The 144,179-nt window shown below is 45.4% G+C and overlaps 2 protein-coding genes across 2 annotated transcripts; both read left to right on the top strand.

Moving 5' to 3' along the window:
- Window positions 1-22,570: 22,570 nt before the first annotated feature.
- Window positions 22,571-23,224, top strand: LOC130484150 (brain acid soluble protein 1-like). Its single transcript, XM_056857054.1, has one exon. It carries the CDS (start codon window positions 22,571-22,573, stop codon window positions 23,222-23,224), a length of 654 nt encoding a protein of 217 aa, XP_056713032.1.
- A 38,582-nt stretch (window positions 23,225-61,806) lies between these two features.
- Window positions 61,807-112,130, top strand: STAC (SH3 and cysteine rich domain). Its single transcript, XM_056857731.1, has 10 exons — window positions 61,807-62,077; window positions 83,087-83,187; window positions 87,626-87,707; window positions 89,066-89,181; window positions 92,690-92,771; window positions 96,230-96,300; window positions 99,205-99,293; window positions 102,083-102,134; window positions 102,716-102,853; window positions 111,990-112,130. The coding sequence occupies exons 1-10, from the start codon at window positions 61,891-61,893 to the stop codon at window positions 112,086-112,088; spliced, it is 1,017 nt and encodes a 338-aa protein (XP_056713709.1). The 5' UTR covers window positions 61,807-61,890; the 3' UTR covers window positions 112,089-112,130.
- Window positions 112,131-144,179: the final 32,049 nt, after the last annotated feature.

The following is a 144,179-nucleotide window of genomic DNA, read 5'->3' as shown; positions in this document are numbered from 1 at the left end:
ATCGTGTGGAATCTCTCACCCTGCAGCTGCAGCAGATGACCCCCACATTCTAGCATTATGAGAGAGGGAGAAAAGCTTCTCCTTGTCCACTTCCTTCATACCATGCATAATTTTATAGACTTCTATCATGTCTCCCCTTAACCGCCTTCTTTCCAAGCTCCAACCGTCATACCATGCATAATTTTATAGACTTCTATCATGTCTCCCCTTAACCGCCTTCTTTCCAAGCTCCAACCGTCTCTTGCCTTGAAAACCCTACGGGGTCGCCATCAGTCAGCTGTGACTTGATGGCACTTTCCTCTACCACCAGAGAAGGTGCCAGCTTTTAGCTAAAGATGTCACTGGCTCACAGTGCAAACCTAAAGAGAGTTACTCCAGTCTAAGCCCATTCATTTCGATGGGCTTAGACTGGAGTAACTCTGCTTGGGATTGCACTGTCAGTCTCCTTTGTTCCAGGCATTGTTGTGTGGACAGGAGTATATTGATTTCCCTGTGGAACAACTGTAGAATTGTTCTTCAGTCCTGAAGCATTAGCGCATTTCACAGTGTGTCCACTAAACTGATGAGAAATGCCCCCCAAAATCACTTCTCAAACCTAATTCTGAGGGAGGCACATTTGGGGGAACAATCAGAATGCCCATCAGAATAGGATATAGTAAAAAATATCAATAGCTAAATCACAAGGTGACTAATTAGTTTTAAAGCATGCGAGCTGATTTCCTACTTTGATACATTTCAGGGACATTACGAAGGAAATTAAACAGGGACACGGTGTTAAGGCTCTGCAGAATTGCCTCCGACTGAAAGCTGAACACTCTAAATAAGACAAAATTGTATAAAATGACTTGTTTGCTGAAAACAGGAATTGTCCCCACTGAATAGGGATGGCTGACACCTTTGCGTGAAATTGCTTCAGGATTGAATTTTTGAAATAGTAACAGGTTTCTGGGTCAAGTTCTCCCACACGTACAGGCCATTAGAGGGCAAAAAGGATCTGTTCTCACGTGCACTCACTGTCACACAATCTGGTGGTGATATCAAGCCCAAATGAGTTTAATAGTCCAGGCATCCCCCAAGAGGCGCTAGGAATTGTAGTTTTGCCAAGGTGATCAGAATTCTCTAATAAAGATTTTTAGATTCCCCAAGGGAAGTACCATTCCCAGAATGCTCCTCTCTTTCATTTTTTTCTTTACAACAACCATGTAAGGAAGGTTAGGCTGAGACAGAGAGAGAGAGGGAGAGTGTGACTGGACCAAGCTCACCCAGCAATAGGGTTGCCAACCTCCAGGCATCTCCCACATTTACCAGCACATTTAATGCATGATATTTACTTAGCCAAGGACATGAACCCAGTTGCTTCTCTTCTCTGACTTATTCATATTTTGATTCTGCTTGGAAATTGTGGTTATGGGCCATGTGGACTGATGAAAAAATCAAAACAGGAAATATCAGCTGGCATTCCTGTCTTTGTATTCTTGCTGTTTGTAACTTTGCTGTGTGACTCTGTTTATATTTGTTAAGAATCATCACTTGCTGTGAATGCTATTTTTTGATGTGTGTGACTTTGTAAATAGTTGTTAAGTATTAACATTAGATAGTGTTGTACTGAGGAATTGTCTGTCATATTGTGACGCAAATTTAATTATTCTTGTATTTCACTATTCATAAATTTTATACACAATTTTTGTAAAATTATTTTTCTTTTAACCTTTGTTGTTGACCTCTGGTACTGTGTACCTTTGCTTTTCTAACCTCCAGGTGGTGGCTGGAGATCTTCCGCTATTACAACTGATCTCCAGGTGACAGAGATTGGTTCCCCTGGAGAAAATGGCCACGTGGGCCATTGGACTCCATGGCATTGAAGTCCTTCCCTTCTCCAAACCCTGCCCTCCTCAGGCTCTGCCCCAAAATCTCCAGGTAATTCTCAACCTGGAGCTGGTAACCCTACTCAGCAAGTTTCCATGGCCGAACAGAGATTCAAATCAGAATCTCATAGCTCCTCGACTGACCCTCCTCATCCTACAACACATTCTGTGTAATGGTTGCAATGTGCCGAAGAATATTTGACTTGTGTCTGAGAAGCCTGGCAGTTCATTACTTACAGCGCCATCCCAAGTAAAGTTTGCTTCAATGGACTTAGATGGGCCTAACTCTGCTTAGGATGGCTGGTCACTCATTTGGAGGGCTTGCAATGCAATGCTATGCATCTTTACCCAAAAGTAAGTACCATTTTGTTCAGTGGGGCTTACTTCCGGGTAAGGGTTCTTAGGAGTGCAGCCTTAGACAACCAAGCTTGGATCCCCATCTGTAAAATGATCTGTCTCATAAAACTGATGTGAGAGAAAATAAGATAAGCTTCAAAGCAATAAGCTGAGTATCATATTAAACTTTTTGTGATGGAAGACATTTACTTATTTCATTTAGGATATTTTTAAAATAGCGCAATGCTATAAATTCTTATACTCGCTGCACTGAATTAAGTCTGGCTGACTCCGGTGGTGATTCGAAACAATATAGTCATGATTAAGGGTATAAAATCATCTTTATTTTGCAACCAAGGTGGTAAACAGACCTATTTACAGCTCTCGAAAGTAATCTTGTTTTGATTGTTGGAAAGAAAGCGGTTAAGGGGAGACATGATAGAGGTCTATAAAATTATGTAAGGTATGGAGAGAGCGGACAGGGAGAAGCTTTTCTCCCTCTCTCATAATAATGGAACGTGGGGTCATCTGCTGAAGCTGCAGGGTGAGACATTCAAAACAGATAAAAGGAAGTATTTCTTTACACAACGCATAGTTAAATTGTGGAACCCCCTGCCCCAGGATGTGGTGATGGCTGCCAACTTGGAAGGCTTGAAGAGGGGAGTGGACATGTTCATGGAGGAGAGGGCTATTCATGGCTACTAGTAAAAATGGCTACTAGTCATGATGCATACCTATTCTCTCCAGGATCAGAGGAGCATGCCTATTATAAGAGGTGCTGTGGGACACAGGCAGGATAATGCTGCTGCAGTGGTCTTCTTTGTGGGCTTCCTAGAGGTACCTGGTTGACTACTGTGTGAACAGACTGCTGGATTCGATGGTTCATGGTCTTATCCAGCATGGCTTTTCTTATATTCCTGGAGGAAACTCATAATAAGCAGCCCAAATACGATTTATGTGGGTGGATGCTTGTCCATCACTGGAACTGATACAAACTATTGCTTTACACTCCCAAATTCAAATCTGAAGCACTTGTAAATGTCTGGATTTGGGGGTTTACCTTGACTCCGTCATGCGGTGACATTTTGGCGCTGCAGTGTGGTAGTGTGCAGGAGACATTTTGCCCAAACAAATACATGCTCTCATGATAATTAGACTGCTGGACTGCAAACAGGGTCAGGCCACAATCTGGAAAATTATATCGCCCTTTTTTTAAAATCAAGTCAATTTCAGGTTACCAGGAAGGAAAGGCAGTGAATCTGACCCAGAGGTTCACGTAGTTCTGAGCATGCACAACACGGGAAACTGGTCTCTGCTTCCTGGTCTTACCCCAAAAACAGGATGTCAACTTGAGGGTGGCAGGGGGGCTGGGAGGGTAAGAAAGGAAAGGCTGAAGGAGCTGGGTTTATTTAGCCTGGAGAGGAGAAGACTGAGAGGTGATATGATAGCCATCTTCAAGTATTTGAAGGGATGTCATTTAGAGGATGGTGCTGAGTTATTTTCTGTTGCCCCAGAAGGTCAGACCAGAACCAACAGGTTGAAATTAAATCAAAAGAGTTTCCGGCTAAATATCAGGAAGAACTTTCTAGCAGATAGAGCAGTCCTTCAGTGGAACAGTCTCCCTCGGGAGGCAGGGGCTCTCCTTCCCTGGAGGTTTTTAAGCAGAGGCTAGATGCCCATCAGTCAGCTATGCTGATTCTTAGGAAAATTGTGAGAGGGAGGGAAGGAAGGTTTGCATCAGTGTTTGACTTTCGTGGCCCTTTCTTGCATGCCCGGGGTAGTGTCAATCGCCACTTTGGGGCCAGGAAGTAATTTTTCCTCCAGGCCAGATTGGCCAAAGATCATGGAGGATTTCCCCCCCCCCATCTTCTGGGCATGGAGTAGGGGTCACTGGGGTGTGGGGGGAGGTAGTTGTGAATTTCCTGCATTGTGCAGGGGGAAGGCCTAGATAACCCTGGTGGTCCCTTCCAACTCTATGATTCTAAAGAAAAAGAGTTGCAGGGTATAACAGTGGCCAACTCATAGTAAAAACTAGTGTTACAATTAAGAAAAAAATTCATATTAAAAGATCATCAGTATCACTTGAAAATAGCCACGGTTGCTGGCTGCACTAAGGCTGGATAGATTGTCCCATTCCTTTCCATCCATCTTCTACAGACTGGTTGTGCCCATTCAATTCTGTCTGTCTTCTCATTGTTTACAGAGAATGTCTATAATTAATTTTGGAATTGGTGCATGCACAGTTTGTTCTTGGTACAGCTCTCTGTTCCTTTCATTCTCTTGCATGAATTATTTCCTTCTTGGTAAGATGTGTACCCCCATCTGTATCATAATGCTCATCCGAAAGCCATTTTTTTAAAAAAAGATTTTGGTTTCAGCTTTTATGTTCAGAGAAACACAGATTTAAAAAGAAAAAAAAACATGAGAAAGGTACATTAACTCTTCAAAGATCCTTGGTGCTTTTATGAGCACCAGGGCTAGAACCAAGGAGTCCATATATGCCCCTTAAACAAACCACTGATCTGTGTGAAATCAAATAGGCAGTCTTGAAACTTAATTAAGGCTGCAATTTTGGGAATAAATTTCAGAGTAATTTGTTTAGGATTACAGATGGCTCCCAAGTGACAAGGAGAGATCCATTGTTTACATTCTTGGCCATAGGCAGAAAATTAGTCAACTCACCTATCTGGTCACTTTCAGTGTCAGTGGTGGTCAATTTCAATCATCTTTACATGCCCGAGGGTGGGTAAAGAGGTTTTGATAGTTGCCGATTAAAGAGGGGGAAAGAAGCAAAACCGACAACACTTCCATCTTGCTTGACAGTTGCACTAGAGAGGCAGCTATCCTTCTAAATCAGTCATCCAGGCCAGCACCTGCCATTTCATCCCCCCACCCTCACCCCCACAAGGTATATTCTAGTTCAAACACACCTGCAGCACCATTAATGCACACATTAATCCTTTTTATAAAAAAAAAAAACTCTCAGCAATAACATTTAAGAAAAAAAGTGGTTGTCATGCTTTTTCTTGCAAGATTTTTTTGTGCAAAGTTTCAAGGATGGCAAAAGTTGATGCGTGTGACATCTGCCTTTTACAAAAGCTGGAACTGCCTGCAAGAACAATGACCAAAAAGAGCAGCAAAGGTGCTGATTCAGATTGCTTCAGAAGAAGACGGAGATGATGATGAAGAAGAAGAGTTGGGTTTTATATGCTGACTTTCTCTACCACTTAAGGAAGAATCAAACCGGCTTACAATCACCTTCCCCTCCCCACAACAGACACTTTGTGAGGTAGGCTGGGCTGAAGGAGCTCTAAGACAGCTGTCACCCAGCTGGCTCCATGTGTAGGAGTGGGGAAACCAACCCGGTTCACCAGATTAGAGTCCATCGCTCCAAATCACCACTCTTAACCACCACACCATACTGGAAGTCAAAGAGGAAATCCTATCCTAATGGAACATTCTTCCTTGCATCCCTTCTATTTAAACTATTTGAATTAGCTTTAATAAGTTCCCTTTGAGGATAAAAGTTTTAGAAAGGTGACAGATTTCTGCTGTAAAAAGAAGAGTTGGTTTTTTTATATACTAACTTTCTCTACCACTTAAGGGAGACTCAAACTGGCATACAATCACCTTCCCTTCCCCTCCCCACAACATTCACCCTGTGAGGTGGGTGGGGCTGAGAGTGTGTGACTGGCCCAAAGTCACCCAGCTGGCTTCATGCGTAGGAGTGGGGAAACAAATCCATTTCACCAGATTAGCCTCCACCGCTCATGTGGAGGAGTGGGGACTCAAACCCAGTTCTCCAGATCAGAATCCATTGCTCCAAACCACCACTACACCGCGCTGGAGAGAGAGAGCCAGATTTCATGAACACGCTGGCTTGATTCAGGGTTTTTTTAGGGTATCTTGCTAGATATTCCAGCAGGTAACTACAGCTTAAATCCCATTGTCTGTGTCCCAGCTCAGGAGAGCTAAGACACGCATCTTGCTGGTTTGAGATTCAACAGAAGACTACGTGCTTCCAAGCTTTTCCTCTTTAACAAAACAAAAGGGCAATAAACTACAATTGCTTTTACATGACCGGAGAACATGTACTCAATGGCGATTCCCTAACCAACAGAATACTGACATTTGTCATTACATCACTTTCTTGAGACTAACTAAGCTATCAACATAAACAATTAACTCTTAACTGTCTGACAGAGATGGAACCCGCATTGAATTTCCAACAGTTTTGGTCTCTCCTCACTGGTTTCCCTCTTGAGATGTATAAATGCTGGCAAAGAAACCTGTGAATGTGGGAAATCTGCCAAAGAAAATATGGGAGGACAGAAGCATTCTGACCATGTGCAAAAATAACAGGAAACAATATACACCCCTGTCAGAAAGAAATTGGCATCTTCTGTATACTGCTGAACACATTTGCAAAGACCTCTTAGTAGTTTTAATATTAGGCTTTCCAGGTTCCTGTTCACCACCAGTGGGAGGTTTTGGGGGCGGAGCCTGAAGAGGGCGGAGTTAGGGGAAGGGAGAGACTTTAATCCTATAGAGTCCAATTGCCAAAGCGACCATTTTCTCCAGGTGAACTGATCTCTATCGGCTGGAGATCATTTGTAATAGCAGGAGATCTCGAGCTAGTACATGGAGGTTGGCAACCCTATTTTATGTTGTGAAATCAAGCTATTGTGTTTAGATTATACACGCAGCATGTCACGAATGTGCGACTATAGTGTACCGTTCTCCAGGCTTCTTCTTCCTTCTTCTTTTTTTAACTTCACCAAATTAGAACTGACACACGCTGCATTCCTTCCATTTTCTCAATTACTCATTCACCAGCCCTGATTGAACTGTCAGTTATTTGACACCTAGCCTGGAAATGATGACTAAAAAACTGAAAATGTCTCCAACCCCTCCCCCTTTGTTAGGTAATAGTTTAACTAAACTAAAAAAGGGTAAAAAGGCAGCACACTACTCTGATCAGATAAGCCCACCTCTCCCTGCCTTCCCTATTGAAACTTGGCCCTGTAATCTTTCACAATAAGTGAGCAAATCCATAAATAAAACAAAATCATGGAGAAGAGGGTCAGGGCATTAGTGTGGACAGGAATGAGCCAGTGTGGTATAGTTGGAGGAGGAGGAGGAGGAGGAGGAGGAGGAGGAGGAGGAGGAGGAGGAGGAGGAGGAGGAGGAGGAGGAAGAAGAAGAAGAAGAAGACTTTCTCTAGCACTTAAGGAAGACTCAAACCGGCTTACAATCACCTTTCCTTCCCCTCCTCACAACAGACACCCTGTGGGGTAGGTGGGGCTGAGATAGTGCAACTAGCCCAAGGTCACCCAGCTGACTTCATGTGGAGGAGTGGGGAAACCAGCCTGGTTCACCAGATTAGAGTCTGCCACTCATGTGGAGGAGTGGAGAATCAAACCCAGTTCTCCAGATTAGAGTCCACCACTCTTAACCACTACACCACGCTGGCTCAGGTGAGGCTGAGAGAGCTCTAAGAGAACTGTGACTAACCCAAGGTCACCTAGCTGGCTTCATGTGTAGGAGTGGGGAAACCAACCCAGTTCTCCAGATTAGAGTCCACTGCTCCTAACCACTACACCTTGCTGGAATTGGGGGAGGAGAAGAGTGTGAATTGAGCACTCCATTAACATACTGTGATGACCCAACCACCAAGGTTTGGAGGCCTAAAGTGAAATGACATGTTTTGGAGTAAAAGCCAAAGCGCATTACACTTGAGAGGTGTTTGGCTGTGACTAAAATTAGCACTCGAAGACGGTTTTGAGCACATTCCTGATACAGTGGGCAGAAAGCGGAACACATACTCCTCTGTTAGATACACAGACACCTGCTGACTGCATTTCATTTCCAGATTGTAGCCCCATCCAGACACCGGGCAAAAGACAGAAATGAGAAGACAGGTATCGTTTACCTCATAATCTCACATCGGCTGTGGTTAGGAGGAAGGCACTCTGTACGTGCCCATCTCCTTGACTGCTGCTCATATGTACTGGGCAGTGAACATTAAACAGAGATTCCGGGGAATAGCTCAAAGGAATCTCAGGCAAAGGGAATGCACAGGAGAAAATGCTCTGGGTGAGATGTCATTTCGTCAGGCATCTCACAAGATGCATTATGTTTCTACTACAACTGAAAGAACTCATTTCCACTACAACTGCAAGAACTCAGACTGTTTCAAAACATTTCCTGCACCTCATCTGGACTGCAGATGGTTCACAAAAAGTAGAATCACAGAGTTGGAAGGGGCCATACAGGCCATCTCGTCCAACCCCCTGCTCAATGCAGGATCAGCCTACAGCATCCCTGACAAGTGTTTGTCCAGCCTCTGCTTAAAGACCGACAGTGAGGGGGAGCTCACCACCTCCCTGGGTAGCTGATTCTACTGTAGAACAACACTTACTGTAAAAAAACAAAAAAAAATCCTAATATCCAGCCGATACTTTCCCCCTCTCAATTTAAACCCATTATTGCGAGTCCTATCTTCTGCTGTCAGCTTCCTGCTCTCCTCTAAGTGACAGCCCTTCAAATACTTAAAGAGAGCAATCATGTCCTCCCTCAACCTCCTCTTCTCCAGACTAAACATTCCCAACTCACTTAACCTTTTTTCATAGGACTTGGTCTCTAGGCTCCTGATCATCCTCGTCACTCTCTTCTGCACCCACTCGATTCTGTCCACATCTTTTTTTAAATTGAGGCCTCCAGGACAGCACACAATACTCTAGGTGCGGCCTGACCAATGCAGAATTATGACATCTTGCGATTTGGATGTTACGCCTCTGTTGATGCAACCAACTTCACCCCCTCCCATCTTCTGTTGTATCCATGAACATATGGTTCTCCCACATCTAGCTGGGCTTCCAGTTACACAGGGGTGTTCTAATTATGTTTGACTTGAAGGAAGTAGTTGTAAAGCCCTTCCAGAGGGGGGAAAAAGTCTTCCTGGCACCAAGATAACCTTAGTTGTTAACACCTGGTAGGTAAAGTAAAGGTAAAGGTCCCCTGTGCAAGCACCGGGTCATTCCTGACCCATGGGGTGATGCCACGGGGCTCCATAACACCTGGTAGCAAATATTATAACTTCCTGGGTGAGGTGCTCAAATACAGGGGGTCTAGACAACTCCCTGTGGTGCAGAGTGGTAAGCTGCAGTACTGCAGTCCAAGCTCTGCTCACGACCTGAGTTCGATCCCGACGGAAGTTGGTTTCAGGTAGCCGGCTCAAGGTTGACTCAGCCTTCCATCCTTCTGAGGTTGGTAAAATGAGGACCCAGCTTGCTGGGGGTAAAGGGAAGATGACTGGGGAAGGCACTGGCAAACCACCCCATGAATAAAGTCTGCCTAGTAAACATCAGGATGTGACATCACCCCATGGGTCAGGAATGACCCGGTGCTTGCACAGGGGACCTTTACCTTTTTAGACAACTCCAGGCTTACTCGCATGCTACATCTTGTCTGGACTCATTTCAGTCTGGTTCTAAGCTTGGTTTGGGGATGGAAGCTGCCTTGATTGCCTGGATGGTTGCCCTTTACTGAGAGAGAGAGGAGGAGTGCAATCCTGTCGATTCTATCACATCTCCATCCATGCTACAACCAAAAAAAAAGAGCGGACAGCCCATTGTTGACTTGTAATGTGATGCTGCAGTTCTTTTTCATGCAGGGTCTTGCAGCCCCCTGAAGCCCCAAGTTGCCAAAGCACTTCTTGAAGGCAGTAACAGCATCAGCATCAGCTGCTACAGGACAAAGGGAGCTGTTGTGCAATTCTGTCCTATATTGACTGTTGAGAAATCCATTGGGTGCCATTTTTTTTCTATTGCCCAATAGTGATTTCCTTGGGGGATGCTCCACTTAAAAACAAATAGCTTTTTCTTTCATCATAAAATCTGACAGTTCAAACAGGCATTTTGAGGCCATGCTGGGTTTTACCCTGGCTTCTGTCTCATTATAAATCATGAGTGTTCTGGTTTTTGAATCTTTTAAACAATGTACCCAGCTAAACAAGCTCAGTTGACAATCATCATGTTGCCATGTACTGAGCAATAATAAAACATTTCTAAAAACCCTTCGTTTAACAGGATCTGAACATAGACCAAGCTTACCTTTCTTGGATAGGTCAAAAGATCTGGTTTTGAACATGGAAGGGTTGACCCTACTGACAGGGTAGATCCCTGTTACATTGAGTCTTTTCAAATGATTAAAACACACTAGAAAATGAAGTAAGTTGTACTTTGAAAACAGTTTCTTAAAATATATTTAAGGCCCATATTCTACCTGTATGTCATAGGCTAAGGGGCCTGATTTTGTAGTGTACTTAGGAACACTGACCTGTGTTGCATCCACAGATCACAACATTGCTGTTTCATTGTGCGTCAGCAACAATTTGTAACTGGTTTGTCTTGCCCACACCAGGAACATCCAGTTGAGTATGATTGCAGTGACAGCACAGTATTCAGCGATGTGTGGACACAGCCTTATGCCTGGATTTTCCTCAAAGAGCTACAGTGGTTTCAAAAACATACCAGATGTGTTCTATGATAATAGTAAAGAACCATTAAGTAGTTTGAAAAATCCTGGCTCAAGGGGGATTTCCATGCTCCCTGCACTAATCCAGAATAGTAATAATACAGTCATGAGAGACGATGCACTTACCAATCTAGTAGTAGTAGTAGTAGTAGTAGTAGTAGTAGTAGTAGTAGTAGTAGAAGAAGAAGAAGAAGAAGAAGAAGAAGAAGAAGAAGAAGAAGTTGGTTTTTACATGTTGACTTTCTCTACTACTTAAGGGAGAATCAAACCAGCTTACAATCACCTTTCCTTCCCCTCCGCACAACAGATACCCTGTGAGGTAGGTGAGGCTGAGAGAGCTGTGACTAGCCCAAGGTCACCCAGCTGGCTTCATGAGTAGAAGTGGAGAAACAAATCCAGCTCACCAGATTAGCCTCTGCCGCTCATGTGGAGGAGTGGGGAATCAAACCTGGTTCTCCAGATCAGAGTCCACCGCTCCAAACCACCGCTCTTAACCACTACACCATGCTGGCTTTATTTACTTACTTCATTTATACCCTGGCTTTTTCCCCCAACAGGCACCCAAATTGGCATACAGCATTGTCCTCTCCTCCATTGTATCCTCACAACAACCTTGTGAAGTAGGTTCCTAGTCCTAGTAGGTAGGTGTTAAATTATAGTAGGATTCTTTTTAAACAACGTTTTGGCAAACGTGCTCTTGTGGAGTTAAGTACAATTCTGAAAGCCCTGGGACTAAGAGTTACCAATATTCATCCTACAGAACTGTTGGCAGTTTAATCACGTATTATTACACATTATTTATTTTTATTTAGCTGGAAGATTTCTATAGCCACCAGTAGACAGCATACCTAAGGTGGATTATAAAGTAAAGCATAAAACACCACGAAAATCATTAACAATTAATAATTATTACAAAACCAGCATTAAATCTATGTTAATATGTTCTCTCTAACATTCTCGTTTTTCTCTGAATTAAATGTGGATGGCATAAAAGTTGTAGTTCGCTTCAGGCACCAAAAACCATTGGGCAGGCCCTGAAAGCAGCTGTTTGCAAAAGGTCTACCTCCACATCAGCATCTCTACTTAGGAACCCTTGCATGTCTGCCAGGAAACACCACATGCTGCAGAGGATTTTGGGAACAGGGGGTATACTTGGGATCAATTCACACTGATTGCTGGTCACGGTTGTCAGGCCTCATTCCTAGGGTTGCCAACCTCCAGGTACTAGCTGGAGATCTCCTGCTATTACAACTCATCTCCAGCTGACAGAGATCAGTTCCCCTGGAGAAAATGGCCGCTTTGGCAATTGGACTCTATGGCTTTAAAGTCCCCCCCCCCAACCCTGCCCTTCTCAGGCTCTGCCCCAAAAACCTCCCACCGGTGGCGAAGAGGGACCTGGCAACCCTACCCATTCCACATGATCTTAGAGTATCCCTGAATACATCCAAAGGAGCCAGTGGCTACACTTCACAGGGCAGATGATGGGCACAGATGGGCCAGTTATTGTTGAGGAAACAAATATCATCATAGATCTTCTCGCTGTGGACCCCTGATACATTTCAGAATTCAGTCTGAAAACCACTGATCTAAAGAAAGAGTGGCTGTTGCATCATGTAGGATTGCCAACTTTCAGGTGGACGCTGGAGATCTCCCAGAATTACAACTGTATCTCCAGACTACAGAGACCAGTTCTCCTGGAGAAAATAGCAGCTTCGTGGGGTGGACTCTATGGCATTATACCCTGCTGAGGTCCTTCCCGTGCCCAAACCCCACCATCCCCAGGCTCCACCTCCAATTTTCAGAAATTTCCCATCCCAGAGCTGGCAACCCTAGCACCAGTGTGATATGACTGTATTTCTGCCTCACGGGTTTCTGCTGCATCCTTCTTTTCAGCAAGTGTAGCTCTGCTCTCTCTGAGGTACATTCAACAGGTACAGATATTGTACATGAAAAGGTATAAACATTTGACATGTATATCAGCACAGCCCATAGTGTGCCAATGCCAGAAGCCAGAACAAAAGAGGAAAGTTGATGGTGCAGAGGGAGCCAGCGTGGTGTAGTGGTTAAGAGTGGTGGTTTGGAGCGGTGGACTCTGATCTGGAGAACCGGGGTTGATTCCCCACTCCTCCCCACATGAGCGGCGGAGGCTAATCTGGTAAACTGGATTTGTTTCCCCACTCCTACACATGAAGCCAGCTGGGTGACATTAGGCTAGTCACACTCTCTCAGCCCCACCTACCTCACAGGGTGTCTGTTGTGGGGTGGGGAGGGGAAGGTGATTGTAAGCCGGTTTGAGTCTTCCTTAAGTGGTGGAGAAAGTCGCCATATAAAAACCAACTCTTCTTCTTCTAAAATGTTGCTTGCCCGTTAGCATGACCCTATAGCAATCTGTTGATATTGCTCCGTAGGGTTTAGGGATGTACTGTTTCACCATTCAGTGGCCCCTGGTAACTGGTGACACTGGTTTGCAACTTTATTCCACGTAAAAGGGTTTATGTAAGCATTGATACCATCATTTCATAGGAGGGAATGAGCGTGATCATTCAGGGCAGGCTTCAGATCTTCAGTGTTTATTCATCTTTGTTTTGTGCAAACAATCTCCCCCCTCCTCCTGTTTTTGTTCCTGTTTTCCAGAACAAACACTAATGCAAGACAAGCAGGTGTGCATCTTGGCACTTTGTGCTCTGACACATGTCACCATCAAAGCAGCGACAGATCAGTTTTTCGACCTTAATTAGTCATTTCATGAAACAATAATCTTCATGATGACATAATCTAATCTGGCCAGCACACCATAGCGTTGAAGGCAAATTTTGGTCTCCACGCCCCAGCAGGGATGTGAGCTACTGTTTTGCGAAATGACCAATTAAGGCAGAAAAACTGGAGCATTGCTGGCTAAAGGACTGTATCTGAACACAGAACTATCAGTCATAAAATTGGAAGGAATATCATGGATCAGAGAATCAGTAACTTTAAATCAGTCTGCTCAGAATCCTACTCGGATCTATTCAATGGTGCTTCCTCCCAGGAAAGTCTTGGTAGGATGTCACTGAGATTCTACGCTGTTCTCATCTATGACACTTGGATGGCCTTGGTCAAATGGACCTCTCAGCTTAGCCAGCTTTCTCAAGAGTGATATGAAGCTGAATTCAACATAATTGAGACAACAGCAGACCAACTCCAGTTCTTCTTGGATAAATCATCTCCTCTACACCTTTTTCAGTCTGGTTTCAGATCGGGCTATGGGAAGGAGACAGCTCTGCTGGCTTTAGTTGACACCTCCATCTAAATTTAGACAAAGGTCATGTCTCTTTCGCGCTCCTACTGGATTTTTCTGCTGCCTTCAATACAGTAGATCATGCCATCTGTTGAGGCGCATGGAGGTAGAAGTAGATTTCAGGTGTTGTGCATTGGACGGGTTCAAATCATTCCTCATGAACCAGACCCAAAGAATTGCCATTGGAGACCAGTTATCATCGGTGTGGGACATATCCTGTGTGGGGTCCCACAGGGTAGAATCCTTTCCCTTATGCTCTATGTATGACCCTTAGGACAAATAATTCATAGTTTGGGAGTTGGCTGTCATCAATATGCAGATGGTACACAGCTATACATCTCTTATCCAAATCTCCTGGTGATGTGGTAGAGGTCCTAAATTGCTGCCTGTGGTTAAATGGAGAGCAAGCGTGGTGTAGCGGTTAAGGGCAAAGGACTCTAATCTGGAGAACTGGAGTTTGATTCCCCACTCCTCCACATGAAGCCTGCTGGGTGACCTTGGGCTAGTCACTGTTCTCTCAGAACTCGCTCAACCCCACCTACCTCACAAGGTAAGGCTCCTTACCTTGATACAGCTGATCTGGCCACCTGGATCCATGCCACGTTGACATCAAAACAAGACTGTAATGCACTGTACATTGGTCCTCCCTCAAAATCAATTTGGAACGCCACTTGGTGCAGAACGCCACTGCTTGGCTATTATCAGGAGCTAGGTGGCGCATGAATATTACTCCCATTCTGCAGTCATTCCACTGCCTGCTCATCTGTTACTGGGCTCAATTTAAAGCATTGGCTGTCACATACAAAGCCCTTCATGGCCTTGGAACCTTCATATCTGCGAGATCGTTTCTCCCCTTATGCTACATCATGTTTCACTCATCTGAGCAGGGCCTCATCCCCGGGTGCCGAACTGCAAATGGGCAAAGTCAACAACAGCCTATACACGTGGCTTCTCGGTTGTGGCCCCCACCTTGTGGAATGGCCTGCCTGAGGAGGTCAGGAAGGCTTCCACTCTCCCGGCTGTCTGCAAACTAGGCAAAACTGAATTATTTGAGAGGGCTTTTTAACGCAGATAATAGGGAAGCAGTGTACAAAATTATTCACAAAGTTACGTGGATAAATTATTAGGGACTTCGGTCTATTATACTACCATGTATAGTTTGCTGTAAGTTAGATCCTACTGTGTCATTTTGCTTCATTTAATGTGCCATGTGAACAATTTGCTTTTTTTTTCTTTTCATTTCTGTTTTTATATTTCTGGTTGGTTCTACAACCCAAATGCTATTTCATTATTTACTGAATGCCCCATCCTGTTGATTGTATTGACTCACTCTGTGTAATCCACCTTGAGTCCCAGTGAGAAAGGCAGTATAAATAACGTAAATATATAAATAGACACACACACTCCTGACTTTTCTCTCTAGCATTAGCCTTTCAAAAAAATGTTCCCCAACTCTCTTGTGTTCATGGAGCAGTTTGGGAATTAGGAACAAGAGGTGTATAAAGGCAAACAGCTAATAGCATTTGAGGGTGGTCCTGGCCCCATATCATCTTTGAATGGGCATCCTACCTAATCCTCAAAGTGTATTTTTATCTTGGGAAACTACAGGAAGACAGCTGCAGACCTGAGGACACATTCTGAAAGGAATATTTCGGGGGGAGGGGAGAGAATATCAGGTGCTCGAGTAGAACATGCCTATGGTTTCCTGGAGAATTACAGGAGAATTACTCAACTTTAAGGTTGACAATGAGGAAAATGAAATGGTTCAAGACTTTCTATTCCTTGGCTCCATCATCAACCCAAAGGGAGACTGCAGCCAAGAAATCAGAAGGAGATTGAGAGTGGGAAGGGTAGCCAGGAAGGAGCTAGAAAAGATTCTAAAATGTAAGGATGTGTCACTGGCAACCAAGACCAAATTAATTCATGTCATCATATTCCCTATTACTATGTATGGGTATGAAAGCTGGACAATGAAGAAAGCTGATAGGAAGAAAGTAGATTCCTTTGAAATGTGGCATTGGAGGAGAATGTTACGGATACTGTGGACTCCCCACACCCAAAAAAAAAAACCCAAATCAGTGGGTTATAGATCAAATCAAGCCTGAACTGACCTTAAAAGCGAAAATGACTAAACTGAGGCTGTCGTACTTTGGTCACATTATGAGAAGAGAAGAGTCACTGGAAAAGACAGTCGTGCTAGGAAAAGTTAAGGGCAGCAGAAAAAGTGGAAGGCCCAACAAGAGATGGATTGACTCTATAAAGGAAGCCACTGCCCTCAGTTTGCAAGACCTGAGCAAGGCTGTTAAAGATAGGACGTTTTGGAGGACATTGATTCATAGTGTCGCCATGAGTCAGAAGCGACTTGATGGCACTTAACACACACATACACACAGTTGTTGGGAGGGTCTGTGAAATGGGACAAAAATGTTCAGAGATCAGGAAGCACTGAGATCACCTCACACACCACCAATGTTGATTAGATACATGGAATTGCTAGGAAGCTGAGCTAGAGTGAACAAAATGTTTCCCAACCTCACTCTGATTTGGCTTTGTGAACTCATTGTATAGGCAAGCCTGATGGGAATTGTGATGATAACATATTATTACACTAGTTACAGCATCCCTGATTGGCTAGGATTTCTTCAGGAAGCCTCTCTTTTTAAACATGGTGCCAAAACTGTAGATTGGATAATATAATGGGTGCTAACAAATGGCAAGTAGGAGCCCTGTGGCACAGAGTGGTAGGCTGCAGTACTGCAGTCCAAACTCTGCTCACGACCTGAGTTCAATCCCAACAGAAGTTGGTTTCAGGTCGCCGGCTTGACGTTGACTCAGCCTTCCATCCTTCCGAGGTCGGTAAAATGAGTACCCAGCTTGCTGGGGGTAAAGGGAAGATGACTGGGGAAGGCATTGGCAAGCCACCCCATAAACAAAGTCTGGCTAGTAAACGTCGGGATGTGGCATCACCGCCGGCTCTGAGGGAGAGCTCCTGGAGCGAGTCCGCCGGGTGCTCCGCTGTTTCCGGGACGTTTCATGGTGAAGCGGGAGAAGTGCCAGCTGGGCCTGCCGCAGGTGGAGTTCCTGGGATACTTGATCGACGCAGACGGCATCCACCCCACGCCCGACAAGATCAAGGCCATACACAGTGCCCCTCCACCCCGGTGCAAGCAGGAGCTCCAGTCGTTCCTGGGACTTTTGAACTTCTACCACGCCTTCTTGCCCAACAAGGCGTCGGTTGCGGAGCCCCTTCACCGGCTCTTGGACAAGTCCGTCCCGTGGTCCTGGGGCCAGCCGCAGCAGCTAGCGTTCGAGGCTGCCAAGGGCCTCCTGTCGTCCTCCAGCCTGCTCATCCACTTCAACGAGTGTCTGCCGGTTGTGCTGACGTGCGATGCCTCGCCTTACGGCATTGGTGCGGTCCTCAACCACCTGTTGCCGGATGGTCGGGAGGCCCTGATCGCCTTTTACTCCCGGACTCTCTCATCGGCAGAGCGCAACTATGCCCAGATTGACCAGGAGGCTCTCGCCATCGTGGTCGGCGTCAAGAAATTCCACAACCATCTGTACGGCCGTCCCTTCACCATCATTACGGACCACAAACCGCTTCTGGGTCTGTTCGTGCCAGATCGACAGACGCCGCAGATCCTGTCCCCCCGCATGCTCCGGTGGTCGATCTTCCTCAACGTCTATGAGTTCAGGCTGCTGCATCGCCCTGGGTCCAGCATAGCTAACGCGGATGCCCTCAGCCGCCTGCCACTCGAAGACACCGATCCCTACCCGTCCCCGGCCTACGACGTCTTGCTGCTGGAGACCCTGCCTGAGCCGCCGCTGCACACCTCGGACGTTGCCACCCATACGGCTAAGGACCGCACCCTCGCCCGGGTTCTCAACTGGGTGAGGAAGGGGTGGCCGACCGCCAGGCCAGACGGAGAGTTCATGCTGTTCGCCATGTGCCAGCAGAAGCTCTCGCTCAACAAGGGGTGCTTGCTCTGGCGGAACCGCGTTGTAGTTCCGGCAAAGCTGCGCACGAAGGTCCTGGAGGCTCTTCAAGCCTGCCATCTGGGGATTGTGCACATGAAGGCCCTGGCACGGAGCTATGTGTGGTGGCCGGGCATTGATGCTGCCGTGGAGGAATGGGTCAAGCGCTGCCGTCCCTGCCAAGAGTCCCATCCTGAGATGCCGCGCGCACCAACCCAGCACTGGGAGTCGACGAGCGCGCCCTGGTCCCGCATCCACATAGACTTCGCAGGACCGTTCCAGGGCAAGACGTTCCTTGTTGTCATGGACTCCTTCTCCAAATGGCTGGAGGTTGTAGCCATCTCCTCCATGACCTCCCTGGTGGTTGTCCGGGTGCTGCGACAGCTCTTTACAATGCACAGGCTACCAGACACTGTGGTCTCGGACAACGGGGCACAATTCATGTTGGCAGAATTCCAGGAATTCATGGCAAACAACCTGATCCATCATGTGACCTCTGCTCCATTCCACCCTGTCACCAACGGACAGGCCGAGCGCATTGTGCGCACAACCAAGGACGCGTTGGGCCGCCTCAGCGGGGGTGACTGGGACGCGAAGCTGGCGAATTTCCTTCTGGCTCAACACACCACCCCCAACTCCGCGACCGGTAAGAACCCAGCCGAGCTTCTAATGGGCCGCTGGCCCAAGACCGCACTCGACCGGCTGCACCCAGACTTGGTGCCAGAGTGCCTGACCCACAGGGATGCAACCACCACCCCCCGGGTCGTCGAGCAGGACGATCCGGTCTACACCCGCAATTACGGGAAGGGACCAGCCTGGCTTCCGGCTACCGTGCAAGAAGCCACAGGTCTGGTCTCCTACAGGGTTGCCACCCCCGAGGGTCGTGTCTTAAGGTGGCACATCGACCAGTTGCGCCACCAGCCGGCTGACGCCCCCGACCTCACCTCCACTGCGGAGGTTCCAGCGTTCTCCTGAGCGCCGGAGCCAGTAGCACCAGCAGAAGCCGAACGGGATGGGGAGCATCCGACAGCCTGCCCCTCTGAAGAGCTGTCAGACACCACTGTTCCCGCCGCCAGTGTGACCGAGCCGACTGCCGCTCCAGTAGCTGCTCCCGTGCCTGCAACGCCGGTTCCAGATCCGCGGAGGTCGCAGCGAGTACGAACACGACCAAGCCACCTCAAAGACTTTGTGTGCTCTTGTAGTGTTCGGACTTACGGGGGTAAGTGTATGTATGTAAATAGGTGGGTAAGTGGGGGAAGATCTAGGAGCTTGAGTCCCAGACGAAGGCTCCTAAACCCTGTTTGCGCTATTGGCCCAAGCCAGCGCGCCCCATTGGCCCTAAGCCGGGTCGCGCCATTGGCGACCCAGGGGTTGTTCCCCCCTATCACGGATCAGGGGGGAGTGGCTGCAGGCGGCCGGGGGGGATATAAGCGGGGCCGTTTTACACAGTTCTCAGTTCTGTTCTGTACCACAATAAACATGTTGTGTTGGAACTCCATCTTGACCTCGTGTGTCCTCCCCATGCGTGTGTCCATCCCTACCGGGATGACCCGGTGCTTGCACAGGGGACTACCTTTACTTAACAAATGGCAAACACTATGCAAAACAAAACAAAACAAAAAAGCAAGAAACAAGACTGGTAAATCATTCTCTCCAACCGTTCTTTTGTAGGCCAAATTTTCATGGTTAAAAATTTAGTACAGACGCAGAAATATGTTCAACTCTATGAGTTAAAGAGAATGGGCGAGGTCAGGATTGGCTGGCTGTGGTAGCATTTGAACCAGGGGCTTCCTGGGTCCCACAACATGGCGCCAACTTTCATTTGCAGTCAACCACTAAAATGTAGCATAGAAACTATTTACAAGTATTAAAAGTTTAAGGTTCCTTTATCTGGAAAGGCAAGAAACTGTGTTTAGCCTCATTCTAAAGAAAGGCTGTCCAGAATGGAAAGCCGAGCAGCTATGAGCCTATAGTTCCTTCTAAACTATAGTACAGTACTACTATTGTACCAACTGTATTGCTTACCTCCTCTGTGTGTGTGTGTAAAGTGCCTTCAAGTCGCAGCCGACTTATGGCAACCCCTTTTGGGGGGTTTTCATGGCAAGAGACTAACAGAGGTGGTTTGCCAGTGCCTTCCTCTGCACAGCAACCCTGGTATTCCTTGGTGGTCTCCCATCCAAATACTAACCAGGGCTGACCCTGCTTAGCTTCTGAGATCTGATGAGATCAGGCTAGCCTAGGCCATACCTCCCCTTAAATCTACAAGCACTGGAAGACTTCCTAAACCAAAGCAAGAAAAGAAGGAACATTAACAGCTGAAAGAAAGAGGAATGACAGGCGTTACTTATCCTATCTTTTCCCTCAATTGTTCATTTTTGGGTGGAGGGGGAAATAGCACACTATCCAACCCCAGAAGCCTCCAGCGCACAAAGCACACACACACACACACACCCGCACATTAGAACAGTCTCCATAAACCCAATTATGCATGGGAGGTTTTGCCTTGGATTTGCCGCTCTCTAGATAAACATTTTCCCCATCCGAATTCTAAAACCTCTAGTGCTTTCACAAGTGCTGAATAAATGCACTTTCAACCCACTTTCCATGCACGTCAACGATGGTTTGCAAGTGGATTTTGCCATTTCACACATGCATGGGAGGCTTTGCTGCTCTCTAGATGCACATTTTCCCCACCAAAATTCTTAAAACTAAAAAAAAAAGCCCCCCTTCTATGCCAATAAAGGTTTGGATGATGATGAAATAAGTCCCCATGTAGAGTTTTGAGAATTCGGATGAGGAAAATGTGCATTAAAAGAGCAGCCAATTCAAGGCAAAACCTCCCATGCATAAGTAAAATCCAGCTGCAAAGTGCATCGAAAGTGGGTTGAAAATGCATTATTCAGTGGGCACTTTCACACATGCCAAATAATGCACTTTCAATCCACTTTCAACTCACTTTGCAGCTGGATTTGACTGTGGGCGAAAACGCATGGTCGCATTAGCCTCTTTTCTTCCCTGTTCCAGCCAGGATTCAGCCTGGCTGAAGCCTGGCTGGAACAGGAAAGAAAGGAGGCTAAAGCGACCGTGCGTTTTCGCCCTGCATGAAATGGCAAAATCCACTTGCAAACGATGCAGGGGAGGTTTTGCCTCGGAGTTGCCACTCTCTAGATGCACATTTTCCCCATCAGAAATCTCCAAACTCTGCACGGAGGGGGGGCTGATTGTTGAGTTTGGAGAATCCGGATGGGGGAAATGCGCATCTAGAAAGCAGCAAATCCAAGGCCAAACCTCCCCTGCACAAACGGCTGCAAAGCACATCGCAAGTGGGCTGAAAGCGCATTATCCGGGAAAGCAGCGTGCGTGAAAGCCCCCAAAGCCCCCACACAGAGGCCATTTATGCACGGGAGGTTTCGCCTTGGATTTGCCCCTCTTGAGATGCACTTTCCCCCCATCCATATTCTCAAAACTCAACAAGCCCCCAGTGCAGAGTTTTGAGAATTCAGATGGGGAAAATGTGCATCTAGAGAGTGGCCAATCCAATGCAAAACCTTCTCGGCAGTTAGCAAGATCTGAGTGGGCATGTCCTTGTGGATCAGGTGAAATGGAAAGCACTAGTCATGTTATTGTCGAAGGCTTTCACGGTCAGAGTTCATTGGTTCTTGTAGGTTATCCGGGTTGTGTAACCGTGGTCTAGTCGTGTTCTTTTTAGATGAATTCGTTATGAGGGAATTCGTCAGAAACTAATTCTACCTCTTATTGACATGATGGAGACTAGTTCAGAGGAAGAGAAAATTAAATTCCTCTTACGGGAGGAAGACTCTCAGCGATCTTTGCAAGTAGCCAAGTATTGCTCTGTAGCTATTAAAAGGGATGTACTAAAACGAATGACAAGCCAGCCCACTGGAAGCAACGGGAGAGGCTGCACAGCCTATTGAGGATAATGGGAGAAGAGAGCGTCGGTTGACTTGCACTGACTCCATTGAAAGGCATCACAGCACAAAAACGGTCGCAAAGAGCTTCCAACGGGCTGACTTGTCATTCGTCTTAGTACATCCCCTATTAAAATTCGCAAGAGTCCAGGAGCACCTTAAAGACTAACAAAAATATTTTCTGGTAGGGTATGAGCTTTCGTGAGCCACAGCTCACTTCTTCAGGTCTGAAGAAGTGAGCTGTGGCTCACGAAAGCTCATACCCTACCAGAAAATATTTTTGTTAGTCTTTAAGGTGCTACTGGACTCTTGCTCTTTTCTACTATCTGAAGAAGTGAGCTGTGGCTCACGAAAGCTCCTACCCTACCAGAAAATATTTTTGTTAGTCTTGAAGGTGCTCCTGGACTCTTGCCCTTTTTGACTACTGCAAACAGACTAACACGGCTAGCCACTGTGTATTAAAATTCGGTCGGAGAAGGGTAATCCGCGGTTTTAATTGATTTTAATGCGTTTTCTGCCTTGTGAATGCGGCGGTTTTCAATCGCGACAACTTCATCCGCGCTTTGCCCAGAGAGGCTTCAACTTAATTATTGAATTATGCCAATCGGTTTTCACTGCTCAAGCTGCTCGTTCCTCCGGCTCGCGCCGTGATGCTCAAACCATGCAACCTTCCCGGCTCCGAAAGGGGCGCCTCCAGAGAGCGGCCGATCCCCGACCCACCCCGACCCACCCCGGCCGGCCAGCCAGCCCCCCTCGCCTCCCGGAGCGCACGCTGGGGCTCCCGGCGCCGGAGCCGCCCTCGCCCCGCCCGGGCTCTCTGCTCCGGCTCGGTGCCGCTCGCGTCGGCCGGCGAGGAGGGGACGGAGGCGGGGAGGAGCCCGGAGGAGGAGCCGGGGGGCCGGAGGCGTGGCGGGCGCGCGGAGCCGGTGGAGGCGGAGGCGCCTTGCCGGCCGGGGCATGGGGCGGCGGCGGCGGCGGCAGCGCGGGGACTGAAGCCCGCCGGCATGATCCCGCCCGGCGGCGCGGCGGAGGGCAGCGGGGAGAAGGAGGAGGGCGGCCCCCAGACCCCCCAGCAGCCCGCCTCCCCCGCCAGCCAGGAGTCCAAGGTACCCACCCCCCCGCCCCCCTGGACGCGCTGGGCTTTCTGGGCTCGTGGGAAGGGGGTGACCCGCGGCGAGGAGGCGAGCGGCCCCTGCCCGGCTCTCGCCCGGGCGCTTGGTGGCTGCGGACGGGCGTCCGGCGGCGCGGCGCCGGCCGTCTTCGATGGCTCGGGAGTTTGGGGAAGAACCTGGGAAGGGACCTAGCACGGGTTAGGGACCTGACCCGGGTTAGGTTTCAAGCGATCTGACCCGGTCTCAAGCGATCTGACCCGGGTTAGGTCTCAAGCGATCTGACCCGGTCTCAAGCGATCTGACCCGGGTTAGGTCTCGAGCGACCTGACCCGGGTTAGGGACCTGACCCGGGTTAGATCGCTTGAGCGGGGAAGTGCTGCGCTTGGAACTGGGGAAGGGGGGAGGTGTCCGACGCGCTCTCCGAGCAGCCCTGTCCTTGGCGTGTTTGGGACCCTGTTTGAGGAGGCGGTGCCCAAGAGGGTTTGTTGGGGGGCTTTTCGTGGCTTTCTGGGAAGTCTCCCGTTTAACTGGTTAATGGGTCCACAGCACAAAATAACTGGGGGGGGGGGGATTTCCGTGGACTCCTTGGTACATATCCTTTTGCGCTGGCCTTGCGTATACCAACTTAGGCTAAAATGGATTATTTAACAAATGGTCCCCATCCTCTCGAGCAACTTTGGAGCGAAAGGATCCAGTCCTCTTCGAGGACTCTGATCCTCGCCGTACTCATTTTGTTGCTCCTTTTCTGGAGGCTGCAGAGGCGAGACAAAGGGAGGTGTTTTTAGAGATGGGTCTCATTTAAGTTTTATGGTTTTATTGTTCAAGGCCTCGGTCTAAGAAGGGGGAGGGAGAAAGAGAAGGGAATGGTTTTGAGTGGCGTTGCCCCCGAACTCTTATTCCTGGCCTGGTTTTGACATCTTTGGCTGATGAGGGTGGCTGTCATGCCGTTCATCCTGTGCTTAAAGTGACTTAAAGGGTGAAAAGTTTCCTGGTGGATTACGCTCCCTGAGGAATAGGGATCCCTAAGTGGAACAAAGCCAATTAACGCAACAGTGGTGGTCTTCTGTTCAGTCGAGGCATGACGTAGCAGGGAGAGGAGGTACCTACAAGGATTTGTAATTGTTTGTTTGCTAACAATCTAGGCCCTCGGTGGTAACCTTCAGGTCCAAATATCCCCTCAGGATCCTGCAGGAGTCTGACCCACACATAACATACACCACTGATGTGAGCATCTGACACAATTGTGTGACATCTCTGGATGCCAGACCCCAGGGGGAGGGGTTGCCGCATTCTTTGCAAGGGGCGACTTGGTGTGTATTGATCATAGTCTACAGCACTGTTGTACGGAGAAAAGATCTGGGGAGCTACTCTAGGAGATTATTCCTTTAGGGTAGAAGGGCTAGACAAAGCAGCCACCTGACAGGTCAGTGAAATGGATATGATTCTAACAGGCCTGTCAGAGAAGATACCCAACGTGGTGGACGATCACGTTTTGAATGAGGTCATCTAAAATGGAATGGCCCTGACCTGGATGGCCCAGGCTAGCCTGATCTCGTCAGATCTCAGAAGCTAAGCAGGGTCAGCCCTGGTTAGTATTTGGATGGGAGACCACCAAGGAAGACCAGGGTTGCTGTGCAGAGGAAGGCACTGGCAAACCACCTCTGTTCGTCTCTTGCCATGAAAACCCCAAAAGAGGTCGCCATAAGTCGGCTGCGACTTGACGGCACTTTACACACACACACACAAAACGGAATGACCACCATAATGCTGTAGGCCTGTTACCTGAGAGAGAGAGAGAGAGAGAGAGAGAGAGAGAGAGAGAGAGAGAGAAAATGTGTTTTTCTATGGTTGTTTGTAAGATACTTGATTATAGTTATTCATGGGAATTTTCTTTCTTAACTATGGGAGATACCATGGTAAAGTTATAATTTATAGAAGGGCTTTAGCCTAAATTCAGCAAATATAAATGTGTCCTCCTTAAATGCTAACTAAGGGCCACTTTTGAAGAGAAAGGATAAAAAAAAATCCTTTGCGCACAGCAAAATATTATAACTGAAATACATTTGGTGTGAAACATTTTAGGAAATTGTGAAGTTTGTGGGGGGGAAACTCATCATTCCCATTCTCTGCATCTGCTGTAGAATCCAACATAAAAATCTGACATGTTAAAACTTGAAACTTAGTTTTCAGAATGTTATATTTGAGTTTTTAATAGGGTTGCCAACAAGCATAAAGAAAAATGTCCTGTCCCTTTAACAGAGTTTTAATGTGTGGAAATGAGCAGTTGAAGCTTTTATGGTATTAAAATAAATGGCATCGCCTGGTAAAGAACATTCCATTAAGTCTCTGTTAAAGGGACCGGATTTTTTTTCTCCAGGCCTGTTGGCAGCCTGCATTTTGAATGATCTTATGGTTTGTAGAGAAGTATTTGAGTGCAGATTCCTCACTTTTAGTAGTACAATAATAGTTTGTTTTTTAGCCAAACATAGACCTTTAAATTCAAGTACCATATGAAATAGTGCCACATTCATAAATATTTTCAGTTCTTCGTACTAAAAATACAGAAATATTAGTTATTTTGTCGTGACATGCTAAGTACACCAATATCCAAACTATCCTTGAAAACCATCTCAGAGGAGGGGGCAATCACCCTAAAATTTGAAATTGGCATTTGAAAATTAGTATTTGAAAAATCTGTGTTTTTGAGATTGTCAGCTTTGTAAATAAAACAAATGTACTGTGTACTCATTTACTTATAAAATCTACCAGTCTGGGGTGAAATTTAATTCCTTGAAAGCAAGTTCAACGAATAGCAAATTGTATCCTTCAAATTAGTAGCTGAACCAGAACTCGAGGTGAGTCCATATGTCGGGTTGCCAGCTCTGGGTTGAGAAATACCTGAAGATGTTGGGGATGGAGCCTGGGGAGGGCGGAGCTTGGGGAGGGACCTCAGCAGGATATAATGCCATCGAATCCATCCTCCAAAGCAGTCATTTTCTCCAGGGAACTGATCTTGCTTATCTGGAAATCAGTTGTAATAACGGGAGATCTCCAGGTGCTACCTGGAGGTTGGCAACCCTATCCATATGCAATGATAGTGTCATATTATGCATGGAACTACATCTCATCTAATAATTTGCAGCTGAGCAATGATCACCATTTGCTCTTGGTACAAAATATGGCCAAGCAGTGCTATAATTGGTACGTATCAGCTCTCCATGCTCACCAAGTTGATATATAGTAAATAGCAGTTGAACACATGAAGCTGCCTTTTACTGGATCAGACCCTTGGTCCATCAAAGTCAGTATTGTCTACTCAGACTGGTAGCGGCTCTCCTGGTTCTCAGACAAAGGTCCTTCACGTCATCTACTTGCCTTGTCCCTTTAACTGGAGATGCCAGGGATTGAACCTGGGACCTTCTGCATGCCAAGCAGATGCTCTACCACTCAGCCACAGCCTCTCCCCAGTTGGTGGGAAGCCACACCCTGTTCTCCCTTTTCTCTACCAGCCACAAGGATTGGCTGCTACCATAGTGGATTCTAGTCGCTCCATAGTTTTTGTGGGTCCATCTTAAACCCAGAAGGCAGAGAGAGAGAGTCAAGATGGTGGGCAGTCCTTATGGTGTCGCGCTAACTACCGAGCTGAAGTAGCTGCTTTTGCTATTCTTTTTTGTTTTACTTTTTGGCCTTACAGAAGAAACGCTGCTCACCACTAAGGTGGTCCTCTCCCAGGTCCTCCTTCCTGGCTTTAAAGTCAGGGTAAATATAAAGAAACACCTCTATATTAAATATACATACAATAAAGACAGTATAGGATGCCGAATGTCTTGTTATTCAAACATTAGATAAGTAACACGGGCCATTTATACATGGGAGGTTTTGCCTTGGATTTGCCGCTCTCTAGATGCACATTTTCCCCATCCACATACTCAGAACTCTGCATGGGGGCTTATTTTTGAGTTTTGAGAGTTTGAATGGGGAAAATGCACTTTTAGCGAGCAGCAAATCTAATTAGCAACAACTAATTATACGGAAATAGCCAAACAGTCCAAGAAGTGCAGTTATCAACTACCAACTCTTGCAATATAATCTTCAAGTGAACTTGTTGTAGAGACAAGGTGGTAGTCTCTGCATAATTAGTTGTGTATGTTACTTATCTAATGTTGGAATAACATGACATTTGACATCCTATACAGTCTTTATTGTATGGCTTTAAAGTCAGAGCAGTCCAGGTGGGCAGCCACCCTAGGGTGGAAACCCTAGGGAGGAAACCTCCTCAGCAGCTGTTCCTGCAGCTCTCTTCTTTCTTTCTGGCTTGAGACAGAAGGGCAGGCAAGAGTCCAGAACATCCTGAGCTTTCTTTTTTCCCCTCCCTCAGAAGTACATCTTGAAATGAGGGGGGACTCGTTTCCCAGCAGATGTATTTAGAGTAGGGATTGGAGTGATTTGTAACAATTTAACTTTTCAGGCCCTGTATTTATGCAATTATTTTTGCATTATGGTTTAATGGGCAGTCGCAACGGGACATGTTTTTATAACCCCCGCCTCTCCCTTGCTGCATCCTACATCATTTGTAACTAGGTTTGCCAGATGTCTGTTGCTGGATCCAAACTCTCCCAGAGCCTCTTGACTTCAGACTTTCACTGCAGGAGAGAAAGCAAACCAGGACAAATTCACAGTCTCCAGGTCAAGCTAGAACATCTGACAAGTTTATGAACTAATGTAGACAAGCCGTCACGCGGCTCCTCTGGCGATGGCTGTAGTCCTAAACACGCTGATTTGGAAAGCAGTTCCGCTGGAACGGAGGGACTTCTGTCCGAGAGTAAGTGTTTAGGATTAAAAGGACGTCAGTTTTATTCCTGCGAGCCCCATTTGCCAGCAAAGAAGCTAAGAAGCTGACCCGCAAACCTCCCAAATCAATTTACACTTCAGCCCCAAATACCGTTCCTTGGCAGCAAAACTGATTTCAGTGGCGTATACTTCTAAGTAGGTTCAGTTGGGGACCACTGAAGTAAATCTGTGTGCTTTGTGTATACTGGCTTTAAGTTAATCCAGTCAACAGCTTTCGCGGAGTAAACCAATTGAAGATGCAGATGGAACTTGGTGCGGTTTGGGAGAGCGGTCAAATGCCCTGCGCAGAGAACACTAAGGCTGGGTTTACATATGCAGGAGAAGGGAGAATGTCGAGGTGGTGCAATGTGCCAGTTCAGGTGGTGGATTCCATTTTCAAGTGCTGTTCGCATTTTTTAAAAGCTCCATCCCAATAGAAAATCAGCCCAGAGGGGAGAGGTTCTATCCCAACCCTTTGCTTGTGGCGCTGGCTTAATGATTATGTTTTTGCAAAAATTGGAGGAACATTCTAAAATCTGCCTAGGTCTGCCTGCAGTCTGAAATCCATTCTACCACCTCCTCTTACACGTGTGTTTCAGGCATTAAACCTAGGCTGAACTTTTCTCACTGACCTAATAATACATGCAGGGGGTTATTTCCACCACCAGCCCATGGGGCCATATTTGAATATGCTGTCCCAAACGGCAGCCTCTGAAGTGGTCCAACTCATAAGCAGCTTTGGTTATGTGATTCTGCTGAAAGTGCAAGGCTGTTGGAGCCTGAGGACAGTAGAGTATGGAGATGGAGAGATGTAGAAAAAGAAGAAGAGTTGGTTTTTATATGCCGACTTTCTCTACCACTTAAGGAAGAATCAAACTGGCTTACAATCACCTTCCCCTCCCCACAACAGACACCCTGTGAGGTAGGTGGGACTGAGAGAGCTATGAGTAGCCCAAGGTTACCCAGCTGGCTTTGTGTGTAGGAGTGGGGAAACCAGCCCGGTTCACCAGATTAGCATCCGCCCCTCATGTGGAGGAGTGGGGAATCAAACTTGGTCCTCCAGATCAGAGTCCACCGCTCCAAACCACTGCTCTTAACCACTACTGAGAGCCAGCATGGTGTAGTGGTTAAGAGCAGTGGTTTGGAGCGGTGGACTTTGATCTGGAGAACAGGGTTTGCTTCCCCACTCCTCCACATGAGTGGCGGAGGCTAATCTGGTGAACTGGATTTGTTTCCCCACTCCTCCACATGAAGCCAGCTGGGTGACCTTGGGCTAATCACAGTTCTCCTAGAACTCAGCCCCACCTACCTCACAGGGTGTCTGTTGTGGGGAGGGGAAAGGAAGGTGATTGTAAGCCAGTTTGATTCTTCCTTAAGTGATAGAGAAAGTCGGCGTATAAAAACCAACTCTTCTTCTTCTACACCACGCTGGCTCTCCAGATGCTCAGCAGAGATGTGATGCCATACACAGTGTATCTTCCGAAGCTCTCATTTTCTCCAGGGAAACTGACCTCTGCAGTCTGGCGATCAGTTGTAAATGTGGGAGAATCCCAGGTCTCACCTGGAGGTTGGCAACCCTAGGCCCAGAGTGTTGGCTCCGAGTAAAGCCTACATTTTCTTGCAGTGAGTGAGAATTTTCCACTAATTTTTGTAAAGGTTCCAAAAGCACATCTTGTGCCGATCAGTAAATTTGTCCTGTCTAAAGGCAAAGCAGGTTTGTAAGGCTAAAGTACTGGGGCAATTAATACCTGTTAGATGAACTTGTAATGTGCAAGAATGACCAGTTACAGCAATACACAATAGGAACTTGGTCCATTTTTCATCTTCCTCCCAGCTGTCAGTTGAATGAAGTGCTATGGGGACTAAATGTGCATTCCATTTAAATCAGCTGACTTGCCTGTAGTAACACTCAAGTGATGCACGTTTAAATAGATTAGAAAGAATCCAAAAGTGTAATCCTAAGCAGAGCTGCCCCCCCTCTAAGACCTTTGACTTTAGTGAGTTTAAAAGGGTCTAATTCGGTTTAGGATTGCATTTGTTAACGTTGGTTCTCATAAGTACTAATGTGTAGCTTATGGAGGCAAGCATGCATATTTGGTAACATCCGTCTTCCATTTTTCCCATATGGATATATGAATAAATCTTCAAAAGTGAAGGGCTGGATGGAAATACCTTTCTTCAAAATGGCTGATGCTAGGCTGGCATTTCATTGGGATTTCACACCATGTCAACCTCCTACCACTTTATTTATTCATTTATTAATGTCTAGCTCAGGGTGTCATACATACAGCCCAGGGGCCGGATTTGGCCCCTTGAGAGCTCTTATCCGGCCCAAGAGCCAGCCGAGGCAGCCACCCCACCCCACCCCCAGTCCTGATCCGGGCTGGCAAGCCCTCTGCTAGCTCTCCAGCCAAGGCAGCCACCACCACCCCCCGATCCCGATCTAGGCTGACGAGGCATGGGCCGGCCTGACCAAGTGACACTTATTTCATATCCGGCCCTCATAACAAATGAGTTCAACACCCCTGGTCTAGCTTGTAAAGTGGGATTGAAAGCAGTATGGTATAGCCCGATTTTGTCACACGAAGCTGCCTTCTGCTGAATCAGACCCTTGGTCCATCAGAGTCAGTATTGTCTAGTCAGACCACCAGTGGCTCTCCAGGGTCTCAAGTAGAGGTTCTTCACATCACCTGCTTGCCTAGTCCCTTTAACTGGAGATGCCGGGGGGACTGAACCTGGGGCCTTCTGCATGCCAAGCAGGTGCTCTGCCACTGAGCCACAGCCCCATCCCGTATCTCAGAAGCTAAGCAGGGTTGGTACATGGAAGAGAGACTCCAAGGAAGGCTTCAGAGGAATGCAATGGCAACCCACCTCTAATTCTCACTTGACTTGAAAGCCCCTTGCTGGGGGTGCCATGAGTCAGCTGCAACTTGACGGCACTTTACACACACAACACACACACACAGCCCATAAAGCTCTGCCTAGGATCACTCCATTAGAATAGCATGAGGAACAAATAGACATGAGCTGTAGCAGGAGACCTCCCACCCCCACCTCTGCTGCCCGATACTGGAGAAATTGTTCAGCCAAAACTGACAGTTAGAGCAGTTCCTCCGTGGAACAGGCTTCCTCGGGAAGTGGTAAGCTCTCCTTCCCTGGAGTTTTTTAAGAGGTTAGATGGCCATCTGCCAGCAATTCTGATTCTGTGACCTTAGGCAGATCATGAGAGGGAGGGCATCTTGGCCCTCTTCTGGGCATGGAGTACGGGTCACTGGGGGTGTGGGGGGGAGGTAGTTGTGAATTTCCTGCATTGTGCAGGGGGTTGCACTAGATGACCCTGGTGGTCCCTTCCAACTCTGATTCTGTGACATCCTGGTGATGCTATGATGTCACTTCCAGTCGCATACCCAGAAGTGATGGTTTTTACCCTAGAGATTTGGGGGGGGGTTGGCTAGGGCATTGCTGTGACATGTCACATCACAACACTGTGTAATGTGTTGCCCTGCCTGCAGAAGCTCCCAGCCAGCTGTGCCTAGTACCCATCTCCAGAACGCCTGTTCTGTTGCTGAGGCAAAGGGACCTTGAAGGCTAGTATTCTGGCAGTGGCATGTTGGGGCATCAAGTTAGCATCCCAAAAAGGAAGTTTTTGATCTCATGACCAGGATCAACCCTGGATCCTGTTGGTGATGATATTTGGTGGGCTTCTGTTAGCAATATTTTCATATAAGCATAATGGTAATAATCCTTACATTCTATATCACACCAACCTCTGTAATATGCTTTTACATAACAGATAGGGTTGCCAGGTCCCTCTTCACCACCAGTGGGAGGTTTTTTGGTTGGAGCCAGAGGAGGTTGGGGTTTGGGAGGGGAGGGACTTCACTGCCATAGAGTCCAGTTGTCAAAGTGGCCATTTTCTCCAGGTGAACTGATCTCTACCAGCTGGAGATCAGTTGTAATAGCAGGAGATCTCCAGCTAGTACCTGGAGGTTGGCAACTCTAGTAACAGAAGTTTTTTTGCACAGCAGATTTATTATTTGGAGTGTAACAGTGATCTTCAGTGATGTTTGATGGTTGTGTTTTATCACCATGCCCTTTTCTTAGTTTTATGATGGCGGGTGCGTTATGCTTATTTACAGCTGCATTATGCTTCCCATAGGAAGTTGGCCCTTCCTTACAAACAAGTAAATTCCAGTTTGTGGAAGAGTTGTCAACTCTTCCTCTCTGTCAGGATTGACCAGCAAATGCCTTCTGAAAGGACGGCCAAGTCAAATCTTTCCACTGCTCTTTTATGGCTCATGCTCCTTAGGCTTTAATTGGAAAGTGTAACTGATGGAATCCTAAAAATAATTTTAATCTTGCAACGGTATCTGGGTTAATGTGAGCCATATATTCCCAGTTACAGGACATTGCATGTGGTTTCAGAGTTTTGTAGAAAATGGGTGTTCTCCCTGCTCATACTTGGTTATGAGGACAGGACAGAGAACGTATTTTCTTCTAAATGAAACTCTATTGTGTGGTCTGTTATGGTTTGTTCTATTCATGCAGAGATGTAAAAGTCTTCAGAGGCAACCAACTAGAAGACTTTAAAAATCACTTCTGTTTGTATTCCCAGATCCGAACTTTTTGACCAGGTCTTCTGCCTCCTACCTTTTAATGCTTCTCATAGAATCATAGAGTTGTAAGGGCCATAAAGGCCATCTAGTCCAAACCCCTGCTCAATGCAGGTTCAGCCTAGAGCATCCCTGACAAGTGTTTGTCCAGTCATTGTCAGAGAGGGAGAGCTCACCACCTCCCTAGATAGCTGATTCCACTGTTGAACAACTCTTACTGTAAAAAAAAAAAAAAACCCTAATATCCAGCCATTTCCTTTCCGTCTGTAATTTAAACCCATTATTATGAGTCCTATCCTCTGCTGCCGGCAGGAACAGCTCCCTGCCCTCCTCTAAGTCACAGCCCTTCAAATACTTAAATAAGCAATCATGTCTCCCCTCAACCTCCTCTTCTCCAGACTAAACATTCCCAAGTCCCTCAGCCTTTCCTCGTAGGGCTTGGTCTCCAGGCCCCTGATCATCCTCATCGCTCTCCTCTGCACCCGCTCTATTCTGTCCACATCCTTTTTGAAGTGAGTTCTCCTGAACCACACACAGTACTCCAGGTGTGGCCTGACCAATGCAGTGGGACTATGGACATCTTGCTATTTGGATGTTATGTCTCTGTTGATACATCTGTTGATACACCCCAATCTCATATTGCAGTCAATCCAAATCCCAATTTCTAAGCATATGGCTCTTTGCGCCATACTATTTAGTTGACAGCTAGCCAAACATTACGGTGTGTTATGCAAACTTCAACGTTTGCACAGAACAAAACTAAAATTTGACTCGCTTATTTTATGTCTTGTCCTTTTTGCTTTAAATAACTGGGCTTTAAAACTTCTCTGTGTTTGTGCCCCTCTTTCAAGGATGTTTGTGCAGTTGTGCATCACTATAAATAGATTTTTAACACTGTGGCATAACAATACATTATTTACTGTTTATATTATAAGTTACATTCATACTGAAACTTCATGTTCTGTGACCAGTCAACCAAGGTCCAGTTCAGCAAGCTACGGGGGGTGGGGAGAAGGGAAACAAAACATGCTGTATTAGGTCATTGGGAACAGAGGATGCTAGTAAACCCTATGGATCATGTCTGAATTGCAGGGTTTGTTAGGTACAGAGCCGTACTGCAGTGTTTTCTCTTCAGCTGCCTTTAGCCCTGGCAGAACGCCTGGTTGACCCGTTCCCATTGTACCAGGGCTGGTGCACCATGGCTCATCTGATTCCACCCAGATTGGGAGGTTGCCTCAGAGGCCCATGTAGGATCACAGGGAGTCTCTAGGGCAATCTTCCATCTCATGCTGGGAAAGGCACCTGGAGGGGTCAGAGTAGGGCCGTATCCATACATCACTGGATACCATATTGTAACAGTCATTCACTGCTTGTATTGTCCTGTCCACGCTGGAAAATCGAGTTGGGAAGTATTGTTCTAGGGCAATATCCATCAATGTGTGGATGCAGCCTTTGAACACATGAAGCTGCCTTATACTGAATCAGACCTTTGGTCCATCGAAGTCAGTATTGTCTACTCAGACTGGCAGCAGCTCTCCAGGGTCTCAGGCAGAGGTCTTTCACATCACCTACTTGCCTAGTCCCTTTAACTAGAGATGCCGGGGATTGAACCTGGGACCTTCTGCATGTCAAGCAGATGCTCTACCACTGAGCTACGGCCCTTTCCCTTTGCCTCATGTTCCTTTTAGCCTTGCCACCAGGAGTGTCTCTATGACTGCACACAAGGGAGTGACATAACTGGTGGGGAGGCACAACTGGTTATCATGCCTCTAAACTTTGGAGCTGTTCCTGCTTGACCCATGGGGTTTTGGTAAGAAAGCACTGATGATTTTGAAGCTTATGTAATGAACATTTGATGAAGCCCTATAATGAATTGTAAACGGCTCTTGCAACCATTTCCCGAATGGCCGAGCATCATATGCGTGGACGTCATCTACCGCTTGGTTGATGGTAAAAATTATCCTCATTAAGTGACATTTCAAATAGAGATATCAGGGTCCGATCTCGAGCTACATTATCTAATTTGCAGTCCTATTGATGCTAATTGGCTTTAAGTCATGGTGTGTTTGGCCTATAGAGTTGCATGGAGACTTCGCCTGCAGAATGGAATTGATATCCTCCGAGTCTCCTACTGGTGAGGGATAGGTTACTGGCTATTGAATATTTTACAAGGGCAGAGAAATGGCATTCAGATGATGTTTGCCTCTTCATTCTGCTGAATAAACATTCAACATACAAGCTGCAGTTTCTCTCTCTCTCTCTCTCACACACACACACACACACACACAGCAGAGAGGATTTGAAAATAGTCTACAGTTCCACAGTGGTTGTCCATATTTCGACGTAAAATGGTGAGTAGATGTTGTAAATGAATGAGGGAGGGAGAGAAAATTGTGTAACATGCAACCCGCACTTGGAACTTTGTGGTTCTGTTCATCAGGTGTAAAAGATGCTCCTCGTCTATGAATGAATCACCTGGTTTTAGTCTTGTTTGAAGTGAAAAGTAATTTCATGTCTCTGCCCTTCTTTTCTGTAGGCTATCAATTAGCAGGTCAGAGTTCTTTAAAAAAAAGTTCTGTCCCTCTAACTAGTTTTTCCGTTCTTTGTGTGCTATAGTTAAGAACCATACAACTGAGTTTGAAATCTGTCTGTGCTGTCATCAGAAATATAATTTTTAAAACGCTAACTGCCTGTCCTTGGATAGACACTCCTATAACTTCAGAGATGCTGAGTCAGTGTTGTATAGTAGACAGAGTTCTAAACTGAGACTGTAGTGATCTGGGGTCAAATCCCTGCCCTACACTGCAGTTCACTAGGTAAACCTTGGACCAGGCACTGTTTCTCAGTTAAGTCCGCCTCACAGGGTTGTTTTGAGAATCAAAAGGAATAATCCTATATATACATATACATATATAGCTGCCCAGAGTTTCTTAGAGGAAGAGTTGACAACTTACTCCTGTGTTGAGTTACTCCAGTGTAAGCCTTTTGAAATCCAAACAAGGCTGTTGCCTCCATGCCTATGAGTTTCCCAAAGGCATCAGCAGACTGGTTGCTGTTCGAAATCAATGGTCTTAGGCTGGAGTAACTCTGTATTGGATTGCTCTGTAAATCACTTTTAGTTTATATCTCCCTTTAGTCTCAATTGACTTTTTTAAGATGTCAGCTCATAATTAAGTAAATGCTTTTTTTGCCGTTCAGTTTTCACCATTTACTCCTATAGAATGGATGTCCCTTTTATGATTTGTTTGCATGCGTTAAAAAGCCCTTTTATAATGGTTTTATTATTGCATTATTTTTTTACTTGTAAGCTGCCTCGAGAAGGAATTTGTCAAGGTGGTGTGTAAATTTCCTAAATGGATTTCACTGTGCCGAAATTATAGAGGGATGGCCATAACCTTAGGCCAAAATCCACACATTCATCTCCAGCTCTTCTGTTGTTGGTGCGCCTGTGGGAAAAACCGAAAGACTGATTGGCTTTCTGACATTTGAAAAACATGCACTTTTTAAATGCCCTTGTTCCGTCTCTCTGAATTGGCTTGTGGCCATGCAAGGGTGTTGATTTAAAATCATGTTTCACCCTTCCTGTGTTTTATAATGCAGGTGTGATTTGGGTCGGAGTTAGCTAGATTCGAGTCCAGGAGCACCTTAAAGACCGGCAAGATTTTCTCAGTATAAGCTCTCGGGAGTTAAAGATCCCTTCATCAGGGTATACTCCGAAATTCTTGTTGGTTTCTAAGGTGCTACTGGACTCGAATCTAACTCTTCTACCACAGAGCAACACAGCTGCCCTCTGAAACTATGGTCTGAGACGGGATTCAGAAAATTCAGGGAAGATCTGGACTATCAACTAAAAGTAATGTTCAGAAACTATATATCTTTGACAACTGAGTGCTGGAAATGGGGAAAGCCAGCATGGTGTAGTGGTTAAGAGTGGTAGTTTGGAGCGGTGGACTCTGATCGGGAGAACTGGGTTTGATTCCCCACTCCTCCACATGAGCGGCAGAGGCTAATCTGGTGAACTGGATTTGTTTCCCCACTCCTACACACAAAGCCAGCTCAGTGACCTTGGGCTAGTCACTCTTTCTCAGCCCCACCTACCTCACAGGGCAGGAGAAGGGAAGGTGATTGTAAGCCGGTTTGAGTCTCCCTTAAGTGGTAGAGAAAGTCGGCATATAAAAACCGACTCCTCCGACTCCTCCTTCTCCTTCTTCTCCTTCTTCTCCTTCTTCTTCCTCCTCCTCCTCCTCCATACTAAGGACTTTCCAAAAGGCATCATCTGAGCACCTGCTGTTTGAAACAAAATGGTGGACCGGGTGGTTTACAATAATTGGCTCTTTTGCTGCATTAAATCCATTCTCAAAAACCAAGAAGCACAATTTAGTCAAAGTTAAGTCTGGTCTAAATGATACTACATGTTATGTTCCTCCTGGCCGATAACGTGATGTCTGGCAAGAGTCCTTGCCACAGGTGTTGATCATTGCAAATGATATGCGTTGTGTGGTATGATATTGCAGCGAGCCAGTGTGGTACAGTGGTTAGAGTCTTTGAACTATGACCTGGCAGACCCAGCTTTGAATCCCCACTCTGCCATGGAAGCTTGCTGGGTGACTTGGGACCGGTCGTACTCTCTCAACCTAACCTACTGCACATGGTAGTTGTTGCAAAATGGAAGCGAGGATAATGACATACGCTTCTGTGGGTCCCCAATGGGGAGAAAGGTGGGGTATAAATGAAATAAATAAAATATGTACTTTTCCATCATAACATGTTAAGAATATAAGAAAGGCCATGCTGGATCAGACCAATGTCCATCAAGACCAGCAGTCTGTTCACACAGTGGCCAATCAGGTGCCTCTAGGAAGCCCCCAAACAAGACAACTGCAGCAGCACCATCCTGCCTGTGTTCCATGGCACCTAATGTAATAGGCATGCTCCTCTGATCCTGGAGAGAATAGGTATGCATCATGACTAGTAGCCATTTTTACTAGTAGCCACAAAAAGCCCTCTCCTCCATGAACATGTCCACTCCCCTCTTAAAGCTTTCCAACTTGGCAGCCATCACCACATCCTGGAGCTATTTAAGGTGTTCTCCCTTCTCCTGAAGCTTCAGAAGTTCCATGCAGCATTTGTAACTGTATAAAGGAACTTTAACCATATTGTAAAGGGCACCTTTTAATATTTCCATTCCTTTTGTAACCTTTTGTATTGTGATTTTATGCCAATAAAGGAATGATGAATGGATTGTCTAAAGGAACTTGTAGAAGCCATTGTTTTGAAGAGAAACCTTAGATACACAGACAGCTAGATAGACAGCTAGACAGTCTCCATCTTTGATGTTGGAATTCAGTAGTTAGAAGATACTACATAAGCCTCATTCCACAGGAGCATAATGCAAATGTTCTAATTGCTGTAGGTGAAAAAGATAGCGTGAAATCCTCATGGAATTCTTGAGGTGGAGTTCTGCAATGGCAAACTCCCACCTTATTATCCTAAATGTACACAGTAACTGTACAAATGAAATACATCATGTGAAAACAGAGATTTGCCTTTGATTTCTTTTCTAATCTAGGCTTGATGCACATCTTATTGGTTTTGAGTTACGTTTAACTGTCTCAAATCAATGGGAGTTAAAAAGTGTGCAAATTTGGCCCCATTGCGCTGTAATTTAGAAACAAGCATAATTCTTAGAAAAACATAGTTTTCATTTGGGATATCAGCAAAAGAGGAATGTTTGTTTTTGTCTCCTTGAATGTGTTTACTTTTATTTTGCACTACTTAAACCAGGAGAGGGGATGAGCTGATCTAGTGGAACAACACAAATTGCTCCAAAAGGGCATCGCGAACAGCGTATCTTTTCTGTGAGCAGCTATAAAGGAAATGTTGCCAGTGCCTTTTGTTGTCATTAAATCAGACGTTCGGCAGCAGACTGATTGGCTTTCTGACATTTGAAAAACATGCACTTTTTAAATGCCCTTGTTCCGTCTCTCTGAATTGGCTTGTGGCCATGCAAGGGTGTTGATTTAAAATCATGTTTCACCCTTCCTGTGTTTTATAATGCAGGTGTGATTTGGGTCGGAGTTAGCTAGATTCGAGTCCAGGAGCACCTTAAAGACCGGCAAGATTTTCTCAGTATAAGCTCTCGGGAGTTAAAGATCCCTTCATCAGGGTATACTCCGAAATTCTTGTTGGTTTCTAAGGTGCTACTGGACTCGAATCTAACTCTTCTACCACAGACCAACACAGCTGCCCTCTGAAACTATGGTCTGAGACGGGATTCAGAAAATTCAGGGAAGATCTGGACTATCAACTAAAAGTAATGTTCAGAAACTATATATCTTTGACAACTGAGTGCTGGAAATGGGGAAAGCCAGCATGGTGTAGTGGTTAAGAGTGGTAGTTTGGAGCGGTGGACTCTGATCGGGAGAACTGGGTTTGATTCCCCACTCCTCCACATGAGCGGCAGAGGCTAATCTGGTGAACTGGATTTGTTTCCCCACTCCTACACACAAAGCCAGCTCAGTGACCTTGGGCTAGTCACTCTTTCTCAGCCCCACCTACCTCACAGGGCAGGAGAAGGGAAGGTGATTGTAAGCCGGTTTGAGTCTCCCTTAAGTGGTAGAGAAAGTCGGCATATAAAAACCGACTCCTCCTTCTCCTTCTTCTCCTTCTTCTCCTTCTTCTTCCTCCTCCTCCTCCTCCATACTAAGGACTTTCCAAAAGGCATCATCTGAGCACCTGCTGTTTGAAACAAAATGGTGGACCGGGTGGTTTACAGCGCATTCCTGAAATGCGCCAGCTGCCCGACCCAAAGGCCTTAGGAGGCTGACAAAGGCCTCCGCTGGTACAGGTGCCCACACCGCCAGTGCCCGGAAGGCGCACACTGGCGTGAGTGGCCCCAGCGCTGGCATGCAGGCTCAGGCGCCAGTCCCCAGCTGCCGCCGCAGCAAAGCTAGACCTGGACGCCACCGCAGCCTCCCGCTGGCCTCTGGCCGCCGGCACAGGCTGCAACTGCGAGCCAGGAGGTGTTCCGGCGCGGGAACGCCCCTTTTTGTTTTTTTGAGGGTTGCGCGGGTTTTTTGCGCCGGGCAGAGGTTTCGGTGGTGCCTCCTAAGCCCGGTGCAGGCATTCCTTTCAGGAATGCTCTGTTAGTACTGCAAGGCAGTCCTAATGGTCTGGATATGGATATTTCCTTGTATGTATTTTTTTTTAAAATGTGTCAGTTACCTGTTTACATCCAAGTCCATCGGTTAGCAGAACATTATAGAATTTGCAAGCATAAGATCAGTGCAAAATCAACAGTACACAGCAGCAATTCTCAACAGATCACTTTGAACTACCGCATATCTAAAGTGGTTCTGACTTGGATATTGAGGATGCATTCAGATGTCATGATAAACCAGAACTTGATTAAATGACGGTGATATCTGAAAACATATTGTGATATCCAAAAGCTGAATGCTCAGCAAAGTTGGTTTTGTTGAAGGGCACCAAGCCAAAGTTCTAAACCATCGTTTGTCCCTAGCTTGATAACTACACTTAATACTAATTGTAGTTTGCCCTGATATCTGAGTGCAGTTTGTCCAGTGCACGGAGTGACCTCTTGTCCACAAAGGTACAGATGCTGGCAGCGTTTTCAGTTTAACCAGCAGAGCAGCATACAAAACCCCTCTTGCGTAAGATGGCATTTCATCCGACTTGCATATAGTGGCTGGGTTGACGCAAACACTTTCCTTTCCTGCTGTGCTCTTAGTCTCCCTTAAAAAAATGGTAAAGGGCTGAAGTTGCTGGCACTGTGCCGTTTCTTAACAAAATGGAATGACGATTGTCACTGCGGTCTTCTTCTTTAAACCTAACCAAGCCAATTAAAATGGGAGAATTCCAGTAAAGACTGGGTCACATTGTTGAAAGGCTTTATTCTGACAGTTTGCAGAGAGCTACAGTGAGGGGGGAAAGTATTTGATCCCCTGTTAAATTTGCCCGTTTGCCCTCTGACGAAGAAATGACCAGTCCATAATTTTAATGGTAGGTTTATTGTAGCTGTGAGAGACAGTATAACAACAGGAAAACCCCCAGAAACCCAGAAGACAAAAGTCAGAGATTGATGTGCATTATAATGAGTGAAATAAGTATTTGATCCCCTATCAACCAGCCAGATTAGGGTTAGGTTCTGCTGTCGACAGAAGCAATCAATCCATCAAATTCCAAACTAGCCACCATGACCAAGACCAAAGAGCTGTCCAAGGATGTCAGGGTCAAGATTGTAGACCTGCACAAGGCTGGACTGGGCTACAAGACTATTGCCAAGCAGCTTGGTGAGAAGGTGACAACCCTAACCCTAACTGTCAACCTCCCTCGGTCTGAGGCTCCATGCAAGATCTCATCTCGTGGAGTTGCAATGATCATGAGAACGGTGATGAAGCAGCCCAGAACTACACGGGGGGAACTTGTCAATGATCTCAGGGCAGCTGGGACCATAGTCACCATGAAAACAGTTGATAACACACTATGCCGTGAAGGACTGAGATCTTGCAGAGCCCGCAAGGTCCCCTTGCTCAAGACAGCACATGTACAGGCCCGTCTGCAGTTTGCCAGTGCACATCTGAATGACCCAGAGGAGAACTGGGTGTTGTGGTCAGATGAGACCAAAATCGAGCTGTTTGGCATCAACTCAACTCGCCGTATTTGGAGGAGGAGGAATGCTGCCTACGACCCCAAGAACACCATCCCCACCGTCAAACATGGAGGGGGACATATTATGCTTTGGAGGTGTTTTTCTGCTAAGGGGACAGGACACCTTCACCGCATCAAAGGGACGATGGACGGGACCATATATCGTCAAATCTTGTGTGAGCACCTCCTTCCCTCAGCCAGGGCATTGAAAATGGGTCGAGGATGGGTATTCCAGCATGACAATGACCCAAAACACATGGTCAAGACAACAAAGGAGTGGCTCAAGAAGAAGCATATTAAGGGCCTGGAGTGGCCTAGCCAGTCTCCAGACCTTAATCCCATCGAAAATCTGTGGAGGGAGCTGAAGGTTCGAGTAGCTACACATCAGCCTCGAAATCTTACTGACTTGGAGAGGATCTGCAAAGAGGAGTGGGACAAAATACCTTCTGAGATGTGTGCAAACCTGGTGGCCACCTACAAGAAATGTCTGACCTCTGTAATTGCCAACAAGGGTTTTGCCACCAAGTACTAAGTCATCTTTTGCAAAGGGATCAAATACTTATTTCACTCATTATAATGCACATCAATCTCTGACTTTTGTCTTCTGGGTTTCTGGGGGTTTTCCTGTTGTTATTCTGTCTCTCACAGCTACAATAGACCTACCATTAAAATTATGGACTGGTCATTTCTTCGTCAGAGGGCAAACGGGCAAATTCAGCAGGGGATCAAATACTTTTTTCCCTCATTGTATATCAGGAAATAGATTCTACCTTCCCAGCGGATCATTGGCTCTAAATCAGAGATGAACCCACACCCTTGTTTGTCACAATTGAAATGGTACTCGATTAGCAAGAGTATGGGTTAGGACGAAGACATTACGCAGCCTTCCAGCATCTTCTGTCTTCCATCTGTGTTCACCTGCTCCCGTAACTAAGTACCCAATCTCAGTGGCCATGATCCAGCACATCAATTTCTTGGATCTGATCCAAAAAGTTTTTTGTAGAAAACACACATGCTTGTGTAGCTAGGACTCACCTAAATTAAATAGATGCAACCAGTTAAGAGAGGAGAATTAGGTTGGCTGGGTTTGGAAGTTGATTCTAAAGGGCCTTCATTTTTGAGACACACAACATAAACCATCAGGGTTGTTGGCATCTGTAGACTAAACACCGTAATGTGTTACTAATCTATGAGCAAAAACCTTTATGTCTGGTCTGATCACTTACAAAGGCCACCATCTATGAAATGGAATTAGAATAGGCTATGAGTTCTTCTTGAAGTCATTCCTGGTCTTGTTTTTGCTGGGATGTTTCCCAAAGCTGAGCATCCATCTATTACAAATTCTTTTCCATGAGAAATAAATAAATCTGATCTTACAGATACCCCACCACCACCCAATAATCACAGGCTTGTGTTCTCAGCACTCATTAGGGGAAACTAGGTAAATGGTGCTGTGGTGTATACATCTGGTAGATGGAGTTAGGGGACATTCACAATTCACAGCAAGTGAATAGTGATTTGAAAGGGATTTGAGGTTAGCCTGATGGTGTCCGTGGATCATGGAATCTGGAATTCCCCAGTATCTAAACAAACCCAGGCCAAGGTTGCTGACCCAGGATAATGACTTCAAATGAGCAATCTCTGAAGCAACTTTGCTATCCCTGGGCATGTAAACACATTCGAGGGAGCTTCCGTATTAACTACCGCATTCAAGGTGCTCCAGCACCCTGAGGAGCTTTGGAGACAGACTGAATTCCTGAGTCGCCCCTTCAAAAAGGAATGCCAGCGACAGCTCGGGAGGCATCCTTTGCGTGATGGAAATAAGCTTTTAAATGGCACTGGGAAATGGAGCGTGAGGGAAAACACAGCGCACGCAGGGCCGCTTTATGAATGAGGCTCACTTGAGGAAAGCCGACTGCTCTGAATGGAAAGCAAAATACGGCTGACCTGGCAAACATGAGCAGTGAGGCTCAGTCTTCCCAGGAGCAAAATGCTGACTTATTCTTTAGGCTAATTAAAAATGAGAAAATGAAAGGGGCTTGGTTTGGCTTGCATGCCTGTGTGTTTCTCCGTATCGGTCCTTAGTGCAATTGTGGAAAAGGTGGCAGGAAGGGAGCCTTTCGGCTAGCTGGACTGCGAGACCTACAGGCTGCTATGGAGGGGCCATCTTTGTGGAATCGTAGAATGGTTTCCCAACCCTTGACTGTGACGCGCTTTGGACAGCCTTTGCAGCAGCTAGCCTCTACATTTTCTCATATCAAACGTACTGAATTCCTTGAGGCCTTTGTACCCCCCAGAAGTCGTAAATAGGGTTGCCAGGTCCCTCTTCATCACCGGTGGGAGGTTTTTGGGGCGGAGCCTGAGGAGGGCGGAGTTTGGGGAGGGGAGGGACTTCAATGCCATAGAGGCCATTTGCCAAAGCGCCCATTTTCTCCAGGTGAACTGATCTCTATCAGTCAGAGATCAGTTGTAATAGCGGGAGATCTCCAGCTGGTACTTGGAGATTGGCAACCCTAGTCCTAAGTGGTGTCTTCACTTTCTTTTTTGCCTGTCTGTTTCTGCGTACAAGACTTGGATTTTTTTAATTTATATTTTTGCAAAAGCTAAACATCGAGGTCCTTGTCTAGTCTAGTGTCAGACATGGCTATAAAGAAGATGGATGGCTGTTCTTTAATAGGGAAGAGATGTTTTATACATGCGTCTATAATTCAAGAGAACTGGTGCACGTCAGCAGACTCTAGAGAATTGGTCCTTCGTTTTTTCTTTTTTAATGAGCCCCATAGAAGGGGGGGACATCCATTCTCCTGTCTTGAGAAAGTTGAGCGTAGCAGGTTCCTTTGTAGCCATTAGTTGTATTTATTATAAAGAGGGTATTTTTACTCCTGTTGTAACCTTCCGTTCGTAGTCACGTCTCAAAAGCAGACTTTGCAACTATTTTTGTTGTTTAGCTTGCTGTTCCTTGCTCGGTCCCAAATAATGAAAAGGCAAATCCAGGCATTTTTCTCCTTGTTGCTCATGGCGAGGTCTCAGTGGAACTCTTTTATTTTTGTTCTCGTACAAAATAATATTGGCTGTGCGCATTTCCATCCATTTCTCATTCCCACCAGGAGTTTCTTCATTTTGCTGCTTCATGCTATTTTTGTTTCCAGACATGACCGTGGCAACTGCCTCCAAATCCCACGGAACCAGAGTTCCATTTTTTTTTTTTTTTTTTTTTTTGGTCTTCAACAATTTTGTCTGCCACAAGCTAGGGTTGCCAGCTCTGGACTGTGAAATACCTGGAGATTTTGTGGGTAGAGCCTGAGGAGCGCGGGGTTTGGGGAGGAGAGGGACTTCAATGCCATAGAGTCCAATTGCCAAAGTGACATTTTCTCCAGGTGAACTGATCTCTATTAGCTGGATAGGTAATAGCAGAAGATCTCCAGCTAGTACCTGGAGGTTGGCAACCTTTGGGATTTTATCAAGTGTCATTCTAGACAGCTCCCTCAACTATTGGCAGTAACTTCTGGGGGAGGGGGGTAGCAGCAGGGAGGAGGAGGGATGGGGAAAGCCCTGGTCTCTGAGCAGTGTTCCAAAAATCTGACAGAATCTAAATTGCAAGGAAAGGTAAAGGAATCAGGAATGAGTAAACATGAATGGAGAAGCATAATTAAAACCTTCAAAGGCTGGAGAAGAGGACATCAAAAGAAAGATAATTGGTGATCAGTTCAGATCTAAGAAAGATGTCCAGCCTGATCCAATCGTGTTTATTAGAAAATAAGTCCCACTGAATTACTTCTGAGTAAGCATTCAGCCTTAATCTTCACCTTTGCTGTAAACTGTTGGATGAGTATTGGGATTTTTGTTGTTGTTCTTTTTAGAATATGTTGGATAATAACACACAGGTACTTAAAAGCTACACACTTTCCTTAGATTGCCTCTGTTTGTTTCCAAGAGTGTAGTTCCGCGAATGATCCCGATGATATAGCTTTACATATGAAATACCAACGGCTGCTCCTATTGCTCTTAGAAGTGGTCTGGTTACTTTAATGGATTGTTAACCATTGATTTAGAAAGGGATTTCCAAATGGCAGGTACTCATCTATCATAAATCAGGTAACTGTCATTTAATCAATTAGATGCAGTTGTTGACTACATAAAGATTGCCATTCAGAAATCCCTGGTTCAATGCTCAGACCAAGTTTTAAATGTGTAATGCACGTAGACCAGAAAAGTGTTCCAAGAAGGAGGATTTTAGGGCAACCTGAGCACTCTTACCTGTGAATAATCCCATATGATTTATCCAGATTTTCTAAGGCATCACCCCAAGAAAGACAAAAACTTGCAATAATTGGCTCTTTTGCTGCATTAAATCCATTCTCAAAAACCAAGAAGCACAATTTAGTCAAAGTTAAGTCTGGTCTAAATGATACTACATGTTATGTTCCTCCTGGCCGATAATGTGATGTCTGGCAAGAGTCCTTGCCACAGGTGTTGATCATTGCAAATGATATGCGTTGTGTGGTATGATATTGCAGCGAGCCAGTGTGGTACAGTGGTTAGAGTCTTTGAACTATGACCTGGCAGACCCAGCTTTGAATCCCCACTCTGCCATGGAAGCTTGCTGGGTGACTTGGGACCGGTCGTACTCTCTCAACCTAACCTACTGCACATGGTAGTTGTTGCAAAATGGAAGCGAGGATAATGACATACGCTTCTGTGGGTCCCCAATGGGGAGAAAGGTGGGGTATAAATGAAATAAATAAAATATGTACTTTTCCATCATAACATGTTAAGAATATAAGAAAGGCCATGCTGGATCAGACCAATGTCCATCAAGACCAGCAGTCTGTTCACACAGTGGCCAATCAGGTGCCTCTAGGAAGCCCCCAAACAAGACAACTGCAGCAGCACCATCCTGCCTGTGTTCCATGGCACCTAATGTAATAGGCATGCTCCTCTGATCCTGGAGAGAATAGGTATGCATCATGACTAGTAGCCATTTTTACTAGTAGCCACAAAAAGCCCTCTCCTCCATGAACATGTCCACTCCCCTCTTAAAGCTTTCCAACTTGGCAGCCATCACCACATCCTGGAGCTATTTAAGGTGTTCTCCCTTCTCCTGAAGCTTCAGAAGTTCCATGCAGCATTTGTAACTGTATAAAGGAACTTTAACCATATTGTAAAGGGCACCTTTTAATATTTCCATTCCTTTTGTAACCTTTTGTATTGTGATTTTATGCCAATAAAGGAATGATGAATGGATTGTCTAAAGGAACTTGTAGAAGCCATTGTTTTGAAGAGAAACCTTAGATACACAGACAGCTAGATAGACAGCTAGACAGTCTCCATCTTTGATGTTGGAATTCAGTAGTTAGAAGATACTACATAAGCCTCATTCCACAGGAGCATAATGCAAATGTTCTAATTGCTGTAGGTGAAAAAGATAGCGTGAAATCCTCATGGAATTCTTGAGGTGGAGTTCTGCGATGGCAAACTCCCACCTTATTATCCTAAATGTACACAGTAACTGTACAAATGAAAATACATCATGTGAAAACAGAGATTTGCCTTTGATTTCTTTTCTAATCTAGGCTTGATGCACATCTTATTGGTTTTGAGTTACGTTTAACTGTCTCAAATCAATGGGAGTTAAAAAGTGTGCAAATTTGGCCCCATTGCGCTGTAATTTAGAAACAAGCATAATTCTTAGAAAAACATAGTTTTCATTTGGGATATCAGCAAAAGAGGAATGTTTGTTTTTGTCTCCTTGAATGTGTTTACTTTTATTTTGCACTACTTAAACCAGGAGAGGGGATGAGCTGATCTAGTGGAACAACACAAATTGCTCCAAAAGGGCATCGCGAACAGCGTATCTTTTCTGTGAGCAGCTATAAAGGAAATGTTGCCAGTGCCTTTTGTTGTCATTAAATCAGACGTTCGGCAGCAGAGAGTCAGCAGCGACCTGTCTTCCTGATCTTGAGGTAGCAACTCTGTTCCTTCACAATGCACAAAAAAGGCAAATGGGCTGATAATGCTTATAAACCCTTCTTGTAAACCCTGCTTGTAAATAACAATCTGGGGGCCTTAGGACTGTGTTCATTCTGGAAGTTTGCCTTAGTTTGTGATATGCTCTGATTTATGTGCATGGTCCCAACAAAAAAATCCAACATTCACTGGGCTGGGAAGAAGCTGTAGACTTTCAGGCTTGGGTTGTAGATTTCATGACTGGGCTTGGAAGCCAGAGAATTATTAACTGGCATGCCTTTTAAGGAGTAGGCTGAAAAAAGCATGTCTTTTTCTCTTCAAAGGCCTTGAAGATCTTTCTTTGCAGCATTTCTAGTGGTTAGTATTAACCATTAACCAAGATTAGGCTCTTTTTAATCCGGTACATATTGCATTTAGTAAGATTTTATTGTACATTTTTTAAAAATGTGAATTAGAGGCACTCATTTATTTCAACAGACTCTAACTTTCTTCCACAGGGGCCAGTGGGGCAGTTTCACGGTTGCTCTCCATGTTATTATTTGCATTACTCCTTCGTTCCATCGGAGATTACAATCTCCCTTCTGCAATGTGAGAGGAGGCATATAAATGAAGAATTTTCGCTTGGGTTTTGATTCGTTCTGCCAAGTCAATCCAATGAATCCATGAACAGATTTTTTATTTGGCTTATTATATGCATTTGTGGCAAACAGCCTGCGTTGCTTTGAGGATTGTGCCATGAAACAAACCATGATGACCGTACATTCGGCAAAACCCAAGTTAAGACAAACTGTGTTTAATGAACCAAATTCAAACCTCGATTTCAGATTCTGGTTTGACTTACTCTAACTCAACATAGTAGTCCATGTTCAAATTATCCCACTATTAGGGAGTCCAGGTCTCCTACTTCAGCAAAAGATCCCCCCCCCAAAAAAAGCTGGCTTTGCCTGTGGCCGCTCAGCACAACAACAGAGGGGGATACTAGGGGAACACAGGGGGGGGCAGTCAATAGGGTTGCCAGCTCCATGTTGGGAAATACCTGGAGATTTTGGGGGTAAAGCCTGAGGAGGGCAGGGTTTGGAGAGGGGAGGGACTTCAATGCCATAGAGTCCAATTGCCAAAGTGGGCATTTTCTACAGGGGAATTGATCTCTGTTGCCTGGACATCAGTTATAATAGCGGGAGATCTCCAGCCACCACCTGGAGGTTGGCAGCTCTATTAATCAACATTGTACCAATGCAGTGTGACATCACTTCCTGCACAATTTGGTTAACCAACTTGGGCAAATGCTAGAGCAGTGACTCTATGTGGTGATGTCACTTCTGGGTAATACCAGAAGTGGCATCACCACATTGCTGGTGCTGTCATGACATCACAGGTGAGGGCCCCTGCCACATAATATGCGTTTTTCTGGTTGTTAGGCTTTGAGCTCACAGCCCTACTGACTAATCACAGTTTGTTTAAACCATGATCTTGCGCGAGGTCCGAAATGAAAGGGGGTAGGGAGAAAAAAGATCTCTCAGATCTTAGGGTCTCTTCATCTATAGCCTGCACAGGAGAGTTTTCTGATTTCAGTGCATGCCCAGCATAGTTGAAACAAGAAGCAAAAAGGGGAAAAAATGGAAGCCATCCAAGCTGAAAGCGTAACAACAAATAGCTGAGCAAATTTGTCTCTGATGCCAGACAGGAAATAGGGGTCCCTTAAAAGGCTGTGAGCAAAGGACAAACTTAACAGTCCTTATACTAACAATGCTGGAGATTCGTTTTCGCTGACAAATTAAGTTAAAAGCCAATGTAAACTAAATCCTAATCAAATGCCTCGGCTTCTTTTCCCTCCAGCAGAAGTGTCCCTTACTTGGGCTCTGTTATGTTACTGTCTGCTGGGAGGAACTTCGAATGCGCAGCAGCCCATTTTTGTGGAAGAGAGTGCAGAGGTTTGACATAATGGTTTGCCAGCCTTGTTATCTGGATAAATACATTGTTGACTTGGTTTCAATATGCTTTAAAATCTCTACCATTTAAGCCGTGTTAAATCTCAAACAGCAGTAGTGGGAGAGGGAAAAAAGAGAGAGGGGGGCGATGCCTGTGTGATTTGTAGAAGTGAAGGGGAAATTTCGGAGCGTTAATAATCATTTGGTTATTAAAAGTGAACATTCCCCTGTGGATAACAGAAAGACACCTCCCCAACTGTTATCATTGCAAGCCTTTTATACAATACCTCCATGGTGACTCGCTGTATACAATACACCAGGGTAAACATTTTTTTATGATTTCTTGTTACAAAGTATTCTTTTATAAAAAGGTGCTGCTTAGGAAATGCCTCTGAAACGATTAAATATGCTCGTTGCTCTGACAAATTCTCAGTGATTATTGTTTTCGGGGGGGGGGTTGTCGACTGTAATGATCTACGGCTTTCGGTAGAGAGCAGATTGTTGAAGGAAGGATGCCCAGGGTGGGGGGAGTGTCACGCAGGCACTCTAAGAGACTACAATAGCACAGTGAGTCGTACCAGATGAGGAGGTGGTCTTGTGTTCTATGCCGCCACTTGAGTAGGGTGGCCAGGTGGCTGGGACCGGTGGACAATTATCTGCCAATCCAGTAGGCTTCTCGAAGTGGCAACCACGACTGCCCAATCCCTAGGGTTGCCAAGCTCAAGGTGGTGGCAGGAGATCTCCCCCCCCTTCCTCCCTCTCCCCCTCGCTTACCTGCTGGCTGGCCGGGCCCAGCATTTAGATCTGCACCACCACCGCCTCCGAAGTCCACATGGGCTCGAGGATGGCGCAGGGGTGAACGCCAGGCTGGGCCCAGCATTCAGCTCTGCCCCACCGCCTCCAAAGTCCATGTGGAGTTTGGAGGCGGCAGGAAGTGCAGAGCTGAAGTCCCATGCCTGTATGGCTTGTTGGTGTTGTTTTTTTGACTTTTTTTCGGAAATTCACATTTTTGGGGGTCTGTTAAACCTGAACACGAAAAATTCCACATACGTGTTTCCAAAGAGATCACCCCAGCCTCTAGTCTGAGAAAAACATTCGGAATGCATTGGGGGTCTCCAAAAATCTTGGGGGTCTCCAAAAATCTTTTGTAGGAACTTAGATTGTACAGCTTCCAGTAAGCGCCTTTCCTTGTACATACAGAGCTGGGAGCCGTAGAGGAGCTGGGTAAAGACCTTGATTGCTGAAGCAATAAAAGAGACCCCTTTTGTGAAATAGAATCTTATAATGGTGGAGGTTGCTGTATGGGCGGTTTCTACCGCATGCAGGGCCCGATCTCTCCAACATCCAGACGACTGGAAGACTGTGCCAAGATATTTAAAGATTTTTGTTCTGTGTTATAACCATCTATTTGCCACCTGTGTTTCCGATATTTCTTGACAAAAGTGAGGACTTTTTTGCTTTTTGGCAATTTATTACGGGCTGTTCCTCTTTACAATATGCAATGAAAGCATGAAATGCTCTCCTAAGGCCCAGTTGTGAACAGGATAGAATGACAGTGTCATCTGCATGTAGCAGAGCGGGAATCATTTTAGCTGCAAGTTTTGAGGAATGAAAACTTGGATTTCGCATATTCTGAGGGCTGCAGGTAATCAGTGTTGCTGGGAAATTCCAAGTAGGAAAGGAAATCTTTTCCTGAAATACACAATTTCATCTCTGGAAAACCGTGTATTTAACCATGCAGAAGTGGGTGGACATTCATCTGGCAATGACTACAGTAACCTGTCATTTCTGTGTTCTTACACTCCACAGTCCAGTAAGCAAAACTGGCAAGGGTTTGCAGAAAGGGAAAGAGGGTAATCTAATCCAATTTCCTTAATATCCTTAATTGTTAGTAATTCGCGAAAAATTATATCAGTTTCAGCTGAATAAATGAAATGAACAAAATGGGTTTAAAGTTAATTTGTTTTGAGGAAGCAGTGGGAAATAAATTTTAAAGGACTAGCTTAATAGTTTGATATTCAAGATGCACTAGATTTAGTGGAATCATAGCAACAAGTGGTTTTGGCAAAAAGCAATTTAATTCTAAGTGACCTCTTCCATAGGTATTGCTTGGACTTTGAGTAGGAATGCATCACCTGGCCATCTTTGCCCTTGAACTAATTATTATTATTATTATTAATTATAATATTAATATAATCTCTTTTGTATCTGCTTTTCTGCTAAAACTGAAGTAACCTCATTCTATAATATACTGAACACATGAAGCTGCCTTATACTGAATCAGGCCCTTGGTCCATCAAAGTCAGTATTGTCTACTCAGACCGGCAGCGGCTCTCCAGGTTCTCAGGCAAAGGTCTTTCACATCACCTATTTGCCTAGTCCCTTTAACTGGAGATGCCAGGGATTGAACCTGCGACCTTCTGCATGCCAAGCAGATGCTCTATCACTGAGCCATGGCCCCTCCCCTACTGACACCTGACCCAGCTGGAAGAAAAAAGGCTTTAATTGTTCTCCTGGAGAGGTCTGGTGAATCTGGTGCAGATAGCCCTCTGATGTCCAGAAGATTGCCTGGTAGAGTAACAGCCACAAAACACCGACCCCACACACCTGCCATGAGTCCCATGTTTGTACAACTTGCTTCTGCAGATGGGCAACCACCTCATTGGATCATCGCTTTTACACAGATGTGAGTCCAAACTAAGCCATGGAAATGGTATTATAGTGAGCTATAGGGTTGCCAGGTCCCTCTTCGCGACTGGTGGGAGGTTTTTAGGGCGGAGCCTGAGGGTGAGGTTTGGGGAGGGACTTCCCTTCCTCTCCCCACAACAGACCCCTTGTAAAGTAGGTGGGTCGGGTTGCCAGGTCCCTCTTCGCCACTGGCGGGAGGTTTTGGGGTGGAGCCTATGGAGGGCGGGGTTCGGGGAGGGACTTCAATGCCATAGAGTCCAGTTGCCAAAGAGGCCATTTTCTCCAGGGGAACTGATTTCCATCGGCAGGAGATCAGTTGTAATGGAAGGAGTTCTCCAGCTAGTACATGGAGGCTGACAACCCTAGGTCATCAGCATCTGGAAGAACCAGGCCATTTCAGAAGGCCCTTTCTGTTTTGAAGACCATTTGGGAGCCAGTTGGATAGACTAATTTGCTGCTGTTTCTGGTAACAGGAGAATCTCAGGAGATTTCCAGCTAGTACCTGGAGGTTGGCAACCCGGTATAGTGAGCGAGTATGCCTCCTGGTGAGACTCCGCTTCTTTTGCTATTTCAGTTAACTCCTGAACAATGTTGGAAGTGGAGCCCTCCTGGTTTTCTGAAGCAGACTTTGCTTCCTGATGAGCTGAAAGAGTGGCAGCTATATCTTCAGCCCCATCATTATTCATTTGCTGCCAATAATTCTGCTTGATCATGGGATACATTCTTAGGCACAGGCATTCCAAGATTTGTGAATGAGCCTTTTAGAATCTCTATAAAGGAAGCGTTCCCTGGGGAACAGCCACTTCAAAGTGTGTCTGATGTGTCACACGGAGGATAACAAACCTGAAAGAGGAACAAAACAGAAATATTCTGAACTCTAGGCTCATAGGACTTTTAAAAAAACAACCTACAACCCCTATAATATCAGTTATATCCCAGATCCTCCTTTATCTGAGATGGCTCACCACAGGAACTAGAATCGCCTCTACTTCTGTCACTAAAAAGCCAAGTTACCAGAAACAGCAGCAAATTAGTATATCCAACTGGCTCCCAAATGGTCTTCAAAGCAGAAAGGGCTTTCTGAAATGGCCTGGTTCTTCCAGGTGCTGATGACCTAGGGTTGTCATCCTCCATGTACTAGCTGGAGAACTCCCTCCATTACAACTGATCTCCTGCCGATGGAAATCAGTTCCCCTGGAGAAAATGGGCCACTTTGGCCATTGGACTCTATGGCATCGAAGTCCCTTCCCTCCCCAAACCCTGCCCTCCTCATGCTCTGCCCCAAAAACCTCCTGCCAGTTGCGAAGAAGGACCTGGCAACCCTATGACGACCTCATACAGTGGTGGATTATAGAACACAGCATCTGATGCAGATCTTAATTGGGGTGTGTGGGGAGAGAGCATATTGAGAGAAGCAATCCCATAGTCACGCTGGTCCCAAACAGCGGACAGTTCTAAATCTTAGAACCAGAAGCTTGAATTGAGCCCAACAGCTAACTGATACCCACTGCAGAATTGGTGGCATATGACCATCCCTTTCCATATCCTTCAGGAATTCCAAGAGGAATCCCCCGCCCCCTTCTCAGCCTCTAGATCTAGACTGTTCACAAGGACTGCCAACCCTATCTCAGTGCCATAACCAGATTGGAATCCCATCTGCAAAGGATCAAGAAATGTTTCTTCGTGCAGATGTAGCTGAAGGTGCCCTGCCAGCCAGTTTGGAAGACATTTAGCATCTGCTATGTCTGTGTTATAGCAAGGAAGTAAAGCACAGTGAAAGTTCCCCAGAAATAAGGTTAATATGCTCTTAAAATGTGCATGTGCGTGAGCATCCTTCCCTTGAGTTTAAATCTATGGAGTCATGAGTTTGTTTAGTTGCGTGGTCTTCTACCCATGGGTCGGGGCCTTCACGTGGGTTATGGAGTCTCAATTGTTGGGTTTTGAGTCTCGACAGAGCCACTATTTTTGCTGCCTCTTTGGAGAACTTGTTGCTAGTGAGCATGTGTAGAAAGGAAGGGTGGCACATGTTTCCTGAGCCTCTTTGCGCTCACTCTGAGAATAGCAGGATGGCGAAGTGGTGGGAAAGATTCTTACATGGATTTGACTCTTGGTCTGTTCCTCACCACAGTACACTACATGATATTTAGTTTCTATCACCTGTGTCAGGCTTTCTTGATCTGCCCAATGGGTGCTGGGAATGAAATCTGTTTTTTCCCCCTCTTCTTCCTGTCACATTACTTGCTGACACATCCTTTCAGCTCATCAGGTCTCAGGCCTGGAAATGGTGAAGACCACTGACTGAGATGATACAAGTAGAATTTGAGTGTGTGTTGTGTCTTCTCCTGTTGCTGCATGATTCTTTGAAATCCTACCAACTTTTAAATCGTCTTAGTATGTGTGACTAAATTCTGCTGGCAACAGCATAGCACTGCAAACCACTTCTGTTTACCTATCTGATCCCAGTGTCTGTCTATGCCCTAAATTTGGTTATAAAGCACTTTTAAAGATGAAGTCTCATAGCCAGTGCATCTGTTGAGCAACATTTCAAATGCATATTATACTCCAATAAACTAATAAAGTTTGAGCAGATCTGATTTGGATTCCATTTACACCAGTTAAAATGTCATGCTAACTAAATTGTAGTGAGAGCAACATTGGGCTGAGCATGCAAACCAAGGATGTTTCAAGAGAATTTTGTAAACTCATTTTTCATCCATTAAAACAAGCAGCTAGTTTGTTGAGCCATGGCATTTTCTTCCTTCTCAGTAATCATGAATAAATTAAGACCTCTCCCCCTCAAGTATTCTCTGTGTCCTCGGGGACAAGAAGAAGATGAAGAAGAGGAGGAGGAGGAGTTGGTTTTTATATGCCGACATTCTTCTCCACTTAAGGAAGAATTAAGCAGGCTTACACTTCCCTTCCCCTCCCCACAACAAACACCCTGTGAGGGAGGTGGGGCTGAGAGAGCTCTGAGAGAACTGTGGCTAGTCCAGTGTCACCCAGCTGGCTTCATGTGGAGGAGTGGGGAAACAAACCCAGTTCACCAGAACAGAGTCCGCCGCTCATGTGGAGGAGTGGGGAATCAAAGCCGGTTCTCCAGATTAGAGTCCACTGCTCCTAACCACCGCTCTTAACCACTACATCATGCTGGCTCTCATGAACTGTCTCTTTCTAGGGTTGTCAATCTCCAGGTGGGGCCTGGAGTTCTCCTGTTCTTTAGGCTACATAGGTGAGTTCCCTTGCAGGAAATGGCAGCTTTGGAGAAACCCTAGTCATAGAACCGTCACCTCCCCACTGAGCTCCCTTCCATCCCAAAGTTTGTCTTCCTGGCACCACCCCCAAATCTCCAGGGATTCCCCAGTCTGTAGTTAGCAACCACATATCCTTCCTCCATTTCCCTCTAACTCAGCTTCAACAGAGCCAGCATGGTGTAGTGGTTAAGAGCAGTGGTTTTGAGCGGTGGGCTCTAATCTGGAGAACCAGGTTTGACTCCCCACTCCTCCACATGGCTGCGGAGGCTAAGCTGGTGAACCGGGTTGGTTTCCCTACTCCTCCACATGAAGCCAGCTGGGTGATCTTGGGCTAGTCACAGCTGTCTTAGAGCTCTCTCAGCTCCACCTACCTCACAGGGTCACTGTTGTGGGGAGGGGAAGGGAAGGTGATTGTAAACCTGTTTGATTCTTCCTTAAGTGGTAGAGAAAGTTGGCGTATCAACCAACCAACTTTCTGAACTCCCAGAGCATATTCAGGGCTCCCTAGACCTGTTGTGTGGTTTCCCCCCCACACACACACACACACTTAATTTGCAGTCTTTTTTTTCATACCTGGGTTGGGGATCTCTGAATATTTAGGGAGTCCTCGCAGTTTGTGAGTGGCCTGGTTTTGTTGCATTCATCAATGGCAGGGGAGCTTACTATGAGATACATTGATTTCATTATTTCAATGAAAAAGCTCTATGCACTGGCATAGTTTAGGGTTCTCCGCTCCAGCTTGGGAAATGCCTGGAGATTTGACAGCGATGCTGTCAGAATTTGGGAAAGGAGCATGATGAGGCCATGTGACGCCACTGGGTTCATCCTCCAATGTGGCTGTTTCCTCTAGGACAGCTGATAGGGTTGCCAACTCAGTTTTGGGACATTCCTGGGGATTTGGGGGTAGAGCCTGGGGTGGGCAAAATTTGGGGAAGGGGGCTTCAGCAGAGCACAATGCTGTAGAAGTCACCCTCCAAAGCATCCATGGTATCTAGGGAAACTGAACTCTGTGGCCTGGAAATCCCTTGTAATTCCAGGAGATCTCCAGCTCTGTTGGCAACCCTAAGAAATGATCTCTGTCGTCTGGAGATCACTTCTTTCCTTTTATCCCTTAGAAGCTCCTTGATCAATTGATCTTGAGCAGCATATATCTAGTGTTGGAGGGATATAAGGATTGAAACAAATCTTGCCACTGACTTCTGGTTCTAGGAGAACTTGTGGCCGGTGACCCTGACGGTCGGCTTCAGCAGTTCTATAATATTAAGCCATTTGTTGGGCCTAGTATTTGGAAATTTATCTATTTTGCTATTTCTCTAAAAAAATTCTCTAAATTTTTTTGCTATTTCTCTAAAACCGTATGACCCCCTCCCCTCCTGTAATGCAATATGGGAGGCATGTCAGGTACGAAGTGTGCCAGCTGGGACTCGCGCAGCACAAAAAGCAGACAAACGGCAGCTTTGTACGAAATAACCCGTGTCCTTTCCGTGCAGCCGGGCAAAATGACTTCTGGAGGGTTCTTCATTAGCAAATCGTGTTATCTGTGAAACGGAGTTGGCGTGATTAAATTAGCTTCTCCGGGCCTACTGCTGAACCAGCAAGAGGGTTGTGATTTAGAAGAAGAAGAAAAAACAAGCACTTTGTTGTACTGCTTAGTCTTTTTTCCATGGCAGAAGAAGAATAATGTTTGCTGTTTAATTAACCTCATGTGGCCGGGCGGGAATGGGTGGCAAATCAATAATGAATGTCACCTTGCGCCAGTGGAATTCTATGGGGTTTTTTTTGGGGGGGGGTGTTGGGGGAGGAGATAATGAGTCTTGATTTCTGCTGGAACAATTAAAGTTGCAGGCAGGTGATTAGTTACCGCTCTCCGGGCTCCCGCTGGGGGTATGAAGGCTCCTGGCTGCAAATCTCACTTAAGCAGGCTGAGCCAAATGAGGGACAAGATGGAGGAGGCACTTCATTACGGTGTCCTGTATTTATCTCCCCCTAACCATCTCAAGATTCACTTTCAGCCACCGTAAATCAGGAAATCAACAGCTGTTTTGTTCCTAGCTGGTTCTTTAAGAGGAAGAAGAAGAGGTGGTTTTTACATGCCGACTTTCTCTACCACTTAAGGGAGACTCAACCCGGCTGACAGTCACCTTCCCTTCCCCACAACAGACACCCTGTGAGGTGGGTGAGGCTGAGAGAGTGTGACTTGCCCAAGGTCACCCTGCTGCCTTCATGTGCAGGAGTGGGGAAACAAATCCAGTTCACCAGATTAGCCTCCGCTGCTCAGGTGGAGGAGTGGGGGAATCAAACCCGGTTCTCCAGATTACACTCCACCTCTCCAAACCACTGCTCTTAACCACTACACCATGCTGGCTCATTTAACCCTCTGATCTCCAGTTTCTTCCTTAGGGCTGCCAGCCTCCAGGGGATGGCTGGAGATCTCCCGCTAGTACAACTGATCTCCAGCCGATAGAGATCAGTTCACCTGGAGAAAATGGCTGTTTTGGATTCTTTGGCGTTATACCCCGTTGAAGTCCCTCCCCAAACCCCACCCTCCTCAGGCTCCCCCCTGAAAATCTCCAGGTATTTCCCAACCCGAAACTGGCAACCCTATTTTTCCTACTTCCAGGGACTACCACGAGTAGGGTTGCCAACCTCCAGGTGGTGGCTGGAGATCTCCTGGGATTACAACTGTTCCCCAGGCAACAGAGATGGAGAAAATGGCCTCTTGGAAGGTGGACTTGATGGCAGTATACCCCTATTGAAGTCCCTCCCCTTCCCCAGTTTTCTCAGGCTCCACCCCGAAAATCTCCAGGTATTTCCTAACCCGGAGCTGACAACCCTAATTGCGAGTGACATTAAGAGCTCCTCCTTTTTTTATGCTGATGTGTGTAAGGAAGGGCAAGATGTGGGACAGCCATTCTGTTTTCAAAGCAAAGGCTCTGGATATGTGTCTATTCCTGTACCTGTGAATGCATCTGTAACCACTTGCTGATACTGGTTTTGTCATCAAGAAATGTAAGGTTGGGGCCAGACTAAATTGGCAGTTTCCAAGAAATTCCTTGTTCCAACTGGAGACACCCCTCATGTCGTTTCTCAGAGTCTCCTCTCCAGGAGCAGCATTGCATGGAGATCTGTAGGGAGGCAGGAACTTTCCATCCTACCCATGGTGAATTTAGTCTGGAGCCACTCCGTACTACGCAGGTTCTCTTCCCAGGGCTGTATTCAGACATCATGAACAAACTCAAACTTTGGTTGGGAAAGTCCTGGAGATTTGGGGTCAGATCCTGAGGAGGGAAAGGTTGCTCATCCCAAACCAGGAAGGAGGGCCAGTAACATGATTGGGGTTATGCCTAGCAAAACAAAAAAACCTTAACCTGCTGGCAAAAGACACCAGTAGAGGGAGACAGATGACTCTCCTGGGGGAGGGAGTTCCATCGTTTAGCAATCATATTTTATTTTGCTGTCTAAATTTGAGCATTTCAGCAAACTAGGGGTTGTTCTTTTTTCTTGTTCACCAACAGGTTCTGAACCAGGACGTGGTGTAGAATCCAGCATGGTGGGGTGGTTAAGAGTGGTGGTTTGGAGCGGTGGACTCTGATCTGGACAACCAGATTTGATTCCCCACTCTTCCACATGAGCAGTGAAAGCTAATCTGGTGAACTGGATTTGTTTCCCCACTCCTACACATGAATCCAGCTGGGTGACCTTGAGCTAGTCACACTCTCTCATCCCCACCTACCTCACAGAGTGTCTGTTGTGGGAGGGGAAGGGAAGGTGACTGTAAGCTGGTTTGATTCTTCCTTATGTGCCTTCTACCTTCTTCTTCTCCTTCTCCTCCTTCACCTCCATCTCCTCCTTCTCCTCCCCCCCAGAAGTGAATTGGAATTGTTTCTAAGAATGGGATCCAGTGGGGTGGATCCAACTATCCTGCAAGTAGCTCTCCACCAAAGTAGTCTTCCTCCAGTTTAAGTGTCTCTTCCTCCAATTGATAAACCACTTAACTTCAAGGAAGTCCCCTTAGACTGGAGAAGGCTTCAAACTTGAGCCAAAAGGAAAGGTCAGAAATACATACATTTTCCTCAGTGGGGTGGTAGGACAGGGGTAGGATCCACCCCAATATCAAGGAATTCTGTAGGAAGTTTTTCTGTGCACGCCTCATTTAAAATGAATGGGAGCTCCTTGTGAATGCGGCTTTAGAGTTGCCAACTCTGGGTTAGGAAATACCTGGATATGTTGGGGTTGGAGCCTGAGGAGGGTGGGTCCTCAATGGGGATAATGCCGTAGAGTTCACTGTCCAAAGCAGCCATTTTCTCCACGGCAACTGATCTCTGTAGCCTGGGGATTGGTTGTAATTCCAGGAGATCTCCAGGCCCCACCTGGAGGGTGGCAACCCTGTGTGGCTTTCTAGGCGAGGCACAAAAATAAATGGAACATTCCCACTGCATTGTGCCCTTGTGCTCTCAGAAATATGCCCTCCGTGTTCGAATGCGTGCTATGTTCAGACTCCTCCTGTGTAGCTCCGGTCCCTTTCAGGGGGAGCTTTTTAAGGAAAATCTCACACTGTTGTTGCCGAACATGCATAATGCAGCTTTCTGTGAAGCCCCTGCATGGACAGTGGGGAGGATACGAGAACCAATTTAAGTGTCTCTTGCAAAGAGTGGTCCAAATGTAATGATTAAAGGCTTAAGGTGTCAAGTGAAGCTTTCCACCAGGCAATTGGGAGACTGCTGACTGGAAGCCAATGAGCAGCCGGAGCCTCTGTCATTAATCTGTCAGATCTTGCTGGTCACCAAGTTAACAGAAAGGCTGAAAAGATAAAAATATCAGATTCATTTCCCTGTAGACACCAAAGGAGAACCTCATGAATCCCGTGCTCTGTCCTATAACCACAGTATGTATGAGCACTTGAAGCTGCCTTGTACTGAGTCAGACCCTTAGTCCATCAACGTCAGTATTGTCTACTCAGACTGGCAGCAGCTTTCCAGGGTCTCAGGCAGAGGTCTTTCACATCACCTACTTGCCTAGTCCCTTTAACTGGAGATGCTGGGGATTGAACCTGGGACCTTCTGCATGCTAAGCAGATGCTCTATCACAGAGCTACGGCCCCTCCCCATCTACATAGCAAATAGGGGTTGAAAAGACACCTGTTGTCCTTGGCAATAACTCAATCCCTGATTTAGTCACATTCTGTATATGCCAAGTTTAGAAGAATGGGCCTCCTAGTCAAGTCCATTGACTAGAAGAAGCTCTCAATCAGCAGTCTCCCATTAATTGGAAATAAAATGCCCCTGAGCTCCTGCCTCTAATAGCTGAAAACATCCCAAGTACCTTTTCTTGAAGCCAACAGCATCGCCTAGTTACACATGAAAAAGTAAATATCAGAAGCAAAAAAAAAAGAGTTGGTTTTTATATGCCAACTTTCTCTACCACTTAAGGGAGACTCAAACCGGCTTACAATCACCTTCCCTTCCCCTCCCCACAACAGACACTGTGTGAGGTAGGTGGGGCTGAGAGTGCTCTAACAGAGCTGTAACTTGCCCAAGGTCACCCAGCTGGCTTGGTATGTAGGAGTGGGGAAACAAATCCAGTTTACCAGATTAGCCTCTGCCGCTCATATGGAGGAGTGGGGAATCAAACCCGGTTCTCCAGATCAGAGTCCACCGCTCCAAACTGACAGAACGAAACCAAAGGTGACAACTTTCAATCTCATATTATAGGATACCGCTTCAGCTTCCTCGCAGAAGCCTGTGCCCACTCTCTCTTGTGGATAAGAGAGAGAGCTACGCCAGTGGCCAGCGTATCACTTGTAAATATTTTCTGGCCCAGCATAAGCAGTAGCTGCTTAGTTACATCAGATAGACCCCCGGAAAATTTCATGGTACGTCACACCAGCCAAGGAAATAATGTCTCACCGTAGCTCACAGTAATGGTGTTTGAAAGGTAAACTAGAAGCGCTCTGCATTACGGCTAAGTTGATGGGAGGGGAGGTTCGCGTTACCTTTTACACGCCTAGACCACGGGCATCTCATCAAAGTTTGTTCACGTTGTTAACGTTACAAAATCATATGAATAGTCTAATCGTATCCAGGACTGATGGGGTTATTGTCTGAAAGCCAGGACTTCAGGCTTTCAGACCATAACCCCATAATCCATTCAGAAGAAGACAAACAAGATGCTCGTTGAGAGCAGGTATGCTGCTACTGCCCTCCAGAACCACCTTGCCCTCTTCTGCCAGAATGACCAGGGAACCCTAGAATTTTGCATTCCTAGTCCTTCCTCCATCCTCAGCAGCCCTGGTCCTACCAACAGCTCTAGTTGCTCCCATACAACCGATGAGTCTCTTACCACAGATAATGCAGTTTTCTAGAGCAGGAGAAGTTAGGCAGCGATGGGGAAACCTAATGGCAAGCCATGGTTTGCTGTAATTGGGCAGCAGGGCCTGACTTTTGAGTAGCCATTCCTCTGCTCGCTGTAGTGCCAAGGGGCCTGAAGTATGCCGCCTATGCCTACTGGTCTTACCTGGCCCGCAAAGACCTTTCCCCCAACCTGTGCTGCCCTTTTGTGACAAATCTCTTATAGGTACGTTTTCTTGAAGGAAAGGACTCAGCACATTAGATAAGAGTCTGCATTGGGTAGCTCCGCCTAGGTCGGACAACGCAGTGTTTGGAGTAAGTGTGGCATGAGTCCAGATCGGCCTAAAGTCCCAACTATTTGTTATGACATCCATTTTTATGCAGTGAATGCCGTCAGGAGTTGCATAGAAGTGGGGAATCTGAGAACAGACTGTCTGCTTCGCCACTGGCAACAACTGTGTTGTTGTATTGCAGCTCCAGAAACTGAAACGATCGCTGTCTTCCAAGACCAAAAGTTTGCGGAGTAAAAGTGCAGACAACTTTTTCCAGCGGACAAACAGCGACATGAAGTTGCAAGTCGACTTGTTGTCAGAGATCAGCCCCAGAGCCGGCCACCTCCCAACCGCAGAAAGTCAGTCATCGACTCCGACCAAGATCCATAACCAACCGGAGGGCAACAAGATTCATGTTTTCCAGGAACACATTTTCAAAAAACCCACTTTCTGTGACATCTGCAACCATATGATTGTCGGTAAGGCTAATTTGACGTGTTTGTGACCACGTTTTCCCTGCAAAAATACAGGATGGCCCTAATAATGCATGAGAATTCTAATCCAGAGGAACTTGGAATGGCCTTTTTTACATTCTTTAACAAATTATGCATTTAAGTGTGTGTGTGTGAGACACAGCCAACATAGCGAACCCTTGTGGGGTTTTTAAGGCAAGTGATTAAGCAGAGGGACTTTGCCACCGCTTTCCCCTGCTGATTCTTTCTTGGAGGTCTCCCTTCCAAGTACCGATTCTGCTTAGCTTCCAAGATCTGACGAGATTGGTCTATACAATACCATTCCACATATACCAGACGCAGACAAAATTTTGCACATCAAATTAGGCAGGAATTTAGGATATGGAGCCAATTTGTATCCTGGTTTTGGTGGTTTTCAAACTTCAGCTGCTAAAGGAGCTCCCATTTGGATTCCAAAAGAAAAATCTTCATGGATCCCTGATCCCTCCCGTCCTCTTTCACATGCACCAAATACTGGACAGCCCCTTTCAAAGCACACGTGCTTCGTGGAGGCTTCTGTCCCCTTGCATAAAAACCACACACACAGTGTGGGCTACATCCCCTCTTTCCCAGAATTCTTGAACCTGCAGGGCTGCCCCCTTAGCCCAGTAACTTTCTGTAACTACTGGTTTTTTCCCCCCCCAACTGAAACTAGGTCTGCTTTATTGTGTGATTTATTTCTGAGCTACCAATATAGAACTTGCAAGGAATGTCAGTGGGATGAATCGAACTGTGCTCTAGCCCAGTCCCACCCCGTCCTGTCCCATATTTGTTCTGATATTCAGTTATATTTTTTTCCATTCGTCCCTTACGATAACTTGTTTTAGGAGTGGCGGGGCAGGCAAGAAGCCAGTTTCTCTTTAGATGGTAGTATTTAAAAGCCAACGTGAAACAAAACTAACACCCCACCTGCACAAGAGGCAGATGTTTTGATAAGCTCCAGCTGTCCCCCCCCCCCCCATTGCTTTCCTCTGGGCTGTGCGGTGTCTTCGGTCATGTATATATGTGCACGCACATTTGAATTCCGCTTTTCACAGGAGCAAATATAACGTCAAAGCCTTGCGCTTAAGAAACATTTATCTATTTTTTTAAACCCTGCTATTCCCGATGTGCATTTCCTGTAATGACTCAAATGGAAAAAATCCTAGTTTTTCCCCCTGCACATTCTTTGCATGCTGTGATTAATGTCTCATCTATGTCAAAAGTAAAGATCCCTACATAGATTAACTAAAATTAAAACAAAAATATTGAATAAAAATGTTCATTCGTCTTTTGAACTCAAGTCCAGTTTTAAAGTTGCTCTTCCTTTTCACTCCCTCCATTCCCCCCTTCCTTGTATCACCTGTTTTTATAAGTGAAAACACACAGAGAGATCCGTCAGTGCATTTTGATCATAAAACTGTCCTCTATCAGTTAGACTGAGGGAATGAGAGAGATCTTTTTAGCAAACAGGCATTTATAATGGATTTTGTCCATTAAATGGATGTTCTCTTGAGGCAAGTTAGAAGAAGACGAAGAGCTGGTTTTTATATGCCTACTTTCTCCACCACTTAAGAAGAATCAAACTGGCTTACAATCACCTTCCCTTCCCCTCTCCACAACAGACACCCGGGCTGAGAGAGTGTGACTAGCCCAAGGTCACCCAGCTGGCTTCGTGTGTAGGAGTGGGGAAACAAATCCAGTACACAAGATTAGTGTCCGCCATTCAGATCAGAGTCCACCGCTCCAAACCACCACTCTTAACCACTACACCACACTATCTCTCCGCAAGTTACTTGTGAGGATACTCATTCACTTTCTTTTGTGAAAAGCAATGTAATCAACTTCAGGTTCTTTTAATGGTAAAAAGTATGCATTTCTCAAAATACACACTGGAAGACAAGTAACATCTGTTCAAGTTTTTAACATATTATTATTGTTATTTTATTTACTGCATTTACAGTCTTTTTTCCCAGTGGGGACCTGAAGCAGCTTACGTTGTTTTCCTCTCCTCCATTTTATCCTCACGACAACAGTTCAGCTAGGGTGAGAGTGTGTGATTGGCCCAAGGTCACCCAGCAAGCTTCGACGGCAGAGTGGGAATCTTAGTCCAATACTATAACTGCTACACCACACTCTCTCATATAGTGCATGCAAGGATCCTCGTGTGAATGTTTCTCCACCTTTTGAACTTGGGTCCCAGTTTTGAACTTCCTCCTTCCCTCTGCACATCAACTGTTTTCAGAGGTGAGTGTGCTGAGATCCTTCAGTACAATCACATGACCACACGCTGTGGCTTTGTGCATGGATCTGTGGACTCGGACACTAAACACTGGCATTACAATAGGGATAATAATCACCTAAGCCTCCAGTATTATTTGGAAAATTCCATGTATGCAATGGCTATTTGGCAGGAACCAGTGCATCCCAATGGCCATTCTCTGCCATCATTTTAGTACATCCTACAGCTCACTTAATATCTGAATCTGCTCCTCCCCATGGGTTGAATCCAGCTGGGGTTTTCTCCTGAAGTAAGGAGGTATTCTCTTTGGGCATCAAGAAAAAAGGGACCTGCATGCACAAAAGCCATGTGGGATGTGGGTCACATTATGGAGGAGAATTAGGCGAGATTGGATGGACATGTTGTCTGGATCCAACCCCAGGCTGTAAGAAACAAAATAGAACATTTGGGTTTTTCCCCAGAGAATCTGAGGGCCTTAGGTTACAATAGAGCAAGACAAGCAGTAAAACAAAGACTGTAAAGACACCGAAAGGCAATCTGATCTAGCTAGAACACCTTTTTTTAGGGCATCTGCCCAAACCAAGTACATCCCTTGCCCAGCGACATACCTTTCGACATTAGAAGGAAATACAACTAGGAGGGCATTTACACTAGCCTGATGCTCGGCTATGCCCTCTGCAGTACTAGAAGGAAAATTCCAAAAAATCCCCCTCTCACAAAGGCTCTGTCCCTGCAACAGTGGGGAACCAGAAACTTTGGGACACGTCCTCCTTAGGTGCAGCTACTATAAGGAGGACAGGGAGAAGATTCTTGGCCCACTTTTAAGAAAGAGCACTGGTTATCCTGAAGCTGTTAGAGTTGACATCCTTCTTAAGGATGAATTTTCTCAGGTAACAAAGTCAGTGGCCTTGCAATGAAAAGTTGTAGAGTGGAATGACTGCTTAAGTTGTATTGTTGACCAGTTGTTTTAACGAAGGTAACATTTTATATAGTGTTTTAATTAAAATGTATTGTTTTATACTGCCACTCTGGGTAGGGCAATGTTCCTGTAAATATTTTATGTTTGGTCAAAGGACCGTAATAACCAATTTATTATTGGATCCAACCCCATGTATTTTCCCCTTTCAGGAACTTTGCCAGACACTAAGGGAGCTCAGAAATTTGCCGTGTGTATATATATATAGAGAGAAAGAGGTTCCTCTACCTAGGGTAGGAACCCTTACATAAGCACATAAGAAAGGCCCTGCTGGATCAGACCAAAGTCCATCAAGTCCAGCAGTCTGTTCACACAGTGGCCAACCGAGTGCCTCTAGGAAGCCTTGCTCTGCCTCAGAATCCCGTACCTCTCTGACTTTGACATTCCCCATGCCCACATTCCTGGGGGTAGCAAAATGCCCCACAATTTTAGAAAACCTTGCCTCAAGGGCAAAACCTCTGTTGCCCGTCCATAATCCCGCATCCTGTCTTTTGCACATTTGGGGCTGGAAAGCACAAGGAACAGATGTTGAACACTGCTTGCGTATTTTAATGGCAGCAGAGTTTCCCCCCTTTGCATCCAGCATTAATTATGATCCCCGGCATCCCAGCAGCCAAATTACGTCTTTGTGTACGCACACCTGTGGTTTGAGTTGATGGAGAACAGTGCCAAAGGCACTAAGGGGTTGGCTTCCCTTTAGAAATACAGCCTCTGCCAAGTGATACCGAATGTTGCCTTTATGCAATTAGAGCTCTGTGCAATCAGAATTATCCTCTACAACACTGTTCACAGCTGAGGAAGAGGAAGAGAATGGTGAAAACACATTGCAAATCTAGCCAAGGAACTAATTTGACTTTTCTCTCCTCCCCCCCCCCCTTTGATAACTGAGAATTGAGTGAATTGGGCATCCAGGCAACTGAGTATCCATGAACAGTTCCTTCATCACTAGGGTATCCAGGTCCCTCTTTGCCACCGGCGGGAGGTTTTTGGGGTGGAGTCTGAGGAGGTTAAATTGTGGAACTCCCTGCCCCAGGATGTGGTGATGGCTGCCAACTTGGAAGGCTTTAAGAGGGGAGTGGACATATTCATGGAGGAAAGGGGTATTCATGGCTACTAGTTAGAACGGATACTAGTCATGCTGCATACCTATTCTCTCTAGTATCAGAGGAGCAGGCCTATTATAATAGGTGCTTTGGAACACAGGCAGGATAATGCTGCTGCAGTTGTCTTGTTTGTGGGCTTCCTAGAGGCACCTGGTTGGCCACTGTGTGAACAGACTGCTGGACTTGATGTGTCTTGGTCTGATCCAGCAGGGCCTTTCTTATGTTCTTATGAGGGCAGAGTTTGGGGAGGGGAGGGGCTTCAATGCCACAGAGTCCAATTGCCAAAGCAGCCATTTTCTCCAGGTGAGCTGATCTTGATTGGCTGGAGATCAGTTGTAATAGTAGGAGATCTCCAGCTAGTACCTGGAGGTTGGCAACCCTGTTCATCACACATGCTGTCTGTTATCTGTGGAGGGGAGGGAGCCTTCCGATTCCTTCACCACATTAAGATTCTGTCCAGCCTGATGTATGAACTGATTTTGTAATATGACATGGTTATTACATGGCATAGGGCATATAAGTGACAATATTTTGAAAGAAACCCGAGAGGACTACAAAAGACTCATTGGTCAAGATTACTAATGGGAGACCAGCTGGCCCAAATGAGCATTCACCGGCTGTTATTACCAACGGTCAACAGGCTTGCCAACAGGCCTGCCTCTTCAATAGTGCTTTAATGTGTGGAAATGGGCTGCCGAAGCTCATCATGGCGCTGAGGTAAATACCATCCCATTAAGCTTCTACTAAAGGGCCAGGACTTCTTTTGGGAACCCTAACCATCAAATGCCCAGCACGTTGATGAATGGGGTGGAGGGGACATGCTGAATCCTTCTGCAGGATCTCTGTCATAGAGTAGAAGGAGAAGAAGAGTTGGTTTTTCTAACCCAATTTTCTTTACCTTTAAGGAGTCTCAAAATAACTTATTATAACCTTCCCTTCCTCTCTCCACAACAGACACCTTTGAGGTAGGTGGGACTGAGAGAGTTCAGAGAGAACTGTGACTACCCCAAGGTCACCCAGCGGGCTTCATGTGTAGGAGTGGGGAAACCAACCGGTTCTCCAAAGTAGAGTCCGCGGCTCATCTCATTAGAGGGAGGGAAAGGGGTCCTATAAAGCAAATGTGTTTAATCAATCAATTACATCACCCTACGTTTGTACGTGAATAATAACTAATTCTTTAAAAAAAATTATTTAAAAAAACTCAATAATAACTAATTCTGAAAGGGCACACTTTGCTTTGGAAATGATGCATGTGGGCACGGCTGGCATTAGTTTAAAAGCATTTTACCTGTTTGTGAAAGAGGGGGTGAGTGCCTCCCCTATGATTGCAGTAGCTGCTTGAACTTTTTTTGGAACTATTTGTGTATAGTTTTTTTTAATAAATTATAAGAAAAAATCTTTTAAATATAAGGACTATCTAAAAGTGTCCTGAATGTTATTTTATTATTTAAAAACATACTCTGTGAAGGATATTTTGCACTGTTTAAACAAGATCCTTTTATGATTAATTATCAAGATTGGAACCCTCGATTAATAGTAGGGTTGACAACCTCCAGGTGGCATCTGGAGATCTCCCGCTTATTGCAATTGATCAAGACAATCAAGACCAGTTCCCCTGGAGAAAATGGCTGCTTTGGAGGGTTGACTCTATGGCATTACACATTGCTGAGGTCCCTCTCCTCCCCAAACCCCACCCTCCCCAGGCTCCACCCCCAAATCCAGATATTTCCCAACCCAGAGCTGGCAACCATATTTAATTGGCTTAAACAAAAGCAACTTTGTCCTAAAGGTAAAGATCCCCTGTGCAAGCACCGGGTCATTCCTGACCCATGGGGTGACGTCACATCCCGACGTTTCCAAGGTAGACTTTGTTTGCGGGGTGGTTTGCCATTGCCTTCCCCAGTCATCTTCCCTTTACCCCCAGCAAGCTGGGTACTCATTTCACCAACCTCGGAAGGATGGAAGGCTGAGTCACCCTTCAGCCAGCTACCTGAAACCGACTTCCATTGGGATCGAACTCAGGTTGTGAGCAGAGCTTTTGACTGCAGTACTGCAGCTTAACACTCTGCGCCAGACTGAGGCTATTCACTATACGCTCGAAGCGTACTTCCACTGACTGAACCTGATGTAAGAGCTTGTTCTTGTACAAGGCTTTGTACAAGCAGTTGTGTTCTGTGCCTGGGGCCTAGACTATCCAAATTCTATGTGTGGGGGGGGGGGAGGGAATCCCACTAAAGGTCACAAGTCAGAAAAATCCTTCAAACAGAGTGTGCATGCATACCTTGCTATTGTATAATTTATTCTGCATTTTCCTTATTTTGCATAATTCTGGTTTGGCTAGTTATGGCTATAGGCAAGGTAATATATTCAGGACAGTAAAGTTCTGACCCCCAATTATTGGCATTGACCGCAGGCTTCCTAAAGTGTCTTCATGGTCATAAAGACGAGAATTTTTCTCCCCGCCCCTTTTTTTTTTAATGGAAGCTGAGATTCTCAGGAAGCTTAATATATGTTCCCTAAATCACATTCTGAAGTTCTTTGGTGCTCCCATTCAATCATTGGATGCGTGCATACGCACACATGGATATGTCCTCCAGCATTCTTTGGTAACTAGAAGACAGAAGAAGAAGAGTTGGTTTTTATATGCCAGCTTTCTCTACCACTTAAGGGAGACGCAAACCGGCTTACAATCACCTTCCCTTCCCCTCCCCAGAACAGACACACTGTAAGGTGGGGTTGAGAGAACTCTAACAAAGCTGTAACTTGCCCAAGGTCACCCAGCTGCCTTCGTGTGTAGAAGTGGGGAAACCAACCCAGTTCACCAGATTAGCCTCCACCGCTCATGTGGAGAAGTGGTGAATCAAACACGGTTCTCCAGATCGGAGTCCACTGCTCCAAACCACTGCACTTAACCATTACACCACGCTGGCTCAACTACACCAGATACTGTCTCACATGTAGGGCTATTATCAAGAGCAAGTTAGAAATCTACCCTGCAGCTGAAGCGAATGTTCTCAGCCATGCAAGGAAAAGGACAACACTATATTTGTGGGAAACTATTAGCAAAAGTTGAAGAGGTGGTGGTTTTATTTTTTTAGAACAATCTCCAGAGAAGAAAGTTCACTACCAGGGCTTAATTTTTTTTTTACTGTGCTTCCAAAGAAGGTTATGTCTCTGCAATACAAGTTCTAATTTTAAGCTGCTTTCTAGCATGCCTGCCTTCAGGAACACATATAAGTGCTTCCGCTGGGGATTCTTTTACAAACAAACCATCCCAATGCATAGGAAACACTTTGGATGGGAACAGAAGATAACGGGGATCAAAATGTCCTGCTCTGAAATGTTATCTGTTCTTTTCTGGCTGCTCTGCTACTAATATGTTAGTTCTTTAATTTGATGGTGTTGTGGTTGATAACAAAGTGAATGTGTGAGCTTTGCCTGGAACTTTATACTGGGGGCAGTTATTTCCGTTGTCTGGATTCAGATCCAGAAGTTATTCCATTATTGAATCCACATGTTCTTGAACACATGAAGCTGCCTTATACTGAATCAGATCTTTGGTCCATCAACGTCAGTATTGTCTACTCAGACCGGCAGTGGCTCTCCAGGGTCTCAGGCCGAGGTCTATGATATCACCTACTTGCCTACTCCTTTTAACTGGAGATGCCAGGGATTGAACCTGGGACCTTCTGCATGCTGAGCAGATGCTCTACCACTGAGCCATGGCCCCTTCCTCACTACTAGGTCCTGTTCTCCCAGTGGGGGCAGGGGGATCCCCAGACCTATGTTCCTGCTGCCCATCAGTGGGATAATATTTTTAAAAAACCCCACAATGCCAACTGTAGTGTTACCCGAAATGCTCTTTGAATGGGGAATTAGCTGAGCAGATCCGTAACCTTAATATTTATATAGTGAGATCAACCTATGTATACCAGAGTCAATAATCTGTGACTTTTGAAATCAAGACAGAGGCAAAAGGAATCCAAATTAAATAGTGTTTATGTATTCAAGCATTTAGTGGTGCAACACAAACATACACAGAACTAAGAATTCAAAAGGTAGTAGAATACAGACAGATGCCCATTTGGCAGGGATCGTTGTTGGGGTAATATTTACCATTCTTGAAGAGGAGATGTCCAAGTTCCAATAGACTAAGATAGCAGAAAATAAGAGCAAAGGCGGGGGCAAGGGGTTCCCGTAGACTCTGCCAGCGAGGCGGGAGGGAAGCGTGGTCAGGCTGCGCAAAACCAAACCAACAGAGTAATGGCGTAGAAGCCAGGAAAGACCTAAGGTAACATTATGGGCTGGGGTCACCCCAGATATACTGTTTTTCTGGGGGAGGGGTGAGGGGATTTACCCCTCCTAGGTTCCCAGGTGACAAAAGGTGACAAAAGGATTAATCTTCAGCTGCCGGGGTGGGGTAGTGAGAATTTGGAAATCTATTCTGATTCCAATGGCTTTTGCAACCCGGGAGGAACCGGGAGATCTCTGCTGAAGTGATTAACGTTCTTAAACAAAAGGCGCGATCTCTGCAAACGTCTGGGGATCGCTGCTGCATAGCTGGAGGAACGACTCATCGCTGATATCAGGATCGCTGCTGATTGCCCATTAAGCTGCTGATGTTGCAATGGGAAAGGGGGGTGTTGGCGCTGACTACGTGACTGTCTGCTTTCCACGACATGGCTGCAGCTGGAACAGAGTTTGCACAGGAACATGGAGTCTCTCAGGTTCACTGGAGGTTGCCCTTGCTTCTGTTTCCTAGCTGCCGGCTGCACAGAGCGCACCGGAGCGGCCGTGTCAGTTTCAACGGAGCGCGCAGTGACCGTCCCAGTATCGTGTGGGTCGGGCACGCGGCTAGAACAGTAGTCGTGTGCCTGCATATCGGGTTGCCAGGTCCAGTCCGGGAGTTTAGGCGGCCTGTATGCTTACAGTAGTGTCACATCATTTCTGCTTTTTTCTCTACTTCCTGGAAATTCTAAATTATTCACTTTTGCCAGATGTGTCCACAGTAAAGGATTTGGAAGCCCATTTGAAATGCTGGCTTCTTGGTCACGTCTGTTAATAGTCTGACAAACACTTTTTGTAGTCATGCAAACCCCATGGGCAATTGAAGGCACAAATGATCCAAGAATATCTCATATAGCAAATGCATCAATATTAATAATTTATTAGGGATTGTTTGTAAAAGAACTAGTCGTCAGAGGTAAGATAGCTGCTTAGCACCATTGTGTAATTGCTTTTTCAAGAGTTTGCACAAAGCTTAACGTAGGACTGTAAAAGTTAGGTTTGGTTGCATTTTTAAATAAATAAATGCTTATGCCACACCTTTGTGAATATCAAATTACCCATCAATGAAGTAAAATGGGTCGAGTGGTTTAGAAAAGTGTAAAATGTTGAATATGCTTACTAAATTACATATTAACATAAACGTCTATTACAATAATAATGTAGCTTTTTAAAATGGAATTGTTCTAACCATGCCATCCTAAGCAGAATTGCACCCTTAAAGTACATTGAAGTCAGTGGGTTTCAAAGGGTTTAACTCTGCTTAGGATCAAACTGTATAAAACCATTAACAGCGCTGATTTCAGAAAATCACTTAAGAGGTCAATTAAGCTTATCTCTTTGAGATGGGCAAAACGTATTGTTGTTCCCAGATGGACAATGAAAGCTGAAGCTGTTTGACTTCAGTGTCTTGCCAAGGGACAACTTGGCCTGATTTAATAAGAATTTATCTATGCAATTTTGCATGCTCATAGCATCTTGTTTAAACCTGAGCCAATATAATCTTGCTCGGCATGCAATGTTATCACGCTTGTGCATTAGATACTTATCTGGTCCAGTATCAGTCAGGTAAATACTTCTGCCAAACCTGCCTCCTGTTTAAATCAGCCCCAATGTTTTTCTGCCGGTGGTAAGATTTGAACTGGAGGAGTCTTGTTTCCCATTCCTAGTAGTATCGTATTAAAACCCATTCAAATAATCTCACAATTCTCTTATTCACTGTCATATTTGACTTTAATCAGAGCACTGGTGAGGAATGAAATCGTATTCAGGAGTTTCCATGGGCACTCCGCCGTTCCTCTGTGAAACAGCACTAAATTGTGGCAGGGATCTTTGAACAATGAAAGCTAGTGTGACTTTCTTGCTAATAGGTATGAAGTGGTCATTCTCCATTAGGTGTATTTATGCATGTGCCATGTATAATATTTAAGGTGCATTAATACCAAATCATCATTGTCACCCTAAATTAATACCAGGCTCTTAGCAGGACCAAAAAGGAAACCCAGTTGTTTGCCATCTCTCTCTTGAGGAAGCCAGAACAGTAACTCTGTGCTCAGATCCGTCTGAATTACTGCCCTACTGTGTAATTTTGCCTTTAGGTCTAACAACACTGTCTTGTGTTTGCAGACTGTCGAATTGATAACGCCTTTGTGCTCCTAGCTGCTAAGGGCATTGCCTGTTTGACTCACCAGGCTGGCTCTTTCCAGCTGAGCTTTAAGTTAGATTTAGAGGCCATTCCACCAACAGGCCTACATAGCAAGCTGCCTGTTTTTGTTTAGAGACTGTGGAAAGAAGCTGTAGGAAAGGGCCTGGCTACGTGATGGAAGGGACTTCTTTCCAATGTTACGGAAAGAAGTCAGGTTCCTGAATCCCTTCCTTGCCCGCTGGTGATGAGAAGAGGATGCCTCTAGGAGAAAATTCTGTGCAATTCCAGTAGCACTGCAAAACTTATTCATTTAGATATTTTTAACCACTTTCTCTCCAATGGGGACCTAAATCAGATTGCAACATTGCTCTCTATTTTTCCCCACAACAAGAAGGAAAAGAAGAGTTGGTTTTTATATGCCAACTTTCTCTACCACTTAAGGAAGATCAAACCGGCTTACAATCACCTTCCCTTCCCCTCCCTGCAACAGACACCCTGTGAGGTAGGTGGGGCTGAGAGAGCTCTAAAAGAGCTATGACTAGCCTAAATTCACCCAGCTGGCTTTATGTGTAGGAGTGGGGAAACAAATCCAGTTCATGTGGAGGAGTGGGGAATCAAACCCAGTTCTCCAGATCAGAGTCCACCGCTCCAAACCACCGCTTTTAACCACTACACCATGCTGACTCAATAATGTGAGGTAGGTTAGGCTAAGAGTAGGGTCACCAATCTCCAGGCGGGGGCTGTAGTTCTCCCAGAATTACAACTGATTTTTAGACTACTGAGATCAGTATCCCCTGTAAGAGATGGTAGCTTGAGAGGGCAGACTCTAGGGCATCCCTTCCCCAGGCACTACCCCCAAATCTCTAGAAGTTTTGCAAGATGATGTTGGCAACCCTGAGAGAGTGGGACGGATCCAACCATCCAGCAAGGAGCCTTCCTCTTGCTAAAGGAGAACATAAGAAGTAGAATGTTGGTTTTTACATGCCAACTTTCTCTTTCCCTTCCTCTCCCCACAACAGTCACTTTATGAGGTAGGTGGGGCAGACAGATCAGAGAACTGTGATTAGCCCAAGGTCACCCAGCTGGCTTCATGTGTAGGAGTGGGGAAACCAACACGGTTCACCAGATTAGAGTCCGCTTCTCCTAGCCAGTACACCACGCTGGCTCCCTGCAGAATCAGACCAGTGGTCCATCTAGTCCAGCACCCTGTCTCAAACAGTGGCCATTTAATTTTGCTGGAGGGCCACCAACAGGGCAAAGAGACCTGAATCTACTGCCCATCAACTTCATTGGAACACAAGAACCATTTAAGTTGGAGGAAGGCTGTTTAAACTGGAAGAAGGCTTCAAACTTTGCTCAGTGGAGTATAGGTGTAGCCAGTGACTGGATCAAAGTTATCCAGAGAGCCTCCATGTCAGAGGATTTAAATGTGGGTCTCCCTGATCCTGGCCTGACACTGTAACCACTGCACCAGGGTGGTTGTCTGCAGATCCCTTTTCAATGATAAATGTGTAATAACTCCTCTGTACAGGACAGATTAGGGCTGCAGCCACATGATGTTGGATGTTGTACCATTGTGGTAATTACACAAGTTATTCACAACTGGGTTATCCATTGTGGACAAGGCAATCCAGTTGTGAATGTCTGCTGCAGCATAGCAGCAATGCAATATCTAACCAGGTCTTGAAATACACAGGCGAGTCTTTTCCCGCCAGGAGATAGCTTCTCCTCTGACATCATGTGGACGATCTTGCCAAGAGCAATTGGCGTGAACGCAATCCTCTCCAGAAACAAAACAAGTTGTCACCCTTATTAATGAGTCATTTTGTTTCCAGTCCCCTCTCAGCCAATTTTTCGCAACACCTCCAAATACGCAGCCTCCAATTGGGTGTTTTGAAGCTTCCTGTAAGTTTACAGGCCTTGCTTTATTGTCCCTTCCATTTGCCCTTTGCCCTTTTTCGCCAGCAGAAAAGCTTCTTGGATCCCAACCACTGAAACCGCTGTTGGATGGACACATGTGGCTCCATGTTTTAACATGTTTACATGGAACATTTTACAGTTGCCAACACATATGCATGCATGTTAGGGTTTCCAGCTCCAGGTTAGGAAATACCTGGAGATTTTGGGGGCGGGGCCTGAGGAGGGCGGGGTTTGGAGGGGAGGGACTTTCCGTGTGGTGTAGTGGTTAAGGGCGGTGGTTTGGAGCGGTGGACTGATCTGGAGAACCGGGTTTGATTCCCCACTGTTCCACATGAGCGGCGGAGGCTAATCTGGTGAACCATGTTGGTTTCCCCACTCCTCCTCATGAAGCTAGCTGGGTGACCTTGGGCTAGTCACAACTCTCTTAGAACCCTCACATCTAACCGTGCAGTTACTTCACGTCTCAGTTGCACCACAGGAAGGTTCAGGCACGGATGTTCATTAATTGAATGGTGTCATGCATACATGAATAAGCAACGGCAGATGTGAATAAGCAACAGCTTGTTGCCAGATTCATTTGTCTCTCGCTGCTTTTTCTACCCACTCCCTAGTGTGTGGGAAATGGTGAAGGAATGGTGGTTAGAATCAGACTCCCAACTACCCATCAGTGCAGGTTAACCATGCCCCCCCCCACAAAATTCTAATCCAGAAGGTGGGATCCAGACTAAATGATTCAGGGGCAGAATGGACCCTCCTCCCTCCCAGATTTCTCCATTAGAAGAAGAAGAGTTGGTTTTTATATGCTGACTTTATCACTTAAGGAAGAATCAAATTACAATCGCCTTCCCTTCCCCTCCCCACAACAGACGCCCTGTGAGGTAGGTGGATGAGCATTATTCTTTTATGAGCATTATTTATGAGGAGGAGGAAAAGCAGGAGGAGGAGAAGAGTTGGTTTCTATATGCCGATTTTCTCTACCTTTTATGGAGAATCAAACTGGCTTAGAATCTCCTTCCCCTCCCCACAACAGACAACCTGTGAGGTTGGTGAGGCTGAGAAAGCTCTAAGAGAACTGTGACTAGCCCAAGGTCACCCAGCAGGCTTCATGTAGAGGAGTGGGGAAACCAACCCGGTTCACCAGATTAGCGTCCGCCACAAATGTGGAGGAGTGAGGAAATCGAACCTGGTTCTTCAGATTAGAGTCCACCACTCTTAACCACCATACCACGCTGGCTCACCATTAAATGCTGTTCCTGGGGGAGGGGGCTCTGAGGAACGACATGAGGAGTGTCTGCAGTGGGAAGGGGTAGAAATGGCCAATTTAGTCCCACCCGGAGCGTCAGGTTAACACTAGTAGTAGAGTGAGAACTAACTCTGGCTAACTTATGTGCTTGCATTTGTAACCAGGCTTGGTTTCTAACTGGGATCCTGTCATTATGGTCCACATGTGAGGAAAAAGGAGCCTGATAATGAGCTATATTTGTGCATGTTTAACTTCCCCACAGCTATAGGGAATGGCAAGGGGTTGATATGGGGCAGAGAGAGCAGCCAAATGGCAGAGGGGTGCAGCGGCAGTCCCTGCGACTTGCCACTCCTTTGCTACTTGCTGTTGAAGCAGCCCGTGTTTGGCATCTGAATGCATCCTTAGGATGATCCTATATATATGTACTCCCAAGTAAGACCTGCTGTGTTCGGTGCAGTTTACTCTCAGGCAAGCGTGGCGTAGTGGTTAAGGTGTTGGACTAGGACCTGGGAAACCCTGGTTTGAATCCCCGCTCTGCCATGGAAACGTGCTGGGTGACCTTGGGACAGTCACTCGCTCCCAGCCCTGACCCTGGCTAGTATTTGGAGACCTCCAGAGAATACCAGGGGCGTGATGCGGAGGCAGACAATGGCAAACGACACCTCCAAACCTCTCTTGCCTTGAAAACCCTACAGGGTCACCATAATTCAACTGTGATTTGATGGTCAAAACAACAACAGCAGCCATAAAGTAAGCATTATTTATTTATTTATTTTCATTTTATATCCTGCCCTCCTCAGCCGAAGCCTGGCTCAGGGCGGGTAGCAATGTTAAAACCAGCCGGTAGGCACAGTGGCATTCATTGGAACTCTAAAATAATCATTAAAATCTTAACGGGTCAATTAAAACAAAGATGGTCATCACAGAGCAACCAGATAACCTCCTAGGTCATATACGTGTGTGTGTGTGTGTGTGTGTGTGTGTGTGTGTGTGTGTGTGTGTGTGTGTGTGTGTAAAGTGCCATCAAGTCGCAGCCGACTTATGGTGACCCCTTTTTGGGGTTTTCATGGCAAGAGACTAACAGAGGTGGTTTGCCAGTGCCTTCCTCCGCACAGCAACCCTGACTTCCATGGTGGTCTCCCATCCAAATACTTACCAGGGGTTTGGAGGGCGGGGTTTGGAGAAGGGAGGTACTTCAATGCCATAGAGTCCAATTGCCAAAATGGCCATTTTCTCCAGGGGAACTGATCTCTGTCTGCTGGAGATCAGTTGTAATAGCAGATCTATTGCAATAGCAGATCTATGAGGGAACTAGCTTGTTCCCTGTTGCTCCAGAGACTAGGACACAAAGTAATAGATTTAAACTAATAGAAAAGCGATTCCACCTAAACATTAGGAAGAACTTTCTGACAGAGAGGGCTGTTCGATAGTGGAATGCACTGCCTCAGAGGGTGGTGGAGTCCCCGTCTTTGGAGGTCTTTAAGCAGAGGCTGGATGGCCATCTGTCGGGAGTGCTTTGATTGTGGGATCCTGCATGGCAGTGGGAGGGTTGGGGTCACGGGATGTGGGGGGGGAGGTAGTTGTTAATTTCCTGCATTGTGCAGGAGGTTGGACTAGATGACCCTGGTGGTCCCTTCCAACTCTTATGATTCTATGATCTCCAGCTAGTACCTGGAGGTTGGCAACCCGCAGGGGAAAGTAGGTTGGCTGTCCTCAGTCATAAGCCTGGTGGAACAACTCTGTTTTACAAGCTATGCGGAACTCATTAAGGTCCTGTGGGGCTCTGATGTTACTTGGGAGGGTGTTTCACCAGGCTGGAGCCAGGACCGAAAAGGCCCTGGCGCTTGTCGAAGACAGCCGCACACTTGGATCACTTTCACTGCAGGTCTCACAGGCTAAAAGTCTGTGCCACTTACATTCTTATAATCCTTCCGGCTGAATAAAAAGCATTCTTTCAATAATTCAATTCTCATTTGCACTAATGTAAAAATCTAGAGTAGTCTTATGCACTTCGATGAAACCTCGAATTATTCAACACCTAAGAAAATCAGGGCGTTTAGCTGGCCTCTCCCATATGGTCAACTTTAGGCCTCTCTTTGCTGTTGTTTCTAGCACAAGCTGTGCGTGGAATACTAAATATCAGAAAATAGAACATAATCTTTACTACAATACATGAGTGAGGCAAGAAGAAATGACAGTGAAATGGAAATTATAGCATTCATGAAAAAGTAATTTGTCCCGTCCCCCCTTGAGGGAAGTTAGATAGACACACAGTAAAAACTGTTCCCATACTACAAGGTTTGCATCTCAGACGGCGCAGCTAGAAAAGAGTTCATTGGTTAAAGGCAATTCCATTTCAATTTATAAAGGTTCCCTTTAGACCTCAGCGTACATCTGCAGTCTTCTCTCTGAAAATTCTTGCTTTCATACCCATAAGTAACAAATGGCATTCAACGACAGCATTAATGAATCTAAACAGTTCGTATTTCATTCTGCTGAGGAGGTTGTAACTTACAGGTTCTATCTGTGCAATACTAACACCGACTCTGGGGAGCAGAGCAGCAGTGCAAGCCACAGGTGCCAGCGCAGCCTTGCTGGCAGCGTTTTCCCAGTGCAAAAGGATTGCACCGGCATCCAAGGGGGCATTCCTGGGGCATTCCCAGGGCTAGGAATGCCCCGGGAATGACCCCTTTGATGCCGGTGCAATCCTTTTGGCCCGGGTACGCCTTTTTTTGCAGGCGTAAACATAAAAACATAAGAAAGGCCCTGCTGGATCAGACCCATCAAGTCCACCAGTCTGTTCACACAGTGGCCAACCAGGTGCCTCTAGGAAGCCCACCAGCAAGACAGCTGTAGCAGCATCCTGCCTGTGTTCCACAGCACCCAATATAACGGGCATGTTCCTCTGATCCTGGAAAGAACAGGTATGCATCGATGTACATACATAAGAACATAAGAAAGGACATGCTGGATCAGACCAAGGCCCATCAAGTCCAGCAGTCTGTTCCCACAGTGGCCAACCAGGTGCCTCTAGGAAGCCCCCAAACAAGACAGCTGCAGCACCATCCTGCCTGTGTTTCACAGCACCTCACATAATAGGCATGTTCCTCTGATCCTGGAGAGAATAGGTATACATCGATATAGATACATAAAAACATAAGAAAGGCCTTGCTGGATCAGACCAAGGTCCATTTAGTCCAGTAGTCTGTTCACACAGTGGCCAGCCAGGTGCCTCTAGGAAGCCCACCAGTAAGACGAATGCAGCAGCACCATCCTGCCTGTGTTCCACAGAATCTAACATAAAAGGCATGCTCCTCTGATCCTGGAGAGAATAGGTATGCATGCATCACGACTAGTATTCATTTTGACTAGTAGCCATGGATAGCCCTCTCCTCTATGAACAAGGTCCACTCCCCTCTTAAAGCCTTCCAAGTTGGCAGCCATCACCACATCCTGGGGCTTACCTTGAAAGCCTTCAATGGCCTGGAACCATGGTCCCTGAAGGTCTACCTACTCTTCTGAGAATGAGACCCCACCCAGTTAAGCTCAGTATGAAAGCCTTTGCTGTGTTTCTCCCCATCTTCTGAGGTATGTTGGGTGAAAGGTAAAAAGGCAAATTGCCTGCCTCAGAATGGAAGGGACAACAAGACCAGAGGATAGATCCAGTGTTCAGCCTCCTCTATGTTTTTCTGTCATATAAGTGGTGACACTCCTCCACATGAGTGGCGGACGCTAATCTAGTAAACGGGATTTGTTTCCCCACTCCTCCACATGAAGCCAGCTGGTTGACCTTGGGCTAGCCACACTCTCTCAGCCCCACCTACCTCACAGGGTGTCTGTTGTGGGGAGGGGAAGGTGATTGAAAGCCAGTTTGATTCTCCCTTAAGTGGTAGAGAAAGCCGGCATATAAAACCAACTCCTCTTCCTCCTCTTCTTCTTCATTCTATATTCTGGCAGTGTGCAATAACAGAAAATATTTGGAAGGAATTTTTGGAATTGATGAACATTATGGGATATAACCTTCCACGAGACCCTGGGGTCCTTTTATTAGGTCGTCTCAAAAATCTAACTCATGAGGAGGATTTAGAAATTATGTTGGATTTAATTACCACAGTTCATTATGCATACAGTCTCCTGTTGGAAGAGACCTTATCCCGGTTCTTGTAGGTTATCTGGGCTGTGTGACCGTGGTCTTGGTATTTTCTGAAGATGCCTGCCACAGCTGCTGGCGAAACGTCAGGAAAGAAAATTCCAAGACCACGGTCACACAGCCCGGATAACCTACAAGAACCGATGTGTTAGCCATGACCGTGAAAGCCTTCGACAAAACCTTATCCCCTTCCTTTAGTGGATTGGTATAAAAGGATTTAGGATATCACATTGATGTCAATTTATTGAGATGTGGACAATATTTGTAAATACATTGGAGTAATATGTCAAGACATTGTACAGTCTCTGCAGCATTGCAAGATGAGGTTTTCGTTGATTTTTTAGAATATGGTTGATATGCTACCGAATGAAATGTGTGTTCAAAATGATGATGTCTTTTATGTAGCATTAAGAACTCCACTAGGAAAACAAGGTTTTATGTTCTTATGTGCAAATTTAGTAGTTCTCTGCTCTTGTTCACATGAACATAGCAGATGAAGTAGGGTCATTTCACACAATCCAAAGGCCTTGTTGTGGCCACCACAAGGACTTTGGATTACACATTTGCTGGGGGTTCCATGTTTCCCTGAGGCTATTTCAGATCATGATGATGACACATGAAAAGGCTGCAGTCCCTTCTCTATGCGCACTATGGTCCCAATCCGAATTTGGCCCAGGTGCACCAGGGAAGTGCAGAACTCCCAGCGCACATGTGATTCAAAGGTCCTTGTGGTCGCCACAAGAACTTCATAATGTGAGAATCAGCCCACAGACTACAAGTAAGGTTATAATTTGGTTGAATGCTTGCACTCCCATTATGTTCAGTGGAGAACACATTTTTATATGCAGGGATTTGTTGATTTATTGATTTTGGTATGAAGCCTTCAATCCTTTGATTCCTGTGAGAGCCAGCGTGGCGTATTGGTTAAAAGCGGCAGACTCTAATCTGGAGAACCAAGCTTGATTCCCCACTCCCCCACATGAAATCTGCTGAGCAACCTGGGGCTAGTCACAGATCTCAGAACTCTCTCAGCCCCACCTACCTCACAAGGTGTTTGTTGTGGGGAGGGGAAGGGAAGATGGTTTTAAGCCGGTTTGATTCTTCCTTAAGTGGTAGAGAAAAGCAGGGTATAAAAAACAAATCTACTTCACCCACAAGTAGTCTGTAGTGGGATGGTCCACTTTACCGCCACCTCTGTCATTGTGAGAACTAGGCCTGGGAATGACATCTAAGCCTCATAATGATTAAGAATGTCTTTTTGAGTTTTCCGTTATTCTTTAAGTGATCACTCCATGTGTTGTGTAACATTACTATATCCCACGATAAAATAAACAGCTGGCTGCTCTGAGCTATAACAAACTCTCAAAATACCCGGACATTTGGAGCGTAGGCAGGAGAAGGGTGTTTTAAAATGGGTGAGTTGTGTGGTGTTAACAGCACAGCACAGATTTGGGAACAGGTGCTAGAAGAGTCAAAATAGTGTTCTTAATTCTGTTTTTCTACAGAAGTTTTGTTTTTTAATAGCTAAGATCATTGTCATATACTCCAAGAGCACCTGTGCCCAAACAGGTAGGAATTAAACAGGTGAGGGGTTTTCCAGTGATGCAGTTGGGTGGGGCAACATCTGGTAGATTTCGACCTGGCAATACAGCTGGTTAAAGGCATGGGAGCTTAACCCACAAAATAGCAAGGTGTTCCTTATTGCCTATTATTCTCTAACATGGCCTTTTCATTCTCTTCTGGGGGAACTCTTGAGCTGCAATCCCATGTCCATTTATTTCAAACATTCATGCACAAGATTTGAGAATTAATTTTTTGTCCTGTTCTGTGAACTTTGTATATTGTCATTTTGTATGTTAATATTTATTTAGAATCTGTGTGATGGGACTGGCTAAAAAAAAGGTAAATAGAAAAATTAAACAATCACGGAAGTCAGTACTGTCTAGACTGAAATGGGTTCACATGTCTTAGATTTAGCTTATCTTAATTACCTTAGTCCAACCTTAAAACCTTGTGTAAATATGACAGTCTAATTACAATTGATCGGCACTGCCGTGTGGTCAACAAACAACTAGCCCCATCCAGCAACGTGTAGGGGCTTCATTGTATACACCGTAAGGGGCAGATCCAAAGATCTACTTGCAGAAACTAGCACTGGATTCTGCTATGTGTAGGTAATTCAACCTACACAGTGTAAATGTTGGTGCGGATGAGCGGGAACAAGATCCAGCTTTTGGGTGGGGATCATTTGATACATCAGTGTGCATGGCACGGGTGATTGTGACCCTTCCTATCCATCTCATGATGATGATGGAAATGCGTATTCTTGAATACTGTCGAGTTGCCCTTCATTGTTCTCTGCACATTCCTAGTCATGGCCAATACCTTGATACCTGGAACGACCTCAAGACACGGCCGAGACTTTTTAATTTATTGCCTTTCATGTTTTCTAACTTTTTTTTAAAGTAGCCATTCATCTCCATCCTCTTGAGATCAGATGAATTAAAGGTGATATCCAATGATGTGTTATTTCCACTTCCTCAAATAGTGAAAAGTTTCAGAGGCAACACCCACGTTGGTTTCATTGGGATAAGAGAGTAATACATACTACTGTTCTGAAGCAAGGCATTTTTCAATTCATAACACTTTCAAAAAGGCGTAGAATTATACATGGTGAAGTGAAATTATTGTTTGCAGATGAAGAGGCCGTTTCCCCCCATTTCATTGTTTTGTTTCCTTTTTAAAAAGTGGCCTGGAAGAAAATCTCATTAGGAGAAACGTGAAAACGTTAAGAGGATTCTGCACAGACGCGACAGGGTTGGATAGCGTGTACAGCATTGGCAATCTGCGGCCAGCTTGAGCTGTTCAGCCAGGTCACTTGGTGAAGGCGTGGAAACTATTGATGTTCTGTTATTAAATTGTTCCTCAAACAGGGATGAATGCCAAACATGGACTGCGCTGCAAGGCCTGTAAGCTGAGCATTCACCACAAATGCGCAGAGAGCATCGGACAGCAACGCTGTATGGGCAAACTGGTAAGCCAACCACATGTCACGAACTGAGCCAAATGCAGCCTCAAACCAGGTGGAGCAAGAGATATGACTCCCTAACAACTGTCTTTTTGACTGAATGCATTCACAAACAAATCATGAGTTCTTTGTGAGGTAAATAAGTAGGGTTGCCAGGTCCCTCTTCGCCACCGGCAGGAGGTTTTGGGGGCGGAGCCAGAGGAGGATGGGGTTTGGGGAGGGGAGGAACTTCAATGCCATTGAGTCCAATGGCCAAAGTGGCCATTTTCTCCAGGTGAACTGATCTCTATCATCTGGAGATCAACTGTAATAGCAGGAGATCTCCAGCTAGTACCTGGAGGCTGGCAACCCTATAAATAAGTCTGAGACCCTATAAGTCTGAGATCCCTTTTGCCACAAGGACCCAAGGGTGAAGACATCCCACTTTAGAATACAGGGTTGCCAACTCTGGGTTAAGAAATTCCTGGAGATTTGTGCCTGAGGAGGGCACAGTTTGAGGAGAGGAGGGAGCTCAGTGGGCAAGTGATGCCTAGGGTTACCAACCTCCAGCTGGTGGCTGGAGACCTCCCGCTATTACAACTGATCTCCAAGACACAGAGATCAGTTCAGCTGGAGAAAATGGGTGCTTTGGAAAGTGAACTCTATGGCATTATAACCCATTATAAGTCCCTCCCCTCCCTAAGCCCCACCCTCCTCAGGCTCCACCCCCAAAATCTCCAGGTATTTCCCAACCCATAGTTGACAACCCTAGTGATGCCATAGAGTCCACCCTCCAAAGCTGCCATTTCCTCAAAGGCAACTGATCTCTGTAGTAGGGTTTTCAATCCCCTGCCAGGGGCAATGGATTCCCAGCTTGGTGTCCCTTCCCTCAGGGCCATGTAGCCGGCCAGCAGGGGGGCTTACAAGCAGCAAACTGAGGCCTAGGTCTCTGTCCCTGATGATACGTTGACATCACTTCCAGTGCGCACTGGAAGTGACGTCATCATGTTGCTGGCAACATGTGGATGTTCTAGTATTTGGCAAAAACACTATGGTAAAAACAGCTTCTGCCATTGAGTTTTTGCCCAAATACCAGAGAATCACCATGCCATAGGTGACTGGAAGCGACATCAACACATCACCAGCATCCGAGGCCTAGGCCTCAGTTTGCTGCCAATAAGTCTCCCCTACCCCCCACCCCTATCAGTTGCCAGGGGTAGCTGGCAACCCTACTGTATAGACAGGAGATGAATTGTAATTCTGGAAGAACTCCAGACCCTACCTTGAGGTTGGTAACCTATTTAGGAAGTGTTCAACCTCCCACAATTTAGAAATTCGGGTGCTTTAACAAATTGGGCAGTTATTCTCACGTTCACAAATGGAAATCACTGTTTATTTTAAAAACTTTTCTGCTGTTCCGCTCCATGAGGTAGACCCAGACTCTAAACTAAGAAACAAGAAGCAAGCCCCAAGGGTCGATAGCACAATTTTCTTGCTTTGCGTTGCATAATCCCATTTGGGAAACAGAGAACACTGGGATTTTCTTAGTGGGTTGGTTAACAGGTTCCTCTTGCAATGCAAGTTTCGTAATAGCCATTTTGTATATAAGAAGAAGAAGAGTTGATTTTTATATGCTGACTTCCTCTACCACTTAAGGGAGAATTAAACCGGCTTACAATCACTTTCCCTTCCCCTCCCCACTACAGACACCCTGTGAGGTAGGTGGGGCTGAGGGAGCTGTGACTAGTCCAAGGTCACCCAGCTGAACTTATGTGGAGGAGTGGGGAATCAAACCCAGTTCTCCAGATCAGAGTCCACCACTCCAGACCACTGCTCTTAACCACTATACCACGCTGGCTCTCCATATATATAACTGTGGTCTGCTTACTTTCTTTTGATGAGTCAAAGGATTGGGTGCTCTTAACCACTGCTCTTAACCACTATACCACGCTGGCTCTCCATATATATAACTGTGGTCTGCTTACTTTCTTTTGATGAGTCAAAGGATTGGGTGTTAGGCGAGGATCCCTTCCTTCATCAATTGCTTCTGAATTGAGAAGGGAGAAGGTCTTGTGCTGTGGAATCCCACGGAGAAGGAGAGCTGCATAGAGCACCTGGCCCAATTTCCAGTGTTGCTTTCTGTGTTCTGATCTGGTAAGAAGATTGGCAAATCCCTGGCCTGTTTCTTGAGGACCAAGAGCAGAGATGAAGCACCTCATGCTAATGCAAGCAATCAGCTTTGCGTAATTACAGCCTAGTTTAGGTCTCCATTTCGTTTTCTTTATAGTTTTAAACATCCTGGGAAAAGATGTTTATTCCGTGAGGCTTTTAAAAATCGTTTTGACATTTATTGGGGGGAGGGGGTTATTGGTTTAAGATTATTTTTAAAAACACTGATGCCAAAGCCAATATAGCAACAAATGACAATTTAACATACAATTCCTGGTGTGTTTTTCCCGATCTTTTCCAGGGGGATTTGATGACGCAATACATGCGATTACCAGGGTTGCAAAATTCCTGGAGATTTGAGGGTGAAGCCTAGGGAGGGAGGGGTCTGGGGTGGGGGGACTGCAATGGGGATGTAATGCAAGAGAATGCACCCTCCAAAACAGCCATTTTCTCCAAGGGAACTGGTTTTTGTGGCCTGGAAATCAATTGTGATTTTGGGATAATGCCGCCGCCCCCCACCCCCCACCTAGAGGTTGGCAACTGTAGTTATGACCCAGATGCTAGCTCCTCAATTGCTCCTCCTCCTCTCACAATGGCTTTTGGTGCGTGATGCAGTGGTTAAGAGTGGTGGTTTGGAGCGGTGAACTCTGATCTGGAGAACCGGGTTTGATTCGCCATTCCTCCACGAGTGGCAGAGGCTAATCTGGTGAACCAGGTTGGTTTCCAAGCCAATGAGCCTAATTCACTCCTAAATAAATTGGCCTGAAGATAATGAACAAAACACATCCGGGATTTGCTATTAAACATTGTATTGTGTAGCATTGTAGTTCTCGCCCGTGTTTCTTCCATCATGGAACTCAAGGCAGTGGGCACGGGATTCCTGAGAGCTCTCCCATCTCCCATCTAGGCGCTGACCATCTAGGCCTGCTTAGGTTCAGCAAGCAGCAGAGACCACTGTGGTGCATTGCTTGAAGTGGCTGGATTCTGGGAGACTTGGAATTCAAATCCCCTGCCCTGCTATGAAATTACTGGGTGACCTTGGGTCAGCCACTCTTACAGTCACTCACTTACTCCCCTGGGTTGTTGTGAGGATAAAATGAGCACAGGAGACCCATGAACGCCATTCTGAGATCCTTGGAGGAAGGGCAGGATGAAAATGTACTATATTTGGAATAATTTTCCTTGGCATGATCAGGAAGGGAAGGGGAAAGGCTCAACCAGGAAGGGAAAACTACTTCCCATTAAAAATGAACTGCGTTTCTCCTCCGCATAAATGCTGAAGTGCTATAATGAATGTATAATCTTATTATTTGGGTCTCATGCATATTCAGCAACAAGGAGGAACTTGGCATTGAAAAATAAGATCATGACATTAAAACTGAGGCTTGGGTCTTAAGCAGCATGCCCGGAATACAGACAACGACTTAAGTGCAGTTCTGTTCATGCTGCAGCCACCTTGAGCTAAGAGTAGAAATATTTTAATTAGATAATTAATTGGCTCAGTAATTAAATCGCTAGCATAAGCAATACACTAGATGATGCTGTGGTGGTTTCTTGGAGAGGATTTTTTTTCAAGACCCCTTTTGGCACTTTTACTACCATTTCCACAAGCAGGGTATAAGTATGCTAACACAAACATAGGTTGATGCCCATGCGCAAATGGAATGACACCTGAAGGCCTGAGACTGAGAATCTAGAAGATTCACAATATCACTTGGGGTGGATCCTACCCCATCCTACCACTCCACTGACCAAAGTTTATGTATTTATTAATTAAAATATTTATACCCCATCTTTGGGAGCCAGCATGATGTAGTGTTAAGATGTCAGACTAGGACCTGGGAAACCCAGGTTCCAATCCCCACTCATGACATGGGAGCTTGCTGGAGTGACCTTGGGCCAGTTACACACTCTCTGCCCTAACCCTGGCTTATATTTAGCTGGGAGACCTCCAAGGAATACCATGGTCGGGATGCAGAGGAAGGCAATGGCAAACCACCTCTGAATGTCTCTTGCTGTGAAAACCCTACGGGGTTCCCATCAGTCAGCTGTGACAGCAAAACAACAACAACCCATCTTTTTTTTGGCTCAGCTTTGAAGCCTCCCTCCATTCGGAGACTTCCTCCACATTATGTGGCTGATCCAACAGAGCAAGACCCACTTAAGTTGGAGGAAGTCTCCTTAGGCCAGAGGAAGACTCCTTGAAGGATAGTTAAATCCACCCCATTGCATCAGTATTTAACCATGTTGGATGACATGCTTGTCACATGTTCACATTCTCTCCCTCCCCCTCTAGCCAAAGGGTTTTCGGCGTTACTACAGCTCTCCGCTACTCATCCACGAGCAATTTGGCTGCATCAAAGAGGTCATGCCTATCGGTAAGTGTAGATGGATTTTCCCCCCATTCTGCACATTGTGGCATCAAATGGTTCCGCTTGGTAGTAATGCTTGTTTTCAGCAGAATTTGGACTGATTTCCTTAAAGATAGAAGAAGTAGTACTAGTGAAAGGAATGTGAAGTTGTGTGGACTCCACTGTGGGAGATGACAGGTGACTCTCCAATTTAATCAAGATCTTAAAAAAGAAGCTGGAGGGTGAGAGATTCAAAACAGATAAAAGGAAGTATTTCTTCACACAATGCATAGTTAAATTGTGGAACTCCCTGCCCCAGGATGTTGTGATGGCTGCCAACTTGGAAGGCTTTAAGAGGGGAATGGATATGGAGGAGAGGGGTATTCATGGCTACTAGTCAAAATGGCTACTAGTCAAAATGGCTTCTAGTCATGATGCATACCTGTTCTCTCCAGGATCAGAGGAGCATGCCTATTATATTACAACATGGGTTCTCAACAAGGAGGGAATTCCCCAGGGGAACCACTGTATTACATGCTGTGGAACACAGGCAGGATAATGCTGCTGCAGTTGTCTTGTTTGTGGGCTTCCTAGAGGCACCTGGTTGGCCACTTTGTGAACAGGTTGCTGGACTTACTGGACCTTGGTCTGATCCAGCATGGCCTTTCCTATGTACTTAAGGATTAATGCAGAAACCCCGTGAAGTGAGACAATGGGGCTGTTTCAGGTGGAAAACTTTGGGTCCCATTGCAAGCAGTAGCAGGAGGACTGATAGAAAAGACCCATAGGATGCAATCCATGGAGGAGTGTTCCTCAGTCTCAGCAAGGGCAGTCGTTCCCCCCTGCGAATACACATCGAGAGCCCCCAGCCAGAGGAAAGCAATAGGGGGCAGTATGAAAAAAGTGGTGGGCATAGGAAGGGTTAAGCACCTTTCAGCTCTCCACCATTTTGCCCTCTTCAAATCATGCCTTTACCCAGTGCTTTTTCTGATGTCCATTATAGACACATGAATACATGAAGCTGCCTTATACTGAATCAGACCTTTGGTCCATCAAAGTCAGTATTGTCTACTCAGACTGGCAGCGGCTCTCTAGGGTCTCAGGCAGAGATCTTTCACACCATCTACTTGCCTGGTCCCTTTAACTGGAGATGCTGGGGATTGAACCTGGGGCCTTCTGCCACCTACTGAACCACAGCCCCTCCCCTCAAAGACCAAGGCTCTCAGACCAGCTCCTCTGGTGAACATCTGTTTTGGTCCTCTGCTCAGGATGTAGAGCTAATTTAAATCTTGAAAAGATGTTATGTTGTTTATTAGGGCAGCAAAGCACCTGCTGAGTCTTGCCTTGATATTTTTCTGTGTTTCTCTCTCTCTCTTTTTTGGTAGCTTGTGGCAATAAAGTCGACCCTGTCTATGAAGCACTTCGCTTTGGAACTTCCTTGGCCCAGAAAACCAAGAAAGGCAGTTCTGGGAGTAGCTCTGATTCACCAAAGAGGAATTCTGTAATTATTTTTGTGTCTTTTTTATGATCTGTTCACTACTGCCTGATGTGGGTTGTGGTGGTGCTTGTCTTCCATACAATAATTTCTCTTCCCCTCCCAAATATGTTAGGCACACTTTTGAGATTCAGATGGAGAGAGTATCAGACAAGGACTGGTGAGACGAAGGTTCAAGTCCTTACATAACTATGGAGCGTACTGGTTTGCTTATTATTGATTATTTAGAATATTCGCATGGTTGGCCTTGGACCAGTCACTCTCTTTCTCTCATCCTAACTTGCCTCAGCGTGGTGTAGTGGTTAAGAGCAGTGGTTTGGAGCTGTGGACTCTGATCTGGAGAACAAGGTTTGATTCCCCACTCCTCCACATGAGCGGCAGACTCTAATCTGGTGAACTGGGTTGGTTTCCCTACCCCTGCACATGAAGCCAGCTGGGTGACCTTGGGCTAGTCACAGTTCCCTTAGAGCTCTCTCGGACCCACCTACTTCACAGGGTGTCTGTTGTGGGGAGGGGAAAGCGAGGTGATTGTAAGCCGGTTTGATTCTTCCTTAAGTGGGAGAGAAAGTCTACATATAAAAGCCAACTCTTCTTCTCTTTCTCCTTCTCCTCCTCACTAGAGTATTGTGAGTGTGAAATGAAGCACAGGAGAACAATATACACCTCCCTTACTTCCTTGGATGAAGGATGTAGAAAAATATAATAGTTATAATGTAATATAACTAATGTAATATAGCTTACTATTCAAATTACTTTGTTTCATCTGGGCTAAGGAATGAAATGTTAAGCAAAAGTTATGTGAGAAAGGTGAAATTTGAGGAGCAATCCAAAGAAGAATGGCACCTACCGGTGTTCTGGGAGGGCATTCCAGATATAAAAGTAGACAAAATAACTTAAGAGAGTGTGAGGCCTTCAGACTACTGAAGGAAGTTGGAGAACCGGCGCTATAGTCACAAAATTCAAATTATAAGGCCACCAAGCAGACTCCATTCTGTGATAGAATCTGGCTGGTATGCAAAGCAAAACGAAAAAGGCAATCTTTTATGTGACTGCATGAGAGAGAAACAGAAATGGAGCAGATGGGGAATCCTATTTTATAGGTTTGATTTAGAACACTGAAATTCCACAAGGAAAAACAGGGCCAGAACTATTTTTGATAATTACGAGGAAACCAGCCGTTTCAAAACAGCTGAAATGCTTGCTTCTGCAAAAAAAAAAAAAAAACTATATGCAATGCAGGTGGGATTGTGATGTAGTGGTTCAGAGGGGTGGACTCTAATCTGGAGAACAGGGTTTGATTCCCCACTCCTCCACATGAGTAGCCGACTCTAATCTGGTAGAGAAAATTGGGGTATAAAGCCAACTCTTCTTCCTCTTCTGCTATAATTCTGTCACTTTCTAAGTTTGATATTATCCTCGCCTGCCCCTCAGTCTGTCTTGAATGCACCTTTAGTTCTTGAGACTGGTATTACACACATAGGCATGCAGATGTGCACGCGCTCACACACGTGTAGTTCTGAGGAGAGACCTGGCCTGAAGATTTCATGTCCTTACAGGACAAGGGCAAGATGCCCTTCTTTGGCTCTGTGTATCACAGAACTCCTCCATATGGAAAAGACTTCTGTGGAAGCCTGCATACACATACAATAAAGAAGAAGGAGTTGGTTTTTATACCCCACTTTTCTCTACCTTTAAGGAGTCTCACAGCAGCTTGCAATCGCCTTCCCTTCCCCTCCCCACAACAGACATCTTGTGAGGTAGGTGGGGCTGAGAGAGTTCGGAGAGAACTGTGACTGGCCCAAGGTCACCTTCCAGGTTTCATGTGGAGGAGTGGGGAAACCAACCCAGTTCACCAGAATAGAGTCCGCTGCTCGTGTTGAGGAATGGGGAATCAAACCCGGTTCTTCAGATTAGAGTCCACCGCTCTTAACCACCACACCACGCTGGCTCTCAAAAAGCCCTATTACAGACTATTTCACTTACTTTTTCAGTTTGATATCTCCTGCAGGCAGAACCAGCTCTGTGCCGCTCTCGTGATCCTTCCTTTCTGTTCCTTTAATTCACCCCAAATTTCCACAAATGTAATTATTGCCTGCCAAATCAGTCACGTACTACGTTCAATAAAGAACGATTACTCAAGCCTACAAAACATGAACATATTGTCAGCTTGCCTTGAAATTTTGATCAGATGGCGGGTAGGTGTACGCACAGAATGCCAACAGGCCGTGGGATTTACTCCTTGGCGAGTCAGGCTGCTGTGTAACGGATTGCGCATAAGAGTTTGGCACTCAAGACCGCAGCCTATTTAGAAAAATATACATGGACAAGATGACGGAGAAAGGTAGGGTTGCAGGACTTGTGAGAGTTCAGGAAAACATTTTAAACCAGAGCCTTATTATTTTGAAACATTACAATAATACACACAGCGGTATATTAAACTTTCCCCTAAGCACCAGCCTGTTCATCCCTGTGTCTGCAGTTGTCTCAGAGCATTTCAAAGATTGTCTGGTCCAGGCTGCCGCAAAGGGGGCTTACAGCCAGGTAAACAAGCATTCGATTGAACTGTTCAGCAGATTTAATATGTCTAAGGTTGCCAACCTCCAGGTGGAGGCTGGAGATCTCCTGCTATTACAGCTGATCTCCAGCACTTCAATGGCACCTGTGAAGTGAGAAGAATATAATGCACTCCTCCCCTTAATAGAGGGTGACCTGACTCAGAGCGACAAAGATCTTGCTGGAGGATATAATATGTATCTGCACAGTGACTCACTTCCAGGGGACTTGGGAGCATGCTGTCTTCCCGCCTTGCGTTCCCTCCACCACCATAATGACAGTCATTGTATTAGTAACGGAAGAATTTGTGTTCCGGTTTGTTACGACTAGTTGCTGGGGTTACGATGTGTAGCTTAACCTAGTCGGATTCAAAGTATCTGCTAAAACACTAGCCAGCAGTGGTTTGGAGCAGTGGTTTGGAGCGGTGGACTCTGATCTGGAGAACCAGGTTTGATTCCCCACTCCTCCACATGACCGGCGGAGGCTAATCTGGTGAACCAGGTTGGTTTCCTCACTCCTACACATGAAGCCAGATGGGTGACCTTGGGCAAGTCACACTCTCCCAGCCTCACCTACCTCACAGGGTGTTTGTTGTGGGGAAGGGAAGGTGATTGTAAGCCGGTTTGAGTCTTCCTTAAGTGATAAAGAAACTCGGCACATACAAACCAACTCTTCTTCTTCTTCCGTTCCCCTTTATTTCCTTTCCCAAGTCAAAAAAGAGCCTTTTGTGTACGCTCGCTTAAACGTCTCAGTGTCCAAGTTCCATTGAGTGCTCTCTCCTTGTGTGTTTGAATAATTCCGCCTCTGGTTAGCGCGTGATCACCAGGGCTGGCACTTCAACCTGATTCCCTCCGCACCGCCACCACACCAAGCTGTTGTCATGTGCATAAAATCTCTGATGTGTTGATTTCACCTCCTTGCTCACTTTCACTCTCTTCCTCCTCCTCTTCCTTTCTTGTAGACGTCAGACTTGGCAGAGGTTCCCGAGGAAGGGGATAGTCCGGGAAGCATGTGTGATGTCATCAGGAAACGCAGCAACAGTGGTAAGTGTGAAGTTAACATTCTCCATGATCTCTGATGTTCCAACTGAAGGCCCGTGATCATTTCCATCTCTTTTCGTCACAGGACTTTTCCGTCAATCATCTGCCATTTGTTCAAACATTATTTATGAAATTAGTCATACACGCAGTTGGTTTTCTAGTCTGCTTGAAGTGTAAGCCAAATTTTGGAGTTATCGCAGCTCTCCCACCAAGGCTTATAGGGCTGGTTTTCCACTCCCCGCTGAACACATGAAGCTGTCTTATAATGAGTCAGGCCAATAGTCTGTCAAGGTCAGTATTGTCTACTTTGATTGGCAGTGCATTCCCAGACTGTGAGGCTACGGTCTTTTACATCACCTACTGCCTGATCCCTTTAGCTGGAGAGGCTGAGGATTGAACCTGGGACCTTCTGCATGCCAAGCAGATGCTCTGCCTCTGAGCCATGGTCCATCCCCTGCTGTCTTCCCAAAGGTTTCACCTCTTAAATCAGGGGTGTCAAAGTCAATTGTTATGAGGGCCAGATATGGCATAAATGCCTCTTGGTCAGACCAGGCAATGCCTCGCCAGATCAAGAGTGGGGGGTGGCTGCCTCGGCTGGCTCACGCGCCAGATAAGAGCTCTCAATGGGCCAAATCCAACCCCTATATTGCAGCTTAGGATCTTATCCATCTGCTCGCCAGATATAGCTTTATGTTACACCTCAGAGGCGCCACATAACTTAAGACATTTCTGATAGGTATGATTGTTTTATGGGGCTATTTTAAATGTTGTTTTTAAGGTTTTATCTATTTAAGGGGATGTTATACCCCTCTGTAAGCCGCTCTGAGCCCAACCTTGGCCAGGGAGAGCAGGGTAGAAGTTGAAATAATAAATAAATAAGCAAACCCACAGGCCTTATGTTTGATACCCCTGCCTTAAATAGTTCTTATTTTCCTGATCTCAGGAACACATATCTCACCTATTAAGAGTTTCATCCTTACAGACAGCAAATCATTCTGATCAAGATAAAATGTCTTCAGATCTCTGTGTACAGCTTTACCTGTTTTAGATTAAAAGGAGCTGCTGGAAATGGAATCTGCACAACTTGGCATTGTTTGTACCAGAAGCTTGCTGACAGAGTTGTGAGCGCATTTGTCAAATCTCCAAACCAACATCAGTGAGAGCATGTCAACAGTCCTTTTGATCAGTGCCGGATCTCTTTACAACTCTCCTTTCAGAAGCTCAGCATATAAATTATAAAGTAGCTACTCTGAAATTTTCCTCATTGTAGATTTAATGAGTCTGCATAGATTGTGGAAGCAGTAAAGCTTTTGTCTTGTTCCCAAAGTTTCCACAGGCCTCTAGGATGCAAACACATGGAAACCAGTAGATTTGAGGGACAGTTGTCTGATCCAGTACCAGGTGACCACTTCTGTCATGACTCTTAGCCCTGTGCTAACAACTGGCGCATGGAGAAGGATCTGAATTCCATAGGCCAGTTCCTCTGTGGTACATTAATGCAGTGGATTTCAGATGTGCATAAACTGAACCTATGTACACAAAGCTTGCAGAGAATGGCCTCTTGGGGACGTGCAGCAAGGTTCTTTCTAGCCTTAACTTTTGCACCACACCACCATCTTGTCTTCTGACCCAGCCTAGGGTCAAACCTATTAAAGCTTAATAGAGCCAGCACCAACTCAGCAGTTTACTAAGGCACTGGAGACTGCTATTCTATCTCTTGCAAGAGCTGGAGAACCCCAGTATTGTCTGGAGAGCAACCTGATAGCATGGTGAATGTGTGACATTTATAGGGAAAATTTTATGAAGAATCCCAACCATGGCGCTTCTGGGTTTAACCCCAGAAGTGACATAAATGTGTCGAACACAGCTGCATTCGCAATCACCACTCCAAGCAGCATGGCGGATTGGGGGGCAATTGCCCGCAGCAAACGCCAACCTGGCAACCCTAGGCTGCAGGCAGGCTGGGTATTCAGAGCCCTCTGCCAGCAAAACCCACATACCCACTCCATCTTTTCAAATTTTAATTCAGATGTTGCCAGTCCTCTTTGCTACGTCTGCGAGTACAGAGTCTGACCACACCCTACAAGAAGTGGCAACAGGCCAAAACAGGGTCTCTTTTTCTTTGGTTATCCCCAGCAGGCAGGTTGGGGGGGAGGGGTTGCGTTGTCAGCAGTTGGGCTGTGAGCTGAGGAACCTGTAATCGTTAAAATTAGGGCTGCCAACCTCCGGGTAATAGCTGGAGATCGCCTGCTATTTCAACTGATCTCCAGCCGATAGAGATCAGTTCCCCTGGAGAAAATGGCCGCTTTGGCAATGGGACTCCATGGCATTGAAGTCCCTCCCTGAACCCCACCCTCCTCAGGCTTTGCCCCCAAACCCACCAAACCCCAAAGAGGGACCTGGCAACCCTAATTAAAATGGTGGCCTGATTTCTTCCAGTCTGGTGTGTCTGTGTTGTACTTCTCTCCTTCCCCTTCTGGCTAGTTCCCGCTCCGGGCACAATAGTGATTGTTATTATTGCTTCCACAGACAATGACTTCATCTAGAGTTACAAAGAGTTAACGGAAATGTTTCCCACCAGCAGCACAGTGTGCCAGGGCCTTTGATTATGGAATTATTTCCATAAGAAGCCAAGTTGATTCTATTAATAATTTCAATGTTATGAATTGATGCTGTGGTGTGTTGCCATGTCAACACCCCGAACCAAGACTTTAGAATAGCGGTGGCATACCAATGGTGGGGATGTATCGCTAGATGTAGGTATGCAGAAATTTGGTTGACTGTAAATCCTAATATCAACAATCCCAAACCAATTTTGTGGGTCTCTGAAACCCAAAGATATACTGTTAAATGTATCAGAAAAATGTATGTATCTGAAAAATGGAGAAATATATATATATCATGAGCTGAACTTTTTGACACAAAATATTTACCACTTGCTTTCCCCCTTCATCCACAACTTTTTTATTACACCATACATCAAAGAAGAAACAGCTCATTCATATTTGTAAAGAAATTTTGCTAAAACACCAATATGATCAGTGCTAGCAGTCCTCTACCTAAGGTGTCCTGGAGATGGTAAGGGGTGAACCTTGACTATTTCATTCCAAGAAGGTTCTGCTTGGTGATGGTGAAAGTTTCCAAATCTCCTCAGAATGAGAGTAAGATAGTAGGGTTGCCAGCCTCCAGGAGAGGCCTGGAGATCTCCCAGAATGGCTCCTGTGGAGGGTGAACTCTGTGGCCATGTCCCTGGCTGAGGACTCTTCCCCTCTCCAAACCCGGCACTCTCCAGGCTTCACCCCCAAATCGCCAGGAATTTCCTAAGGTAGAATTGGCAACCCTAAGCGAAATTGAGAAATTAAAAGGATGCAATTAGAATAAGCAAATACGCCATACATCTGACTGGCTTGTTTTAGCAGCTGGATTAACAACAATTCTGTTTCTTGTCTCTTTGATTACAGTATTTACCTACTCGTTAAACGGTACAGCAGATTTCGGAGATGAACCGAAGAACATAAACTCCCTCATACAGGTGGCTTTTCAATAAGACAGTAACAAGCTCATATTGTACTGAAGAGGTTTGATTTTGCACCTACCTATCGAGTGCATTTTTTATCTTGCCCTTCTACTGAGGAACTCGGGGCATTAACATGTGGGTCTTCCTGCCTCATGTTATCCTCACAATAACCCTGTGTGGTAGGCGAGGCTCAGAGAGAGTGTCTGGGACAAGGACTCTGGCAGGCATCATGGCCAAATGGAGATTTGAACACTGCTCTCTCTTGCTCAGGGAAATGATATTCCCAAGGATGTCAGGAGTGTCACTTCTAGAAGCCCCCAGCAGTGGATCTAGTGAGCTCTCCCTGCTGTCTTCCCAAAAATAAAGGAGAGTTGCTTGGGAAAAGAGTGGGAGAGTATCAATTGGGGTTCTCTCTCTTTCTCTCTCTCTCTCTCTCTCACTCTCTCTCTCTCTTAGCTTTCCTGCTTCGAAAAATCAAAAGTCTTTCTCGGCCAAGGCAATGGGAGTATACGCATTATGATCAGGGAGATCTCCTGCTATTACAGTTGATCTCCAGATGGTCAGAATCAATTCCCCTGGAGACTCTGTAGCCCTCCCCAAACCCCGCTCTCCCCAGGCTCCACCCCCAAAATCTCCAGGTATTTCCCAACCCAAAGCTGGCAACCCTAATTACGATTGATGGATGGGGAAGACCTGCATAATTAGCCATGTCGACACAATTCCTATGTGCTTACAATCATAACAATATTTTTTTAGATTTTAGGCTGCTCTATTCCGACAAGCCGGGCTCGAAGTGGCTTACAACAGCATTATGCAATTATACAATTAAAAACCCGGGTACAGTATATAATTTAATTAAAGCATCAGATAAAATCGACCAGTGCCCTTAATTTGTGACAAGACGAATAATTATAAATATTCCCAGCAACAGAAGAGAATGAGGGGAAGGAAGCGATACGGAGGCCATCAAAATAGAAACTTGCTGTCCTCAGCCGTATGCCCGGTGGAACAACTTTGTCTTACAGACCCTGCAGAATTGATTCAAGCCCCACAGGGACCGGATCTCACTTGGCAGAGTGTTCCCCTCGATTGGGGCCGGGGCCGAAAACATTCTGGCCCCGGTTGAGGACAGCCAGATGCCTTTCAAGCCAGGGATCACCAGCAGATTTTCTCCAGCAGAGCAAAGCGCTCTTTGGGGGATATAACGGGAGAGGCGGTCCCACAGATAGGACAGTCCCAGACCATTCAGGGCTTTAAAAGTCCATACTAAAACCTTAATCATGCTTCAGTCTTCAATCTGGAGCCAGTGCAGCTGGCAGAGCACTGGTCAAATATGTGATCTCCATGGGGTCGCCATAAGGACCCGTGACGCTGCATTGTGGACCAGTTGAGGTTTCCGGACCAGTCTTAAGGGCAGCCCTGCATAGAGCAAGTTACAGTAGTGTAATGTGGAGGTGACTGTTGCACGGATCACTGTCAGGAAGAGATAGATAAGGGGACCAGCTGCTTTGCCTGGCGAAGATGATGAAACCAAACCAAAGAGGTTGAGCTAGGAAATGCTAAAATTACAAATATATAAATTTTAATATGGTGCACAGTAAAGTTAAAAACAAGGCCTATAACATAGGTGAGTCATTCACAGTCAGTAAATACATGAAACTCATACACATTTGATGTAAAATCTTACAATGACCAAATAGGACACAATAAGGATGATAAAACGCCATTCTGGCGACAGCAGTGACCTGTGCCTCCATTGTGAGGGAGGCATCTAAAGTCATACCCAGACTCATGACGGAAGATGCTGGTATTAATTGCACCCCATCAAGATCTGGGAGCCCGCCCCCCAACCCCATATCCCCCAGGCCCAGCCACATTTTCTCCATCTTTGATGGATTCAATTTGATTATTCAATTTGATGGATTCAATTTCAGCCAACTCTGCTTCAACCATCCTGCTATCGCCTCCAGACAACTGGCCAATATATCCAGGGTGGTATCCAGGAGGCCGCCCATCAACAGATACATCTGGGTGTTATCAGCATACTGATGACAGCCCAGCCCAAAACTCCAGACCATCTGGGTGAGGGGACGTATATAGATGCTAAACAACATTGGGGAGAGAATTGCCCTCTGAGGGACCCCACATACCAAGGGGTACCATGGAAACATCCTCCCCCCCTTGTGCCATCTTCTGTCCCCAAAATGACATCAACAATTGCAGGGCTGTCATACGAATGCCAACATCGGCAAGGCGGTGGGTCAACAGATCATGATCGACCAATGCTGAACGCTTCTGTTAGATCAAGCATGGGACCAAAGCCGATGTGTCCTCCAGGAAAGCCTGGAGCTGATCTGCCACCACTCAACTACCTTGCCCAAGAATGACAGATTTGAAACTGGGCAGTAGTTGGATGGATCTGTAGGATCCAGAGATGTCTTCTTCAAGAGCAGTCTTACCACTGTTTCTTTTAAACTCTCCGGGAAGACCCCTGAACCCAGAAACAGATTTATGATTTATGATAAACTGTCAGGCTGCTTGGGATTGCACCATGGAGAAGCAATTTCCATATCTTTTTGGGTGCAGGAGAATGGGGCTCTGATTAGTATTAAAAAATAAAAGGGTTGAATTGCAGAGCATAGACTCCACTGCCATAATCCAGAGAGCAAGTGCCTCATTCACTTTGAATAATGGTCTCCAAAGACCCTTGAGTAGTAATTGTCACCAAAAGTATTTTAAAACCAAAAACTCCAACAGGTTCCAGCCCAACCTGGCTTTAGATCCTCATTGTTCTATAAACAAAAATTTCTAATTGAAAACATAAGTTGAAATCTGGCTTTGTCTTCAGTTTTACTCTACTGAAAACACTACATTTACAAAAGTAATATATATTAGCATTTCTTTTTCTTTGTTCTGAAGGGATCTCTTAATAAAGACACAATGCAGATGAATGCCTATGTTGCCTTGTACAAATTTGTACCACAAGAAAATGAAGATCTGGAAATGAGGTAAAGTTATTCCGTACTTGAGCTGTATGGCACAGATCTGACCTGGTGTGTTCATGGAATTGTGGGTAGTGGATGGAGAATGGCTAGGCTTCCCTCTCTGTGGTGATCAGGATCAAGTACATTAATTAATTCACAGACTGTCTTATATTCAGAAATCTATTCCATGTTTTGTAGTACCAGTGTACCAGAATCTGGAGTAGTTCTAGATCAGTGGTTCTGAGCACTGCTATGAAAGACTATTGTGGGCCTCACTCTCCTTTCTTTACCTCATACCCTTTGTTCTGAATGAAGTTATACTCTGTTCTTTCTGAATGAAGTTATACTTTGTTCACCTGAGAAGATCCTCCTGAGTGACTCCATCATATACGTTATAAGACTCAGGTTTGTTACCAACACACTAGTCTGTGTCATAAATAGAATAGTCAAGGTTTTCATAACAGTTAAAGTTTAAATAAGGAAATTTAGCTCTGTGAAAATCCACAGAAAAATGGTCTCCAACTTGCCATCATTATCACTCCTTGTTAACTAAAGGTGTATTTCATTATTGGCTCATTTTCTGATATGGATGTATACCCAAGGAGTAAGCTACACATTACACACAAAATAATAGTCCCACGGTCCTTTTTAACTTCCGTAGGGGTCATTGGGATAAGACAAGCAATGTGTGGTAGGGGTGGGCTCACTCCTTTCCCCACTCATGAAATCATCCTTCTCTCAAACAACTTTTCCCTCACGTGAGGTTTCAAACATATTTGCACAAGTTTCCTACAACTTCTCCATTCCCAATCTTCTGCTCCTAAAGTATCTTTTCCTGTTTAAAAGAAGGGCTATTGGGCTATCACCGCATGGATAAGTGCATAATATGTAGCCTGCCTTAAAGATGGGTGAAATCTTTGAACTGAGATCTAGAGCAAGCAGGTGAATCACCCTGACAGCTACCCAGCATCACACTGCTGAGGCACGATTTGCCGCCTCCACCTAGTGCCGCATCCTACCACTCAGTTATCTCATCTGGCACCTCCTGACCAGCTGGGGAAGATGAGAGCTGAAGGTCTTGTGCTTGCCCAGTAGCCACCAAAGTGCTTTCTACTATCTTATTTAAGATCTTTGGTCTTGAGGAGTAGGACGGGGACTAAAAGTTGTCCCCTGAATGGAGGGTAACTCTTCACTTCTGGCTTCAAAGGACCAGATGATGCATCTGTTCCCGTTGATAGGGAACATTCCAGCAGTGGCAGTCTTAGCCAATGGACAACAGGGCAGCTGCCCTGGACCATTGGGACTAGAGCAACTGTCCTATGGGGAGTGGTTAGGACGCTTAGGGCTGTTTAGCTTGGAAAGAAGGCGGCTAAGGGGAGACATGATAGAGGTCTATAAAATTATGCATGGTTTGGAGAGAGTGGACAGGGATATGTTTTTCTCCCTCTCCCATAATACTAAAACACGGGGTCATTTGCTAAAGCTGGAGGGCAAGAGATTCAAAACAGGTAAAAGGAAGTATTTTTTCACACAACGCATAGTTAAATTGTGGAACTCCCTGCCCCAGGATGTGGTGATGATGCCAGCTTGGAGGGCTTTAAGAGAGGAGTGGACATATTCATGGAGGAGAGGGGTATTCATGGCTATTAGTTAGAATGGATACTAGTCATGCTGCATACCTATTGTCTCTAGTATCAGAGGAGCATGCCTATTATTTTGGGTGCGGTGGAACACAGGCAGGATGGTGCTGCTGCAGTCGTCTTGTTTGTGGCTTCCTAGAGGCACCTGGTTGGCCACTGTGTGAACAGACTGCTGGACTTGATGGGCCTTGGTCTGATCCAGCAGGGCCTTTCTTATGTTCTTATGACCAGGCACCACCCATGCCCGCCCCCTCTGAAGGAAGGGGGAAAGAAGAAGGGCAGTCTCCTGCCACAGCTTATACCTGTCCCATCTAGGACTCTAGCAGCATGCTTCCAGCAGCAGTGGTGGCTCACATGGGTTGAGGCCTACTACTTGCTTGGGCCCTTCATGGGGGGCAGCAGTAAGTGGCAATGATTCTTGGAGCCCATCTTGGACTTTTGCCCAGGGCCCCAATTCCAAAGATTTCCCCATCTTCTATTAGTATCTATCTTGCCGGCAGGTCAGGAGTAACATTTCACCTCTGATTTCTCTACCAGGGTCAAATCAGCCGGCTGTGATCCGAATTTAAATGTATATAATCTTGGTATTAGCATTCCACCATAAATGTAGCCTACAGGTCAATATTTTTAATGGTCTCTTTCTAAATGCGCTCCTTCCCTGCCTACAGAGAAGTTGGAGGACTGTAAAACAGATATGGCAGCACCTCCTTGCCATTTTGTGTGTCTGACATCTTACAATGATTACTTTGCGTCAGGAGAACTAACTAGAAAAACAGCTTTGCAGAATGAAAGGGACACAGGACTGTGGAGTCACACAGTCAATTACCTGAGGGGAAATGAGGAGGGGGAATTAGAGAAAATTTCTTTGCAGTAATAAATTATGAAAGCGCATACACAAAAAAGCCTCGGTCCCAATCAAGCTAAAATTTGTTGGGACTAAGCCCCATTGAAAGCCACAGGACTCAAGGAAATCATCTACTTTGTACCATTGGTTTCAAAATGAATTTTAGCTGAAATGAGGCCAATGGATTGGTTACAAATTAGAAATAACTTGGTGCTTCTAGGGGCATTCTAGCAGACTGAAGATGTTGTGAAATGCTCTGGTGCCATTACACATGAAAAGATATTTCTAAACTCCACATTATCAATCCATCTGTTTCCTAATTCTTACAGGCCAGGAGACAGGATCACAATTCTGGAGGACTCGAATGAAGACTGGTGGAAGGTACAATAAAAATAATTTAAGCCATATTCAAAGAACCCAAAAACTGCATGGTATAGTACAAATTCCTTATGTTGGATGAATCTATGTGCAAGCATTTTCAGTCTGATCATGTTCTTCCCTGTGCCAGAACATAGTGCTGTGCTCATAGCTCTGGTGAAGAAGGATCCTTTGTCCCTTTGTAGCTTGCTTTGTAGGATGGTGGCAACCATTAGTAGTACTTCCCCAGCACACTAATGAAGACCTTATAAGGCACAGCCCCAACAATGAAAGGTCTTACCTAGACGGGAAGGGGAGAGGTTACCAGCAAGATTTCCTTGACTCACATCCTTTTGGAGCTACCACACCTCCTTAACATCAGCACAACACCGTGCCACCAGCTAATTGCAGCTAATCAAGGGCTCTTACCTGCCTTTTAAGGATGGATCAGGTGTCACTTGAATGCCATCGCTCAGGCCAAGGGATACAAGGTTAGGTGGTGTGTGTGCGCAGTCTCGTTCAACCTCTGTACTGTACATTAGATGTACAATGCCATGTGTGTATGTGATGTTAACATTGCCATCTGTCATATGTCCTTTTCACAGGGCAAAATAGAAGACCGAATTGGCTTTTTCCCTGCTAATTTTGTACAAAGAGTACATCAAGATGAAAAGGTCTACAGGTGTATCCGAACATTTATTGGATGCAAAGAGCAGGGACAGATGACTTTGAAAGAGAACCAAGTGAGTGACCTTGAAATGTTGAGGACTTACCACCATATTTCTTATGCAACACTGGTTTTAAAAAAAATTATTATTCAGTACTTTTTAAAGCTTTTCTCCAAGAAGCTCAGGGTGGCATACATCATTCCCCTCTCCTCCGCTTTATCCGCACAATAACCCTGTACTGTAGGTCAGGCTGAGAGAATATGGGTAGCCCAAGATCACCCAGCAAGTTTCATGGTTTACTGGGGATTTGAACCTGGGTCTCCCAGATCCTAGTCTACTTTAGCCACTATGCAACACTGTCTCTCAATCTCAATAAAACTCTTGGTATGTGTTTAGGTTTGGGATTCAAGGCTGTTGAGCCCAATCAACATTGGAAGCACACATAGAATCATCGAATCATAGAGTTGGAAGGGGCCATACAGGCCATCTAGTCCAACCCCCTTATAAATGCAGGATCAGCCTAGAGCATCCCTGACGAGTGCTTGTCCAACCTCTGCTTAAAGACTGCCAGTGAGGGGGAGCTCACCACCTCCCTGGGTAGCTGATTCCACTGTCAAACAACTCTTACTGTAAAAAAAATGTTTCCTAATATCCACCCGGTACCTTTCCTTCCGCAATTTAAACTCATTATTGCTAGTCCTATCCTCTGCTGCTGTTGCGTACAGGCAGGTCTGAGTCTCTGCTTTCCACACAGCAATGGATCGGTGCTGAAGGAAGCAGAGCCTGACGCATATTTTACTCTTGCCGGGAGGGGCCGGCAGCTCCTTAATAAGGACAGAAACAGTATACTCACTATACAGGAACAAGGTCACAGACAGACACAAGCTCCTCGCCCTTAAGGTCTTGGCTGCAGGCCACGGCTTTCTTCCAAGTTCAACAGCACGGCAAACCGGACTCCGAACGAAGCTTCTCAAGATAAGAGACAGACGGCATGCAATAACATTGCTCCCACGAGGCACTTAACGGTCAGTCTTGCTTATATTGCCTTCGTGACTCTCCAGGTGTTTCAGCTCAACTGTCGGCTTCAGACTCTGATTCCTCCTGCGCCAACTTACGTCTTTTGTCCAAAAGCTGGGCCGACTTTCTCCTTTGCTGCAATGCCGTTCTACCTTTTACTCTTCTTCTCTCCACTGGTGGAGGAGACCCTGAAGGTGAAAGGCTTTCTCTTCCCTGTTCCTGTTCTCTTGTTTCAGCCGGCCGGTCTTCTGGCTCAGAGGCCCCGTCTTGCTGTTCCAGTGTTATCTCTTCAGAGGGAGTGAGGGCTTGTTCTGCCACCTCCTCTTCTTCTGAAGAGTAACTCTCAGGCTGACTCACGACACCTGCCAACAGGAACAGCTCCCTGCCCTCCTCTAAGTGATAGCCCTTCAAATACTTAAAGAGAGCAATCATGTCCCCCCTCAACCTCCTCTTCTCCAGACTAAACATTCCCAACTCCTTCAGTCTTTCCTCAAAAGGCTTGGTCTCCAGTAGGGCTGTTGGGAAAAAAAATTCGGTAAAATTCGGATTCAGCAAAATTCGGCAAGTTTTTATTCGGGAAATGCCGAAGTTCAAACTCCCCCGCTTTGGGTCCGTGCAATTCGGCAGATCCGGAGTTCGGGGGAAAATTCGGCCGAATAAAGCCATTAAAAACACAATCGCGCCTTTCCGCGGCTCCGGGGGGGCATTTTGGGGGTAGAGGTCCCAAACTTTCAGCGTAGCTTGAGGGGACCCTTCTTACAAGAACCCCCAAGTTTTGTGAAGATTGGGTCGGGGGGGGCTGAGATATGGGCCCCGAAAGGGGTCCCCCCTCCTTAATGTGCATCTCTTACAATGGGGATTTGCAATTAGCAGAGCTTGCCGCCTACTCCCGAAGCTCCCAGCCCCGACAAACAGCTGAGCTGGGGGAGAGCAAGGGCGGGGCAGGTGCAAAGAAGTTTGCAAACCATGCAAAGCAACACGTTTGCAACCATGCAAACCATGCAAAGCAACACGTTTGCAACCATGCAAAGCAACACCTGACGCCTGGGAGTTTGCAAACCATGGAAAGGGACAGAGGCACGCTAGCTATGCATAAGGAGCAGGAGGGGTGGAATTTCCCCTTTTGCATCGGACTCGGGACCAGGCAAATGCATTCTTTAAATCACAATTTGAAAACCAGTTTTGAGCAAGCATTAAAATAGACCTAACCGATCTTTTGAATGAGGGAAAACCTGAGGACACACAACTGAAGCCCCCCCCCCTTCAAACCAGGGAGAGAGAGAGTCGAGGGGGCATACACCCCCAGGCTGAACGGGCGAAAGACCCCTTTGGCTTCCCCCCCACCCACAGAAACTGCTCCCTCCCCACACACACACAGACTCTGCTCCCTCCCCACACACACACAGACTCTGCTTCCCCACACACACACACACACACAGGAGAAAAATTATAGAGAAAAGCCCCAAAATGGGTCTTACTGTGGATGTCTTCTGTTTCATCTTCTTCACACCTGCCCCGCCCTTGCTCCCGCCGCTCAGCTGTTTGTTGGGGCTGGGAGCTTTGGGCATGGGAGGCAAGCTCTGCTGATTGCAAACCCCCATTTTCAGAGATGCACATTAAGGGTGGGGGGACCCCTTCCCGGCCCCATATTTTGCCCCCCCTCCTGATCCAATCTTTACAAAACTTGGGGGTTCTTGCAAGAAGGGTCCTCTGAAGCTATGCTGAAAGTTTGGAGGCTCTACCCCCAAAAATGCGCCCCCTGCAGCCACGGAATGGTGCGAATGTGTGCTGTGAATGGAATAAAAATGCATATTAAGGGGGGGACCCATTCCGGGGCCCATATTTTGCCCCCCCCATCCAATCTTTACAAAACTTGAGGGTTCTTGCAAGAAGGGTCCTCTAAAGCTATGCTGAAAGTTTGGTGGCTCTTCCCCAAAAAATGTGCCCCCTGCAGCCACGGAATGGCTAGAATGTGCACACGCACACACCCCCAAGGGGGATCTCTGTCTCACACAAACAGATACTCTCTCTTTCTCTCCCCGGGCCACGCAGCAGCTGGGCTCATGCACTCAATCGCGACTGATTGGCCAGAAGAAGACCCAGCTTGGCCACCGATTGGCCGCGGGAGAATGCTGCTTACTAACTGACGTTATGCTGCTGCGCCAAACCCCAAATTTGCCAAATTTATTCGCCAAACACCCCGAACTCGCTGAATTCAGCTCCCCGTTTTCCCGCCTTTTTTGAGTTCGGTTCCATCCAAACTTAAAACCGCCGAATCAGGGGAAATTCGGCTGTTTTTCGGTTCATGATGAACCGAATCGACAGCCCTAGTCTCCAGGCCCCTGATCATCCTCGTTGCTCTCCTCTGCACCCGCTCCATTCTGTCCACATCCTATTTGAAGTGAGGCTCCAGAACAACACTTTGCACACAATACATGGCATTGGATCCCACGGAAAATGTCCTCTAATAGGACATTGGATCCCACACACTGAGGGCCTCTGATTCTCCACTCATGCTGCTCTTGGGAGCCCCTTTTCCTCAACAGCAAGAATGTAGAGATCGTTTTGGTCCATTACAGGAATCAAGAGTGAGGAAAGCCTTCTCCACTGATGGAAATTTACCTCAGGATCAAAGCTGTGAAATCCATTGGACTTGGGTTTAATTCTCACAGCGATCAAAGGACTGGACCATGCCTGTAGCATCATGATGACTTGGGGAACAGTGATTAAGGATGAAACGCCACAAAGAGAGTGTTTGTTCACTTGGAACACAGCTCTTCCCACTAGGGATGGTTGTGTCATTGAGCCATCTAATGCATGCGGACTCAGCCCTTCATTCCAAGAAAAGGTGCTTAGATTGGGACGATTAATGTTTCACATTATATGAGCCTGGTTTTTGTCATTTCTCGCCAGCTTGTAGCCGATGCCAGACACTGAAACCTATGAATACAAAGCCAACATAATAGGGATGGACTTGGTCATTGTCTCGCTTAATTAGAAAAGATTAAGAAGACATCCACCCTCCATTGTTGCCAGTGCCTTCGTTTGCCATTCATCAGGGCAAGTGAAGATAATGACCCTATTTTTTTACATCTATATAAAAACACAGTTAGGTCAAGGGAGTGCAGCAGTTGGATCAGTTAGGTAAAGAGGAGTGGAAAGAGAGATGCTTTGCCCTAGCAGTGGGATGTGGGGAGGAAATAGGGTTGCCAACCTCCAGGTGGTGGCTGGAGACCTCCCATTATTACAACTCATCTCCAGGCGACAGAGATCAGTTCCCTTGGAGAAAGTGGCCACTTTGGCAATTGAACTCTATGGCATTGAAGACCCTCCCCTCTCCATACCCTGCCCTCTTTAGGCTCTGCCCCCAGAATCTCCCAAGTATTTCCCAACCCAGAGCTGGCAACTCAAGGAGGGAACTTGGGCCTGCTTAATAGCATAGAGTTGCCAGCCTGCTAGTAGGGGCTGGAGCACTCCTGGAATTACCACAGATCTCCAGACTACAGTGATCAGTTCCCCTGGAGAAAATGGCTCCTTTGGAGGGTGGATTCTGTGGCGTTATACCCCACTGAGGTCCTTCCCCTCCCAAAAATGCCCTTCTCAGGCTCTGCCCCCCAAGTCTCCACACATTTCCCAACCCAGAATTGGCAACCCTATGGCACAATAGAGATATATAGAATGTTGGATCCACAATATGAACTGTTGCCAATGGACAAGAATGGATTACTGTCTATGGCAGCTGCCACATAAATGCAGAATCTGCATTCATGTGAAGACATCCCTTGCTAACCAGCATATTTACGTGATCAGTGTACTGGAGCATGCTGTGCCTATATAAATTAACATGCATTGATGCAGATGTATTTTTTTAAAAAAACCTCTCTCTTGTGAGCCAAATGTACTAACAGAAGAATGCTCACTCCCCTTTGAAAGGCCCAAGCGGATTCCTCAGCGCTCAAAAGAGTGCAGAATGTGGCAAACAGAAATCTGTCCTGCTAATTTTTACACAAACTCACCCAGCACGTCAGCAAGGGGGGGGGGGTCATAGACGCACAGCGAGATGGGAATATACAAACCGTAAAAGTGGTCGTCACTGAAAATGAGGAAGTTTTTATGCCTAGTGTTATATCAACAGCAGCAAGGCATGGCATGATTCAGCCAGGGCAGAGATATTTTTAGTTCTCTTCAGCACGCTGGGTAGCTTCGCCCAGACCATGAGGCAATTTGTGTTTATATGGCTTTGTACCCTTCGGCTTTCAAGTTGATATAAACCTTGGTTACAAAGCTGGGGCCTGAGAGAGAAGGAAAATGGCACGGGAGGGGGGCAGGGAGGCATGGCACAGCAGCACGACTTGAAAAGGATCTTAGGAATACCTGACCCCCCCCCCCCGGCTTCTACGAATACTGCCGCTGGAAATAGGGGCCGATCCTGGATTAAATCCCAGTGACGTCACGGTGAGTCTGGGATGCCTGAAGAGTATCGGTAGGGCTCAGTCAATTTCTTGGCGAGCAGGAGACACAGGCAGAATCAGAAAGGAGGGCAGAGAAACTTGAAGCGCTGAGAGAACGTCCCTCCTCCTCTCTCGTTTCTGGCCCTTTCGAAAAACCCTGCCATTCCCTTTCTGAGGGTGTATCGGTTATGTCCAACTCTATGAGGAAAGCTGAGAGATACTGACTGGTCTCGAGACACCTAGTAAACGTCATGGCTGTTACTGTATGGAGACCTGAAACCGGGTTTCTGGCATTCCAGCCAGACCCTGAATCACAAATGTGGCTTCGTGCACCTAAGGAAAATACCCTTAAATAAATTGCACCTCGCTTGTCGCCCCAATGAGGAACCAAAGCAGTTTACCACAATAGCTCCCCTCCACCATTATATCGTCACAACAACAACCCTTTGAAGAAGTAGAAGAGAGCAAAAGCCCAGTAGCGCCTTGAAGGCTAACAAAATTTCTGGCAGGGTATGAGCGTTCGTGAGCCACAGCTCACTTCTTCAGAACCTTCAGTTTTGAAGAGGTGAGCCGTGGCTCACGAAAGCTCACACCCCACCAGCAATTTTGTTAGTCTTTAAGGCGCTACTGGGCTCTTGCTCTTTTCTGCTGCTAGTGACAGACTAACACAGCTACCTACCATGATGTATTGCCTTTGGAGAAGGTTAAGCTGAAGGAGAGAGACTGGCCCGAGGTTATTTGGTGAGTTTCAACAGCAGGTTGGGAATTTGAACTGGGGTCTCCCAAATCCTAGCCTGACCCTCTAACCGCTACACGGTGCTGGTTCACAATAACAATAAAGGAAGTTTGGGGGCCTTTTTAGTTTCTTTGAAACATTTCCATTTTTCCCCCTACATTGTGTGAGATGATAACTCCCAAGAATCTCCACTGCTTGGGGACCTTCTCTTTTGAAATACAATTAAGGCAATGTAATAGAACAGGCTTTGTTTCCTACAACTCCTCTAGCGTCCTCTGCCCTCACCAATCTTGCTTTAGCCTGAGCTCAGCTTATGGCAGACTCATCGGCCTAATATGTGAGGAATGTACATAAGGAAGGCGGGAAGGCATAGATCTTCCCCTCAGGAAGCAGAAGTGGCCTTCTTGCCAAGCTTTGCCTGGAGACGGGCGACTGAGTGTTGAAGTGGAACGATAGAGGCTCATTGCCTCTGGCATATCTACGCATCCCCCGTTGTCCTTTCTGGTCATGGATCTTTAGAGGCTGGCGATAAACAAGAGGGTTTTTTCTTCAAAGGAACTTGCAAGTGTGGCCTCTTTGCCAGTGGAGCAGGTACACGTTTCTTTTGTCACGTTGTCTCCTTTGCACCAACGGGGTTTGCATATTTTTGAAGCAATGCAAAACCGTGTACTGGGGTTGCCAGAGACAACAGTGGATGTATACCCCTCTCCCCCCGCCATGAGCAGCAATTCCTATTTCATATCATGGCATTTTCTGCTCCCCTTTATATATCAATCTATATGGAAGCCAGTTTGGCAAGAGATGATGATAGGGCAGAATAAATTTTGAGTCATGGAGCACTTTTCAGGAAAGAAATTTGTCACGGAGCACTAATTTTCACCTAGCACCTATATACTAAACTGAATGACAGCAGTATTTTTCTTTCCAATCTCTTCATCGAGCACTAGGAGATGTTTCACAGAGCACCAAGTACTCCTTGGAGCACAGTTTGGGAACCTCTGGCATACAGGATAGGTAACAATGCCTCTGCTCTTTTTAAAGACTACTGTCTGTCTCTAACCTTACACTTGTTTGACTCTTATTTAAGAACTCCCTGTACTATCCTAAGCCGAGTTGTGCCCTTCTAAAAGCCCATTGACTTCCGTGGATTTAGATGGGTGCAGCTCTGCTTAATAGGGTTGCCAACCTCCAGGTAGCAGCTGGAGATCTCCCGCTATTACAACTGATCTCCAGCCGACAGAGATCAGTTCCCCTGGAGAAAATGGCCACTTTGGCCATTGGACTCGATGGCATTTAAGTCCCTCCCCTCCCCAAAACCTGCCGCCCTCAGGCTCCGCCCCATCTCCAAGTATTTCCCAACCCAGAGCTGGCAACCCTACTGCTTAAGGATGACCCTGCAAATGACCTCCTTCCATGAGAGATCTCCTGATGCTTATCCTTAGGAGGCTCTAATTTATTTTCCTTGTGAAACATAGAGGAGGAACTGGAGAAGGTTCTGGTAGTTAGCAGCAGATGAGTGGCATCTCGCTGAATTTGTTCTCCTCTCTGCACACAGGAATTTAAGGGCTGGGTGTGCCCAGAAGTGCAAGCCAGAGGACACTTTCCCCTTTGGCGCTCGGATTAGGGCTGGGTTAAGATCATCTAGGAAGAGAGGACCTTCTGGGCCTTTGAAGGCCTTCTCTCCTTTTCTTGCTTATGGTGGTTGTTGTTGCTACTGTTTCTCTGTGCATCGTTAGCCACTTTGGCTCCCCATTGAGGAGAAAAGGAGAATACAGATTGACTAAATCAATAAAATGAGCTTTTCCAGTTAGAGTCCCATGCCATTTACTCTTGATGCGTTTGGATTCTGTCTTCCAACCTATCAATGTTTATTCCAAGGATAAAAATGGCTCCTGGTCTCTCCCCTTCCCCCACATCTTCATAGCAACCCTGTGAGGTAGGTCAGGCTGAGACAGAGACGAGAACAAGATCAACCAGTGATCATCATGGCTAAACGGGGGTTTGAACCTGGACTTCCCAGCTCATCGTCTTTGACATTCTAACCACTACACAACTCTGCTTCTCACAACCTACAAGCCAAGTGATCTGGTCCATATTGCCCTGAATCTAAGACAGCCCAGCCTATCATGCTGTTTCCAGGGAAAGCAGTGGTGAAAGTCATGGGAGTTGCACATGAGGGTTTTTTGTTTTTCATTTTCATCATGCTTCTCTAGGTGGGGTCCACCAAACATCCATATAATTGGCTCATTATGTGTCTGAACTCTACCAACCTATCCAGAACTAGCATGGTACATGGTTAGCATATTGAACTAGGATCTGAGGGACCCAGGTTAAAATCTCTGCTGTGTTGCTAGGTGACCTTGGGCCAGCCTAGCTTACCTCACAGGGTTGTGACTATGAGGATAAAATTGAGGTGGGAAGAATATTGTTGTAAGCTGTTTTGGGTTCCCACTGGGAAGAAAAGTGGGGTATACATTTCTAAAGAAATGAATAACATTTTCTTTCATGTGGGTAGTGTTTATACACAGGTGTCCAAGGGATTGTGGCCAGAGATATCCATGAAAGATTATTTGTATATGCTGGCACTTCAACAAGAAAACATAAAAAGCCTTTAAAGGGGAGGGGCTGCGGCTCAGTGGTAGAGCATCTGCTTGGCATGCAGAAGGTCCTAGGTTCAATCCCCAGCATCTCCAGTTAAAAGGGACTAGGCAGGTAGGTGATATGAAAGGCCTCTGCCTGAGACCTTGGGGAGCCGCTGCTGGTCTGAGTAGACAATACTAACATTGATGGACCAAGGGTCTGACTCAGTATAAGGCTGTTCATATGTTCATGTGTGTGTTGGTTTTAAACAGGAATGAGTGCTTCTTCTTTTTTAAAGTATGCCATCCTTTTCGGATACTTGCAACCAAGCTGTCCACTCACGGAGACAAAATTTAGGTTCCAGAAATAAAAATGGCTCCAGGGAGTGGAAGAGAAATTCACGTTTGCCTCCCTTCCTTCCCTTTAGATCTGTGTGACTTCAGAGCAGGACCGTGACGGCTTTATCAAAGTGTGCAGCGGGAAGAAAAAAGGCTTCGTCCCCCTCGACGTCTTAGAAAACATCTGATGGTTGCCGACTCGACCGCTGCAGTTGTGACGCTTTGCCGGCAGGGCTTGCCTGCCTCCTCTTGCACTGTGTCGACCCAGTCTAGCCGTCTTGCAGATAACCAGGCAACGATCCATTGATATCAGACATTTAAGCTGCTGCTGTTGTGTCACAAGAAGATATTTGAGGGATGAAGAACTGGCGCCTGGGGAAAGGAGCTGAGAATATTGTGCGTCGAGTTTTAGGGGAGGGTCAGTTTGCTTTAAAAAACAATTCAACTGGATGATTTTTCTGAGCAAAGCTGCTTGCTGTTACCCTGTCGGACGCAGACAACTAATGTGAACCGTTCAATTCCACGCCCTGTCCCTGTGTCTTAAGAAAACCACGTGAGGGGTTTGTTTTTCTCGTTTGAAGTGTGACGGGATGGGGAAAGGTTCTGACTGCTTCCGTGTACTCCCGTTTGATGCTTGAAGTTTGTCGTGTGAGTCTGGTCCTAAAATGTTGTCGACGGTATTAGCAAATGAGCGTCATGTTTGGTTCTGACTTTTCAGTTCTGTGAGTTGTGCAGCCATCAGTTTGAGGAAACCTGTCGTGGCCGGGACTACTTTCTCTGTGGATTCTGATGTGCGTTACTGTGGTAAACTTGTACGTCCTCTGATTTTACCGATATACAAGGGAACAATTTCAGCACACTTGGATGTCAGTGCTGCTCAAACAGCCGATGCACTGGGGTTTTTTTCCAGGCAAGTTTAGTCAGGAATTGCCAGATCTATGTGTAAAGAAAGAGAGAGAGAGAGAGAGAGAGAGAGAGAGAGAGAGAGAGAGAGAGAGAGAGAGAGAGCTAAGAACTGGGTTGTAATGCTGGAGAAGTTTTCTATTTTTTTCTGGTTTGACTGATTAGATTTTATATAAATATGTATATAGCATGATCCTGTTTATATGGGTACTCAATGTGGGGGAAAACAAATTACAGAAAGAAACAAAAAATATATTGACCGGACATATTTATGAATGAATGCCACAATTTAAAAAGACAGGAGGTTGGCAGTACGATCAGATTGTGGACCGCCATGGAGTTAGGGATGTTAAAGCCCAAGTTGGCCACCAAGGGATAAAATTGATGGCACTAAAGCCACAGTTTCATCTGCTGTTTCAGATTTCTTTCCTTCCCTTTCTCTCTTAGATCCATAAATCTTGAGCGGCATAATTCCAACTCTATTGTTGAAGGGATATAAGGACTGAGATAAATTTTGCTACTGCCAATGTAACCGTAGGATCACTGTCACTTAATAAATAGGGTATTAACTGAGACACAGGGGTACTAGTCCAATCTGGTAGAAGAGGAATAATATAATTTGGACTTAGGGCCTCATAAAAATGACATTCCAGTAGCATGTGTGCTAGAGAATCAATAGAACAAGAAGAACACGGGAAGGTCCTTTCCAAATATGGTAGGTTCATGTATCTACCTTGCGTAACCGTAGAAGGGTTAGCATTTACAGTGCATTCCTAAGGAGAGTTACTCCAGTCTAAGCCCATTGAAATGAATGGGCTTGGACTAGAGTAACTCTCCTTAAGAATGCACTGTTGGTCTAGCAAGAAAAAAAAAGCTCTTAAGAAACGAGTTGTCATAAAATAGCCACGTGGGGGAGGAAGTCCAAAGAATTGAGCAAACGTGACGACGTGCTAACATAATCAGTATCTTTAATAAGCTTTTTTATTTCAGAGAAAGCCTCTGATTTCCCAAGATCTCTTGTCATATCCCATGATATGCCCCTGAATGACAATTTCTCATCAAAAAATTTTTTGCCATGATCATCTGTACAAGTCACAGTTCACAAAAAAAACTAGATATCCCTCCGTTTCAGATTTCTGTGTTAACCCACAAGGCAGCTTGATTCAGGGCTGTGCCTTTGTTTCTTCTGCCTACATCAAAAGGCCAGTGGATTGTTGTTGAGGATGTTCAGCATCTCTTGGCCTCACTGGGAACACCCCCGTTTAGAGACATTAACTGCAACAAGGAACTCTACTGTTGCCAGATGTTTTTTTATTCTGAGAACGCTAATCCCCACCATTTTTGTTAACCAATTTTTTAAAAGCATTTGCTGTCTTTAAATTGGCTTCTAAAGACCACACAGTACTATATGGAGTGGAAATAAACACAGGAGCAGGGGGGAGGGGGTTGCTATGGTCGGGGGCAGGGAGAGAGTCCCCCATACTGCGCTCCAGTTTGGCATCCAAATGAGAGCGAGTTTGGAGCATCCGCACAACACTGTCCCCTAATCCTCCACTGCCCAGGTTTTCCCTTGCTTTGATTGGCAGTTCCTCATACCTAGTTTGATCCCATCTTTTGAGACAGGCGGCAGTCAAAATGTGCCTGCAAACAAGAAGGTGGCGTTTATGCCAGTCCCGCCCACGTTGGCACCCTTTCTTTTTCTCAAGCCAGCGTTCCTCCCGTCAGCACTGCCGGAGAGTGTTTTGCAAGCTTTCCCTTTGTGAAATAGGTCATCACTGTGTCGCTAGAGCGATTCAGCAATTACCAATTTTAAACACTCTCCCCAAACTCGCTGGTTGCATAGCGGGGATGACAGCCGTAGGAGGATGAGTCAAACAAAGGGCAGGGAAAGCGGCCGTGTGGACACTGTTGCTGCTACAAGTGGCTGTGCATTCAGAGTGGTGACGGGAGCAACCTGGGCATTCATCACTGTGGAAACAGCCTAGGGCCCCTTTCATATGGATAGCTTGACCCTTGTTCTGACAGACAATCTCTCCCTAGAAAATCATGTGTGGCCAATTAAGCTCAATAACTCCTTAGCAACCTGTGGAGGGAAGTCCGCAGCTTCTTTGGATCCCCTTGCCCGGAGAAATGTCCAGCTGACACCCTTAAGCAGGTAGCGGCCAGCCACGTTTCAGTCCCCACAGTGCTGCTCGTCAATCCTCACACCTTGCCTTGTGCGCCAACCTGCTGCTGAATCCCAGTTTGTGTTAGCTACAGGATGGTGCCGATGGGACATTCGAAGTCCATGCTTTGCCTTTCACAAAAGGGCTGCTGTGTCGAACTTGGCCTCGGTTTTTTGGATTTCAGATCTGCATCCCGCATCTGCAGTTCCCTTTGCCTGCATGGAGATCCTGAGTGCGTGCATGCCTCATTAGAACCAAGGGGCCTTGGAGTTCCCTAGAGATTTTGCCTCTCTCTAGTTACTACATGGATACATGTACTAACCATTCCATCAGTTTTCTAGCTCTCTTACTTGTAAATACAACCACCCTTTAAAAATACAGTTTCATATCTGGGGTGGTAGGAATGCTGGAAATCTTTCTTATATGGCCTTTTTAATACAAACCAAAATTTAAAACCAGTTTTGCAATTCAGCTCATTTTGCAAAGGACAGCCAGAAAAGTCTGAAACGAAGATCCTCCATAGCAAAGAAGGAGAGCAGCAGAGATCTTATTGACCCGTCCTGCTTTATAACTTTGCTTTATTTTGAAATTCGCTGACCTGGCATTTAAAAAATCCTGAAATGCCTGCTGAAGATCAAAATCAGTGCTGCAGTTAGTTTCTTTTGTTCAGCAAAGACTAGCTAAAGACTACATCCATCCATACGTGCTACTGTTTACTTGAATGCAACATAACTGTGATTCTGTCCTGTTTCAAGTGCTTCTGTTGTTTTGATTTTTCCTTCAATCCTGTCTCATAGGACAAAGCTGAATTATTAGTTTCAATTCACAATGGCCTTTAATCAATGTCTCATTTCTTTTGATACTAAGCAATAAAACAATAAAGTGGTTTTTAAGAGACTCCCTAGGTGAATCATCGTGTTATTATAAACCAATTCATGTTTCTCTTAGGAACAAAAGTGTTTAGCCTTTATCACCATCTGATGGTCAAACTAAATATATTCGTCTGGATTCCTCAAAGAGAATAGTGCCATATGCCCATGAATCAACAGCTTTATCTCTATTAAACTTTGGATGCCTTAAAGGAATGGTCTTCAGCCCATGGACCATGGAGCCCCACCTGCTGGATCACAGGCGGCCCTGGCATGACATCGTCACTTCTGGGATTTCCTGGTGGGTAGCTCTAGGAATCACCAGAAATTTCATAGATTTACCATAGAGTTTCCAGAGATTCCCAGAGCTACCTGCCATAACTTCGAGTTTCCCACAGAAATGACATTATCACCATAGCAATGCTGACCTTTTCTTAAAAAAAAAAAAAAAACCTTACTACTACAGGAAACAGGAACTTGGGGTGGGGAGGAGGTACTCAGACTAGGAGCATGGCAGCCCTATCTTTTTTGGAAGGACCAGCTACTAAAGCACATCTGTAGAAAGCAAAGGAACCATGTACCTGCTGCTAGACTCTGTATCCATGCTGAGAGGAGAAGCATGGTGGTGAAGATTTCCTTTCTAGCACTGACAGAATGTGCTAAAGAGTCAGATGACTCTGATCTCTCCTCTGATGTCTTGTGCTTGCACCTCATTTGGATCCCTTCTGCTTCCTGTGGAGGTTAAAGGTGAGTCCTTGGTCTGGTAAAGGTCGAAGACCTTACCTGGAAGCTAGTTCACATATCCCAGCCGTCTCCAAAGCGTAGCGGAGAGCCACGTGCACACACAGCCAGACAGGACTCAAATGGAGGTGGTGTATATATAAGTCAGAACCTCCACATGGGTGCTTTGCATGCGAACTCCACTACTGCATTGGAACTTTATGATGTCATTACGGGGACCATATAGAAAATACAAGGGGATGTGGCTGTTTGCACAACGAACTGCGCATGGTGCCTCTAGAAACCCAACCGTATTGCTCCTTGTAACTGGCACCTCCAGGAGAACATGTTATGTCTACAAGCTCAACAGCAACTCCATGCATTCTCATTTCTGGTCAACCGTACAAAGGTCCCCCTGATATATAAATTGGACTTTAGTCGCTCTGTCAGTCAGTGTGCAGAGGGGGGCATCTTCCCACCCTGTGCCTTTCCAAAGGGATGTAACACTAACTGACTGATTAGTTTTAGATGAACTAGCTTTTATTTGAAGCGTGCGCTCAGGGAAATTTAATTTAAGGAGCTAGATGTTCATGTCTAATTTAATATTTTGTTAAATAATGAATATGCAGTCTTTGGAAAGAGCTGACATACGTCTTGCTCGCTGCTTTCCCATCTCCTGCTACAATGACTTTCACAGTTCTGAACAACCAAGCTTGCTTTTTCTTTTTTCTTCTTTGCCAGCAAGTCACATTTGACTTACGGGGACCCCGGGTGGGTTTTTCAAGGCAAGAAACATTCAGAGGTGGTTTGCCATTGCCTGCCTCTGTATCATGACCCTGGTATTCCTTGGCGGCCTCCCCTCCCCACTAAAAATATTTGGCTCTATGAACTGATGTCATCTAAGGCCTAGTTCATGGTGTTATCTCCTAACATCAGAATCTCAGATAGAAAAGAGACATTGGTGTGGGAAACATCTATGTGACCTAGCATACATCCATCAGTGCTTTACCTTTACATATTGCTGGAAGAAGTGTATGGGTCACCTCACAAAGCTAATGTATCAACTTTAATGAAATCATGTCTAAAGATCTTCACCTGGTTTAGTTTAGTTGCTCTCACGATTATTTTTTTCAACGATTTTATCCATTCCTACATTTCAAAGATCTCATATCCTAAATCAAATATTTTGCAGGAGGAAACTGAAATTTCACAAATCACCTGTTCTTTTTATGTGTTCATAGTACACAAATACTCTAAACATCGGTGGCAAAAAAACAACAACACCCACTTAGCATATTAACATCTTTTTGTGTTAGCAATCATAAATAAGTGTTATACAGCAGAGTATAAAATCCTGAGCAAATCATTGTGCTAGGAGAAGATGCTGCCAGCAAATTCTTCATGCTTAAATGCAATAAATAAATCACATAGTGCGATACTGGCCCTTGTTACTTTAAAGACATTTTTAGCATTGATAAACAGCCTTGCCTAAAGGACACCTTTTGAGCAGGTTTTGTGCAAGACTGCTCTAGAGCAGCGGTTCATAAAAAGTCTTTACTTGGTTGGTGACCCCTTTAAAAAAAAAAAAAACAGAGCATGCACAAACCAATAAAACAGCAAAAAGCCTGGGACCCATTTTTACAGGTTTTGTGACTAGGGTTGCCAGGTGCCTCTTCGCCACCGGAGGGAAATTTTGGGGGCGGAGCCTAAGGAGGGTGGAGTTTGGGGAGGGGAAGGACTTCAATGCCATAGAGTTCAATTGCCAAAGCGGCCATTTTTCTCCAGGTGATCTGATCTCTATCAGCTGGAGATCAGTTGTATTAGCAGGAGATCTCCTGCTACTACCTGACAGTTGGCAACCCTATTTGTGACCCACTTTTGGATTGGGACCCACAGACTGGGAACTATACTACTCAGCTGCTCTAGAACTAGAGAGCGGTGTAGAGCCCCGCATGCAGTGAATAGGTCTGTAAACCTATTCCTAAATGCACTTACGGCCAAACAAGATGTTACAGGGATCACAGGAGGTGGAGAAAAGATCGCCTGGTTCCTACCATGTCAAGGGCCTGATGCCCTAGTGTTATTTTTAGATGGCCAAATTCTTCTCTAAAATGGTATCGGCGTCCATGGGTCAGACCCATGGATGCTGTAACATGTTGTTGGGACCTTAGGGACTGTACCTCACTGTAAACTCTGCACAAGGACATTAAACCGGTCCTGTTGAACTGAACACATCTTGCTCACGATATCCAACTGTTCTGTTACCAAGTATTGAATGGTTTCAAATTCAAGGTGGGACAAATCTGGAGTCCAACAATACTGCATCTGACAAAGTGAGTTTTGACTCACAAAAGCTTGTACGCTGGGAAGTTTTGTGGGGCTCGAATTTGCTACTGGCCCTCAGTTTTGTTCTCCTACTACAGACTAACACGGATACGCACTTGAAACTAAATTCAAAATGGAATTTGGGGAATTCATTGCCACAAGGTATGATGGTGTGGTGATCGGGGAGAGGAGCAAAGTAAGTATAAAGGTCAACAACAGACCTTCTGAAATAAACTTATCAAAATCTTAGCACCATTTTTATTTCTTTGTGTTTCAGATTCTGTACTTTCTTTTAATTTACCTTGTTGATAGCAGTCTTGTCTACATTTCTCAACCATTCTGTTATATGTTAACCAGTCTATGTTCTTATTTTCTCTTTTAATTTCTTCCCAAGATTTTCTTTTGCTTATTTAACATGTCCTGATATGTTATAAAGTCTATGCCCTTTTTTTCTCCCTTGTTTAGATACGCATCTTTTGGGAGACATTAGAAAGGGTAGTAATAAACTCAATCTTTTCCTGTTTCTCATCCAGATCTTCATCAGTCCTTCTATGATTACATGTCTCTGTCCAAAAATCTCTGACTTCTTTGCCTTCCATAAATAATAATGTAATCCGCGGTCCCATGATCCTTTTCCCATCTTCAATTATTTCTGTTCTGGGTCTTTAATCCAGTCCACAACCCAAGCTAATTCAAATTGGGTAAAGCCAATCCTCCCCTTCTTTTTTCATCTTGCATAACTTTGAAGTTAATTCTTGATTTTTTTTCCTCCTCTCTTCCATTTTATCCTCACAACAACCCTGTGAGGTAGGTTAGGCTGAGAGTGTGTGGCTGGCTTAAGGTCACTCAGTGAGCTTTCAAGGCATAGGCAGGATTCGAACCTGGGTTTCTCAGATCATAGTCTGACACTCTAACCACTGCACCACAGTGGCTCCACAGTGATTCATGCTGAGAGGCAGAAGGCCTCTGAATGCTTTGGGACAACAGTGAGTGGGGGGAAAGATGCTTTCACTCTTGTGATGTTCCCAGAGAAAGCTACTGTATGAATCATGATGTTGGATTAGATTAACTTTAGTCTGGTCGGGCAAAGCTCTTGTTGTTTTCAAATGTCTTGAAAGCTCTAGGATACAACAAAGATAGCAAAGTCGGATAAAAGAGCCCCGTCGCAGAGTTTTTTAAAACTGGATGTGAACACTGAAAAAAAAATAATTGAAACAGAGATGAAAGACATTCATTTCAGACCAAATTCTTTACACTATTGGTATCTGCAGCAAAGTTTAAACTTTTCCACGTCTTAACTCTGTGTCGTAAATTGCACTATCAACACAAGACAACATAAGCTCTACTCCAGACATCATGGATGCTTATCTAGGTCACAGCGCAAGGAAAACCTCTGTATGATTTTTTTTTCAGGTCAACAGAGATTTGCATGTCAGTGGAATGGTCCCTTCTATATAGTAACATTCTAAGAATGGTCTTTGTCCTCAAAATGCCTGTAGGAAAAAGAAGCTCCTTTTAAGGCTTTATAAAGCATTAGTAATGTACATAAAGCAAAATCTGTTTGCATTGCATTAGATATAGGTCCAGGGGCATAATTCAGACCCCCAAGGATTCTGGATTCTGAAGATCCCTTTATGTATTTTCACCACTTCCTTTCAATCAGCAGCTCGGACAAAGGAGTATAACTCATAAATACTGAGATCATTCAGGTACCTCCTGGTGCCTCATCTACTTCTCCCCAAGATTCCTGCAAACCAACATGGCTTCTTACAAGTACATCTGGTACAAGTTGAAAACCAGGCTTTTTATTAGCCTGCTGGGGCAGGAAATTCCTTTCATGAAGACCAAACAACATGACATATAACAGAGTGCAAGGTTTTGAGTCTGAGTTTAGGTAGGGTTTCGGAGAACCTGAAAGTCTGCACACTATTTTGTGTCGGGTTGCCAGGTCCTTCTTCACCACCAGTGGGAGGTTTTTGGGGCAGAGACTGAGGAAGGCAGGGTTTGGGGAGGGACTTCAATGCCATAGAGTCCAATATCCAAAGCAGCCATTTTCTCCAGGTGGAATGATCTCTATCGGCTGGAGATCAGTTGTAATAGCAAGATATCTCCAGCTAGTACCTGGAGGTTGGCATGCCTAATTTTGTGTCATTTGGCTTGGTCTTCATAAGAGGTTTTACATGGCTTTTGATTGTGCATCCTAGAAGGGAAAAGACAAATAATAATATTAAGCATTTATATATCAAATTTTTGAGCAGTTCACATACCTTCTCAGTTATCCAGGCACCTTCATGTAAGATATGCCAATTACTACCCCCATGTTGCAGCTAGGATGGCCAGCTCCGGCTTGAAAAATCCCTGGAGATTTGTGGGTGGTTCCCAGGGGAGGGACTTCAGTTTTCTTCAAAGATGGAGTTTCTCCAATCCCCAAAGGTGCCATTTTCTGCCAGGGAACTGATTTCTTTAGTCTGGTGATCAGTTTTAATTCCAAGAGAACTCCACCCCCCACCCCACCCCCACATTCACACAAAGGTTAGTAACACTACTTTTAGCTGGGAGACCAAAGTGGAAAGAGAGTGTTGGGGAACAAAGAATGTTCCAGGTCTCTAGAATTTTCCAGAAAGACTACACACCCCTATTGATTGATGGTAGGGTTGCCAACTTCCAGGTATTTGCTGGAGATCTCCTGCTATTTCAACTGATCTCAAGCCAATCGAGATCAGTTCGCCTGGATAAGCCCCTCTCCAAACCCCATCTTCCTTAGACCCCCACTCCCAAAATCTCCTGGTATTTCCCAACCCGGAGCTGGCAACCCAAACTGAAGAGCAGGAGGGGCTTCAAGACTAGTGCTTGTTCTGGCCTTCCCACAGGAACCATTGCTCGCCTTCAAAAGGCTGCAGACTGATGGTACGCGTTGTCCAGCTTCCTGGGAAAAGGGGGCAGTCTTCCCATGGAGCACAAGCACTAGCTGCCTCCTGCCAAGTCCCTCGGCAAGGTGCAAATTTAATTAATAGGCCTGTAAGCGCAGAGGATGTTCAGAGGCAGGAAGGTTGGCGTTTCCCTGATGAAACAGATATGAGCATCTGTGATGAATGGCACGGCTGCGGCTCCAATTGTGGCGGAAAATGTACGAGGCAACCTGGGACACGTAAAAGGCAAAGTGATGTGTCTATTTGTAGTCAAGTGTGAGCAATAAAACCTGACAGACCATTACTCAACGAGATGGTAGGAAGAGTGGATAATCCTGATTTTTGCCTCCAGGGGGGACTCCAAGGAGGAGACAGAAAAAGGGCATGTAAATCAGTCACATCCCATTTGTGAAGCAGAAGATCATAATCACGACAGTCCTTTCCCCTGCTCTTTCCAGAACTCGGCGGCTCCTAGAGAGTACGCCGAATGAACGGCTAAGGGCAACAAACCTCATCACTGCTAAAACCATTAGCCCCAGTAATGCACTGGACTGTTTTTTTGTTTTGTTTTTAAAGCATACAGCACTAGAGAAACATAGCACAGCATCCATATACCAGTTGCTATACCATCCCGTCAATAAAATACTACAGAGGTCAGATCGCAATTCAGGCGTCTGTATTCTTTGCATATCTCCATACAAAATGAGGGTTATAAAGCAGGTTTGCAAATAACCACGAGGCCGATCGCCTGTGGGAGAGGAACAATTGTTTCCAGGCAACCAGGCAGTTTTGTTTTTATTAGCTGAAGAAAGTTGCTGATGTAGGTCACTGTTGTGTTGAACAGATTAGTGTCGGTAGATGTGGTCAAACAGGCTGGTGAATTTTTTTTTTATGGGCTGGTAATCCTTACCCACCCTGACCTGGATGGCCCAGGCTAGCCTGATTTCGTCAGAAGCTAAGCAGGGTTGGCCCTGGTTGGATGGGAGACCACCAAGGAATTCCAGGGTTGTTATGCAGAGGAAGGCAATGGCAAACCACCTCTTAGCCTCTTGCCTTGAAAATCCTATGGGGTCACCATAAGTCAGCTGCGTCTGGATGGTACTTTACATACACAGCCCTTACCGATGTTTCGATTTGTAGAAATCCTGATGTTCATTTTAAAGAGTCAGGTTCTAGTCATCTGGGGAATCCGACTGAGGTTTGTGCCTGAAATGTTTCACGGGTAGCCGATGTATTTAACTGGCTGAGCAATTCAAGTAAAACGGGCAGCGTCTGGGTAATCTGCAGATATATTCTGTTCAGATAGTACTTGGCTTTTTTTTTTCCTTTGCTGGATGCAGACTTGCAATAACTGAGTTAGGGAGGGACCACAGCTAACTGAACTAATAATTTGCCACTATTTTTTTTTTTAACAGAATGCCACTTCAGGGACTGCAGTTTAAAATGAGATGGGGGAGGTGAGGGGCTATTTAACACTGTTTCATTAAGCTCCATTTTCTTGTCAAAAGCCAGTAGCTGCTATTACCTCTGCTGGCAATTCCAGCAGGAGAACAATGTGAGCAGAAAGCATTATAAAGTCCCTCTTCCCTGTGCCCTTTAAATCTCATCTTGTAAGGCTGCGTTCTTTGGGGACCTAAACAGACTACAAGTAGAAGAAGAAGAAGAAGAGTTGGTTTTTATATGCCGACTTTCTCTATCACTTAAGGAAGAATCAAAGTGGCTTACAATCACCTTCCCTTCCCCACAACAGATGCCCTGTGAGGTAGGTGGGGCTGAGAGAATTTGAGTAGCCCAAGGTCACCCCGCTGGCTTCATGTTGAGGAGTGGGGAAACAAATCCAGTTCACCAGATTAGCCTCCGCCGCTTGTGAGAAGTGGGGAATCAAACCCAGTTCTCCAGATCCACCCAGTCCACCACTCCAAACCACCACTCTTAACCACTACACCACACTGGCTCTCAATAAATATGAGGCACTTCCAAGTTGAGATACAGTGTGCTACAGAATATCAAAGGAAGGGACAAACAGCAGGAGAAGAATATCACCTTCATGTTCTGCTTGTGGACTTCTAGAAGCACTCTTGGTGACAGGACGGAAGGCTAGATAGACCTTTGAAATGTTCTTAATAACCAAGCCCAATTATTACTCCCCTGACAGAGCAATCCGTCAAGTAGGCAAATCAAGGTATCGGTATATGTGGCCTCACCTGGCCAACAGGTGGCCTCACCAGGCCAAGCCCCCATCATCCCCACTTTGGGACAGTTACCTTGGTTTGTTCGAGTTCACCAGATTATTTGCATGAGACCTGGAAGTCATGTGAGACTGGCATGAGATGGGAGGAGCTTATCTCAAGTTCGAGATCCTTTAGAGTTGTCCCTATGTATGGGAAATATTTCCCTCTTTTCCCACCCAGATATCCTCAAATCATGTATCTTTCCAAAAACAGAGGTCCCCTTTTAAAGATGCATTCTCCCAATCTCCAAAAATCATTTCCACTTTTGCATCCCCCAAAAAGTTTCCAGAGCAAAACCCCATTTTCTTACACTCCAAAACAAATGGGAAAAAAACAACCACCTTTTCCTCTCTCATTTCATGCCACCTGCTCTCTGCAGCCCAGACTGGAACATTGCTGTTTTCCCACCTCCAGAGTAACAGCGTGAACTGAAGAGTTTGAGATGAGGGCCTGCTGGTGTCCAATTAGCAGCCACCCACCTCGAGATGGCCAGGTCTTGCTGAACGACCCACTTACTGAGGAAGCTATCAGAATTGCCAGAGATCTTCCCCCCCCCCCCAACAGATAGAAAAGTGAAATGCGGGACTCCTACACAACCTGATGATTCGAGAAAAAAGTCTGAAAACGGGACTTGCTCAATACCTCTCTCTCAAGCCACATAACAGAAAGCCATCCCACAGGTAGTAACACCGTCCTATATCCCTAACAAAATGCAGGGGGGCAGGATCTACCCCTTCAATACTCCTTCCACAGAAACACAGATCTGAAAATGGGACAGGGCCCTCAGGCAACAGGATAATGAAGAAGCGTCCCCTTCTCACACTGTAACAGTCCTCAGAAGTGTGGTCAGGAAGGTACTCATGTTTGCTGATTGTTGGGGCTTCTTAGTATTGACAAATTCCTTTGTGTTCTCAGATATAATGATGTTCTGAATCACTGCTTGAAGCCCCCTCTCAATCTAAGGCCTGTGTTCACTTATAGTAGATCTTGCACAATTAGCATACCCAAGGTGATGCCTGGAATCACCTTCCTTGGATTTTTTTTTTTTAATTGAAAATTTATTGTAGGAATGATTCAAGCAACTGATTTGCTTGCTCTGTACCCTAAAGTCCACATAAGCAGTGGACGCTAATCTGGTGAACCGGGTTGGTTTCTGTACTCCTACACATGAAGCCATCTGGGGGACCTTGGACTAGTCACAGTTCTCTCAGAACGCAGATCTCTCAGAACACAGAACTGGGCCAGTCAAAGTTCTCTCGGAACTCACTCAGCCCCACCTACTTCACAAGGTGTCTGTTGTGGGGAGAGGAAGGGAAGGTGATCATAAACCGGTTTGATTCTTCCTTAAATGGTGGAGAAAGTCGGCATATAAAAACCAACTTCTCCACTCTTCTTCCTCTTCCTCTTCTTCCTCTTCTTCTTCTGTGTTTACAGTGCCATCTTAAGCAGAGTCAATAAGCTTAGAAGGCTATAACTGTGCTTAGGATGGCACTGATAATTATCTTGAAATAGTTACCCTCAAATATAAAAAAATCTTAATTCATCTCACATCTTAATCTCCTTGTTTCCTATTTCATTAGCATTTTACCATCACATCTTCAAACTTATCCTTGCAGTCTTGGGAACTCTTAGGGACTAGCAGCTCACCAAGTGTGGTGCTTCTGCAGATTTAAGCACATGTACAAACTCAGCTAGAATTTCAATCTCCCCCCCAAAAAAAAACAGATGGGCTTTAAAATCAGTCATTAATGAAATCTATTTTTTTCTTCCAACCTATTTTGAAAGGCAGAAAACGAAGAAGAATAAAGCTTTTTCAGTGATTCATTCTGATTCAAATATTCCATTTAATTAACACTAGGAACCAACATCTCTGAGTTTCCTTGAAGAATACCTAACCGAAACATTCATTACTCTCTTCTTTCTTCCTGGAATGATTGAAGTATAAGGAAGGTTAGATGAAAGATCTCTGTTGGAGCGACTTATTACTTTTCTGTCTGTCACAGTGGTCAAGGGAACGGAAAGTCATTAATCACCTATCAAGGCAGCAGATTAGAGTTGTTGAGGGTTTTAAAAAGGATCATCAAAGCGTGCCAATTAACTGAAACGAATAAGACAAAGTCAGACACCCTTTTGAAAAATCAAGGAGCAGGTGACGGATAACAGATCGTGGCTGATAAGAAAAAGATGGAGGTAAGCTGCTCCCTTGGGAAATAAAATGAGGAACAGAATAACAGCAATGAACGAATGAGGGGAGAGGAGAAAGATTTCCAACTCTCTGCTTAAAACATTTAGTGAGGCTGCTGAGCTTGTATGACAAACTTGCCCCGCAATGTTAGCAGCATGTGTAAATTAGCCTGGATCAGGGCTGCCAACCTCTTCTTGGACGAGACCCATGTCTGAGAAATGAAAAGTGCTCCCCGTCCAGCACATTACCAAATTTCTTTCTGCCTGCAAACAAAACGGGGACAAGAAGAAGTCCAGAAATGAAGCTATCAGATAAGCAGAACTGAGAAAAATCCCATGAAGCAAAAGCTCTTAGAGCAGATGTTTTCGCAATTATTTCCAGGGTTTTCTAGGAGATACAGGAGCTACTCGATAGCAGCCAGCCAGGTACTGGTAGTTCATGAGCTACATGTCAGAGGTCATCGGTGGCCGCAGGCAGTCAAAGGGCCAGTCTGCATTTGCTTCCATTTCATTTCTAATGCAAAATCACTTCTACAGGGGAGTAGTACCATAATCCAGCAACAGAGATCCATGTGGCACATTACAATGTACATCCAGATGCAAATCACATCTGTATGGCAGGGGTGGGTGCCCAGTGCTATTGGTCTTGAAATGGGGACAAATGACGCACATCCCTCATCCCTATCTCATTCTCAAGCAAATAAATTCCACGCAACAGGGCAGATCTGTATCTCTCTCTCAGAATATGGACTAGCAGGATTAAAATCAAGATAGGGTGGCCTGACGAAAGATTTTTTTAACAGATTCAAATACAGCTGCTTAAATGAGAGTTGCAGATATTGGAGACATTATTAAAGTTCACTGCCCTATCACGGAATATTTAGATTATACAGAGTAGATTCAGATTAATGAGTAATTAAATCAGGGTCAGAATTCATACTGCACTGCAGTATTTATGTAGCCCACGCTCAAAACTCTTAGTGAACTAATCTGAGAAATGATGGCTTGCTTTACACTCACCCAGTGAATTCATGGCTGAACTAAAATTCGAACTAGGGACTCCAAGCTCAAGATCCACTACACTATACCATTGCCTTCTAAATGCAGAGTCGTTGTGCATGTGTCTATTGATGGGACTGCACATTCTGCATTTGCAATTAACATTGCAACCAGCCTAATACCAATATATGTCTACTAGCCTAATGACCCTGTTGTGCTTGGCCAGGAACTATTTATTTCCAGGAATACAAAGTGGAGGATGGTTGGCACCAGTCTCAGATTTGCCCTCAAACAACAAAGACACTTACAGTACAATCCAACGAACACTTTGCTGGGAGCAATCCCCATTGAATAGGCCTGAACAGGATTCTGAGTAGAACTGCTGAGGATTGCTTTCTAAATCAGTTGAAGTCACCAGGTGTAGAAGGGTGTAAACTCTTTGGGATTCCACTGTTAATCTGGTTCTAGTTCATTTTAGAGACCCGGCTCCTCCTGTGCCCTTCAGATGAAATTAGTAACTGTCTACTGACTAAAACAGGGAGTATCTCACTAAATCAATGTGCTGCAAAACTGCTGCAAAGCTTCCATGAAGCGCATTGCTGAAAAAGTGCTATGAGACAACACTGATAAAAATGTATATAGATTTAATACTTCCCAGTTAACAGTAAGCAAAGCAGTGCTGTGAGCAAAACCTGGATGAGGCTCCTGGGTCTAAGCCTGCTGCCTCGTTAATCCATCTTCCTGTGCAATGTAAATTTGTTAGAAACACATAACCCCAGAGGTTTAGATCATTTCTTCTATTATGGTTCCTTGGTGCTACTTCTTATACAGTGGTTTTCATTTGTGGGACATACCCACAATGCCCCATTGTGAGAAAAATAATATGTCATGGGAAAGATTTAAATTTGCATCTGCTTGCAAACCAGACTCTGGGAACTGCTTGACAAATTCATGTCAGGCTCCCAAGTAATCTTGGTTATAAATCCTTGCTGTCTAGGCATTTTTATTACACATTTGTGAGAAGACCTTCATGACTCACAATGACAACCTGGAAGAGACCATCTGTTCAGACCCAGAATGCAAGGGTGCTTCCATGAATAAGGATGCAACTGCTGACATAGCCCTAGGAATCTCTGAAACCATTTGTTACACATCGAGTTCCTTCTGGTTGCAGGGATAACTCAAACCACTGCAGCACCTAGGACAGGGCCCTGGTTCCCCCAAGGTTGCTCTGTCACCGTCAGACTCACAAGAGGCGTGAGAAGATACAGTATGCTTTGAGCTTGTATTTGCTCCCATCTGCTCAGCAGTCCCTGAAAGGAAGCAAACGCCAGTTCCTGGGAAGAATCATTCCATATAGAAAGCATAATTAAATTGTTGAACTCCCTGCCCCAGGATGTGGTGATGGCTGCCAACTTGGAAGGCTCGAAGAGGGGAGTGGACATGTTCATGGAGGAGAGGGGCTATTCATGGCTACTAGTGAAAATGGCTACTAGTCACGATACATACCTATTCTCTCCAGGATCAGAGGAGCATGCCTAATATATTAGGTGCTGTGGAACACAAGCAGGATAATGCTGCTGCAGTTGTCTTTTTTGTGGGCTTCCTAGAGGCACCCGGTTGGCCACTGTGTGAACAGATTGCTGGACTTGATGGGCCTTGGTCTGATCCAGCATGGCCTTTCTTGTGTTCTTATGTTCCTAAGCACTGATCGGACTCATGCTACAAATTTAAAAGCAACAACAGACACACAATTCCCATTCATAACCCCAAGAGGCATCACTCAAAGGACTTTTGAACGGCCTTAATGATAAGTCCTGCTTCCTAGTATGTGGGTTAAGACCGTCAGATTTGAGGTTGGGTGTCTTCCAGATTAGTGACTCCAACTAAGAGTTGGTAAGTGGGGAGAAGAACCAGGGTGGTGTAGTAGTCAGTACTGGATGGGTTCAAATCCCCATTCTGCCATGGAAGCTTGCTGGGTGACCTTGGGTCAGATACTCTTTCTCAGGCTAACCTACCTCACAGGATTCTTGTCAGAACAAAACAGAGGCAGGGAGAACACTGTACGTCGCACTGAATTCCTTGACAGGATACAAATAAACTAAGGAAACTGTAAAAAACAGTAAAGCTGTTCAACAAACCCTTCCTGAATAATTGGTGTGGAATAATCACCTATAGTTTCCTCCCTGCTCTTGTAGCTGTTAATTAATATGCTGTTTGGCTTTTGAATAAAGCTCACCCTCGAATCAATGTTTGGCCCAATAAAAGTTCTATCCGAATCAACCACTTAACTGTCAAAATCAACCGCTTCACTGTTATCCGAAGCATGCAGACTTGGACGGCTGTACAGCGTCGATCCGGAGGGAACCGGAGGAGTTACAGCGAGACGTGGGCCACTTCTCCATCGGAAAATTAAGGAACGCGCTTTCTGCATGACTTGGTCCGGCCCGAACATGGAAAGGCCAATGCCAAGCAGAGCTGCTGTGCTTGGGGGTCATACATTGTCATTCAGAGGACTTTAGGCTAATTGGGATCCTGCTAGCTGCTGGTTGTTCTGTCCTGCAACCTGGTTGCAGCAGGTTGGAAAAGTAAACCTTGGAAATTCCTTTCCATACCATTCTCCCATATCACGATCCATGCGAACCAAGCAAGAGAGAGAGAGAGACTGCTTGCCAAAATGTTCAATTGGCGTTGTAAGTTTTGTCCTTAGTCCCTTTACCTATTTTACCTCAGTAGAAATGAGACACCAGAGGTTTTTCAAGTTAACAATCAAGTAACAGAGATGTATTAAACACTGTACAAGTGATGGACTTGGAGGGGAAACGATAGGTAGGGAAGGCATAGATCTTACATGGCTTAGTTAGTGTGTGTGTGTGTGTGTGTTAAGTGCCGTCAAGTCGCTTCCGACTCATGGCGACCCTATGAATGAAAGTCCTCCAAAATGTCCTATCTTTGAAAGCCCTGCTCAGATCCTGCAAATTGAAGGCCGTGGCTTCCTTTATTGAGTCAAGGCTTAGTTAATACAGAATTACAATTCTTAAATTAAGTTCCCAAATTCAATTCAGTTCCCAGAACTTTTCTATACATGTTCCTATTCAGACTCTGCTGCCTAGCTAACAGGGAAGTATGGAGATTATACAATCTCTCCCCCCCAGAGAACAAAGAAGTATGGAGATTGCTCCTCAAATCTCTCTTCCAGTTCTCTCCATAGATCTACCGCACATTCGTGGCAGTAAGCCTTTAACAAAATCCTGTATCTGGAATATATCCTTCCCAGAGCCTATTCCCTTTCAGTGACCTGAGAAAGGGACCCTTTCCTCCCAATCTCTGCCTATTACTCCACAGGAATTGTTTTACAGCCTCTTAGGCAAATCTGAACCCTCAGGTTCCCAGAGTCAAGAACAGCTACTCAACACACAGGTTACCAAAACAGACTCAATCCCTTCTTTCAGAAAAGAGAGAGTGAGCTCCTTAGCTCTGCCCACTCTGTGCCAGTTTTTTTCTCTAAGCTTCTCCCAAAGATTAATTCTTTGTTCATCGCACCCCACTATGGATTAGATTTTTTTTCTTTTCTTTTTTATTGAAGGGATACAGAAGGAAAAAGGGAGGGATGGGAAGAGAACCATCTGATAAGTAAAAGCACTATTTTAAATTTAAAAGCTTAGTCGATATTTAAGCTATCATTTAACAAGCATTTACATTAGTCAAGTAAGTTTGCGTTTATCTAAATGTATAATCATGTTACTTAGAGTATATATGTCAAAGTTGTCAATTTATGGATATAAAATGATTACCAATTCTCAATAAACATGGATTAGATCTTATACCTTCTTTTGGCTTGGATCTTAGGCTGTCTTTGGCTCCTCTTCATCTGTTGCGGAAGCATTTCTCCCCTGCAGAGTGCACGTTCCTCAAGCACCAGGTACTTCCGCTCATGCCACACTGATGTCTTTCAAGGAGTCCAAAAGTGGTCCGCGCAAGAGAAATGCACTTCGCAGTGGAGGGCTGCCTCTGCAAGAGGAGCATGAGCCAAAAGAAGGGCTAGGATCCAAGCCTCTGTGTTAATTTGTTCCTCTGCACATTACTGTGATTCACCTGCAGCTATCCCTTTCCTAGATTTACCATTTGGCCCCACTTTGTAAAAGAATGTGGGTTCTTTTTCTTTCTGTGCTCAGGGTATACAGACCTACCCCATTAGGCAACTACTTCATGCAAGCTGTCAAAAGGTGTCCCACAAAACACGTGCCATGAATTATCTACAACGGTATCCTAAGCAGAATTAAACCCTTCTAAGTCTATTGACTTTGATGGACTTAGAAGATGGTAACTCTTCCTAGGATTAGAGTGTAAGTAAGAACATACCTACTGGATCAGACCACTGGTCCATCTAGTCCAACCTACTGTTTTACACAGCAGCCAACCAGTTGCCCAGGAGGGCCAAACAAACAGGGAATAGAGAAGCTGAGGCCTTCTCCTGATGTTGCCCCCAAGCAGTGGTATTCAGAGATTTGCTGTCTCTGAGAATGGAGATTCCCTTTAGTCACCATGGCTAGTAGCCACTGATGGATCACTAGTTGTTGATCAAAGATCATTTGTGAATAGGGAGAAAAACCCAGTCTCTGTATTGTAACTTAGCTCTGGCTGAATATCAAAGTGCAAGTTATTCAGTGTAATAATGGGAACTTAGGAAGTCCTTCCAGGTTCCACAAAGAACTGATCCCAGCCACTTATGAAGGAACTCAATAGGTTTATTTTAATATTATTTCATTGGGGGTAGAGAGCCCAACTGCAACAAATCCAGCAGCCATCTTAACAAATACCACTGCAGCTGCTTTTCCTCAGGAACCACCAGGAGACAGATGACCTCTCTTCCAAACATTAACTTTTTTCTTAGCTGTTTCATCCTTTGCAACTCTTAACCATGCTTAGGAACTCAATTTTGTTCTAACAACTGTGAAGCTTGATTTTTCAAGATGAAACTGAATGCATTGGGAACAATTGTCAGTTCATAGATCTGGTGCAGAATCTCCCCACCCCCCACGCCTAGATTATTCAAGGTCCTGCATATGGTATCATTGTCCAGTTACACCTACAAAAGACCACAAGAACAGACATTTCCCCTCATCTCCAGGTAACCACAACCCATTCCTACTGGATGGCACTGTTGTTAACTAGAAGAAAAAGGATGAATCATTGCTGAAATTCCAAATCTCTTGTCAGAAGTACCTTTCTACAGAGTTTCAGAATGTCTTTGAAAGAAAAACTAAGAGCAAGTCACTTTATTATCCAAGAATCAAGAGGGGAAATGTTTTCTGTAGGCACTTTAAAAACACAAGTGCTGGCAGAATATTTGAAGCACTAGAGTTTTCTCTTGTCTAAACAAAGATAATTCTATCCTTGAAATCCTCTATTAGTCTGAAAACATTCTCAAAACAAAAGGAGCCGTGTATATTTTTTAAGGCAGACTGAAGTTGGAGAGTTGCAGTGCAAATCCTATGCAAATGTATTCTGCATGGTAACAGTGCAATGCTAAGAACACTTTCCGACAAGCAAGCCCCATTGAACAGGCCTGAACAGGACAATACTAGATAGGTAGATATTGGCTACTCTGACTGGTGGGGCTATCCAGGGTCTCAGATAGAGGTCTTTCACATTGCAGCTACCTGAGCTTTTTCAACTGGAGATGATTTTGGGGACCAAACCTGGGATCTTCTGCATGCAAAGCAGATGCTCTACCACTCAGCCACACCTCCTCCCAGCAGACCTCCTTAGGATTGCAGTCTCAGAATCTTCTGATACAAGAGCAAAAATGTTTAGCACAGGAATGTAATTTTGGAGGTTAGACACAGGGCATGCTCTGTTAAAATTCCAAACTGCCTAATGCACAGCAACACCCCCCCCCCCATTCCCTTTGCCCCAACCTTTGCTCTTTTGATTGACTCGAGTGCAGGAGTTGAGAATTCATATGTTTTTAAAGCATCTTCCTATCTGGTACCTTATGGTAGAGAAATGCATCAGTCTGCAAAAAATAAGCAACCATGACCCCCAATACAAGAAGCCAAATATGTCAGCAGGATATTAGAGCTTCCTATTGTAGCAGGGTAGGATGCAGGGATTCCTGTGGAACCTTGGTCTGAGCTGAAAAGAAGCAATTGCTCATTGAAAGAATTGCCACCCAGCATGGAGGAGGAGGAGAGTTGGTTTTCTACCACTTTCTCTACCACTTAAGGAAGAATCAAACCATCTTACAATCACCTTCCCTTCCCCTCCCCACAACAGACACCCTGTGAAGTAGGTGTGGCTGAAAGAGTGTGACTTGCTCAAGGTCACCCAGCTGGCTTCATGTGGAGGAGTGGGGAAAACAACCCGGTTCACAAGATTAGCCTCTGCCACTCATGTGTAGGAGTGGGGAAACAAATCCAGTCCACCAGATTAGCATCCACCTCTCATGTGGAGGAGTGGGGAATCAAACCCGATTCTCCAGATCAGAGTCCACCTATCCAAACCTCTGGTGTTAACCACTACGCCACATTGGCTACAAGTACCAGAAGACGGAAGAAGGTCATGGGGCGGGGGAGAGAAACTGGTCCACCCAAGTCCTCATGTGCTTGGATTAAAAGGAAGAATTAAAGGAAAGGTGGGTAAGGACAAAAGGCCATTTATGCATGGGAGGTTTTGCAGCTCTCTAGATGCACATTTTCCCCATCCAAATTCTCAAAATTCTGTATGGGGGCTTATTGTTGAGTTTTGAGAATTTGGATGGGGGAAATGTGCATCTAATGTGCAAATCCAAAGCAAACCCTCCCATGCATAAATGGCCAAAGGGAAGAGGGGAAGTCGGGCTGCATAGCCTTTCCCCCATGGCAGTTACTCAACAAGCAGATGCTCCCCACCCCCAGTCATGTAAAAACATGAATTCCCGGGGGGGGGGGGGAACTATTGTGGTAGAATACATATGGCAGTAACATGCTGCCTAGTTCCCCTGACCTTCCTCCTGGTGGAAACAGGCAATTCCAGGTGTGGTTAATGGGTTTTTTTATTACTATAATTCTGAAGAAATTCTCCTCCTTTCAGCCTACTTACTCCATAGAATCCCTGGATTATTTGACATTATGATCTGGATGGACAAGTGGCTTAATGCAAGAAAACCAGTTGGCTGGGAGGGTTCAAAGATCTCTTTTTCCAGGTTTATAAATGGTTTTGGGGAAATGAAATCAGGAAGTCATGGGGTCATAAGACTGGTAATCATGTCACAGGGTTCACGTAGCTAACTGTGACCCATCCAAGAAGGTCCCTGACCCACCCAGAAGGTCCCTAAGAATAAAAGCTTTTGGAGGGAGAAATATCCTTTGTCTCAGACACTTCTTTCCTTCCTAATGGAGTTCTACAAATAGGAAATGCCTGACTGGTCACGTTCAAGCAGAAGCCCTCATGGTTTCAAGTTGATGGTCTCTCTAAAGCCATTAGCAGAGTGCGACAGTAGCAGCACTGAACCTCCCCAATTGACTTCCAAAAGACTTCGTCCGCTAAAAGAAAACAAAGTCACGGGAAGTTCAAGAGGTTTCTTTGTGTAAGGAAGGAATTTTTGTCTGTCAGCATATGAGCACTGTGCTTTCCATCTGTTCTAAGGGATATGTTTGCTTGCAACATGACCCTCCAGACAATACAGTTCATGCGCACAGTAACCAGGAGGCATGACAAGAGCCTCTCGGAGCAGCTCAGGTGTGTAGGACGAAAGAGAAAGCAGCTTCTTATCCCCTTCTCTAATTTCCTCTGTGCCCCAAAGGAAACCATCAATTAGTAAAAAGCCTTTCACTGCTTTGTTAGCATTCAAATTCCTCCTGGGGAGGCGGGGAACATGAGACTGTTGGTTTGTTTTTTGCAAAAGGGCTAGAAGAGAAAAGAAAAATCTGATGCGTTTAAAGTCGTTTCCGGTGACAAACAAACCACAAAGGCTTAAAGCCAGCCACTGGACCTGAAAGGCCCATCTGGTTCAAGGGGTTAGGTGCTTGGACCTGATTTCACAACGTTCAGTATTCAGCAGGGGCCCTGCAAGACTGCCATATTTTCAATGGCAGGAATTGCAATCTGCCACTGGATTCCCATTAGAATCCCATTGAAATCGCTTGGGCTTGCTTCTAAAAAAGAGTGTTTAGAGCTGAAGAGGAAGAGTGCTACTTGAATCACAAAGATTTGTCATAGATCACCAGTAATCCGTCAGTCTCGGTATGCTGGTGACCTGCTAACACTGGTATCAGCTTAGGTTATCTGGGAAACTACACTCCCCTCACAGAGAAACAAGAAGGGGGGAAATCATTTCAATCAGAGGAGCCAGAGTATATGGAGACCTTTTCTGGCACTATAGGAACACTAAAAGAACAGAAGTCTGCCATCATGGACAGTCTTTCCCCTCCCCTCCCCTCCCTGTATTTGAACACATGAAGCTGCCTTCTACTGAATCAGACCCTTAGTCCATCAAAGTCAGTATTGTCTGCTCAGACCAGCAGCAGCTCTCCAGGGTCTCAGGCAGAGGTCTTCCACATCACCTACTTGCCTAGTCCCTCTAACTGGAGATGCCGGGGATTGAACCTGGGACATTCTGCATGCCAAGCAGATGTTCTACCACTGAGCCACAGCCCTACTTCTGTTCTTCATGCTTTCTTGTTCTATGTGGGTTGTTGGATTAGAGTGGTTGGGTTGGCAGACTTTGAGGGAAGACTATTTTGTTATCATCATCATCAACAACAACAACAACTACAACAACAACATGCTGTCAAGATGCAACCCACTCATGGAGACCCCAGGACCATGAGGTTTTCAAGGCAAGAGATGAAGAGAGGTGGTTTTTCATCACCTTCCTCTGCATAGCAACCCCAGTCTTCCTTGGTGGGCACCTATCCAAGTAGATGATGATGATGATGATGATGATGATGATGATGATGATGATGATGATGATGATGATGATTTTTTTGCATCCTGCCCTCCCCTAGCAAGCCAGCTCAGGGCAGCTAACATCATATAAGATATACCATAGCTACAGAAAATATAATAACATACAATTTAACCTTCTAAAAACTGAACTGAAGAACTAAATTCAAATCCGCTCCGATGGCACCTAGCTTCTCCACATTTAGGGAGGATGTTACACTAAGGGGGCTGTGCATCCATACCCTATATTGATAGGGTTGCCAGCTCTGGGTTGGGAAATACCAGAATATTTTGAGGGGGGAGCCTGAGGATGATGGGGTTTGGGGAGGGGAGGGGAGGGACTTCAATGCCATAGAGTCCAATTGCCAAAGTGGCCATTTTCTCCAAGGGAACTGATTTATATTGGCTGGAGATCAGTTGTAATAGCAGGAGATCTCCAGCTAGCACCTGGAGGCTGGCAACCCTACATATTGATGTTTCACTATCCCGGGTTGGGGGGTGGGGAGAGGATGGAGACGGAAAGACAGAAACAAAAGAGCACCACACAGGAAGGAAAAGGAACCACAAGGAAGGAAACAGTAGGGAGGGAATTTGAGGGGGAAGGAAGGAAGGAAAGGAGGGAGGGTGGGAGGCAAGGAGGGAGGCCTTTCATGAATTCCTGTTGCTGCTCTCAACCATAAGCCTGGTGGAACACCTCTGTCTTACAGGCCCTGTGGAACTGGGTTAAATCCTGCAGGGCCCGGGTAGGGTTGCCAACCTCCAGGTGGTATGGAATCAAAATGCAAAGCACAAGAAAGCACATCAATAGAGGCAATTAATTACACAACTGGATTATGCTGATAGAAAATATATTCAGAGGCAAAACCTCAAAAGGACAACCGCAGTTGATAGAGGAAAGGGACAAGGTCCCGAAAGTACCAATAAATAAGGAACGCTCACAATTCATAAAAGTCCATACATGGAACAAGAAGCAACGGAACCAGAATATAGCGCAATGGGCTTCCAGTAAAATCCCATTTCATAGATATTTTTTCAAGCTGTAAATTCTTCCCTATGCTTGTAGCTTCATTCAGAAGTTAAAGGAGTGTACCTTCCTAGTATGTATGGGACGGCTGGAGATCTCCTGCTATTACAACTGATCTCCAGCTAATAGAGATCAGTTCACCTGAAGAAAATGGCCGCTTTGGCAACTGGACTCTATGGCATTGAAGTCCCTGCCCTCTCCAAACCCACCCTCCTCAGGCTCAGTCCCCAAAACCTCCAGGTATTTCCTAACCTGGAGCTGGTAACCCTAGGCCCGGGGTCTCATTGGACAGAGAATTCCACCAGACTGGGGACACGGCCGAAAAAGCCCTGGCTCTGGTTGAGGACAGCTGGATAAATTTGGGGTCAGGGATCTCCAATAATTACTGTGTCCAACCTTGCTTAGCGTCCGTCCGAGCTCTGATGAGATCAGCTTATTTACCTATCAAAAATACAGCATCTCTCTGGAGAGCCACTGTTCTCCATCTTCACGTCAGGCTGCCTAACTATGTGATTTATTACACCAGAAGTGATCCGATGACTGCCAGTCCTGAAGAACAGCCTGCCCCTTGCCTCTTGCTGGACCAAAACTAGCCACAGATTGCCCAACCAGCTGGGCTTCTCTCATCCTGAAGACAGCAGAGCAGGGTAACAAACAGGAAATCTGAGACAGATCCCTGTGAGCCAAATCCCATTAAATTCTGTTAAACACTCCAAATGTTAATTGGACAGCATCAGGAATAAAATTCTGAAGGCAAGTCAGATGAATCAGGTTGCTGATCTGCTTGTCCTGTGCCTCTGAAAGCTGCATGACAGATAGCGGGGTAACAGGAAAGAGCTTTTGCCAATTGAAGAAGAAGAAGAGTTGGTTTTTATACCCCGATTTCCTCTACCTTTAAGGAGTCTCAAACTGGCTTTCAATCACCTTCCCTTCTTCTCCCTACTACAGAAACCTTGCGAGGTAGGTGGGGCTGAGAGAATTCGGAGAGAACTGTGATTAGCCCAAGGTCACCAGCAGGCTTCATGTGGAGGAGTGGGGAAACCAACCCGGTTCACCAGATCAGAGTCTACCGCTCAAGTGGAGGAGTGGGGAATCAAACTTGGTTCTCTGGATTAGAGTCCACTGCTCTTAACCACTACACCGCACTGGTGAAGCCTTTGCTAGACCAAGAATCTACAGAGGGACAGCTGCCTGACTGGTTGTTGACTCCTCATTGGTTGTGACGAGTTCCATTAACCTTCATTCACCTCAGCAATGTTTTCTAATTAATATTCTTAGTTGTTCAGAAGTCCTGCCATGGAATTATTTCTCTTTCAGCTTTGACAACTTTCAATAGTAATATAATCATTTTAGAGTCTCATAAGCAGCCATTGGGCATCTTATCTACACTGGAGCAGCCTTGGCCCATGAGGACGTGACCCACAGCAAGTGAAACTCAGGGCCCACCACACATTCTATGCACAGACGTTTTATGGTGTATCCCCCCCCCCCAATCAGCTCTATTTTCATGACAGCAGCTCTTTGGAGGTCAGTCTCTTTAGATATCATCATCTAATGCAATAGAGAATGAAAGTCTTTATCTAAAAGATTCCTCCAACTGTTCACACCCCCAGTGACCCCTACTCCATGCCCAGAAGATGGCCAAAAAAACTCCTCCAGGATCCCTGGCCAATCTGGCCTGGAGGAAAATTGCTTCCTAACCCCAAAGTGGTGATCAGAATTTTTCTGGGCATGTGAGAAAACACCATGAGAGCCAAACACTGCCGCAACCCTTCCTGCCCTCCCTCTCATGAACTGCCTAAGTTCACAGAATCAGCATTACTGCCAGATGGCCATCTAGCCTCTGCTTAAAAACCTCTAAAGAAAGAGACCACCACCTCCTGAGGAAGCCTGTTCTACTGAGGAACCACTCTAACTGTCAGAAAGTTCTTCCTAATGTTTAGCCAAAAACTCTTTTAGATACAAGTTAAATCTTTGGATTTAATTTCAACCCGTTGGTCCTGGTCCAACCTTTTGGGGCAACAGAAAACAACTAGGCACCATCCTCTATATCAGGGCTTCTTAAACTTTTTCGATTCGCAACCCCTTTTCGCCTGAGAAATTTTTACACGACCCCGGGTATATAGGTATATAAAATAGGTATACAAATCAAACATTTACTGATAATAAATCATAAAGAAATCTATACTGTTGCCAAATTTTTCACGACCCCCACACAGTTCAAGAAGCTTTGCTTTATATGACAGCCCTTCAAGTACTTGAAGATGGTTATCATATCACCATCAAAGGTACGGGGCATTTGATGTCACTACCCAGAGGTAAGGAAAACAGACAGCCCTATGCCAATAATGGTTTGGATGATGAAAACAGACAGCAGCCCAGGTGAAAGCTTTTGTATTTTTCACTGATGATTCCTGAAACAATTTGTTTCAGAAGCAGAAACCCTGATTAGATGGGCTTCCCCTCTTTTCCAAATTCAAATGCCTTTCATCTTCCGTCTACGTTATTTTACGCATCCCTTTTCCAATTACTGGCAGGGCTAAAAAAATTTTTAATACTTATTCTAATGGAGTCAAGATTATCTTCTTTCTGAGGTGAGAAATGAAAATGTAGAAGTTGTGGGAATGTTAGGCAAACTATATGAGATTAGAATGCGTACTGCATGAAAGGAAATTGACTTGACACCCATTTTTTGCGTGTCGAAGAAATCAATCTTTACTATTGGACATGTACAAAATACACAAAGGATCAGGTTTATTGAAAATGGTAAAGAATTAAATGAAAATCAGGGTTTAACCTACCATCACTGCACAAAGTAACAACTATAAACCCCTCTAGGCTCAAATGGGAAAGCTAGAAGTTTGCTCAGAATGCATTACCAGTTTGCTCAGAAAGTACAAGCGTGTAAATGGTTTATTCTCTCAGATTTTGCTCACGTTGAAGAACCAAAAACAAAAGCCAGTAATGCATTCCATTAAGACTTATCTGGCTATTGGAAAAGGGAGGAAGGAATCCTGTGTAGAATACCAGGCCGATGGGAATGGAGCTCCACTGAGCAAAGTTTGAAGCTTTCTTCCAGTCTAAGGAGATCTCCTCCAGCTTAAGGGGCTTTTCCTCCAATGGAAGAAGCTTCCGTGGAGCCTTCCTCCAGCCTAAGGAGCATCCCTCCGACTTAAGTGGCTCTTCCTCCAGTGGAAGAGACACTTACCGTAAGTTGGAGGAAGGCTCCTTAGGCTGAAGGAAGGCTCCTTGGAGGATGGTTGCATCCATCTCAGTAACTGGTTGTACCTTTGATGATCTGGGATGAATAGACAATATCAGCACTAGTGGCTGATTACATGCCTCTCTTAACCTCCGACAGAAGTCCCTTAAAACAGTGAGAGCGCTGGCGAAACATGGCTATTATAATAACAATACACAAGACTGATTTTTAGATGATGTAATAGGTAAAGGGACAATAAAAGCCACATTGGGAAATATTACCTAGCAGTGGGGGAATACTCTTCCCAGGCTATTTTCTTTCCAGTTGAAGAATCCCTCTTTTTGTCAGCTAAAATTCATGTATTTCCATAATAGACAGAGGTCAAAAGTATCCACATTGGTCAGAAACTGTTCAGCGAGATTGCCAAAACCGCAATGTGAAAAAAATTTTTTCCCTATGGTAGAGCTTAAAGGAATATTCAAAATGCATTGAACCGTTCACATTGTGATTTTAAATTCTGAAATTTTGAATGGGATATTTAATTTCAAAAATGTGAAAGCTCTTCCACCGGTTTCCATTTCAGCTGGCTTTTAAGTTAGAAAAATACCATTCTATGTCAGTTTCCAGTTAAATGTTTGCATATCAAATCCTGAAATCATAGATTCCCTACTGATGTCAAACATGTGATGAATGTGCTGTAAATATTTAAATAAGAGAATATAAAGTAAATATTTTGAGAATACCCTGTCATAGCAGAGGAAAAAAGAGAATTTTGGGGAGTCCATCTCATTTCTACCCCTTTCATCTTTGCATGGGGTTCATTCAACACTGACTCCCTTGGAACAACAACACCCAAGTTATATAAAGTTTGCACCCAGAGTAAGATACAAAGAAATAATGCTGTAGAGAGTCATTCCAGAGGGAGCTAGAGATTCCAAAGGCAGATAAGTGGAATGGTTCCCATGAGCTATTAAAGCATGGTAGAGTGCTTAAACACACTGCCAAAAAGAACCCTACAAATTCTAAATTTAGCAACTGTCATCCTGCTCTCTGAAGCAACATTCTCATGATGGATGATATTCTGATGATCGAAAGAACCTCGTCACCAGTCTTCTGTGTAAACTAGTAAATGTCATCTATCGCAATGGTGCCTATGCCTTCTGCTACAGCTGCTGCACAAGAACAATTGTCGGCTTTCTGTGGAGCGGGGAGAATGTTCACTGCCCGGCCTGCTCTTCCTAGTTTTTGTGGGACAGATATAACTGAAGCTACAACAAGGGCCGTAGCTCAGTGGTAGAGCATCAGCTTGGCATGCAGAAGGTCCCAGGTTCAATCCCTGGCAACTCCAGCTAAAGAGACTAGGCAAGTAGGTGATGTGAAAGGCCTCTGACTGAGACCCTGGAGAGCTGCTGCCAGTCTGAGTACAGTACTGACTTCAATGGACCAAGGGTCTGATTCAGTATAAGGCAGCTGAGCTTCATGTGTTCAACAACTGCCCTTATACTTAGTGCTTTCTCACTGTTAGGGCCAGCCTGACTACTAGGCAAACCTAGGCAATTGCCTAGGGCACCACATTTTGAGGGACACCAAAAAGGCAAGAGACCCTTTTCTACTGGCTTGAAGGGAAGCTTGGCGTTAATTGGCTTCTACAGCCTCCCTGTATGACTGACTCGGATTTTGTAAAGCTGCCATGATGGAACATGGAGGGCTTTTGAAAAGATTGTCTCTTTTTAAAAAAGTGTTTGTTTTAATGCCCAGTATTTAAAATGCTCATTCTAGTCTTCTCACTTTTCTAAGTATTGAATGGGGAGGTGCCAAAGTCATAGCTCGCCTGGGGCAACAAAAAACTATAGGCCAGCCCTGCTCATTGTCTAATTAAGAAGAAGAAGAAGAAGAGGAGGAGGAGGAGGAGGAGGAGGAGAAGGAGAAGAAGAACAAGAACAAGAACAAGAACAAGAAGAACAAGAAGAACAAGAAGAGTTGGTTTTTATACCCGATTTTCTCTACCTTTAAGGAGTCTCAAACCGGCTTACAATCACCTTCCCTTCCTCTCCCCACAACAGACACCTTGTGAAGTAAGTGGGGCTAACAGAATTCGGAGAGAACTGTGACTAGCCCAAAGTCATCCAGCAGGCTTCATGTGGAGGAGTGGGAAATTAAATCCGGTTCTCCAGATTAGAGCCTGCACTGCACTTAACTACTACACCACACTTAACCACAAGGAGACAAACAAGGTAAGGAGGGTCCCACGTTGCTTCTTAAAAACACGAATGTGTAGTCTGGCCCTTAAAAATTTGAGGAACAAGGACATTCAGCAGGTACACCTCATCATGAGAAAAATTGCACTTCATGAGATGCTCTGAAAAAGAGAAGCTAACAACCCTACTCCAGGGAGACTTGTTTCAGAACTGTGCCACTAACTCTCTCTCGCTCGCTCGCTCACTCGCTCGTGCATCAGACATTTCTATTTACACTGCTCTCATTACCCAGGGACATCTTTCTCACAGCTTCACCTTTGTTGGTAGGTAGAAATAGGTCACCGAAGGCCTAAGGTGGGAAGTACACTGAAGTTGGTGTCACCTGCTGGCCAGTGTTTGATCTCACACTTTTCGATTCTGTAACAATACCTTTCACCTCTACAAGCTCTCTCTCTCTCTCTCTCTCTCTCTCTCTCTCTCTCTCTCTCTCTCTCTCTCTCTCTCTCTCTCTCTCTCTCTCTCTCTCTGTATCCTTATTCTCCTAGCATCACCAAGGAGGGAAAACGTTCTTCACCATCACAAGCTATGCTTCAGTATTCCCAATCACAAAATCCATTTAAATGTGAGATGGCAGAAGCGGGCATTTTCCCACTACGCGCCTTCATCGAGAAGCAGTCGCCCCGTCACGGCGCAGAGCTTCTATTCCCCCACACTCTTTGCCTGCCCTGAATCAGCTCTTCATCAAACACCGGCGCATATTTTGCCCCTGAAATCCTGGCTGACTCTTGAGAGGCAGCTGTGCTTCCTAGAATTCCAGAGTGAGCCTTCTGCATACCCATCCGGCTGAAAATAACAGATTACAGCTCCACGGGTGATTGTTTATCTTCCAGACATCCATACACATAGGCAAGGCAATGCTTTTTGTTCAAAAACATCTCTACTGAAGGAAACGTTTTCAGGCGGCAAGTATCCAGTACCTATTTGTATTTGTACATTCATACTTTTAATATCCTGCTGTAGCCTCCAGCCTGTTTATAATCTCCCCCCCCCCCATTTTTAGTATCCATTTCAGAGGGACCAGATAGAAAAGTTCTGCAAAGTCAGACTTCCTTTTAATCTGATGAGCACCGTAATATTTTTTCCCATTCGTCCAAAAGATCTGGATGGGTAGTCGACAAGCAACAGTTATCTAATATTGGACTGTAACTGAAAAATGACATTCAGTATTTGACAACTGACAGTATTTAATATTATATTCCCTCTAAAATCAAAACAAAATTAAAAAAGGCTAGGAATGATCAAATTTCAGCACACAAATCAACATTTTATAATAAAATTCAAGATTTTGCTCCTAGATTTAAAATGTTGATCTCTAACTAGGTATTGCTATGGGATGGGAAATGTGACTGGGTATATGTAAAATTGTGTTTTGCACATTTTTTGTTCATTTATCCTAAGAGTTTGGGGGGGAACACTGTTGGGAAGATAATTATGGAATCCCTTTAATCAGACTATTTACAGTACAGAAGATTGCAGGTGGTAGCAGTCGGTCATTTGTTAAAACCCAGGATATCGTGTCCTAGCTCTATAACTGTATCACTACATCAGGGTTTGGGGAAAAA

Source organism: Euleptes europaea, chromosome 11, assembly GCF_029931775.1.
Source record: "Euleptes europaea isolate rEulEur1 chromosome 11, rEulEur1.hap1, whole genome shotgun sequence".
Lineage (NCBI taxonomy): Eukaryota > Metazoa > Chordata > Lepidosauria > Squamata > Sphaerodactylidae > Euleptes > Euleptes europaea.
This window is presented reverse-complemented; position numbering and strand designations above follow the sequence as displayed.

What these genes read in the sequence shown, in the direction of transcription:
- STAC (XM_056857731.1), top strand. Translation starts at nt 61,891, where the DNA reads ATGAAGTTGCAAGTCGACTTGTTGTCAGAGATCAGCCCCAGAGCCGGC. An exon ending in CAAAGAGGTCATGCCTATCG is followed by an intron (nt 87,708 to 89,065) that starts GTAAGTGTAGAT and finishes CTTTTTTGGTAG; the next exon opens with CTTGTGGCAATAAAGTCGAC. An exon ending in CGAATGAAGACTGGTGGAAG is followed by an intron (nt 102,135 to 102,715) that starts GTACAATAAAAA and finishes TCCTTTTCACAG; the next exon opens with GGCAAAATAGAAGACCGAAT.
- LOC130484150 (XM_056857054.1), top strand. Translation starts at nt 22,571, where the DNA reads ATGCTCAAACCATGCAACCTTCCCGGCTCCGAAAGGGGCGCCTCCAGA.